At 42.7% G+C, this 107,089-nt stretch overlaps 5 protein-coding genes across 6 annotated transcripts in view; 4 read left to right on the top strand and 1 right to left on the bottom strand.

The window, feature by feature from the left end:
* The window catches only part of JPT2 (Jupiter microtubule associated homolog 2), a 3,637-nt gene extending 2,866 nt beyond the window's left edge, over positions 1 to 771 (top strand). The window contains exon 4 of the mRNA XM_042438314.1: positions 714 to 771. Within this exon, the coding sequence (XP_042294248.1) occupies positions 714 to 754 (41 nt within the window). The 3' untranslated portion in view covers positions 755 to 771. The remainder of the gene's footprint in view (positions 1 to 713) is intronic.
* Positions 772 to 10,516: 9,745 nt separating this feature from the next.
* On the bottom strand, positions 10,517 to 45,485 carry LOC121914451 (sorting nexin-29-like). Its single transcript, XM_042437858.1, has 10 exons — positions 45,335 to 45,485; positions 41,935 to 41,999; positions 39,615 to 39,667; positions 31,988 to 32,112; positions 27,824 to 28,004; positions 24,202 to 24,272; positions 21,193 to 21,441; positions 13,099 to 13,232; positions 11,732 to 11,828; positions 10,517 to 10,809 (listed from the first exon to the last, which is right to left on the bottom strand). Exons 1-10 carry the CDS (start codon positions 45,339 to 45,341, stop codon positions 10,517 to 10,519), a joined length of 1,275 nt encoding a protein of 424 aa, XP_042293792.1. The 5' UTR covers positions 45,342 to 45,485.
* Positions 45,486 to 49,162: 3,677 nt separating this feature from the next.
* GSPT1 (G1 to S phase transition 1) lies at positions 49,163 to 82,400 on the top strand. 2 transcript variants are annotated; one of them, XM_042437564.1, is made up of 15 exons: positions 49,163 to 49,814; positions 60,527 to 60,574; positions 60,795 to 60,836; positions 61,928 to 62,155; positions 63,865 to 63,898; positions 64,649 to 64,726; positions 68,527 to 68,707; positions 69,065 to 69,219; positions 70,254 to 70,394; positions 72,997 to 73,090; positions 73,825 to 73,905; positions 75,908 to 76,081; positions 76,299 to 76,388; positions 77,016 to 77,184; positions 80,723 to 82,400. In XM_042437564.1, exons 1-15 carry the CDS (start codon positions 49,418 to 49,420, stop codon positions 80,773 to 80,775), a joined length of 1,965 nt encoding a protein of 654 aa, XP_042293498.1. In that variant the 5' UTR covers positions 49,163 to 49,417; the 3' UTR covers positions 80,776 to 82,400. The 2 variants fall into 2 exon arrangements, with proteins under 2 accessions (XP_042293498.1, XP_042293499.1); XM_042437565.1 differs by lacking the exon at positions 60,795 to 60,836.
* A 3,903-nt stretch (positions 82,401 to 86,303) lies between these two features.
* Positions 86,304 to 96,458, top strand: RSL1D1 (ribosomal L1 domain containing 1). Its single transcript, XM_042438715.1, has 9 exons — positions 86,304 to 86,461; positions 88,074 to 88,216; positions 89,707 to 89,845; positions 90,251 to 90,399; positions 90,481 to 90,582; positions 91,116 to 91,209; positions 91,386 to 91,505; positions 93,025 to 93,240; positions 95,779 to 96,458. The coding sequence occupies exons 1-9, from the start codon at positions 86,411 to 86,413 to the stop codon at positions 96,118 to 96,120; spliced, it is 1,356 nt and encodes a 451-aa protein (XP_042294649.1). The 5' UTR covers positions 86,304 to 86,410; the 3' UTR covers positions 96,121 to 96,458.
* Positions 96,459 to 103,602: 7,144 nt separating this feature from the next.
* The window catches only part of RRN3 (RRN3 homolog, RNA polymerase I transcription factor), a 26,500-nt gene continuing 23,013 nt past the window's right edge, over positions 103,603 to 107,089 (top strand). Inside the window, exons 1-3 of the mRNA XM_042438355.1 lie at positions 103,603 to 103,748; positions 105,064 to 105,166; positions 106,201 to 106,257. Coding sequence (XP_042294289.1) covers positions 105,074 to 105,166; positions 106,201 to 106,257 — 150 coding nt within the window. The 5' untranslated portion in view covers positions 103,603 to 103,748; positions 105,064 to 105,073. The remainder of the gene's footprint in view (positions 103,749 to 105,063; positions 105,167 to 106,200; positions 106,258 to 107,089) is intronic.

Raw genomic sequence — 107,089 nt, 5'->3', positions numbered from 1 at the left:
CCTGTCTTTGCTTTGCTATGAAAAGAGCTGGGAGAGGAAACCAGAGGACGGTTATAGTTGACAGTCCTTTAGTCATATGACTCCTACCTTTTCTGAGTAACTGTAAGACTTAACCCATTGGTGGATGTCTTCTTCATGGTCCAGACCAGGGTAGGCAACCTGCGGCCCACGGGCCGATGCAGCCCGGCGAGGCCTTGGGACCGGCTCCAGCCCGGTCCTGCCACCCATTGGCCGCCGGGGGGCCTTTGCCTCTCGCACGCAGGGGCAAGGGGGGCAATTGTCTATAGATGCCTCAGAAACATGCATTATATTAACATTTTTTAAAAATCAGCAATTTTTTTTGCATGTCCCTCCACTTTTTTTAAAAAAATGTCCACCCATTGAAAATGTTGTCCTACATTTTCCCTATTTATTTATTTAAAAATTATTATTTATTATTTATTTTGGCTTCGCCCCCCAGTTGCTCTGAGGGGACAGCAACACCCGGCCCCCGGCTCAATGGTCTTTCTAGACCATGAAGAACACGGGTTAAGTCTTAGTGGGGAAGTTTGGAAATTATGGCAATGTCTGGGAGGAGCATGGCACAATCCTTTCCCATCCTGCAGTACTTTTTCTCATTAACAGGGAAGCAGAGTGCTAATTATAGCATGATGTTTGAAAGACCATGGAAAGCAATATTCTAGCCCACCTAATAATATCTAATTTTTATGCAGCTACAGAAGACCAAAGACCCCACAATGGAAGATATGAGTAAAATAAAGAACACAGAAGAGAGCACCAAAGAGTCTGGACCCAAGGTGGAAGATCATGAGCCCAGGCTGGGGCCACGCCACGATCACATAACAAAGTTCTCAACCCCCCAGGAGGCAAATCCAGCATTGCATTCTTTAAGGAAAGGCTCACCACTGCCCCTCCACCCCAATGGAGTCAGCACAAAACAGGCCCAAATTTCTAGGTGATATACTTCAAGAAGGAAAGTGGGTTTGGCTTATTCAGTATGTGGCAGAAATCAGCTTGGGCATTTATGTGTTAATTTTTTAAAAGATATAGTTCAGACAATTAGAGAATCCTCATGTCCATGCACACTCGTTCTTTCTGACATGGTTAAGAAAACCTCCAGTGATGGGCTGCAGCGCATCTTCTCACTGAAACAACATACTGCTTTCATGATGCTCACACTATTGTGTATAAGAATTTTCCCCCAAGGAAGTTAAAAGAATGCTGATCCTATCACTGCCCTCGAAAAGAGGCTGTTGTTGTGCCTTTCTGTCTCCCACCAGGCACTGATCTGATTCTGCCCTGGCAAAAGCATCTTTTGTCCTGTATATTCTCTGCTGACTCCTAGTCTTATTTGCCTTCCTTATCACTTCCATTATCAGTCTTTGCTTCTGGCTACCTCTGCCCGATGATCTGGAAGTCACGTTGCCAGGTCTTTGTCTCTTTGAGACAGCACCAGTACCCTTAAATTCACCGTGTTGCTCACCCCAGTCTTCGTTTGTTGTTTGTTCAGTTTCGTTGTCTTCAGAAATTTCTGGGTGTTGTGGAGCGGGGAAGATGCTAGGCTGTGACCCTGGTCATTAATTGAAAATACAGGTAACATCCCTAGACAAGGATTTGGCAACAGTATCGGAGACATGTATTAACCCACTTGGTTATAGCTTGTGTTGTAGCGATTCTTGGATTGCGTCCAAAGCAGAAATAATCCAGTTGACACCAACATTAACTGTTATGCTCAGTGCTATGGAATTCTTGAGAACTGTAGTTTCGGAGGCATTGAGCCGACTTTGTCAGAGCTCTGGTGCCACAACAAGCATTGAGCCATGGCAGTTAAAGTTATTTCTGCATGGGGGATGCAGCCTCAGTCTTTTCTCTGACCATCTGATATTGGATGGTTCCAGGATTTTACAATACAGTATTCGTTATGGTGCACTTGTTGGGTTACATTTATTAGCAATAACTTTGCCTTATTTCCTGTAATGACACTGTGTGGGTTTGGTGTTGAAGAAACTAAGGCAAGATAGGAAACCTTTGAAGCAGTTGCCCAAACATCTGGCTTGCAAAGGTCCATCTCTATATTAAAGGGAGGATTTCTTCAGTCTGTGTATGTGTGTGTGTGTGTGGGACATTCCTCATAAACTATATGCTTCATTATTTATCACAATCAAGTGCTTAGACTGGCTTGCCTTTTAAACTCCACCATAGTATAGGAGTTTATCAGTCACACTAAAGAGCTAGTGCCTTCTGGTTCTGAGCGACAAGATCTGTTCCAGTGTTAAAACTAACAAAGAGTTGTGCTGAGGCATTAGGTGAAATATTGTGCCTTCTTGACTAAAAAAGGTAACTTCTGCTAAGGGAAGTGGGGAGTGCCCAGTCACCTTTTAGCATTTGTAGTTCATATAGATTTCCTCCTCCCTGCTTCGTGAATTGGTGAATAAGTTCTGGTTGGGTTGTGGACATTGAGCTTTGGCAGGAATCTAAATAAAGGAGCACATGGAAACACTAACCTACTTTTCTGACATCATTGGATTGTGTTGGACATACGCTTCCTGTGTTAAGACCAAGCTTGGACTACGTGGGACTGAACAAATATTAGGTGCACTTTCACCAGTGCCTCTATTTTGGATAGCAGTTTTACAGCTAAGCCTTAATTATTACTGTGTGCCATTTTTTTCTAAGGGGTTGGTTAGGGAGGAGTACACCTGGGGTACTTTCTAATATTGGTTAACTGCAGCTAGAGTGTGTTGAATCATATGCTGCTCATAAACTTGTATTATTAATGCAGTTATGGTGTAAATGATAGATCTTCCAGACTTTGATTTTAAAGTGGTATCTGTGTGTGACTTCTTCAGTTTCCTCACTATACTAGATATTGGAATGTCAAATTGCACCAAGTGTGGCGAACAATAATTTACCATGGACATGTATCTGTTTACTCTTGGAACTTGATGATTTAAGCAAATGTGGCCAGGTTCCCAATCTAAATTCGGAATGGTTATAGTTATTCATTTGCTGGTAATGCAATCAAAGCTCCTCTGCTATTGGAGCTCTGTTACTCTCTCAACTTTAATTTGAGGTATAGTATTATTTTAAAGTAGTTGTCCTTTTCTTTTCAGTTGGTTAATTCTGTAAGGTATATGATTCTTGATAAAACTGCTCAAATGATTCTGGTAGATTCGGAAATTTGATGTTATTAATGTTTCAACATGCTTTTCTTCAATATATAGGCAGCAATTTGGAAGGTTGAAACCACTATTGTTTTCACATATTACATATTGTTCGAGTTTTGTCTGCTGGTAAATTTTGATACCCTGCCCTTCAAATGTCAAGTTGTTCCAGATTTCAGGATCTTGGGAGCATTTATGATGTCATTCTTTCTCTTGGGTTTGTAAAAGGTCTTTTTCTTCCTTCACATCCTGTTATTTCTGTTTGTTAATTTTTGTGGTTAAGATATTTTCACATACATGCTTTAAGAAGCATCCCTAGATTGGTTGATACTATGTATGCTTGTTCCCTTTAGGTATGTTCACAGATTTAGAATTACTTGAGGCGTCATCAACTCTTCATAATAGGTTGAAAGGAGAGATAACTAAAGAATAGACACTTGAAAAGAGTATAGTCGAATCTATCGCCACGAGGTAGGTTAAACCGTGCAGGGGGAAAAAGAACTGGTTTTGTTATGAGTGCTTTGTTATTACACTAGGATGCAGGAAACTCACAGTCCTGCATCTAGGTGTCATTATCGATAAGAGTGCTAGGACTTTTCGGCTCGTTAGCCGTGGTTATGTGTGGGGTGTTAGACAAGGGAGGAACAAAAATCTCCTAATTCGGTAAGTGAAGAACGCATGGTAAAGAATGAGAAGCATTTAAATGAAAAGATGGCGACATCTAAAGGGTAAGATGATTTGACTCTTACTAACTCGGAACAAAGGGTCAGCTGGAGACCATTGTAAAACAGCTAGGGATTCACACGGTGGAGAAATGGTCGAAGCGGCGAGTTTAGTGTTGTGTAGCTGCTGTGTCCCATTCAAGCGAGCGTGGCACCGTCAACGTCGGTCCCGGTCAATTTGATGATTTACTCGAATTGTTGCATTGGAGCGCAGAATCTCAAAGATTGAATTTTTGCGTTTGTTTACAAAATGTTCATGTTTGTTCTGGGTGTAACGGGAGGGTGGGGGTAGCACTGCCATAATCAAATAGGAATAACAGCAAAACTGGGTAAGGTGATTAATGCATCAACATAGAGTGTAAAGTGGGGCAGCCAAAGTTACGATCATAGACGTAACAAGTAACCTAATGATATGCCGAAGGTTACGGGGAGTAGACTGGTCCAGCTTCAAGACAGGACGCATAGCAAAAAGGAAAGTGTCCTAGGACAAATAATTGAGCATTGAAAATTACGACTGAGTTTGGGTTATATTACAAGCGTTACAGTCTATCTTTTTCTACATATGTAACAATGCGTTTATAGATTTGGAATTATTTATCAAGTAGAAGCTAGACAGACTAGTTGTTTTATTATTCTCTGGATCCAGCAGCGGTGACCAATTACGATGTTGGGAAGACCGTGAGTCCGCAATAATCTGTACCGTGCTTGCAGAAATGAGAACTACGCGGACTTTAGCGTGTAGACACCCTCAAAGTCGTGGGCGGGCAGCGAAGGGCCCAGACTTCAATGCTGAAGCGAACCAACTCAAAAATACTAGTAGATTTAGTAACTGTAAAAGATATGCCCAGTTATATTTTACTGGTTTGGCATTGACACTTTGACAATCAGCTAGGGCGGAAGCTAAATGGTTTGACTTAGTACTTAATATTAGTCACAGCATAACCAATATGCTGCTTCAGATAAGATATTGAGCATTTAAATAATGAAGGTAGCCTGGGGGTGTATAATGATGCCCAACGCTGCGTATTATAAATGGCTATGAAAAAGGTGAACTATCTTCTTGGCTAATATTTCCAGGGGTTGACAGTCAATGGAACACATGTAGTATTTCAGTGTTCGTTGATGCGATAGGATAAACGATGGTCGGAGGAACGTAGTGAGGGCCTACACTCACGGATCAAGCGGTTTTTGGGTGGAACAACTGCGCGACCAGCAGGTAAAGATGAAGACGGTCTGTCGTCTCGGGCTCTTTAACAAAACAGAGCTGATCGATACAAAGCGTGGTACTCAAAGCTCCGTTTTATTACTGAAGATGAGTTGCTCCTGTAATGAGAGAATTTGTCTGTCGGCGATAAAGCAATGTTTTATTTGGGGGCATCACGGGTATTTAGTATCTCAGTTTGGTAGTTGTTCCGAAGCTGCGAACGGGCGCAGATTGCTCATTGAGGCTAGCTGGTATGAGGCAGGTGTGAGCGGGTCCCAGATAAGAAGTTATGGACCAGTTCGGAAGTCTCTGAATAGTAAAACTAATGAATAGAAAGGGGTCCAGCGAGACATGGTAATTATTTGCCCGAGGAGAGCGGAGTTCAGACGATAACCATCTGCGCTGATGTGCGTTGCGTGACATAGTCGGGGAGATTGCATCGGGAAGTTCCAATCGTTAAATGAGTATCAAAATCATATTAAGATATTCTGCGTGTGGCCCAGGGGGCGCACGCGACTGGAGAGTTGCCTGATTTGAAAAATGTCAACAGACATATTACGTATTAGTCTGGAGGTGGAGGAAGACATGTATGCAAAGGGGTGAGCGCACGACTTGTAGGCAGCCTGCACACAGTAAGTGAAAAAGAGCAGGAAACGAGAACGAACAGCCTAGTTGGGAGAGCGGAAAAGATGGAGTTCCATGACATCGGGTTGCAATATAGCTTTAGAGGGGTTCTACATTGTGGCGGGGGCAGATGATGTCAGGATTGTTATCATCGTGAGCATGAAATACATACAGTCCAGGGCGGATAATCCCAATAAGGGTCGAAAGGCCGATAAGGTCAGGTCTAGTGTGTTTATGTTAGATTGATAAGAATCGTAAGAACCAGTGCCATTGGGGTGAGTAAGACGCAAGAACAATAGCAAAACTACGGCAAGATGAAGCCGAGAACTTAATGAGGATGCTGAGCCCTATACAACCAGTGGGGATGATTATTGGTTCGTGTATTAGAAAACATAACGTGATATCCTCAAAGAATTTCATAGTAGGTACCAAATCCAGTTTAATACTCTCGTCTATACAGCTCTGGTCCTACCTCGTGTCAGTAGAGGCCATGGCCCTGGGTCTATTACTGCAATAGAGCACCATATACCATGAGGAGCTGGTATGTTTTCTTCTCATTTTTAGTCCTGAATAACCTTCAAATACACGACCTATAAGTCATAACCTAAGGGCCCACCATACAAACGTAGGCCAAAATAAAAAATCTATGGGGCTGGTCGAGGGCAGGATCAGCATATGTCGATAGTTGGGGGCATGTTGTTAAAGTGGATGGAGGCAATGGCGCGGGTAAGTCGCTAAAGAGCGTCCCGGGAAGATGTGCGAAGCAGTAACAGTAAGCTAAGTGCAACGATGCATTAATTGAAAACGGCTACGAATCAGGGAAAAGGAGCCAAGATGCTGGCAAATGAGAAAGTAAGGGGAGGCGGTCAACTGTTAGCCAATTTCGAATGCAAACAAAGATGGACCGAAAAGCAAGGTAGCAGTAACCTAGTTGTGATAGACGCGTGTCATGGGACTATATAGGAGGCATGGGCGCTGCTCGCGTTTTGCGGCAATGGGGCACGACTACGTGACGTAGCGATGTGTGGCTGACATAGAAGACCATCTAATGAACAAGGCATGAAGTCAAGACCGAAAGGCAGTCAGGCGCCAAAAGAAAACCATTTTGAAAAACAACTAGTACAAAATACTAAATTAAGGAGAAGTAAAAATGTAGAAAAGGGATAAGAGGATAAGAAAACGATTGCGTCAGGCGTCTCTCAGGATCACGGGTGCCGAAGGGGCGTAGGACTTCAAGGGTACGGAACAGAAGGAGAGGGGAGGCGGGCGCAGGCGGCAACCCAGGAAGGGAAAGAAGAACGGGACCGCAGTGTGGAACGAGAGACATCAGTAAGATATCGTGAGATGCGGATACAGCTCGAAGCGGACCATGAGGTTGAAGAGCATCGAGTTGTCGCTCGAGACACAGGTGAGGCAGGGGAGAACCCAGCGACTACTCCAACTCAGCCTGCCCTTAACTAAGCAACAGACATAGATTGGCGATCAGGACGTAGAAGGCCCAGTGTCTGAGAGAGGCTGCGCGTCCAGCTGTAAGAGTACGGAAAGAAGTGAGGCAATGGGCAAATATTTCTCTAGTACTCTTGCCTATCGACCAGCTAAAACCCTAGAAACCTTACCCCGCATCGTGCCCAGTCATGCCCATGGGCGTCACAGACAGAAAATCCGTTTCCTGTAACACAATCAAAAATAAATATTTCTCAAAGTGGAAAAAAGTCGTGTCACTATTGTTCCACACCATTCGGTAACGGATGGGCTAGTCACCAGACGAAGGTGAGAGGGCTTCCCACCATCAGATACCAGCTGCTTGGGTCTCTTTGGAGGTAACTGTTTAAATGATGCATGCATCCTAAGAATCGAGGAACGAGTGCAGCTTTGGCTCAACTTCTGGACTTTGAACATGCATTTATCTTAAACAGTAATACCTCCAAAGACCTGAAGCATATTTTATTTTGGCCTGTCCTGTATGGGCCGAAAGTGTAGACAGACTTTTGCTGTGTTGCCCGTATTTGGAGTCCGACAGGTGGTGGGCTGTCCTAGTGGCAGAGAGTATTGCTTTCAGAGCATCAAGCGTGGGTTGCCCACATGGCTGCTTGTCCCCGACCGGTAGGCTTAGGATCGAAGTGACGGTGACGTTCATCTGCCAAGATCTTATCCAGATAGGCTCGAATTCCTTTTGTTAAATAAGTGAATAGGGGGTGTAGAGGCATCTGAAACACACCTGGTCGTCCAGAGTCGACATGAATGCCAACACTCAAACTACTGATGCACACTTCTGGCTATCAAGTGGAGCTGGATGATGGTTGGCAAATGCGAGTCTATGTCAGGAACTTTGTTTCTACGGTCCCATATGTATACCTTTTTACCATTTCACACAGCTCTGACGAGTGAGCAGTAGTACCTGCATGTAATCCCTTGTGGCCTTCGAGATTAACAATCTTAGTTGAGGAGAGGACGCAAGCAGGAGGAGACGGAGCTCCTTATCACCCCGAGTCTCGCTAAGTTGCTCTAACCCTCACGTTTTGATTATGAATTTTTACTTCTTAACATACAAACAACTTGTGAGGATTTGACTTGTTGTCATTAGGACAAAGATGCAGTTGTTATGATCCCTGTCAATAGCATTGGTATCATTGGTTGAACGGCAATCTGCTTCCCCTCTTCCCACGTCAATCCGGTTAAAGATAAATCAGCGCTTCCCTCCAAGACATCGTGTCCTTGTTTGTTTATAGCAGTAAGGTACTCGCTTAATATGTAAACTAGTTAGACCAGGACAATAGTAAGATTAAGTGCCATATCATCCTTTGGTCGCTCCTCCCACGGTACAGTATTTTTAGTAAAGTGAATTCAGATTGTTGCTACCCATTAAAAGTAATCAGTGTGTCCGCGACCGCTGTTGGTTTAAGTAAAAAGCCTTTAAAATGAAATGTCTTAGGTAGCAGGTTGATCACCGGGTCCCCAGAATGAGCAAAGTTGCGCGTTGAATTGGAGAGGATGAACCTGTGTTGCAGAATAAATGTTAGGAAGGCTACATACGACACATGGGTGTTGTTGGATACTGTGTTTGTTAGCTACTGTTCGTTGCAAGGCAAGTGCAAACACAGTTTCGGGCGCGATATGTCTGGGTTGAAAACCGTTTTCATATCTTGTGTGGATATTTTAAATTACCAGCTGAATGACAAAGCTCTTCGCGACCCCGTTAGTTATACTCTGGGAGTCTAAGTCGTGTGTAGTTTTGACCGAGAGTGATTTCTGCGCCTACCCAGTATCACAAGTTAGCGACATGGGCAGATGTGCAGTAATTGGTTAATGGGCTAGAAGTAAGCCAGAGTTCATCTGTCGCAGAGAAGTGTTCGGGCACGGCTGGGAAAGGTTACGATTTAGGCTGAACAATCGTGTAGCGCAACGGTAAAAGCAAGAGATGGCGTGAGTGGATGGTTCGCATAGTAGCTGTCTTTACTCAGTCTCTATGACTGTGAGACGAGTCTGAGCTGAATACTGCGACGTATTACAGGCTTTGTTAGTGCTCATAATCGCAGACTGGAGCGATAATAGTCTAGAGAAACTACGCGCATAGGGATATCTAGTCCCAGACTGAGTAGGTCTTAGCTTTAATACCGCTCTGCCTCCTGCCTTGCCCAGTAAAATGGCAGTGAAATGAACACTGTCTCAAGCCTCGACGGCTCTTATCCAATCAGCACGAAATTGAAACCTCTCCCGATAATAGCAAGGGAAGTTGCAGATGATCCTCAGGCTGGCGAGCAAGGAGCATACTATTTAGAATAAGTGGCAGTTGTGAGGCACCGGAAGGCCCCAAAAAGGGACAGAATGCAGGGAACTCCATACACAAGCACTAACTTAGTGCTTGTGGGGTAACGTCTTCACCCCCATCTGACCGCTCGAGCCTGAGCAATTGAGAACTAATGACGCCATATGATCAGCGCCGCATTTATCCACCCGAGAAATTAGTGTGCGCTGTTAGAGCATTTAGATAACGTTAGATTATCTATAAATGAAATTGGGTTGTATATTATGAGGGCGTCACTGCTTGGCAATAGCAGCGGTAGTTTACAGGAACCATGTAAACGGACGCGTCTGAGTGGTCCAAGGCTGAATATGACCCATATAAATCCGGGTAGGTTCCAGCGGATGCTCCAATGGTTGGCACATAAAGAAGGCCCATGGCTCTCTCAGAGGGTCACGTTCTCTTTCCGTCCTGTTTTGTGCAAATGCATATCAGATAGCTCTGGAAAAATGTAGTGCATTAAGTGTTTGAGCCTATAGTACTACCTGTTTGTTGGGTGCGACCTTGCGCGCTCATCGGTGGGCGTGCGTGGGTATCTGAGCTGCGTGGGGGGGACAACTTGGGAATGGGCGCTAAATTCCATTGGTGGCTGGGCGTCATGGTCCCATGAATATAGCAATGTGCACCTTGCAGAGTACATTGGCAATACCCCGTGTGAGTATAAGCAGCAAAATCAAGGACTTTTGCCCTACTTTGAGTAGATTTAATATGTATTAATGATTTCTTCAAGGTCGTAATGGTAGGGATGAGACTGCTGGTGGGGACTAGCGAGAGGGCACTATTCAAAAGTGAGAAGCGGCCGAAGGTGGGGAGTGAGCTATTGCCTCAAGAGTAGTACGGAGTACTGCAAGGGGGGGTCCGAGGCCTTGAGCCACTGATAGTGGGGTGAGGAAGTGCTGCTGGAAGGTATATACCCTCCTGTCACGACGCAACATTGCTCACTCGCCATCAAGCCTAGTCACAAGACTGTCTTATACACTTGTCTGCGGGTAATGAAAAGCTAGGACTCGCAGTAGTGGGAATAACAAATTGGCTCGTAGGCGGAATTCGCGAGAACCACGGTAACCGGTGCATGCGCCACGCCGGGATGGCGCAACCGAGAATCACTAGGCGGCGCACATTCGATCGTCAACGAACGGGATGAGTCGCAGATCCTGTCCGTGTCATGGCACACGCCATGTGATACCGACAGAAGTAACTGTGCCCTCTCACGGTTCAGGAAGACATCCTCAACTTGGCTCTGGCCAGACGTGTGCCTAGCCTCCAACCCCGGGGCGTTGGAGCGGGAGGGAGCTAGGGGGGAGAGAGAGGGAATCGAGACTCGTGCACGCAGCGTAAGCAAGATGCACGATCAGACACCTCTTAGTGGGCTAATGAAGCCGTGAAGAAGAAGTAGCCCACAGTCAACCCCACAGACGAGCGCTGGAAACGCGGGGCCCGGAACCGTCCATGCCAGGATCACGTCGCCCTAACTTGGTCCAGGCACGTCAGATGGGGAGATGAAGAGATGCATGGATAACGAAAAAACCGAGGTAGGTCTGCGTGATCCCGCCTGCGCCAACACTGCCAGGCGCTAGAGTACAGACCCGTTCCCCCAGAAACTACTACCTGTCATTGCTGAGTGGCCTACTTTCACTAGGATCCCGGCGAGTTCAGCTCGTGGTTGTATTCCCTGTTTATGATACTCACAGCATTGTACACAGCTGGTCTAGAATAGTGATAATTCGAGGGATAGGTGAACGGGTACATGCGTAACTCATGGTCTAGGGGCTGCATATTCCCGTCTAGGAGGGGTTGCTGAATAAAGCCGACTCGGGATAACGGCAAGGGGAGGTGCGGCGGTATATGGGGGAACGCAATCGGAGAGAACAAAGACCGCCGTGACTACGTAAGTTAAATAAGTGCAGGGTAGAGAGGGAACTCGTGGAGAGCGGACAGGCCGCCGGGCTAAGAAGGAGTGACGCACACGGCGACAAGGGCACAACGAGGCCGTTAGGGGGTAAGAAGCAGCGGGCGAGGCAAACCGAATAACATTGATCGAGCGAACCAGGGGTTCAGGAAAAGAAGGCGGGCCAGTGTCTCAGGCGCTGTCGCAGCTGAAGTGGTCGGCTCGAGGCGGCACTGCTATCCCGGGGAGGCTACCACGTCGGGTTGAGGCTTCTAGCAGAGTTCTCACTGCGGCTAAGCGTTACGCAGAGAAGCCTGGGCAACGTACGTTGAGAAAGACAGTCAAGGGAGCGGAGAGGGGAGCCTCCCACACGGGGCGGGCGATGGGTCTGTGGCGAGGGCTCGTGAATATATTCGTGGTAATACTGAGCCAGCAGAGATAGAAGTGATCCAGGTTTGTGATAGAGCTAATGTTGACTGAACGCAGAAGGTCAACAAAAAGCGTGTTTACAAGAGGACTGGTGGTTTCTGCCAGTATCCACGATGAGATGAAGGTAGATTACGTAAAACGAAAACTTAAGGAATGGTTAAGATCCAGCAATAGTCGTCGTCCACGTCGGCTAAGGTAGTCCGAGCGTCTAGCACAGCTATTAAGTACAATAAAGAGTCTGCAGCATGATCCATTTTGCGAGACTCGCGAATCAAATCGGCCGAGGCAGTCCCAATTGGGACCAGGGTGACAATGAAGAATTTCTGCGTCCTTTTTCAATAGCAAGATATCGAGGCCATCGACAGACCAACGGAAAATCGTGCTAGCCAGGTATGTGAATTTCAACTAGCTGAGACCAGCAAGAGGGAACCAAAAGTGATTGAGGGTTGCGAAATAGTGTGCGCCATACAAATAACACAATGAGGGAGGCTGTGGAATGTCAAAAACAGAGAGAGAACCTACAAGTAGAAAATACCCATAATTAACATAAAACTATCGGGGCGTGTATAGAACCAGCGCACCGCGGAGAGCTAGTTAGGCCTGAGTGTAGGAGTGGTCAAAGGCAAAAAACACAAAATGTTGTAGAACACATATTATACAGAAAATAAGAAACAAACACACACACACATACACATAACATAAAATACATTCCCACCTATAGCCAACGACCAACAATAAAAGCAACCAAAAGGCGTGCATAGAACTAGACACAGTCGACGGTTATTGGTCGCCCAGTGAAGGTATTCTGGCACTAGAAAAAAAGAGTAAGCCACGCGGTGAGGCGGGGGGTGGGAGGGCAGAAGGGTCTGAGAGCAGGGTGTCTGCTTGGAAAACTGGGCAGCGACCGCCTGGGTGCCTCGGCATCAGGGATTGAGTTCCTCTGTAGGCCTGAACTTGAGGACGTGGAGTGAAGGTGACTCATCGTCATGTAAATGTTAACAAAGAGGGTGTGACCAGACAACTATAGTCCGAGGTTTATATTATGAGGTTTGGATTTCAGTCCCTGTCCGGGGTCGCTGAAGCTAGTGAAATGTGGGCTAGAGGAATGATAACTGTTACATGGATGTGTGAATGGTTGTACCAACCCAAATCTAAGAGTTGCCTCAAAAGGGCTCCTTTTGCATCGCGACACTGTGGGAGGAGAAAGCTGCTCCGCAAAGAGGTGCTGGGGTCACGGCGCGCTGACGAAAAGAGGAGCTGCCCACTTGTCCGTTGAGGCGCCACCTGGACGTAATCTGGGCAATCCATCCACGGAAAAGGCTGGCCGCAAGACCCTTGGTATCGAACTCGAGCCGTGCACCGATGACCGGCAGAAGGTAAGGAAGCCCATACGGTGAACCTGCAACGAGCATTATGCCACCGCATCAGAGCAAGGGAACACACCACCAAGTAGGGGGCGAAACATAAAGCATTAATAGCCAGGGGAAACTTTCTCTAATAGATGGGACGAGCGAGCAATACGACCAAAATTGTTCAAAAACAGGTACCCGTGAGATTATAACGTTAGGCCCTCATAAGGTGTGTGAGGCTTCTGCCAAATGATTAACTAACAAAGATGAAAATCATTATCCAACATCGGACGAACATGTAAGAGTAAACGGGCACATTCCGGCCATCAAGCAATGAAAGTTACGCGCTCTAGCGTAATAGTAAGGACTGAGCTAACTGTGACATCTCTAAAGCCGTCTCATAGGCTTGGTAGCACATCATACAGGGGACTGGAAAAACGAGAGCGTCTCGGCAGGTCGGGGCGAGTGCCCCAGTACGCGGAGGATCCGGTAGCCTTCGAGTAACGCATGGAGCTCAAGTGCGCGTTTCAAGAGGTGATGGTCTCACCGCCTTAAAAAGGGCGCAAGTGCCATAAGTGTCCCTAGGGCGCGGGGCATATTGTCGAGAGGCGAAGTTATAAGGGACAGGGGTGACGAGGGGCATCAAGGGGAATGTTAAAAACGCGGGAACGCGAGGCTCAGCCTGTGCGAAAATGGGGATCACTGGGCGGCTTCAAGGCTTTGGTCAGTGCCTCCACCACATTGGCCAATATCGTGTCGCGTCTCGCACATGGGTCTGGAATGTGGCTGACGCCACTTAGCAGGATCCCGAAGGGTGGTCAGCAATATAAAGGGACATGTTTGAGTAGTAGAAAATAGAGGCGGCGGCGATTCGTGGTCAGGATCCACGAAGTGGTATGAGGGTAAAGAAGTTGATCCGCCGTCATGCTGGGGGCATCAGGGCTCGTCCTACTTGAACGTGAAGAGATCAATAGGTGTATGGGTGCTCTAGGATTGCTAGAAAGATTTCAGAGGTGCTCGGTCAGGGTAGAAGGCAACACTAGGAAATCTGGCTGACGGGCGATGGTGCATATTAGTTAAGCCTGGGCAGCACAGCCGAACTAACGTGAAGGAGGGATAAGTGTAATGGCCTACGAGCGGGACACCCCGAGGTTTGACATGTATTTAGACAGAGCGTCAGGTCTCATACTGATGCGGTAGGGAAATCCGTTAAGCTATTGGTGTGGGTCGAATCTATACTGCATAGGACAGGCCAGAACACGTGAGTGACGCGGGGGGAGCGAGAGTGACGGCATATGAGAGGCGCACAGCGGATCCCTCAGGAACTGTTAAGAGAGCGATTCAAGAGTGCACTATTAGCGACTGGATACCTTAGTCCGTGAACAGCGAGAAGCTCTTCCGCGTTTGTACGTGACTAGGTCAGGTAACTGGGTACTCCGTTCCTCTAGAGGGAAAGTGTACGCGGGTGATTTAGAGTCGTGGACGAACGCTTCTCCCTTTACGTGCCGCTGTGGGACGATAGGCCGGATGCTTACATACGCAACGAGGATTGTCATCTGCTGGAGTGGGGGGGGCCGAGTGCGGGGGGGGGGGGGTGGGGGTGGGGGGCTGGTGGGCGCGGTGGGAGTGGGGGGGGGGGGGGGGCGGTGTGGTGGGGGGGATTGTGAGTATGTTTTCCTTATGCTCGGATGGGGGGGGGGGGATGTGGGAGAGGGGCAGTAGGATTGGTTGAGTAAGTGGTGAAAATATAGGGGGGGCTAACGTAGATAGGTCAGCCTTTTTTCTTCTTTCGCTGTTCCGATTCTACGAGGATTTGCGGTCACAAATGTGTTATGAAGGATTACATTGTGGCTACAAAGAACGAAAAATAAAAAAGGTAAAGCGAACTTAGGCAGTTGTTTGACAGAAAACCCAAGGCATCACGGTACATCACAGCATCAGTAAGATGGAAGAGAGCCAATTCTCATAAGGCTTGTTCGTCCTACAAGTACGTCGGAAGCCAAACCCAGCCTTGCATAGTAACTAGCGAATTACTGGAAACATAGTTTCTGGGCGTTCAAATATGGGCCTCCCAGTGAAAAAGGATCCAGTCACGAGGTGCATACTCTAACCCAGGTTTTTGGGCTACTGTTAACACTAATTGCCCACTCTCGAAACCGGTCCTGCAGAATAAATCAATATTTGGACAACAGGTTGTCCAACTTACAGTAGCCAGTATAATGAGCAAAAGCATTAACTTAACTGTCCTCGGGCCTCCTGTACAGTGGGGTGAAAAATTGTGGCCTAGGCATAGAAAGACTGATGATGAAGGAAAGACTGAGGTGCAAATCTCAGAGGTCAAGAAGTGTGTAACAATTCTTCTTAGAAAATCAAGGGCTTCGGTACGGCATAAAGTCATTTTGGGCTGAGAAATATGTTAATAGATATGTGCTTCAAGCGGGGAAACTCTTCAAAAATATCTCTTTTAGGGTTCTTTCTTCCAAGATCACCATCATGGTACATGTCAAATCCTCTGCAAGTTTGGGATCATAATTAGGGAACAGGATTTTTGGGGAAGATAAGGAAACCCACATCATTGCCAAATGTCTCCGCCGCTCAGTAGGTCCCGTGAACAACAAAGGCGATGCAAGTAACTGTAATGCTTGGGCTTATTGCTGTATTAACACTGTCCGTATTTAAAAAACGCTTGGCTACTAAAAAGAACATGGAACTCGGTTTGTCGTTCGAACATCAGGTTTTTATCTAAAAATGGGAGTGGGGTACCGCAATGTTTGGTGTTTGTTATGCGTAGTGGCTTTGCCAATGGTGAAATACATTTCAAATGCAATAAGCTTATAAAGCCAACAAATAAAAGAAAAGTAACTAAGTACGAGGTACAGTTGGCCCCCATGCGAGTGTTGGATTGTGGCGGGGATAGGCAGTTACCAGCGGACTGCCCCTCATGTGGCACGATGAGATGCTCTTGACTGCACAAGGATTCAAGCAGCAATTCACGCGCCCATAAGCGCCCTAGATAGGGGGGCGTGCGAGGCCGCACGCGCGCTGAACCAGCTAATGACGCATCCCCGAGGCGTTAAGGCACTTCTGGGAATAAGGTGTTTGTTAGGGGCGATCACGCGGGCTCGTCCTGCCACGAGATGTTCCGAGCTTGGAGTAGCGGATTACATCCATCAACGTGAATTAAGGAAGACGGAAACGGTTAGTGTTGTACGCCTGGTATGTCAGCCACAAGAGGGGACCCAGTTCTGTCCGGCTATCTTTGGCGGGTATCTGTGGTAGTACTAGCACACAATCCAGGATCACGGGCTGGCTGTCGATGTCATTGGGCGGATCGACACGGCGAGACAAACTTACACGTTGCAGCTGGGGACTGGAAGTGGAGAGGGCCCATGCACGGAATTGACTAGGTAAATCAGTGTCGGAAGTGAAGACCGCAACACATATAAGAATAAGGACAAAGAAAAAGTTAGCCGCCAGACAGAGACAAAAATAATCGTTGGTTTAGGTGGCGATCAATATCTCAATTATTGTTTTTTGAGTAGGTATGTGTTTTGTTGGACAGGGGGTCTCTTTTCCGGGCGTATAGGTGGACGCTATGGTTCGTAGATGAGTTCTGTAGCGAATGATTAGAACATGGCCACAGTAGACCTGAAAAAACACACAAAACTAATAAGATGCCAGCACATGTAGGGAAAGACCTTGTGAACTTCACAAATCTCAGATTAGATAGGTCTATTTGTAAACGTTGTTGATAGAAAAGGGTGTAATATTGCAACTTAAAAGTGGAGTTATTAGGATGGACAGAAGTATAATCTAGCATGCAGCTGTAAGCGTTTGTGACATTCCAGATAGTTAACTTGGCATGAGATAGGGGGGGCCTGTAGACGAGGCAACGTGAGACTAGTGATAGGTTTATTATTTGTCTTAGCTTATGCTTTTTCCAGTTTGGGAATCAAGGGCGCATTGTCGAACCTGTCTTCAGTTTGCGTTAGACTAACTGTAAAACAAGGAACTAGGTCGATTCGCGTACAGGAGAAATTGGGTACTAGTATTGTCTGAGTAAATAGTGTCTATCTTGTCGGCGATGAGATGTAATCGAAGAATTCGGTCGAGACAAACAAACGGACACAATCACTGAAACGCACTGTGGCCGAGCAGCTTATTATTGGGGTTCACTATTCGGTCTAATTGTCGGTATGGTACTACCGTACCTCCGTTAGGTAGCTTTCTTCCGTTTGGATAGTCCGGTTGATTGGCTAGTCAAGTGTGGGTCGGCTGGTGATAAATCCTCTAAACGGGTAGCTGACCACATCTGGTTGCAATAGAACACAATGGACTCCAAGGGAAGCCGTAAGGGAGTTTGTGGGATCCACTGAACAACCGGAGCGTGACATTAGAGATGCCAAAGAGCAATTCTAACGCGTGTGTCAGCATAGAATTCGACAAGTCTTGGAATAGGGGGTCTCACTGTACGTTGTGGTATCTATCGTAATAAACATTGGATAGCTATTGATCAGACCTTTAGGGGTAGACTAGTTGATAAAACGTTTGCTATTGGGGTGGGGAAAACGCGAGTGAAACCTGAGGGTAAGGGCCGGGGCACTAGGCGTTATGAAGATGTAGGTATGGGGGCAGAAGAGATGGCGAAAAGTACCAGGCGGGAGATATGATTGAGACACAGTTCAATTAAACGTGGGATGAATTGAGTCCGGGATAAATATTGACTGCGTAAAATGATTAATTATGCAGACGCAGAGGGTATACAAGAAGAAAACGAGTTAAGAAACCGCAGGGACTTTGGGGGGGGGGATGTAGATTCTGACGGGTATTAGGATGGGCGGGATACGTAGGTGTGAAGACGGTAAGAGGCCCATAAGCAATAATGGGCTGTTGGAGTTAAGACTAGGGGGAGCTGTCGGGAGAAAGAGGAGGATGGGATAGGAGGGAATGTTCTGTGATGAATACGACGAAGAAGAAAGGGGAAGGCCGCAAGAAAAGTGGGGAGACAAGGGGTCGGAACGAAGAGTGGGGTACCGAGAACGCGAAAAGTGGAGAGAGCAGAGAAATGGTATCTACAGAGTGAGATAGGTGTGCGGGAAGGGGGGCAAGTTTGGCCTACGAATAGAGGGGTGTGAGGGGAGATAGAGTCGTGTTGTAGACGGAGAACGAAAGGGCAGGGCATTAAGAGGGATACACGTGGCGTGAGAGGCCAAAGCAGAAGTGAGCATGGAAGATAGAGGGAAGGGAAAGATAGAAGAGGTGGGCACAGCAAGCCGCGGAGGGCTGCCGAGGAGAAAGTGAGGGGAAAGGAGTCGTAGCTGGACCTATGTAGGGAGCACAAGAATATCGTTTAATTGTTTGGGTTGCTGGTTTGTAGAGAGGAGTGGGTTTTGGTCTGGGATGAAGGGCGGTGGATGGAGGAGGCATGTAGGGAGTGGGTAAGGAGGGGGGGATAAAGGGTGGTGCAACACTCTTAGGGGGAGACTCCAGACTAGGAAGGCATTGATATCAGACATATATAAGGACTGTAGGGTGCATTGTTTGTGCTTCTGATAGTTGGTGTTGGAGGATATAGAATCGGGGAACAGAGTGGTAGAAGTGCGCGAAAGATAGTTTAGGCAAATCGCAAAAATAATTGTTGTTTGAGTGGGTCTTTTATCTGTCTTTAGAGGTCTAGATATCATAGTGCTGTGAGGAGGGAATCTACTCACGGGCAGCGTGAAAAGTAAGGGTAGGCGTGTGGCGTGGCTGGAAGGGCTGTAGAGGGGGCTAGTAACGAGTCACAGGGCATCTCGGGAAAGGTTGCACCTAGTTTTCCCGTTAAGAGTAAGTTAGTCTTAGGGATTGAGTTGATGAGGTAGTAACAATGGAGATACTGGAGTTAAGGGGATGCAGTAGGGACGCGAGCAGATCGATCTGGTCGAGTTTTGCAGGTTATTGGGTGGTGTAGACAATGTTAGATCGAAGAGGATTAAGGATGACTTGAGGATGAGGAGGGGAATGGGAATGTGGTTTCGAGTATTAACAATTTATAAATAGGGAGGTCTCGCTGATCTTCGGAGGGTACAGCAAAATAGAGAAGGGGCGTAGGTAGGCTCTAATCTTGGATTTTCATTCTACACTGTGAGATCTGGAGGGGAACAGAATAAAAATAAAAAGGTTGGAGGTGGCTGATTAGGTTGGGAGAGTGAGCGTTGTTCCGGAAGCAAAGCAACTGATCAGGTGGAAGGTTGAAAGGAGATATGAGCATAGAGCAGAGTGAGGATGGGCCAGGGTAAGAGAGGGGTAATAATGAAAGATAAGGGGGGATTTTCCGGGAGAGACTTTCGTGGAGCGTGCGGGGCTTTATGGGTCTCGTAAGGAGGATCGACTGACACGGGTTGAATGGGGAGCAAAGGGTGGCAGTTCAGCATGATCCCCTGGGATTGGGATTTGACGAGACGAGACACTCTGCCAGGGTTGGGGATCAAGGCGAATAAGGATTTTCATTCATCATTTAATGATTGAAGTTCGATAAGGGATGTAAACATTAGTTCTATAGATTCTCAGCCGAATGTGAGCTTGTGTTGTATACGTTTTGGCAACTATTTTCGGCTATGGAACGAAGAACCGAGACTTGTACATTGATAAGTGTAGTGGTTGGTCAGCTGACGGCATGGATGTAGGTTAGCTGCTAGAGAGTGGCCGAAACGGTCATACACGCTATTCAGGGGTATTATTGTAGGTGCCAAGAGAGCTTGCAAGCTCACGTGGTCGGCGGTTGCTACAGATAAAGAGATCTAGTCACTCGCTCCGGTGCAAACAAATATGAAAGCATACTTCTAGTTTTAGTATGTGCGTGCAGTGTAAGGGCGTATTGGCGGATTTGGATCTAAACTTGAGCACTGGGTAGGGACAGGGTCCGGCAAAAATCAGTAAATGTCCGGTGTGTCTATCTAAGTTGTAGACAAGACTATAGTTGGTTTTAAATGGTTCTTTCGTTCGCGCATGATCTTCTTGTTTAAGGTAGATGGGGGGGTAGAGTGGGCAACGAGCTGATAGTTGAAATCTTAAAACTTGAAGTTAGGTATCTGGGAATAGGGTTTACCCGGCTGTGTTTACATAAGATTATATAATCTGCTGCTAATATGGTGGCTCAGTCGGTTTATTTTAAATGAGTGAAGTATGTGAGTGGATGTGCTCAAGGTGGGCTAGGATTTGAGTAACGAAGACTCTTGAGTTTGTTTCAATACGACTATCTGGCTACGGGTGGAGGGGCTGATGTACGTTGGCTGAACAGGAAGGGTAGGGAGGGAGGTGAAGTTCTGATCTGATGATGGAATAGGTGAAGTGTGGATAGTGGGGCGTGGGGAGAGAGGGTGTGCAGAAAGGGAACAAATAGCTTGATTGTAAAAAATATAGCTATTCATTCTGTAGCGTTTCCGCACCCGACCATCAAACACATTCCAATATAAATCTCTCGGAGCGAGACAACTACATTGAAGGGAAATATAAAAAGATTCCCAAGGAGCAGCGTATTTGCATTTGTGGAAGTGGAGATATTAAAGATATTATTAATACACTATATGCTACATTGTAAGATATATAAAACCCCAAGAGATAAGTTTCCGAAGAGAAGTTTAAAACTTGTACAGTAGCTAACCAAAATGACTTGGAGAAAATCACTTACTTGTTAGCTAATACAACTAAGTTTGTCGTGTTCAACACTGCTAGATTTGCTGTGAAAGCAGCTAAACTTAGATTAGACTTTGAGGATAAAGGCCAGCAAGGGAATCTGCAGATTATATTAATTTGAACAGAGTATGGAAAAATGTGATGTTTTTGTATGACATATTTTTGTAATATTAGTGTAAACATATTGCTCTAGATGTTAGAGCTCATTGACGGTGGAAGTTTTAAAGGGTTTTAATTGTTTTTGTAATTTGATGGCTATAACCTGTATTTGGTTGTCATGAATAAACTGTATACACAAGCAATACGTTTAAATGCTGTCATCTATGTAGTACTCACCACCACTAACACTCTTTGACAGAATTGGCAAGGGGTCAGCATCTTGCTCAGATTTCATTAAAATGGAAACTGGAGAGGATGCTGTGATCTCCTTGAAGAGACTGCTAACCCCTTGGGTAGATTCCTTCAATAAAGAGGTAACATTCTGTGTAGATTCCTTAAGAAGGTCGGAAACTGTGGGTGGGCACTTGCTTTGCCCATTCAAATCCTTGTTATCAATGTTGATTGCAAATAGAATAGAATTCAATCCTTAAGAGAAACCAAATGAAATAAAATAAAAACCCATTATCTAGCACAACTGAGAGAAACTTTATGAATAGTAATATCCATACAAGGAATCTAGGAAGATGACACACCATGATAGTTGGTTCATTTATTCCTGTACAGGTTGAGTATCTCTTATCCAAAAAATCCAAAACGCAAAATGCTCCAAAATCCAAAACTTTTTTCATAGGTTGCCAATATAGTGACACCTTTGCTTTCTGATGGTTCAGTGTACACAAACTTTGTTTTATACTATGTGTGTAAGTTGTAGATAAAATATAAATGAAGTTCGTGTTTAGACTTGGTTCCCATCACAAGGATATCTCATTATGTAAATGCAAATATTCCAAAATGCAAAAAACTCACCAAAATCTGAACGCCTTCCATCCCAAACATTTTGCATATAGGAGGCTCAACCTCAACCTAGATAGAAACTAGATTTCTACTTTGTTTTTTACTGGAACACTAGTATATACCCAGTGGATGTTAAATGGGTACAAAAGAGGGGAGGAAGCAGGAGGATTTATATGAGGAATCAGGGTTTGTAAAAATTATTCTGAAGTACAGATCCCAGAATTTCCCAGCTAGCATGACCACTGACTATATTGACTAGGGAGATTCTGAGAGCTGTAGTACAGAAAAGTTTATTTTCCAAACTCTGCTATTTATTATATAACAGATTGATGGTACATGATATGTTCAAACAAGGAATTTGTGATCAGCACCAGAACCAAGTTCACAAGTCCTTTTACGCGTCTATCTATGCTTGTTTCTTCCCAAGCATCCTTTTCAATTTACAGACAAAAGGTTTTTAATTATTGCTATGGGTAGAAACTGGAAGTCAAGAACTATTGTTCTGTAACAGGTCACATACTTGAAGTAGTTTCTGCCCACCTGAGATTACTCTCTGGTAGAAGAACTCAATGGTCACAGGTGGAGACTGTGCTACCTGGTCTTTTCAACTAGAGATGCCAAGGTTTGAACCTGCAATATGTAAAGCTCTCATTTCCCCAATTCTGAAAAAACCTTCTCTTGACCCCTCCTCTTTGTCTAGCTATCGTCCCATTTCTCTTCTTCCCTTTCTTTCTAAAGTTTTGGAATGGGTTGTTTATTCTCGCTGTCTTGAGTTTCTTGAAGCCAACTCCATCCTTGATCCCTTTCAGTCTGGTTTCTGCCCAAGGCATTCCACAGAGACAGCTCTCACTAAGATCTCAAATGACCTTTTACGGGCCAAGGCTAATGGCTTTTACTCTGTTCTCATCCTTCTTGATTTGTCTGCAGCCTTTGACACCGTTGATCACTTTCTCCTAATTGACATACTCTCTGACCTTGGGTTCTCAGACTCTGTTCTTGACTGGTTTAGATCTTACTTGTCTGGCAGATCTTTTGCAGTAGTTGCAAGTGGTCAGACTTCTTCTCCTGTTCCCTTATCTGTTGGAGTTCCCCAGGGCTCTGTTCTGGGTCCCCTTCTGTTTTCTGTCTACACACTGCTCTTAGGAAAACTCATTAGCTCTTTTGGTTTTTCCTACCATCTGTATGCCGATGACACCCAGTTGTATCTTTCCGCCCCTGACCTTTCTCCAAGGCTTGAACAGCAAGTCTCATCTTGCCTCACAGCTGTCTCGCAGTGGATGCGCCATCGGCGTTTGAAGCTCAACATGTCCAAGACGGAGCTTCTTGTCTTTCCTCCTAAGTCCACCCTTCAACACTCCTTTTCTGTCTCTGTGGACAACATTTCTATTCAACCAGTCCTGCAAGCCCGCAGTCTTGGTTTTATCTTTGATTCTTCTCTGTCGTGTATCCCTCAGATCCAGACCACAGCCAAGGCTTGTAGATTCTTTTTGTACAATATTGCTAAAATCCGACCTTATCTTTCCGCCTCTACTGCCAAGATCCTGGTCCATGCCCTAGTGATCTCACGACTTGATTACTGTAACATCCTTCTGGCAGGGCTTCCTCTTTCTCACCTCCGTCCTTTAATTTCTGTCCAGCATTCAGCTGCACGCATTATCACATCCGCCCACCACTCTGACCATATCTCTCCTGTGTTGGCATCCCTTCACTGGCTCCCCCTCCCTTTCCGCATTAAGTAAAAGCTCCTGCTGTCGACATTTAAAGCCCTCCATGGACTGGCCCCTCCTTACTTATCAGACCTTATTTCTCCCCACTTTCCCACTAGGGCTCTCCGTTCTGGTAGTCAAGGTCTGCTGTCCCAGCCCAGGATTTCCTCTGCCCCATCTCGGATTCGCCCCTTTTCACTCGCTGCCCCTCACTCCTGGAACCTTCTTCCCCCACGAGCAAAAGCCATCTCTTCTTTAACCAGCTTCAAAACGGAGTTGAAGACCATCCTGTTCAGAGAAGCCTTCCCAGGCATTGCATAATTGTCGCTTACTATTTGATGTTCTTTTGGTGCCTGTTTTATTGAATCATTTCCTATATTGCTATGTATTTTATATGTATTATCCTACTAGAAAGGCCCCTTCCCCACCACCACTCCCTTTGTGTCGTGTCTTTTTAGATTGTAAGCCTGAGGGCAGGGAACCGTCCAATTAAAAAGATTGTATGTACAGCGCTGTGTAAATTTACAGCGCTTTATAAATAAAGGTTAATAATAATAATAATAATAATAATAATAATAATAATAAAGCATTCACACTAACACTAAGCTGTGGCATCTAGAATATTCTTTCCAACAGCTGCCTCTTTCAAAGTTACTCACTATCAAAGAACACTGATTATGCTTACCAGCTGCCATAGTGGGAATCATACTAGAGCGTTCTTCATCCATCATGAAGGACCAGTCTTCATAGAAGACACTAGATATCAAAGGTAGAACAAAAGGTAAACAAATCCACATATAGAAAAGGAGCTTGGTTTCTCATTGGGAATGTTGGAACTGTTAATTTACTTTTCGACATACAGACTGGTATATCTGGAGCCCGCGGCACCCAAATTAATTAAGTAATGTGAAAGAAAGACATTTTTACCTCTTTCTCTCCTTTTCTTTCAGAACTCAGAAGCTGAAGCCCTTCCTATACAGTAGCTAGCACAAAGCAAGCCAGGACACATGACCGACAGAAAGACTAGATCTTTGTTCAGGGAAGGAACTGCAACTGAGGTAGGTATGCAGAAAATGAAAGATTCACTATCTGGTATCTCTAGCTAAAAGGATCTGATAATGGGTGAAGCTTTTCACCAAGTCTAATAAATCAGAGTTTATTGGCCCACATCATTATGTCCAAGCCTAAGTGTCCACCAGCATAGTGAAGACTGGCAGGGAATGTTCATCAGACAGTATTTATTTTATTTATTTATTTCCAGGATTTATATCCCACTTTTCTCCCACAATGGGATTCAAGGTGGATTACAATATATTTAAAAAGGAGCTAAAACATTCATTACAAAAGTTAAAAAATAATTAAATACTACCAACATTAAAACATAGATTAAAAACAGTATGCCGTATATACTCGACTATAAATTGCCCCAAAATGAGCTCCATGGGTCATACCAAAATCTCCAATGTTGGCCCCACAATGTACCCTCCACATATACATGATGTCAACTTGTATTCAAGTATATACAGTAGTTAAAAACAATAAAAATATTTAAACATTAAAACAGCACACCACATTACTCAAATATAATCTACCCACCAAAAGCCTGCCTAAATAGAAACAGAGGAGAAAAGGGGACTGACTTGACCTCCCATGGTAGGGAGTTCCACAGTCTGGGAATAGCCACAGAGAAGGCTCTCTCCGGAGTCCTCACCAACTGAGCTTGCGAAGGTGGTGGGATTGAGAGAAAGACCTCTCCTGCCAATCTTAACTATCCGGCTGGCTTGTATAGGGAGATACAGTCCTTCAGATAGTCTGGACCCAAGTCATTGAGGGCTTTAAAGGTCAAAACCAGCATCTTGAATTCTGCCCAGAAACGGACTGGTAGCCAGTGTAGCTGTTTCAGCAGGAGAGTGACATGATCCCTATAACCAGCCCCAGTCAATAGCCTGGCTGCAGAATTTGGAACCCGTTGAAGTTTCCAAACTATTTCCAAAAGGCATGTTAGTCGAAATGGGATGTAACCAAGGCATGTGTCACTTTAGCCAGATCTGACTTCTCAAGGAATGGGCGCAGCTGGCGCACTAGTTTTAACTGTGCAAATGCACTCCTGGCCACAGCCAAAACCTGGTAATTTAGGCTCAGATGTTAAATAACATGGGGAACAGAACAGAACAGAACCCTAAGGGGCCCCACAGGACAATGGCCAGGGGTCAAACAGAAGTCTCTCAATATTACCTTCAGAGTTCGCCCCTCCAAGAGGAACTGAAGCCCCTGTAAGCCCCCAAGTCCCATCCCAGAGAGGTGACCCAGAAGGATACCATGGATGATGGTAAAAAAAGCTGCTGAGAGATGCAGCAGGGCCAATAGCAACACACTCCCCCTGTCCAGCTCTCAGCATATGTCATCCACCAAGGCAACCAAAGCTGTCCCCATAGCCAGGTCTGAAATGGATCTAGATAATCCATTTCATCCAAGAACACCAGGACCTGGGAGGCCACCACATGTTCCAACACCTTGCCCAGAAAGGGGATATTTGAGATTGGCTGATAGTTCTCCAATCCAGTGGGATCTAGGGAAGATTTTTTCAGTAGTAGCCTCAGCACAGCTTCATTTACACAAGCTGGGAACCTGCCTTGCTGTAGTGAGGCATTCACTACTTCCCTTACCTAGTCAGCCAGTCCCTCCCTTGCTACTTTCAACAGCCAAGATGGGCCTGGGTCCAGTATGCATGTGGTGGCTCTCACCTCTCCAAAGATTCTGTCCACATCCTCAGGTTGCATGAATTGAAACATATCCAATAACACTGAACAAGCAGGTGCCAAGGTTACATCCCCCAGACCTGTATCAACTACAGCATCCAAGTCAGAGTGCATCTGAACGATTTTATCCACAAAGTGCTGTGCAAACTCTTCACAGTGGGTGACTGAGTGGTTCATATACTGCTCTTGTGGGGCGGAATGCAGAATGCCCCTAACCACTCGAAACAGATCCACTGGACGACACTGTGCGGATGCCAAAAGCCAATAATAGATTGAGCCTGATATTATCCAAGATCATATAATGCATATCTTGGGCGCGTTACAGAGTGCTGAAAAGCAGTGCTCTGCCTGCGCCGTCATTAGCTGCGCCGAGAAGCCCCAGCGGCCAAACCGCAAGGCTTCCCAGCGCAGCTAAAAAGAGGCTCCAAAATGGCACTTCTTCTTGCGTTGCGGAAATGATGAGACGAGGAGCCAATGGCACACTCGACATGTCATTTTTGCGACGCTACGTGCGGATGCTAAGCGTCCGGCACGTAAAAATGGCCACGCCCATGTGTATAGGGAGCAGCCATTTTTACACCCCCGTCACGTGCTAGGGGTGAGGCCGGTATGGACACTAGGTCCTCGGCCAACCCCTAGCATGTGACAGGGGCGCCGCAAAGGCCCGTGCGGAACGGGCCTTAGTATGTTTTTTTTTTTTACTGTAGTTTCCTGTCCACTTAAAAAGCTGGTGATGCAGAATATAAGGCAGGGGTGAGAAAATGATTTGGGGTGCCAAACCAGACAGAACCAACTTTGCTCTTTCTTCATCTTCCCTGGCAGGGATAGTAATTGAGGTTCTCAGCCAACATTTATAAAATGGGAAGGTCAAGCAAGGTGCAAAGTTGGGTCATGTTACTGGCAGTTCCATGAAAAATGTGCTGGAGGTACATGTAGGGGAATCCTACTGTAATTTCCAATCTCTGATCAAAGACAGAAACATATTCCCCAATATTAAATGGAGAGAAGGGGTGAAGAAAGGACAGGTGGACAGGGAATCTCTAGTAGATTACATTCTAGAGTAGATGTTCACCTTGTGTGCCATATAAGACCTCCCACATGCAACAATGATGCATTTCAGACTCAAAAGGTAGATTCAAATACCTACTCAAGGACACAAGCCCCATAAACTATTTTCCATATGAAAATCTTATATTAAGCCATTAATAACTACATCATCACCTCAACTTGCCATCAGTAAAACATCATGGGGGCATTAGTATAAAATTGTTCTATATCCAGTGCATTACAAGCGGTTTATTAAAGTAAAATTTAAAAGCACTGCATAAATTGTAAAGAAGGCTATAGTTCTCCAGATTCCTCAAAGACAGAAATGATGAACAAGCACTTTGCAATTTAAAATTCCAAATGAGTTTCATAGTTTCAGCTCACATTTAATTCATACCATAATTAGAAACTTTGGCCCATTACAGCAGTTTCAAATGTCTCATTAGGCAGCCTCCACCCACACAAGTTTACCCACCAGGAAAACATTAAAATGGAAGTTACCTAAGCTGATTTTTATCTGCAAGCAGCATATGAAAGTATCTTTCTAAGGAATGTTCATTTAGTGCACAGCGTAACCAGGCACGACCTCTGCCAACATCTGTTGTGATATTCTTCAAGGAGTAGAAGCGTTGTAGCTCATGTTTATTAAGAACTTCTTTCACGTAGTACCAGAAAATAGCCTCTGAAAAAAGTATACATTTACAACCATATTTAAGAATTTTCAAAAAATCCAAGGAGAGCTCAGATCAAGAAATACTGCCACTATCAGGACAATAGCCTAGTCATGAAATCTATGCAGGCTGTTTTCTTCCATGGCTAGAACACTTATGCCTAGGACAAAACAAAGCATCAGCAATGCAATAAACTTAAGTGTTCCTTTCCTCCTACCCTTCAGCTGTAGCTGGAATGGAAACATTTACTTAAACCACAGTTTGCAGTAACATCTAAAAAGGGAAACTGGATTAAGAGCTCTCCACAAACCCGAATTAAAAAACACAACCTGATACTGGTTTGAAGGTAGCCCTTGATTAAGAGAATGAGACCTGCTGCCTTCTATTATCCTTCACCACTGGCCATCCCAACTGGAGCTAAAATCTCATGAAAACTTAAGTTTTCTCAGAGTTTTTGGCAGATTCCAACAGTCCAAGTGAACCCAGTGGAAATTTTTGAGAACTGGAAATTTTATTTTGCAATGGAGCACTGGAAGTTCTAAACTGTTGGTTTTAGACCCTAAAGAAACATTCACTAGACTAAGGTTAGCTAGGCTAGTGCTGTGGATGTCCTAAATAGCCCTTTCATTACAACATGAATGGAAATCATGAAACCCTTCAAATGATGTTAATTATGTTGCAGCGGCTCTAGGCAGTATGCCAATAGAGAGGAATGCAGGGAATTGCTGTTCAACATTTGGAGAGTCCAATAATATCTGAAGAGCCACTCCTGCTTTAAACCACAGTTGCCTAGTTTGGAAAGCAAAAGGATGAAGTGGTGAATGTCTCCCTGCAGCGAGGTTTCCATCCTGCTTAAAGGAGGCTGTGGTGAAGCCATTACTGAAAAAAGCATCCCTGGCTCCCATCATTCTGAATAACTATCAGCCAGTTGCTAATATTCTATTCTTGGACAAGGTTCTGGAGTGTATGGTGGCTTTCCAGCTCCAGGGATTTCTGGATGAGATTAATTATCTAGATCTATTTCAATCTTGCTTCAGGCCTGGTTATGGGATAGCTTTGGTCACTTTCGTGAATGATCTACAGGAAACTGGACAGAGGGAGTATGTCCCTGTTGGACCTCTCAACACCTTTTGATACCATTCACCATGGTATCCTTCTGGGACACCTCTCTGAGATGGGTCTTGGGGACACTGTTATGCAGTGGTTCCAGTGTTTTTTGGAAAAGTAAATTCAAAAGGTGGTGCTGGGGGACTCTTGTTAGACTCCATGGCTACTGGCCTGTGGGGTCTCACAGGAATCTGTTCTGCCCTCCATGCTGTTTAACAGCTACGTGAAACCGCTAGGAGAGGTCACCTGGAGTTTTGATATTTGGTGTCACCAGTATGCTGATCATACCTAACTCTATCTCTCCTTTCAGTCAGTTCCAAGGAAGCTGCCTCAGTACTCGATCTGTTGTCAGTAATGCACTGGATGAGGGCAAATGAATTAAAACTTAATCTAGACAAGATAAAGGTGCTCCTGGTCAGCTGAAAAGCAGATCAGGGAATAGGCATTTTGCCTGTGTTAGATAGGGTTACACTGGATGGGCTTATAATCAGATACTGGTCTGAAAGTAACCCCCGATGAAGAGAGGGAAACCTGCAGCCTTTCAGATGTGTTCAGGCTACTGCTCCCATTATCCTTCACCACTGACCATCCCAGCTGGAGCTAAAATCTCATTAACCCCAACCCCAACCCCAAAATCTTAGGCTCACATCTTGGGTGTTCTCCTGGATTCAGCTCTGAGCCAGGATGCTCAGGTTTCAGCAGTGACCAGGAGTGCATTTACACAATTAAAGCTAGTGAACCAGTTGTGCCCATTCCTTGGGATATCAGATCTGGCTGCAATGACACATACCTTGATTACATCCCATTTGGACTACTGTAATGCATTCTATGTGGGGCTGCCTTTGGAAACTGGAAACTTAAGCAGGGTTCAAAATGTGGCAGCCAGAATGCTGACAGGTCTTAGCTGTAATTTCTTTAAACATAATATAGATCTAAACAGTTATCTCTTCCAGCAGACAGTAAATAATTTGGGGACATTTTGCAGACTTCATTACAACACTAGATTCAATCCAGCTGTGAAACATCCCTCCTCTCCTGAAAACCTGATGAACCTTACCGTCTCCTTAGAATTGCTAATGCTTGAATTTTTAAAATAGGGATAATGTGTGATGTTGACAGATTGCCATTCCCAGCATCCTCCACCACTGCCTCTGATGGCTAGGGAAGGCAAGAGTTGCTGTTCAGTAATATGTGAAGAACTACTGTTGGCCATCCAACAGTAGACATTTGAACGAAAGATAACTACATCTAGAGTTTATCCACAGAAAGAGATCAACCTCTCAGAGAATAGTACCTGCAATTTATACATGTATTTTTTACTTGATTGTAAACATTTACATATTAAGTCTACTAATGGAAGACAAAGGTATCAATCTCAGCACTGATAAATTCCTTAGAATATTGGAATACAGCTGCTCCTTCATACAAATATTATGCACAATAGAACAAGGCTACCTCTGTGGGTGAGCATCTTTATCACCAGGCACTCCTAAGCCCATATGAAGCTTCTTCTATCCTCTCATTCTGGAAGAAAGAACCTGAAACCAGGACTGTGTCATCAGCCACCAAATACCTGAAGTGAATGATCTGTCCAACTTCACTCACTCCAGCCCTTCTGGAGGGTCTGGCTATATGTTGCTGGACTACAAACCCCATCGTCCTTAGTCACTGGTAGCAGGGACTAGCACTGAATGTGCTGTAGTCCAACAACATTTGGAGGGCTGCCTGTTCTACCCTCCTGGCATACATGTAACAATTCAGATTTATCTACTTATTTTTATTTTAAGCATGAATGAGGGGCGAAACAGACGGCCAATTTGGGGCAGCTTGGAACCACCCCTTTTAGGCTGGATTGGGGCCATGGCAAACAGATCTGAGGCCCCAATCCAGTCAGCTTCCACCCCAAATAGGAACAGAAAAAATCTGCCCCATTTGGGGCAGAAAAAAAGCCACTCCTTTGCCTCTAGAGCTGGTTTTCACCAGCTCCAGGGCAAATGGCATCTGAACACCATGTCCTCAAGCTAGACAAAAGCGGTTGGCATGTAACTGCCGGCGCAGCTTCGGTCTGGCTTGGGGGCTTGGAACAGCTAAACGCCACATACCCCAAGCCAATGTAGAGCCAGACTTTCTGGGCTGTCTGTTTTGGCCCTAAGCTCTCTTTACGGGCACACTTTTGTATGATGATTTTCTTTTTAAAAAAGCAAGCAACATAATGCCAATAAAATACATTCATATTAGAACAAATTCAAAATGATAAATAGAATATATTGTTAAAAATGATGGGCAAGGGCAAGGGGAGAGAAACTAACTATAATGGATTTGTTTTAGAGTTAGTCATTCTACTCAGACTCATTGAAATCAATGAGACTCACATTAAATATTATATATGAGTCATAGATTTCAAGTATGACAAAGGGGCAAAACAGACTGGGAGTAAGCACTGGCTTGGGTGTGGTGTGAGGGCATGATGTTTAGATGATGCACACCCTGACGCCGCCCTCAAGCTGATGGGCAGTGCTGTGGCACTCTAGTGGTGTGGCATTTAGATGCTGCACGCCGCCAAAGGGCCACAAGGCTGTGGCGGTGGCTTAAAGGGCATCCTTTTGCCAGCTCAAAAAGGAGAGGCATTTTGACACCTCTCTTTGAGCCAGCAAATAGCCGGTTTGGGGCTGCGGCATGCGGTTGCCGCGGCCCCAATGCGGTGTTCAAAGGGGCAGCATGAAGCCTCTCCTTCAGAGCTGTCTGTACTGGCCCAAAGTCTAAATCCAACTCATTATAATTCTTTCTACTTTCAGTATCATTACTGAAATTGCCAGCTGTTTACACACAAGACCATTTTAAAAACATTTTCCAAAAAAGACAGTGAAGAAAGCAGAGCCTTAATTACCCATTTCAGTTTTACTGGAGAAGCCTGCTGCCTGTTTGATTGCTGCTGCAGTTAAGGCTAATCCCCGGGTCCTCTTCAAACCATGCTGAAGCACAGATTCAAACTGAGCACAGAGGCAAGTAACCCTGCAATTCAATATAAATGCAATGAGAAATGTAGCACACAAAGAGGAAGAAGCTAAGGGCTAGATTTTATATGTAAAATATACCAATCAGCTGTAACTGGTGCCAAACTGTATTCATTTCCCAGTTTAATGTGACAATCTGTTTTCAAATGTTATAATCAGAGTTCACGCTGCTGCCTCTGTAGCTCAAAAACTGCATTGAGAGCAGTTTTCCATCTAAATAACTGGAAGAAACTGGAAAGACTTGGAAACCAGCACTGTTAAAAATAATAATAATATCTAAATTATTTTCTTATAAGGCATAGGACTAGAAGGAAAACTTGAGATGAACACTAAGAGGCTGTCTGTATGAGCAATAAAACGTGCTTCTGACCCATTTTGAAACCTATCTGTTTAAAAAATGCAAGTGGGCAACACAGGAGAAATCTAGGACGAAGGTGCTGGGGCTAAACATATGTTTGCTCAGGATCAAGCTGGAAAGTGCAAACTATCACACTAATATGTGGACTGCATGCCAGTGTGGAGATGAGGGACAGGGCCAATGAACTGCTGGCACCACTGTTGCCCATAATTGTTTTTTGCCACCCGCTTGCACATCAATTACACATGCACACAAGTGGTCAACTGCACCATCAACCTATCAAGAAAAATGATAGCCAACCACCAACAATACAATGGATTTAATCATAACATTGACAAACTGGCCAGTCCAGCAGAAGGCCATGGAGAAAGTGGGTAGAAGAGGGCATGTACATGGGCCCCCATGATTGCACTGCATTAATGTGTCATTGGGCACACTGATGTGCCATATGGGCAGTTAATCACTTGTATGACTAAGTGGCCAGTCGCATGATCTCTTGCACAGGGCACTGAATGGGCTGGCAGCTGGGAAGGATGAGGGAGGTGATTGTGGCTGTTGGTGACATGTCCATGCTCATGTGTTTGCTGTGAAAGAGAGAAAAAAAATGGTGCAGCACAGTTTGTACCCAGAAATGCCCAATTTTGTCAGGTCCATCCTTGCAGATGAAGTGGGGCAATGTGGACTACCCATGGGTGTTTGGCCTCTTATGGAAGATGGCAATGCAGTCAGGGGGTTCTCCCTATGAATTGTGAAACCTCAAAAGCTGAGCCAGCTTTTCCCCTCAGTTCTCAAGTCTCAGAAGCAACCCAACTCAGATTACAGTGGGTCCTCGCCTTACGCGGGGATCCGTTCCGGATCCCTCCGCGTAAGGCGATTTCCGCCTATGCTAAAGACCCTAGGGAGCACTTTATTTTATCTTTAATTGGAAATAGGTTATTTTTGACCTCCCAAGAAAATATAATTTATCTCCTAATGGACACAGATAAATATGTGACTTGGTATGTAGTCCTATTTGCTCTTGCTGCCAAAAAGACCAGGAAGAAATACTTAGCAGAGATAGCAGTTCCTTGTAACGGGGATAATTTTAGTTAAAAGGGTTTATATATGAATCTTAATATATCCATGTTATATATGTTATATGTAACCAGCTATGTTGAATTTTTGCTATTTGGTAAATTATATTGTATATTGGTTTTATGGGAATGTTATGTGTATTGCTTTATTCTTTTGGTTTTTGCAAAGGCCATTGGTCAAAAGCAATAAAGACTGATTGATTGATTGATTGATTGAATGATTGATTACAAGTCAAATCCTACAGAAAATATTTACCAGTTCTTTTCACCCTCAAGCCTCAACTTTGCAAAAAACAAGGATTAATTACAGTTCTGCTTTTTATCATTTTTCCTTTTGTGTCCTACTTTTGAGATTGTAATCTTGAGATCAGATGCTCTCTTGTCCTTAAAAAAACACTGCTATGTATGCCATTCCAGAAGCCATTTTGTTTCATACATCAGGGTATAAATCATATATAAAATCCAATAAAATAATATGTCACTTGGGAATTCTATCACTAACCTGTGGAATTCACTGTTACAAGATAACTATTGAGTTGGATGGCTCTGAGAAGACATTACAAACATTTGTAACCTTACCTTTTTTTCAACAGCTATAGACACAAGTGTATTCTATTCCCCAGAACCAGGAAAAGTTACTTTTTTGTACTACAAATCCCAGAATCCCCATGTTCCTATAATACCCCCTTCTGACCATGCTCAGAAGAACTAAAATCAACAGCTGGAGAACAACAATGGCAGAAGGTGACTATGCGCTACTTATTTGAGTTGCCCAGAGATATGTGGTTGTGCGTTGTGAGAAATAAAACGGGCTATTAAAAGAACATCAATTTAAAACAGCATAAAACAATATACTACATACACTCATGTATAAGTCTAGAAATTTTAGTTTAGAAATTGATCCAAAAATCAATTTTGATTGTCAGTCCATCTTCCAAAAAGGCCTTCTTGAGTTGAAACCCATGTTGGTATCTTGCTGTAGAATTTTGCTTTTATTTTCAACCGTGTTTTCAGTAATGCTTTTCCAATGGGATGATTATTAAAGGCCTTTTATTTTACTTTTCTTTCTTAAATTTTCTTGTCAATTCATTTCTAATTAAACAGATTAACTTATCAATTTCCATAAAGTCATATATAGTCAGCCCTCCGTTTTTGCAAGGGATCTGTTCTGGACCACCCCCTCAACCCCCATGAAAACAGAAACTTACAGATATTCAAGCCCCATAGGCTTGAATGGGGGTGCGTGCCTCAGGAGCACGCCCCATTTTAACCCCCTCTGTTTGTTCCTCACGAATAAGCGAGGGTCACAGATCTGAAGTCTGTGAAAACAGAGTAGCAACTGTAATTTAAGTAGCCACTCCACTGTATCTGGTTCCTTTGCTTTCCATTTCCCCCCGTTTACCATCCTTGCCACTATTATCATATAAAAGAGCATCTTCTCATGTTTTCTCTCTTTTTCAATTATTCACAAGAGGTATATTTTGGGGTCCATCTTTATATTTATATTTAATATCTTCTCAACTAAGATATTAATTTGGCATATACAGGAAAACAATGCCAAAGAATTTTTAAAATTCCAGCAGGCATAACAGTTTGTGCACAAACTAAAGACTGAAGACATGAGAGAATAGAGAGGGGTCAGTGCTTCCAGGACAGATTATGCTCATTTTTCATGGAGCACTAGTGGCACAATGCTTAAATGCCTGTACTGCAGCCATTCACAAACCACAAGGTTGTGAGTTCAATACCAGCCAGGGGCTCTAGGGCAACTCAGCCTGGCATCCTTCCTTAGGTCGCTAAAATGAGTACCCACCTTGTTGGGGGCAATTAGCTTATACTTTGTAAATGCTTAATACATCAGTAAGCAGTATAGAAATAGATTTGCTATTGTTATTTCACTAGGGGATGGTTCCTTTTTAAATCAGAATTAACATACAGTACCTACACTGACCCATGGTTAAGTCAACTCAAGTCTTTAGGGTCAATTTTTAACTAGTATTAGTATATACAGTAACGTCTATGTCAGTTGTTGATTTTTGTCCATCATTAACATTCCAAAATCTGAAACTTTCTTCTCCATTCTGCTTAGTTTTTCAGCCATTTTGACTCTTTCAACTAATTAAATTTAAATTTAACTGTCAAATATCTCACAGCAGGTCATTCCACAGTCTAGTGGTGCTATTGAAGACTTATCCCCTCCTGCAGCCCTAACCATTCGATTTAAAAGCATTACAGTGAGCTACAGAAGGTTGTAAGATTGGGTTCAACAGGGAGGGTACCTAAGTTAGACCTCTCATCACCCTGAATAGCTCATCTGGTTGTGAATTCACGGACGCAACATATGAAGAGAAGAAAACTTTCACCGCTGCATGTACTGCAATCCTATAGGAACAAAGATGTTTCCTATATATGTCTTGTCACATAAAAGAGTTTTCTGCCATCTGCGCTCTAGTCATCATCTTTCCAATTTCAATTCCCTGAGAGTCTCTGTATATTAAACTTTATTAATAACAGGTTGGAGAGGTTGTTCGGGAACAACTATGTAAATAGCCCTACTTAAATTTTCATTCCACTTACTGACCAAGGCTTTAGCAGAATTATTGGTGGTATGAGCCATAAAACCTCTACATTCTCCTACAATCTTAAAAGATCCATTAGCCTTCAAGAATGGACCATTTTAGTAGGTCCTCCACTCTGCAGGGACAGGTTGTAGCTGTGATACTAGCCCTGACCAGACAATTATCTGTCCCTGACAACTTGAACATATTAATCACCTCCATCCATAGGTCCATATGTTCCAAGCTAAAAACTGCATTAAAGGTATGACCTACTGAATGTGTAGGTCCTGAAAACAATTGGGACAGTGCCACTTTTGTCACAGGTATTATGAACATCTCAGCTGCACCTGACAAACTGGCCTCCAATGGTATGTTGAAGTCACCCAGAAGCAAAACTCTGGACAACTCAGAGACCAGTTCTGTGAGGTTTGCCAGGCAATCTGGTAGGCAGAAAGGTGGAAGATACACTAAGAGAATCCCTAATCCATCCCTGGTTTTCAGAAGCAGGTATACACGCTTAATGTGGCTCAGCTCTCTAATAGGTAATCTGGTCAGGTTAAGATGGTATAGAGCACAGCTATCCCACCTACCCTGCCACTTTCCCTCACTTGCTTGCTAACACAGTATCCAGCTGGGAAAGCCTGAGCCCATATTGAGCCAATATCATCTCCCAACCAGGTTTCTGTGAAACATGCCAAGTAGCCTCCTGATCCTTGAGGTAATGTGTGATTTATTTTTAACAGACCTGGCATTACATAAGAGCACGCTGAGGTTTTGTGGGTAGCTTGGCTCATTCTCCACATTCCTCAGGTTGGCAAAGTGACTAGAAGGTTAGGTATCAAAAAAAGTCCAGGCTTTTTTTCTGGTTTTCTGTCAATTTCTGGGTTTATCACTCCCATTCCAGTCACCCATTATGATTGTGTTTTCATAACTGTATCCTAATAATTTGTTCATTAGGTTTTGATAAAAATCTAACTTGCTCTCCCATGATGTGAATATTCCTACTATCAGTGAATTTTGGTTCTGCTAATCTATAGTTCCATACCTACAAATATTTGTTTAATTGTAGTTTTAATATTGGGGAAGGGGTTGGGAAGGGATCAATTAGTATTTTATTGTATTTCTAATGCATTTTTACTGTTGTAACCCGCCTGGATTCCTAATGATTGGGCGGGCTATAAATAAATCTATTATTATTATTATTATTATTACAAATAATCCATTTGGATCACTGAATAATTCCTTTATCAAAAACCTTTTGTTCACATGTAACACCACTCCTTTTTAACTTTTATCACAAGCAGAGATAAATTCTTGCTCTGTCTTTGACTTCTTAAGAATTTTGAACCTTTTCTCCTAATATGTGTTCCTTGGAGTCATAGTACATTGTACTTCAATTTCTCCAAATAACTTTTTCCTGTTCCTGAGCTGCATTTAACCCCTTGACATTCCACAAAAATCCTATGAAATTTAGGAAGTTGCTGTAAGTCAACAGACAACTTGCAGACACACACACACAACAGTAATAGTAATAACCAGAGGAAGCTTTAAACTACAAGGGGGTATCGTAAAGTAATAACTTTTACCGAGAAGTAATTATGGTATATTGATGAAATTTTGTCAAGTGTCATAATTGATCCCCTAAGTGCAAGATGTTGAGAAAATCAGCTCATTGTGTCCTTTATTTTTCTGACAGGTTGTGCCAGAAGAGACTAAAGTGTAAGATGGAGAGGCTTGAGGCTTGCAGAATGATTAAGCTCCTGCATTGGAAGGGTAATAGTGCCCGGTAAATTCATGATGAGATGATGGTAGTTTATGGAAAGGATTGTCCATCTTATGACACTATAGTGAGGTAGAAAAGGAATTTCCAAACTGGTCACATGTCCCTCACAGCCGAGCCAAGACCTGGAAGACCATCACTGACGGACTATGCGGCAACAGTGAAGAAAGTAGAATGTTTAATCCTGGAAGACAGACATGCAACCATCCAAATGATCATGAATGAAACTGGTCTCAGTTATGGTAGTGTGTGGGAAATTATTCATGACAAACAGCACATGTCTAAAGTGTCTGCACACTGTGTTCCACTTTTGCTAACCCCTTTCAGAAACAAACATGATGTGACCTTTCAAGATAGATGTTGACACCGGTGGAACAGGATGAAGAGGATTTTTCTGCTCATCTGGTAACCATGGATGAATCTTGGCTCTATTACTATGATCCAGAGATGAAAACTATGAGCATTGAGTGGAAGCATGGCGATTCCCCTCCCCCCAAAAAGGCAAAGGTGCAGAAGTCATCAGGGAAGGTCATGCTCTCAGTTTTTTGGGGACTGTCATGGAGTCATTCTCACAGATTACCTTGCAAAAGGACAAAATATCACTGACACTTATTACAGCAATCTTCTGGACAAGTTGTGAGATGCTTTAAAAAAGAAACGCCGCGGTATGCTCTCCAGATGCATTTGTCTCCTAGCTGACAATGCACCAGCTCACTCATCTCAACTTGCGGCTAACAAAGCAAAGACATGTGCCTTTGAGATTTTGCAGCATCCGCCTTATTCTCCTGAACTCACACCAAGTGACTTTTTCTTGTTCCCAGAAATAAAAAATCCATTGTGGGGTCGTTGATTTGACAACACAAATGATGTCATTCATGAAGTGGAAGAGTGGTTTAAGGCGCAATCTGCAGACTTCTCCCATAATGGTATTTGGAGATTCAAGAAACGCTGGGGCAAAATATGTAAATCTGGATGGTGGCTACATAGAGAAAAGTTAACAACTACAAATCAAAACAAACTTTCTGTAAAATTAAAACTTTATGATACCTCCTTGTACCATGAAAGACCACACATAACAGGGGTAGGCAACCTTTTTGAGCCGGGGGCCGGGTTGCTGTCCCTCAGACAACTGGGGGGGCCGAAGCCAAAAAATAAATAATTAAATATTTTTTTAAAAAATTTTTAAATATATAAATAAACCAGGACAAATGTAGGACAAAATTTTCAAATGGAAGACACTTTAAAAAAAAATGGAGGACACGTGAAAAAATTTGCAGATTTTTTTAAAAATGTTAATATAAATGCATGTTTCTGAGGCTTCTATAGACAATTGCCCCCCAAAGGCCCCGGCGGCAAATGGCGGCAGGACTGGGCTGGGGCCAGTCCCAAGGCCTCGCCAGGCCGCATCCGGCCCGCGGGCCGCAGGTTGCCTACCCCTGACATATAAGAACCTGATACACACTTCAAATTATTTTATCAGAGATTACAGCTCATTTGTAGAGCACATGTTTTGATTACAGACAGGCCTAGGTTAAATCCCCAGCACCTCCAACAAAAAGTAGTTACAGAATCATCCTTGTAAACACCACATACATAACATGAAAAAAATCACCTCCTCCCCTGTACACATCACATCAAACATAGCTGTCAGGTAAAATGACGCTTTGGACCATCTGACTGCACAGTTCATTTTTAAAAATAAGTTCTTATTCAGTACCACTTCAGACTTACCTACTGTCTGAATCAGACGCAATCTCTTTTCTTCCTCCGAATCTGATCTGGCACTGGAAAAAAAAATCATATTGTTAAATTCTATTCATATCTTTCCTTTCACTATAATTCCAAGGCAAATAACAGCAATTTTAAAACAATGAAAAAAATATAAGGAACAAGCATGCACTAACTGCAAAAAAAAAAAAAAAAAAAAACCAAAGGAAACAGTAAAAAAGCCAATTTTCCCTTTTTTTTCTGCAGACATTTTTTCTCAGAAAGATTGAAAAAAAAAGTATTATGAAATATTTTCTTTCAGAATGATGAATAAAATGTTTAAGAGAAGGCGTTCACATATTCACTGACAGTAATTCATTCCTAAAACCTAATAGCAACATTTTTATGAACAACTATGTATCAAGAGTCAGCATGGTGCAGTAGTTTGCATATTGTATACAAGTCTGGAGACCAAGGTTTGAATCCCCACTCAGCCATGGAAACCTACAGGATAACCTTGCACAAGTCACACTCTGTCAGCCTCAAATGAAGACAAACTTCCTCTGAACAAATCTTGGCCCAAAAAAAAACCCCATGATAGGGTCACCATAAATCAAAATAATTTGAAAGCACACAACAAAAAACAATGTAAAGTACCAGATTATTACAATTCTTAGTCTTGTTTTGTTTGTTCTTTTTATGATAATCAGTGCGTTATATCTGTCTGATAATATGGAGAACTAGTGGAAATAAATTAATGGTAAATTAAAGTTGTATTTATGTTCTGAATAAAGTATGCTCTTACTATATCAACCATGATAATTTTAACATCAAACAAAATGTAAATATAAGGCATTTTATGTTCCTAAAGTGACATAAAGGGAATTAATATTGCATTTTCCACTTTTTCTAAAGATGTCAATTTTTCTCTAAAAGAGAACCCAGAAAGAAACCAGTCATTTTCTCCCTATAGTTTCATGAATTCTGAAAATTTAACATGTCTAATCTGTCAAAAATAGAAAAAGTCAGCAGCAAAAATTTATTATACCACCAGAAGCTAAACACCTCAAATTGCCTGGGTAAAAAGATAAGCATTACCCTGACACCAAAATAAAGTCAGCATTGTTCTTGGGAGAGGACCACTGGTGTACTTCCCTAATGATGAGGACAAGATTCACTGCATCTTCTAACACACTAACAGTGACAGATCAATCTAAAGGCATTTAGTATCTCAATGGTCAACACGAAAATAAAATATTTAATCCAAGTGTTTAAAAAATTGTAAAACATTAAAGATTAGAACCAAAAGCAAACTTGCTTTCTGCAACTCGATAAGCTGCAACACAAATCAATCAATTCAATTTACAAGCAAAGATATTACACCTAAACATTGGGAAGAACTTCTTTACTGCAAGATCTGTTTGACAGTAGAATAGAGTGCAACAGATGGTGGTGGACTCTTCATTTTTTGAGGTCTTTAAACAGAGGTTGGATGGTCATCTCTCAGGAGTGCTTTAGTTGTATGACAGTTGGGCGAACAGATGGCCCTTTCTTCCGGTCCCTTCCAGCCCTGTGCATCAATTAACATTAATTTAAACTATCTGATTTACAAGTGCCCAACATGTGGTGGCTAGGCCTATCAACCAGCCATTTCTGATTGATACTACTTCTCCTCACCAAGTCTTCTTTACTTGCCGTTGGATTAGACACAGAATTTAGGGCATTTGGGGAGTGGGCAGTGGTTAGAAATGAGGCTGGGATCATGTGCCCCAGAGAAGTTGATGTACTGTGCCTTCCATTGCCCTGAAAATCACAGCTAACAGTGAGGAATGGTAGGAATTGCAATCTAGTAACATCTAAAGACTATATGTCCCCCATGCATGACTAGTACAATTAAACTTTTATCTGCCCAAAATGACTTGGGCAAGCAAAAGGGATGGTCTCCTACTTCTTGTGCACAAATTATTCCTGGGCTTTGATCCTTCTGTAACTCAATAAAGTGGCTGTCACTAGTAGCAACCTGACAGATTCATGGAGCCCTATCAGTTTACTTGCCCTTGGTATTCCTTGTCCTGCTCAAACAAAAACCAGGCAAAAGGTTTACCTAACCATCTACAGACATAAAACCTAAATTCTAAATTCCTGCTTACCAAACCTCAGCCTAGTGATGTATTGGGACAAAGATCAACCACAACTGCATTGCAAACAAAAAAAAACACACATGCACGGGGCAAGACACAAACATACACATAAATACATAGCTCCTAAACAGACCTCCAATTATTTTTATATGAAATTTCTTATATGCAGCCATACTCATATTTTTGTCTCTTCAACATGTTACCTGTTTAACTGCATCCAATAATCTTTCCAGCAGAAATTGTCTTCTGGCAACATTGTTCTGCAGACCTACAATTGAAGGAAGCACAAATGACAATATATGAGATGGCATCCTGTTATTAACATGAACACACAAATATGCAGCTTGTACATGCATATGCCCCTTTTTGATGGGGTACATTTTGCATTTTGATATGACCCATGTATAAGTTGACAGTAAAATTTAGGGGCATGTGACAAAGAATTCATAGCATGAAACAAAGGAAAATTATGCCAAAGAATTTCACTTGTTCAAGAGTTGAAAAATTATAGTACTAAGAGCAAAGGTTGCCAGGATGATTGAATCCAGGTCATGTCACATTTCCTGTTTTGGAATGTAAACAATTTGGAAACAGCTCCTAACTTAAGATTCTAACCCAAATAAAAGGAAGTACTGCATAGACAGTTTGAGGAAAGTGAAACAAAGCATATAGATGAAACTGATTGATGGGTAACCATAGAATCATAGAATCATAGAGTTGGAAGAGACCGCAAGGGCCATCCAGTCCAACCCCCTGCCATGCAGGAAATCCAGATCAAAGCATCGTCGACAGATGGCCATCCAGCCTCTGTTTGAAGACCTCCAAGGAGGGAGACTCCACTACACTCCGAGGAAGTGTGTTCCACTGTCGAACAGCCCTTACTGTCAGGAAATTCCTCCTAATGTTGAGGTGGAATCTCTTTTCCTGTAGCTTGCATCCATTGCTCCGGGTCCTAGTCTCTGGAGCAGCAGAAAACAAGTTTGCTCCCTCCTCAATATGACATCCCTTCAAGTATTTAAATAGGGCTATCATATCACCTCTTAACCTTCTCTTCTCCAGGCTAAACATCCCCAGCTCCCTAAGTCGTTCCTCATAGGGCAAGGTTTCCAGACCTTTCACCATTTTAGTCGCCCTCCTTTGGACACGCTCCAGTTTCTCAATGTCCTTTTTGAATTGTGGCGCCCAGAACTGGACACAATATTCCAGGTGGGGCCTGACCAGAGCAGAATATAGTGGCACTATTACTTCCCTGGATCTAGATACGATACTTCTATTGATGCAGCCTAAAATCGCATTGGCCTTGTTAGCTGCCGCATCACACTGTTGACTCATGTTCAACTTGTGGTCTACTTGGACTCCTAGATCCCTTTCACATGTTGTCTCCTTAAGCCAGGTGTCTCCCATCCTATATCTGTGCATTTCATTTTTTCGCCCTAAGTGCAGTACCTTACATTTCTCCCTGTTGAAGTTCATTCTGTTAGCTCTGGCCCAGCTTTCTAGTCTATTCAGGTCATTTTGAATTTTGATCCTGTCCTCTGGAGTATTAGCTATTCCTCCTACTTTAGTGTCATCTGCAAATTTGATAAGTATTCCACCAATTTTTTCCTCCAAGTCATTGATAAAGATGTTGAATAGCACTGGGCCCAGGACAGAGCCCTGTGGGACTCCACTGGTTACTTCTCTCCAGGATGAAAAGGTGCCATTGTTGAGCACCCTTTGGGTTCGGCCGGTCAACCAATTACAAATCCACTTAACAGTTGCCTTGTCCAGCCCACATTTTACAAGCTTGTTTGTGAGAATGTCATGGGGAACCCTGTCAAAGGCCTTACTGAAATCAAGATATACTATATCCACAGCATGAGGGATAGAGGCATATGTTAGGTGTCACATTTGAACATCCAATGAATATACAGTACAGGGTTAGAAATGTTTAATTCAATGTAACCAATGAAAATGTGATTTGTAGTTTTCTTTGTTCAAAGTACTATAAAAGCTTGGTTCGCTTTGGAACCAAGGTCCCAGAATTTGGAATATGAATTTCCTCTGGGAACACCGTTGCAGCTAAATAAACGATGGTCCTATACAGACAGCCAAAATAAAGCTGCTTCGAGTCACTTTGGTGGTATGGTGTTTCAATGATGTATGTGTCCTAAGAGTCTGGAAGCTGCACCAAAGCTGCTTTGGTTCGGCTTCTGGACTCTTGGGAAGCATGTATCATTTAAACAGCATACCTCCAAAGTGACTTGAAGCAGCTTTATTTTGGCTGTCTGTAACAGGCCTATGTTTCCTTTTCGATCATGACTCCTGGGTCTCTCTAAGGAAAAGAAATCTACAACACAACCAAAGGACATTTGTGATTCCCATCCATGACAGTTTTACTATTGTACTTTGTCTACATTTGGTACTTTTATCCCACTCGCCTTTCAAAGAACTCAGAGCAACCTACACTGTTCTCTGTATAAGCCTGCGAGGCAGATTGGGCTGAGACATTGGACCTAGGAAGTCCAAGTCAAAGTGGGGTCGCAGGGGGTTAGAAACCAATCCTCACTAGTTCACATGTAACATCCCAACCTTGTTGTTGTTAACTGCTGTCAGGTTGATTTTGACATATGGCGACCCTACGACTGAGAGAGTTCCTAGTATCCTTGTCTACAGAGGCCCAAATCTGCAGATGGTGAAGGGCCTGGAAACCATGAAGCCCTATGAGGAACGCTTTAGGGAGCTGGGGATGTTTAGCCTGGAGAAGAGAAGGTGAAGAGGTGATATGAGAGCCCTGTTTAAGTATTTGAAGGGATGTCATATTAAGGAGCAAGCTTGTTTGCTGCTGCTCAAGAGATAAGAACCCAATGGAGCAATGGATGCAAGCTCCAGGAAAAGAGATTCCAGCTCAACGTTAGGAGGAATTTCCTGACAGTAAGGGCTGTTTGACAGTGGAACAAACTTCCTCGGAGTGTAGTGGAGTCTCTCTCCTTGGAGGTCTTCAAACGGGGGCTGGATGGCCATCTGTCAGGGATGCTTTGATTGATAGTTCCTGCATGGTAGAATGGGGTTGGACTGGATCAGGGCCCTTGTGGTCTCTTTCAACTCTATGATTCTATATTGTCTTTTCTATCTATTCTACATTCTATATTTTGCTGCAGACGGGATGCTTTGAGGGAGAGTTCCTGCCTGGCAGAAGGAGGGAGGGTTGGACCAGAAGGCCTTTGGGGGTCTCTTCCAACTCTATGATTCTACCTAGAGCCAGCCCTGTGGAGCCTCCTTCCTTGGAGGTCTTTAAGCAGAGGCTGGATGGCCCTCTGTCAATGGGATGCTTTGACGGAGAGTTCCTGCATGGCAGAAGAAGACGAAGAAGGGGCTTGGACTGGATCAGGGCCCTTAATCTTGGGGTCTCTTCCAGCTCTATGATTCTTTGGTTCAGCAGCAGCAGCAGCAGCAGCAGCAGCAAGAGGAAGCCTTTGTGCAAAGCAGCCTAGCCCTGAAAGCCCCCCAGCCCTAGGGCCAAGAAGCGCAGCCGAAGCTGTCATTCAGGGAGAGGGTTCCTGGGGAGAGAGCCTCGGAGGGGGCTGCCTTTGCCGAGGGAAGCTGCCCCCGGGAGCCACTCACCGCTCATGGCGCCCCGCTCTCCCTCCCAGGAGCCCAGGCCTCCGCCTCCTTCTTCTTCTTCCAGATGCCCACCCCCAAAACACACACAAAAAGGGCTCTAAGAGTACACTGTGTTTCCCCGGAAGTGTTCCTCCGACCCGGAAGTAAAGAATCCGCAACCCGGAAACAGTGTTGCCCAATTTCAAGGTAATTTAATTAATTTCTTCCTGGGCATTTTGACTGAATAATAATAATAATAATAATAATAATAATAATAATAATAATAATAAATACACTCATTCCTCCATATTTACGGCTTTGATATTTGTGGATTTGATTATTCAGGGATTTGATTAATATGTTCTCTCTAGGAATCTCTAGGTCCTCCAGCGCAACTCTATGGTCAACATTAACTAAAAGTCGCACCAAAAGACCTAGAGATTCCTAGAGAGGACACTCCACTAGGCCTTTGTAGCTCATCCACTACAACTCTATGGTCAGTGTCTGACCACAGAGTTGCCCTGGAGGACCTAGAGTTTCCTAGAGAGGACACTCTGCTAGGCTTTTGTAGCTCCTCCATTGCAGCTCTATGGTCAACTTTAACTAAAAGCCACACTGAAAGACCTAGAGATTCCTAGAGAGACCACTCTACTAGGCCTTTGTATCTCCTCCAGTGCAACTCTATGGTCAGTGTCTGACCACAGAGTTGCCCTGGAGCACCTAGATATTCCTAGAGAGGTGTCATCTCAGATAAAAACACGGCGTTTGTTATTTGCGGTTTTTCCATATTCACAAGGGTCTTATGTCCCTAACCCTGGCGAATATGGAGGGATAGGTGTACTGGGGAATTCCAGGGATTTTGGATTTTGCTAAAACATTTCGGGGAATATCTTTGAAGCTTGTTGGCAACACTGCCCAGAAGCCTCTGCAAGGGAAGCTGGGGGCCACTTTCCACCCCGTGCTTCCTTTCGCTTCTCCCACGCTTCCCTGAACCCGACTTCTCAGGCTGCCTCCAAACTGTGGAAATGATCCAATTTGACACCGCTTTAATTCCCCTGGCTCAGTGCTAAGGGATTCTGAGAACTAGTTTTGTGAGACATTTAGTCTTCTCCGTCAAAGGACTCTGGTGACACAATAAACTACAATTCCCAGGATTCTCTAGTATGAGAAGCGGCCTCAAACTGGATTATCTCTTCCATCTGTTTTAGACCAGTGCTATGGAATTCGGGTCTCTTCCAGCTCTATAACGACGCCACTTTTAACTGCCCTGGTTCAATGCTATGGAATTCTGGGATATGTACTTTTATGAGATGGAGAGTGGTGGAGTCTCCTCCCTTAGAGGTCTTTAAACAGAGGCTGGATGGCCATCTGCTGGGGATGCGTTGATTGAGAGTTCCTGCATGGCAGAATGAGGTTGGACTGGATGGCCCTTGTGGTCTCTTCCAACTTTAGGATTCTTTGAGATATTTAGCCTTCTGAGCTGGGGTGCCAAAAACCAACTACAGTTCCCAGGATTCCCTAGCATTGAGCCATGGCAGTCAAAGTTGGATTATTTCTACAGTATGGATACAGTCTTCCTTTCTGTGCTGCCCCACAATGGTAGATTCTCTTTTGGCTCCATCCACACTGCAGAAATAAGCCAGTTTGACACCACTTTAACTGCCCTTGCTCAATGCTAGGGAATCCTGGGAATTCAGAGAAGGCAAACTGCCTCCCAAGACTACCATTCCCCAGAATTCCACAGCATTGAATTCCTTTTATCTGGAATTCTGAAATATGGGTACAGTGCGCCAGCATCATACCTGGGCACGTCATGCGCGGCTTCAAGCATATGTTAAACCAAGACATTTGGAAGAATAGAACAGAATTTAACAGAGAGTTCTTTTGACACAAAATTCCAATTCTGGTAACTCCAACTTCAGCTGTATTTTTGTTGCTAGCTAGTATTGTTAATTAGGAGCCAAATACTTGAGAGCGCAACTTCAGATTCTGCATGTTCAACTGAGCACAAGTGAAGCTGCTCACGGTAAACAAGACCAAAAAAATTGCTTTAGGCAGATGGCCAGCACTTAATCAGCGAAAAGATCTGTGTATAGAAAGAAGAGCCAACTGCAAGAGCAGCCCTGGAAGTCAACTTGTGTTGCTGAGCTAATGAGTTTAAATTTCTGGTGGCTTCATTCCTGTACTTGTCATCACACTTCACTGTGAAATGTGTGATACAGTCAGGCAACACACTGAACAGGTGATGGAGCATGGAAGCAGGCCAGAACTTGAAGTCGAAGACTTTCATGGCCGGCATCCATAGTTTTTTTGTTGGTTTTTTTTTTGGGCCATGTGGCCATGTTCTAGAAGTGTTTCTTCCTGATGTTTCGCCAGCATCTGGGGCTGGTATTATAAGGTTATCCACGCTGCAGACTTAAAGCCGTTTGATGCCACTTTAACAGCCATGGCTCTATCCTACAGAAGTCTGAGATTTGTAGTTTCACATGATATTCAGCCTGGTCTGTCAGAGAGCTCTGGTGCCTCCCCAAACTACCGCCCCCAAGATGAACGTTTAGCTACATTATCTGTCACAACTGAACACACAAAATACCTCTTCACATTTATTGATGCCTGGCATTCTGATGGTAGCTAACCTGATGTGTCTACAGTATCTACCAAACAGTATATCACCTGTTGCAATTATTACTGTTATGCACACTGTTAGTTCATTATGGACATCTGACCATCCACCAATCCCTGCACAAACAAGTTTAGTGTTAGTTTTGTGTGGGTTTTTCGGGCTATGTGGCCATGTTCTAGTAGAAGATAGCCACATAGCCCCAAAAACCCACACAAAACTATGGATGCCGGCTATGAAAGCCTTCGACTTCACATTTTATTTTTAATAGCGAAGAGCACTAGGTTCATTCTCCCATGTAAACAGTGTCCAGGAAAGAACCTACGATTTCATTTGTATTTGGGGTCATTATAACCAGGATTGCGGCGCTGCATTAGCTGGACAAACTGTGGGTTTTCCATGCTGTGAAATGCAATATTGGTAGCATATATAAATTGAGCTACAGTGGGCCCTTGTTATCCATTGGGTTTGGTTCCAGGATCTCCCTTGGGTCACAAAGTCCATGGATGCTGAAGTCCCATTGTGGGGCTCCGCTCTGGGCCCCACAACACACTCCAGCTCCCAGAATTCCATAGCCTTGAGCCAGGAAAAGTGTTAAAGCGGTGCCAAACCGGGTTATCTCTCCAGTGTGGATGCAGCCCTTGTCTGCCACAACAAACTACAGTTCCCAAAATGCCACAGCATTGAGCCACCACAATTGAAAGTGGTGTCAGGCTGTGTCATGCCAGCAGTTGCAGATACAGCCAGACTGAGGGGGTAATGCCACAAAGCAGTTTGACACCACTTTGACTGCCGCCATGTCTCCATGCTATGGGATTCTGGGATTTGTAGTTTAGCCTTTGTTCTCAACTGTGGTGCCACATACACCGAACAAACTACAAATCCCAGAATTCCATGTGGCATTAAGACACGGGAGTCAGAAGTGGCGTCGAGCTGCATTGTTTGAGGCCTAGTCACTCCTCTGAGGCTGAGAGTGTGGCTTCTGCTTTGAAAAGAGCCGGCGCTAATGCTTCTGCTCCAACCACTCAAAAGCCTTTCGCCGCAAAGGCCTCTGGGAGTTGTCGTTTCGACGAAGTCTCGAAGAATCCTCTGGCGTTTCCCATGTTACCTGCCATCATCGGAACCACAGCGCAGAGGCGCAAGGCTTCTTGGGAAGTGTAGTCCGGGAAGCCTATGGGAGCTGTGGTTCCTCAGGGGCGGAGGAGGGGACCAAAAACTACCAAAATGGTGGAAGGCGGTGAGCGGAAGAGGCCTACTACGGCAGCCCGGGGAGGCCCTACTTGCGTCGGCACGCACATGCGGAGCGGCCGGGCGGCGGAGTGCTGAGTCGGGGTGGCTGCGTGCCCAGCGCCTTTCTTCCTCCTCCTCCTCCGCCGCCGCCGCCGCCGCCGCTTCCTCCTCCTCCTCGCTCCGCCGGCCCTTCCTCGGTTCTCCCTCAGGAGGAGGCTCGTCGAGGCGCAGGGGCTTCTGGGAGGGCGAACAAAATGGAGGCGAACGGCAGCGGGAGCAGCAGCGACTCGGCTCCCGACTGTTGGGACCAAGCGGAGGTCGAGCCCGGCGCCGGAGACAACAACGACGACGCCTCCGCTTCCGCCTCCGGGGCTCCCTCCGCCGAGGAGGAGGCGGCGTCGGCGGCGTCGGCGGGTGCTCCGATGGCGTCCCCGCTGGAGCTGGACGAGGAGCAGCTGCTGGGCGCGGCGTTCAGCCGGCACCTCAACGTCAACGCCAAGCCCTTCGTGCCCAATGTCCACGCCGCCGAGTTCGTGCCGGCCTTCCTCAGGGGACCCGGCCCCGGACCCCCGCCCGCGCAGCAGCCGCCGCCGCCGCCGCCCTCCACGACGCCTTCGGCCGCCACGACGACGCCGACGCCCCCGGCTCACGGTAAGCGAGGGCCCTGCCTCGGGAAGGGAAGGCCTCCTGGCCCCGGGAAGGCCAGCCCAAGTCTGACAGGCCTTCAGGTCCTAGATGAGAGACACACGCACACACTCCTCATCATACACACACACCTTTCCTTATGCATATACACATACACACATATACTGTATACACACTTGTCCCTCCTCATTCGCTAGGGTTAGGGGCACAAGACCCCCGTGAATGTGGAAAAACTGCAAATAACACAAGCACCGTGTTTTTACCCGAGAGAAAGACACCTCTCTAGGAATCTCTAGGTCCTCCAATGCAACTCTATGGTCAACGACCGACAGACACTCACCATAGAGTTGCCCTGGAGGAGCTACAACGGCCCAGTAGAGTATTCTCTCTAGGAATCTCTAGGTCTTTCGGTGCCACTTTTAGTTAAAGTTGACCATAGAGTTGCGCTGGAGGACCTAGAGATTCCTAGAGAGGACATATTAATCAAATCCGCCAACATGGAGGGACACATACGTATAAACACACACAGACACATCCTTCCTCATTTGCTGGGGTTAGGGTCACAGACCCCAGTGAATGTGGGGGAAACACAAATAACAAAAACACTGTTTTTACTTGAGAGAACACCTCTCTAGGACTCTCTAGGTCCTCTAGTGAAACTCCGTGGTCAACATCTGCCAGATATTGACCATAGAGTTGCACTGGAGGAGCTACAAAGGCCTAGCAGAGTGTCCTCTCTAGGAACCTCTTTCAGTGCGACTTTTGGTTAAAGTTGACCATAGAGTTGCGCTGGAGGACCTAAATCCCTAATGGCAAACCTATGATGCGCCTGCCAGGGATGACACATGGAGGGCAGGGAAGAGGAGGAAGAGGGGTGCCCCTGTTCCTCCTTCCTGGCTGATCCATCCAGGCCTTCAGCTTCCTCCTGAGAGACAGCTGAAGGCCCAGGAGGGTGGGAGAGAGAAGTCCCACGCAGGAAGTTCTATTTATGTACGTCTGTGTCTATGCGTGTCTGCGTCTACATTGTTGAAATAATCCAGCTAGACAACACTTCAACAGCCAAAGCTCAGTGCTACAACACAGATGCATCCCATGTTTCTATACCATCGGATCTCCATTTCCATAGATTCCTTCTCCAATGATTCAGTCATTTACAGCTTGAAAAGATATATTCCAAAAAAAAAAAAAAAAGGAACCTTGATTTTTGCCATTTTGTCTAAAGGACACTATTTTATTACACTGCCTTCTTCAACGGGACTTGAGCCTCCGCTGGTTTGGATATCCATTTGGGGGCAGGATGACCAGAACGCATGCTTCTTAGTCATATTCAAAATGGAGGATGTTGTGAAATTCCTTCTGCATAGAAGGTTGAAATGTAGGACGTGGCCTGGAAAAGGAAGGTCACTTTGCATAGGGGTCCTGGAACCAAACCCCAGCAGAAACCAAGGGCCCACTGTAGGTACATTTGGGGCCGACTGAGTTGTACAACATAATCCTGTATAGTTTTTTATGGGTTTTTTGGGGCTATATGGCCATGTTCTAAAAGAGTTTATTCCTGACGTTTCGCCAGCATCTGTGGCTGGCATCTTTGATTGTTCTGAAGTACTCTTTACCCACAGCTGGTATTTTGCAGTCTTTTTGTTTAATCAACTAGAGCCTTACTGTAATTATTGTCCTATGCTGCGGAAGACGCTCTTCAAGAATTTTGCACCATCTGGTATGCTTTCAGGATTTCCTCATCTTTTATATTCTGTTACATAATATACAAATTTATACATTAAAAAAAGAAAGAGGCCCAGGTAAGTGTTTGAGGGATTGCAGCATGGAGGAGTCTACTTATTTCTAGTTAATCTAAAATTGCTCATTTTAACACAGTCCTTGGATTTTAGAAAGTATTTTTGGAACTTATATAGAAGTTCTCCAGTCGTGTCGTACATAACTTTGGGCCCAAACAGACAGGCCACAATAAAGCTGCTCCAGGTCACTTTGGAGGTATGCTGTTTAAATGACACGTGGCCAGAAACTGCACCAAAGCTACGCTCCAGTCCTTAGGATTAGAGCATGGCTTTGGCGTGGTTTCCTGCCTCTTAGGACACATGCATCATTAAAACAGCATACCTCCAAAGTGATCCAAAGCAGCTTTATTTTGGCCTGTTTGGGCCCTTTGTTTCTTCTTCTTTGATCCACCCCCAACAACCCTATTAGGCAGGTTGCTGTAAGGCAGAGTAGTGACTACCTTGGGATTGCCTAGTAATTTTCCTAGTTGAGTCATCTTGTGACCAGCCAAGCCTGATGTGATAAGAAGCATTCCTCAGTCTGGTGCCATCCAGATATGTTGGGCTGCAACTCTCATAAACTCCAATTCAGTATGGGAGTTCTAGTCCAACACATCTGGAGGACATCTGCTCGAGAAGAGCTGGTCTGATCTGTGTACCATGTTTAGGGGCAAGTAGAAAATTTGAAGAAGGGACTAGGGATAACTAAAAATGGCTGTCTCCACACTGCAGAAATGATCCAGTTTGACACTACTTTAACTTCCAGTGCTATGGAATTCTAGGAACTGTAGCTTTGTGAAATATTTTTGCCTTCTGTAAGAGAGCTCTTGTGCTACAACAAACTACAATTCCCAGAATTCCATTGCATTGGGCCATGGCAGTTAAAGCAGGGTTAACCTGGATTATTTCTGCAGTGCAGGTGCAGCCAATCTTCTAAACTGGTCGTATTTGGACTTTTGAGTCTTTGTTGGAGGCAAATTCTTGTTTGTTTTTATAGAATAGGTTCAGACAAGTAGATCTGGCTCTATGTAGTTTCTTAAGAGGAGAAAGTTGGCATTAGAGCGCAGGAGCTGTGTTCTGTAAGACACAAATTCTTGGCATGTATTTGGTCAGAGAAGAGGAAAGTTAGTTGAAGCAGGAGAGCAGAACTTTGGGATTCCTTAATTCCATGACAGGCTTTATGTGTTGTAGGTGCTTCTGGGGCTGTAAATGCTCACTATAGAGGTATGAGTCCCTTGGGGCAGCTGGAGATTGGGGATTCAGATCGCCTTCTGGTGGTTTTGATACACAGTAGCTGGCTGAAACATCATTTGTCATTTACCTATTGCTGGTAGAATCAGGAAGTGGGGAGTTTTCCACTGTGAAAACAGTTTGTAAAAATTTACAAGGTGTGCTGCTGTTCCTTAAATGTGACTGTCTCCTTCAGTTTTATCCTCCGTAATCCTGTGAAGTTGAGAAATTGATCCAAAGTCATTCAATGAGTCCAAGAAGAATTTGAACCCTTTTTGCCCTAGTTCAGTTGTCACCAACACCACTGCAGTTTGCTAGGCTTTTTCAAGTTGGGTGAAAACAAACCAGCTCCACGCAAGCTGTTATAGAAAGGAAAAAGGACAAATTGCGTAATACAGGCAATATGCAGTGGGTTTAGAATTTTGATCTGTAGGCTTCAGTAATTCAGGCTAAATCAAGAGCAGCTAGTGATCATAACCAAGCATATGATCTTAAGAATCTGAAATAGGACACTCGACACACAAGTAAATTCTGTGCAACTCTTACTGTGCATCCCATTGAGTTCAAGAAAGAAATTCCCAAATAAGTCAGATTTCCTAAACAAAAAAGCCAGTTGCAAGTAAGAGTTGCTCTTCAACAGAGTACCCTTTGTTAGCTGGAAAACAGTTTACTCTTTTGTATTTTAGGTTGCCATTGTAGTATTTAGATGACTAAAACAGGTCTATAAAAACAAAAGAATCTGTAGCAACTTAGAGACCTAAAAAAAATTTCTAGCATAAGCTTCCTTGGGTTCATGCCCACTTCTTCAGATGGAAGTCTACAAAAGTGTTGGTTTAGGTAGTCTCAAAAGTCTTAGATTTGCTTTTACTTTTTCACGCTGAAACAGACTAGCACACTGACCTGTATAAAACAGGTCTATGTGAAACTAGCCGCTTCATATTTCTCAGGGCTAAATTAAAACATTTAGAATGAAGCTGTAGGTGGCAAATATATGAGCCTACTTTGTAACCTGAAAGTTTTTCCTCTAGATATATTTGGCCAGTATGAGACATTTCTCATTTTTGTATAGTTTCACCTTGAAAATGTTTTTTTCATAACCAATAAGATGGTACTTGATATAGGAGTATTCAGTCAAAGATAACATGACAATGAAGAATATCTAAAAATGAACTCTACTTATGAAGTGTACTTCATTGTCAGACAGCAGACTGACAGCTAAGCCACTTCTCTGATAGAATGCTGGAGTGTGGTAGTTTACACATGACATTTCATATTTTTGGGAGGGAGTTTTTAGTAGCAGTAGCACATGTGACAGAATGAAGAGTTATGGAAATTTTTTCCACGTAGCTTTAGTGAGTGATCCTTTAGATGTGAGAAGAATATCCAGCAGTCACCAGTACATATGTATACAGAATGCAAGCTGCATTTGTGATTTGAATTTTACATGCACTCATTGCTGCAAAAGAAGTATTTAAGAGAGCTTTGGCTGTGTGGTATCAGTATATTGTTAAAAAGTAGCATGTTTGTGATGTCATTTGAACGCAGAGATGAACCTATTGAATTTCCCAATTTCTTTGACATTTTTGACTTCACTTAACCATCACGGTATTTTAATCTTACCTTCCTACACAGCATTGTTCTTCTTTTTCTTAATCCCATTTGCCAAATATGGGACAGGAACTGTTAGTTGAAACTTTTTGACTGAAGACCTCTCCCCTCTGTATTCCAGGAAAAGTACCAGCCAACAAAAGTCTCTTGGGAATAGGTTTTCCAAGACTCAGGAGCAATGGTTCTTTAAATTGGCTATCCATAGACAGATAAAAACAATTACTGGGAGAACTCCTTCAAACACTTTAACTGAATGGGGGTGTGGCAGAACCATAACCCCAATCTCCATCAACAAACCTCTGTCCAAGCTAAAAGTGAATCACCAGTTGTTCATGAGTTAGCATCTGGATTTTCTTGTATTCATAGCTTCTGTGGAATACAGAATACAGCAAGAAGTTCCTGCTCAACCAGTGACATGAGTGTTAGTGCTTTTGAAACAGGCAGAATTTATCTTCTCTTTCTACCCAACTTTATTTGTCTTCAGGCACATAAATATGCAGTTCTGTTCTGGTCCTGGAATTGTAGAATTGGATGGGGTCCCAGGGATCATATAGTCCAATTGTTTTATTATTTATTTATTATCAATTATATGCCGCCTTTCGTGACAACTTTTGGTTCACCAAACATGTTGGACTTCTGTTACCATAACTTTGTATCATTAGCTACACTGGCTCCAGCTTCTGCAAATTGAACTCCAAAACCTCTGGAGACCACAATTTAATAACCACTAGTCCAATCTTTTATTAACCCAACTAAAGCATTTCTGAGAGCTGGTCTTTTAATTTCTGTTTAGTATAAAGAAGAAACCATTACAATTACCATTCAATTTCATCATTAAATAGATCTTGCCATCATAATGTTCTCCTTAACCACCTCAGAATTTCTGTCTTGTAAAATGTGCAAAAATATATATTCAGTAAGGAACCTACTGGGGCCTACTACTTGTGACAGAACTATGGAGATGCAGAACACAAAAACCTTAACAATAATCTCATTATTAGAATCTGAAAAAGAAGTATACAATAAAAATTATCAGATCTTCCTGAAAAAGTTAATGAAGTTGGGGTAATATGTAAAAAGAGATCCAGTGTAATGGTTTCAGGGTTGGACTAGTACTCTTGGAAAGCAGGATTTGAATCCTTGCTGAGCCATGGAGTGTCCTTGGGCTAATCACATTATCTCAACCTCAGAGGAAGGCACTAGCAAGCCTCTGAATGAAACCTGCTGAGAAAACCCTGTAATAGGCTTGCCATAAGTCAAAAATGACTTGAAGGTACAAAACAATGTATCAAAAGCAAATGTCTTTGCAGTTGAGATCGTAGGGAAGCATGTGTTCACTGGTTCAACCATGCCTAATTGACATTTAATTGATTGTGTATTCCTGCATAACAGAGTGTTGGACATAATGGCCCCTGTGGTCTCTTCCAACTCTATGATTCTCTGACAACAGCAGAGATGTTGGGAATCAGGGATATGTGAGTATTTTCACTCTGAGTAAGTTGATGGTAGGACATTAAAATGTGCATTAAAAGTGCAAAGGCACTACATTTTTGGGGGGGCCTCTATGCCATAAAGGTCATTGGTCAGGACATATATGTTTTTACTGTACAGGCGTACCTCACTTAACAAAGAAGCTCCTTTTTTACGAAGGACCTGTACAGACAATCCAAAATAAAGCTGCTTCGAGTCACTTTGGAGGTATGCTGTTTAAATGACACACGCATCTTAAGAGGCCAGAGCTGTGCCAAAGCTGTGCTCCAGTCCTGGAGTGTGGGCTTTGGCGCAGCTTCTAGACTCTTAGGACGCATGCATCATTTTAACAGCAAACCTCCAAAGTGATTTGAATCAGCTTTATTTTGGCCTGTCTGTACGGGCTCAAAGTCTTTTTATGCCCACCCAGACTGCTTTTCCTCCTTGCCCTCTGTCCACTGGAAGGTTTTTTAGCAGCATTGTATTGGGAGGATGGGAAAGGCACCATAGAGAAACACAAGACTTTCAGTGGTAGGTTGCAGCAGCAGGCCTGCTGCAAACAGTGCAGTAATGCTCGAGCTGGGAAAGAATAGGATTCTGCTCTAACAGATGCTACTGTAGCTGTGTGTGCATCCCTATAGCAAGCAAGGTAAACAGCAACTGTCTCCAGAATCCCTTACTATATATGCATGGACAGCAACAGAGAGAGCAAAGGTAAGGCAGGTAAACCTACCTCACCAACTACAGCCAGCACATGGTGTTTTGTTTTGTTTTTTAAAAAACACAGATTTGTAAGTTTAGCCACCAAAAGGGAAACCATGAGAAAAGTAGAACTTGGTGAAAGACAAAGTTATCCCTGGATTCAGTTTGGAAGAAGCCTTCAGGTGGTCTCTAGAAGGTTCCATATGTTTTTGTGTACTTAAGCAAGGCTTACCTGAAGTAATTGTTCCATTTCACATATGCATATTGTTAGCTTTAAAAGTTAACTGAAATATGTTAAATTGTTTTTGTTTGTTTTATACTCCAGTTCTTTTCATGTTACTCCTGCCTACCAGAAGTTCTGTTACAGAAGTAACATGCTTTGTTAACTGAAGCCTACTTATAATTCCCATGTACTGGATAGCTCAAAATACATGCTTTTATGTTCTTGACGTGTTGTATCCCACATCCTTCGTTTTATGATCTTCCTGGCTCTGGAGAATCCTGTGTATTTCTCCTCAACAGCTATTACAAGCTGGAGAAGTTATTCAATAAGATTGGGAGGTAGGCCAAGTTCTTGGAATATTTAGTTTGAGCTGGTAGCTAATGATGTGGAACCAGGCATATTTGTGGAGAAACCGGCTCAGCTTCTGCTCTGAAAAGGGAACAGAGCATGGGACAGCAAAGGTATTTCTCAGGAATGTAGACTACAGGTATGTTGCTTCCAGAGATGACAGTTCTGGAAAGTTGTCAATTAGTACATAATTCTATACCATCTGATGGAGATATACAGTGCCTCATGGGTCACACTATGATGCCTTTGTCAGCTGTAAATTAACTTTTTGATAACGTTCCCCAGGAAAGACTCTGGGCCAAATTGAAGGCCCTTTCGCTGGATCATAAGTAACTCATACTGATTTCCACAGTGGTAACTTCCTGAGCCTAATATGTAATCCACAATCGACTCAATTTCTGCTTTATTTTATCCAGATAACATATACCATCTTTCTAAGAAATAGATCTGTCTTATGATCTTTTCAGCATATTATGCAAGGAGCAGCTTAAAATTAACTATCAAAACGCTAAAGTGCTTGTCTTCTCTAAAAGGCTTTCTGAGCAGAGGTGGCAGATCAATGGCCATGATACAGAACAGGTTGGGTTAGAAAAATACTCAAATGTCACATTCTAACCAGCAGTCATAGAAAGCCCAGATATCATAAACAACAGGGAATTCTCAGTGATCCGTTCATGATATTCTAGGGATATTTTTTCTTCTAAACGAGGTTCACTTAAACTCTGGTGTCAGTGTTTTGTAGGGTCACATGCTAGCCCAAATATCTGTCAGTTTTCTCTGAGGTGCACATACCCAACTCCCTCAACTACAGTGGTACCTCGGGATACGAAATACCCAGGTTACGAATTTTTCAGGATACGAAAAAATCCCATAGGGATTTATTGTTTCGGGTTACGAAAGTTTTTTCGGGTTACGAAAAAACTCCGGCGCTATTTTAAATGGAGCCGCGGCAGAGCCGCGGCTTTTTTCCCCATTAGCGCCTATGGGTTTTCGGCTTACGAAGGCTTTTCGGGTTACGAAAGCGGCCGCGGAACGAATTATTTTCGTAACCCGAGGCACCACTGTATTTCTTATACGCATTGATTTCCAGTTCCTTTTCCATTTTGGTTGTCCTCTTTTGGACACGTTGTAGCTTGTTGAAAACCTTTTAACATTGTGGCATTGAGAACTGGATACATAATTCCAAGGGAGATCTGACCAAATAAGAATAGTATGCTACTGTTAATTCCTTTTATCTGAACATTATAGTTCTGTTGTAGCTTTTTTGCTGCCACATCATCCCCACTCATGGCTAGCCTGTGATCTTCTAAGAGCCCTAGATCCTTTTCACACACTTATTGTCAAGCCAAGTGTCACCCATCTATTGTTAGCTGGTCTGATATGTTGTTGTTGTTGTTTTCTTATATCCTACCTTTTTCCCAATATAGAGACTCAAGGCGAAGAACAGCAGATTTAAAATAATACAATTTAAAAACAGTACAATGTTTAAATGTGTAAATATAAAATTTAAAAAAACAATTAGTACCTATTACAATTCATTTAGTTAGTTTAGGCTCAGTTCCCCAATCTGTTACGATCTTAAATGTTGATTCTGTCTTCTGAGATATTATTTGGAAGAGGAAAGGGAGAGAGACGGTATGGAGTACAGTGGGCCCTCTCTTTATGCGGGGGATCGGTTCCGGATCCCCCCGCGTAAGGGAAAATCCACCTATGCTCGAGCCCCATAGAAAATAATGGGGCTCGTGCATGTGGCTGCTATTTACTCTTCTGGATGGAATACAGGCTTGACAATGTCAAATACTGAAAGAGTTCTTTATTTATTTAGCATCTCCTATGATGTACAGTTGGCCCTTCGTATCCGCTGGGGTTTGGTTCCAGGACCCTCTGTGGATACCAAAATTTGTGGATGTTCAAGTCTCATTAAATGCAGTGGCATAGTAAAATAGCATTTCTTATATAAAATGGCAAAATCAAGGTTGGTTTTTGGAATTTACATCTTTTTGAATATATTTCCAGCCATGGATACTTGAATCCATGGATTAAAAAATAAGTGGATACAGAAGGCTAACTGTACATGCTTCAAAGTGACATTTAGGGTTGTGAAAACCATCTTATATCCATACATAGTACGACCAGACTTTAACACAGTGGAATACAAAACACCAGATATCTTCTTCACAAGCTTCTCCTATGGAATAAGAGTTTTAAAAACTTGTCCTAGCAACAAAGGCCTGAAGTGCTAATACTTACTTTGCAAGTATTTATATAATGTTTTAGCCAAGACGGTTAAAATCACAACTTTTGGAGTCTTGATTCATATAGTGAAATGTGCAAGTGGAATGGGTAGCTGGCTGTACGCACACCCTAGTGAAAACTGAGAGAAAGGATAGAACAAGCGCTTTTAGCATGCAACACTCAACTGTGATTTAGAACTACATGAATGGCTGCTCCTCTTGTGAAAATTCTGCCGCTAGCCTAAAGTCAGCAATGACTTTGGGCTTTTGCACCAGGAGCAAATTAGAAGTTTTCACTTATGCTTTTTAAACTGATGTAATGTCTTAATTAAGAATTCTGGTTAGTACTTAATTAACAATCCTGGTGTCGCTGTGGTTAAATGCTGGTACTGTAGCCACTCACTCACAGCCACAAGGTTGTGAGTTTGATACCAGCCAAGGGCTCCAGGGTCGACTCAGGCTTGCAGCCTTCTGAGGTAACTAAAATGAGTACCCAGCTTGTTGGGAGCAATTAGTTTACACATTGTAAACCACTTAGAGACTGCTTAGATCAGTATAGAAATGTGGATCAGTATAGAAATGTAGAAAAGTGATATAGAAATGTAGCTGCTATTGTTGTTGCAATCCCTCACCAACTTGGTACCATTATCAATGCTGGTTGAATCATGTTCTTGAGAATTGTAGTTCACCCCACCTGGAACTACAGATTGTTCACAGAAGCCAATATAAAACTATAGCTTATGATACTGTCTTGCTATGAAGCTGTTGGTTAACCAAAGATCCCAAGTTTGAATATAATAGTGACCACTAGCTGGTTCAAAAGTGGATGCTTCTCATCACACAGACTATACTGAAGGAAGAGTGAGAAAGAAAGTGAGAAAGCTCAAAATTTGCTACCACTGAGTATAAAATACTCAGCTTAGATTTAGTGTTGCTTATGAAATAGAATGTATGCTTCTAATAATTGTAATACATAGTGGTTCAGGGAGATGAAGCAAGCAGTGAAGAAAACGTGTTTATGATCTTTACACTTTAGATAAACTGCTTATTCTTTTTTTCAGCTTGCATCAGAGTTCATAATTATTTCAACATTTAATCTCTTAATTAATCTCTTATGTTTTATTTAAGAGGCATCAGCAGAATCTTTACAAGAGGAGCAGCCATCATCTTGCGAAGGTAATGAATGCTTTTTGGGAAATCTAAAACGGAGCTAATGTGATTTGGGGAAATTGTTAAATCTCTGACAAAAGTGTGCTTCACTTAAAAGCTTATTTAAGTGAGCCGTTTGAATTAACATTATTTCAATATCATTTAATATTTATTATTTAATTTTAAATAAACATTAACATTACTAAATATGTTAACATATTTAACTTACTGGGTGTTGATTTTCTAGGTTCAAATGTTGCAGTTAGTATGGATGTCTCAGAGCCAGTTGGTAAGAGTGATTCTATATTACAGCTAAAAATGCTTTCTCATAATGCTTGACTTGCTTAACTGAAGAGTTTTCCAGCTATGTCTCCGCTGTTTTACTGTGACAAAACATAGTATGGTGGGCTCTTCTTATCCTTATCTTATGCTCTAATCTGCGGATGGCAAGCCTGCAGTTGGGGCGGGTGCGCACTGTACAACCACTTTGTAAATGAAATAAAACAATCAGATACTAAAGGATTATTGTATATTTATTATTACTGTTTGAGATGAGGTAACCAAATGATAGATCTAGAACTACTGCTAGATGTCAGAAAGATCTCAAGAAGATCATCCAATGTTTCTAATTTCCAGTTGTTGAGAAACTGCTTTACTCCATTTGAAAGCAAGAATGCTTGTGAGGAGTGAATTCTTGTGTGAAAGGTTTTTTGGTGAGGAGCATGTGTTTTAATATGTTCTTCATTGAGTGAATGATAAATAATGTGCTAACTCACAACTCTCTTTGAATGAAATTAAAATATTTGATACTATAGTGTTCCATACATCCTCTTGAGCTTTGCCTCATGTGTATTGATGGACCCTGTGTAAAAGATAAAGTAGATCCCATAACCCTAAAGTCTGCTCAATTCATCTTTAGAATACCTTGTAAAAATATACAACATAGTTCAGATTGCTAAATAGTCTCTTACGTTTTTCACAGACAGTTTGAACAAAAGTAATCTAAATGTCTCAGAGTAAAAGGAAAAATTATCTTATTCTCAAACAATATTGAGGCATGACCTCAGATGTATTTTTTTCTAAAACAGTGATCTTAAGATTGCTTTCTATAATCCTTAGTTGCAGCTGAAAAAACTAATACACTACAGGTCTAGTACACTAAAATAGTCTAGTAATCCTTAGGAGTTGCAACTTGCTTTGAAAGCATCCAATTTAGACCATCAGGCAACAGAAAGAAGGTTTAAAAAAATAAACCTGAATTTGGAATTGTTAGATTTGCATTCTTAAGTATAACATACACCTGGCTGTGAAATATCAACCTTTTTTTCTGAAAATAAAAGGCTTTCTTTTTACTAAAATAAACTATTTGTTAAATTCCAGTAGAAAATGGCGAAACAGAAATGTCCCCTGAAGAATCATGGGACCACAAAGAAGAAGCCATTGAAACTGAATTAGCAAGCGGACCTTCTGGCGATGCAGGGGCTATTGACGAGGGTATTCCAGAAATGATGGAAGAAGAGGAGGAGATACCAAAACCTAAATCATTGGTAGCACCACCTGGTGCTCCCAAAAAGGAACATGTAAATGTAGTGTTCATTGGACATGTAGGTGAGTTGTGAAGAACTACAGAAATACTGGATAAATAATAACATACTATCTGTCCTGATCTTCTTAAAGAGTGCCTTTTTCAAGGCTTCCAAAAGTCTAATTTACTAGATATATTAAATCTCTCTCAGTAGAACAGGTGTGCTGTAATGAGAGAAGTTTGCTCAACATTATCTAGTGAGCTTTGTCTGAGTAGCCATTTGTAACAAAGGAAGCCCCTTCTGTCAGGATCAAGCAGGTTATAGTTTTGTCTGACCTGATACTGTTTGCTTTAGAATAATGGAACCTGGTGTTTCTGAAATGTTTCATTCTACATGTTCAGAAATCCTGACAGTTGATCATCCTTTTTGTGGCCAATTCAAGGTGTAATTCAAAATATCTGGAAGACACGAAAGTGTCCTGCCTTGAGCTATTCTGTTGATAAGTCACCAGAGCCTCAGTCAGCAGTCTTCCAAATTTAAACTAAAGGTTCTGCTAAGCTGTTCACCCTTACTGGCAAATCACAATGCAACACCTCAGTAGAATACACTTCTTTCATATTTAATATTTTTTAAATGAAGGCACCAAAATCGTTCACGTACTAATTTTAGTACTTCCAAAGAGGTGTGTATCAGATGTTTCCAAGAAACAGTTATATGAATAAAATTACAGCATTGCAAAAACTGCTGAATTGAAATGCTGAATTGAACATACTGTATTGATCATTTTTACACAGAATTCCAGAGATAATATTTCCAGTGGATGTTTTCTCAGTGTTTCTGTAGAAGAATGTTCATCCCATCGCTCAGGCCACATATAATATTTAATAATTTTTTTGCCCTATCTTTTAGTGAGCATGGTTCCCAAGGTAGGTGACAAAGATAGTTGTAGTAAGACAGTCACTTGCTATCAGGATTAAAATCTTACAAATTAAGACACACAAGGAAAGCTGGATAGGTAGGGAGGAGGGAAATAATTTTCAGGGCTGGCAGCTAGGTAGAAATGATCCACACTGTCTATTGGGATAGTTGGTAGGTTAAAGGTTTTAAAAGCAAGACTTAACTTCCTCTGCTGCAATTTTATGCCTCTGACAGCTGCACTTTAAGCAGTCAGAGGGCAAAATGCCTTCTCAACTAAAGGAAAGGGCTGTGACCAGTAGGTGGCCTAGACATGGTGGAGGTTTTTCTGGCTGCTCTGTTTCTGCCTCTTTTACACTGAGAGACGTGACAGAGAAAGAATGTCATGATGGTGATAGACTCATAGAGTTGGAAGAAACCCCAAGGCCATCCAGTCCAACCCCATTCTACCATGCAGGAACTCTCAATCAAAGCATCCCTGACAAATGGCCATCCAGCCTCTGTTTAAAGACCTCTAAGGAAGGAGACTCCACTACACTCGAGGGAGTTTGTTCCGCTGTCGAATAGCCCTTACTGTCAGGAAGTTCTTCCTAATGTTGAGGTGCAGTCTCTTTTCCTGTACCTTGCATCCGTTGCTCTGGGGCCTATTCTCTGAAGCAGCAGGAAAAAAAGCTTGTTTCCTCCTCAATATGACATCCCTTCAAGTTTTTAAACAGGGCTACCATATCACCTCTTAATCTTCTCTTTCCCAGTCTCCCTAAGTCGTTCCTCATAGGGCATGGTTTAGTTAAATAAAATGAATTAAGTAGTTTTGCTGATCATGCTTTTAAAATCTGTTATCTTAAAAATTGCTCTTTGTATTATTATTTTTTTAAGATGCTGGTAAATCAACAATTGGAGGACAAATAATGTAAGTATTTTTTTAAAGTTGTTTTTATGCTTTTCTAGTTAACTGCTCCTAAAATCTATAAAAATACGCAGTTGCTTGAGAATCTGTAAGTGTACTTTTTAAAAAGCAGTAGCCTGAATGTTTCATATTGTGTCTATTTCACCTTCATTTTCAACTAAAGGTATAGTTGTTGTGGATGTATAATTCCATTGGTACCATGGGATTCCTATCACCATTTTTTCTTTTTTATGGAAGAACATTAATAAACTAACAGGTATTAATATCTGTACAATTTTTTTCTAACCTTTTCTGGTTGCCATATTAAATGATAATTCTTTGGATAACTATACCTCTGTATCCACAGATTCTTTCTCCATGAATTCAACCGTCCATGGCTTGAAAATATATTTTTAAAATAATTAATTAAAAAACAAACAAACTGATTTTTCCATTTTGCATAAAGGACATCATTTTACTATGCTGTTGTATTTATTGGACTTGTTACCCACGGTGGGGGTGTGTGTGTGTTCTGGAATCAAATCACAGAAGATACCAAGGGTCCACTGCAAAATCTCTGCAAAATGTACTTTCAATGCACTACTTTAGTCGAACTCTAGATTGGTATCATTTAAACAAAAAATCCAGTTTGGTGGACTGGTTTTTACTGCATTTTAATCAATATAGTACTCACCAACTCAGCCTATCTAGAATTGAATCTATTGGTACTCCCTTCATTGTAACTAATGAACATTGTCAACTTTCTCTTTCTAGGTACTTGACAGGCATGGTTGATAAAAGAACGCTTGAAAAATATGAAAGAGAAGCTAAAGAAAAAAACAGAGAAACATGGTATGAAGCCTATGTCTTAAGATGAACATTCTACAAATTATGTGGGTGCAATTTTTTTTTATGGCTTGAGGGGCATCAGGACCAGTGTTTGTTTTGGTTTTTATTTATCCACTTTGGCTGTCAAGTATGATAGTGTTTTCATTTCATTTAGAGTATTTCCAAGATGGCAGTGGCAGTTGGAATGGAGGGAGGGCATGGTGCTGCTCTGCCTGTCTCTTCTCTCCCTCTGAGGCCAGGGTGGTGGCTGTTGGAATAGAAGGAGGACCTCCCATTCGTCTTTGAGTTAGACATCATGGAATTGTACCTACCCTTTCACTCCCTCTAAGGCCAGGGCAGGAGCACTTGGAATGGAGGAAGGCCCTTCTGTCTCTTGACCTAGGCATAGTGGAGCTGTGCTTGATTCTTCTCTTCTTCCAAGGCCAGGGCAGTAGCAGTTGGAATACAGTGGTACCTCGGGATACGAAATACCCAGGTTACGAAATTTTCGGGATACGAAAAAATCCCATAGGAAATCATTGTTCCGGGTTACGAATGTTTTTTCGGGATACGAAGAAAATTTTTGGTGCTTTTTTCGGCTTTTTCGCACGAAACGCGGCTTTTCCCCATTAGCGCCTATGGCAATTCGGCTTACGAAGGCTTTTCGGGTTACGAAAGCGGCCGCGGAACGAATTAATTTCGTAACCCGAGGCACCACTGTAGTTGATAACATTGGCTCCAATGTAAACTTGCAGTGAATGCCCTTCTTCTCATTGATATCAGGTTTTCTGTGTATTGATTCAGATAGGAGTGGGGATATGGGGTGTGTGTAGGGTTGCCATAAGTCAGGACCTCCAAACCGGGACAAATGTAGGACAAATGTAGGACAACATTTTCAAATGTACGACACTTTTATAAAAATGGAGGACATGGGGAAAATGCTGGGTTTTTTTTAAAAAAAATATATAGGGTTAGATAGAAGGGGGTTAAATAAGGGGGTTTGAGAAAGGAGGGATATAGAAGGAGGGCTAGATGGGGTACCTAGAGGGGGTTAGAGTTAGATAAAGAGGAGTAAGATAGAGAGGGGTTAGAGGGGGGCTTAGAAGAGACTTAAATAAGGGAGTTAGATAGAGGGGGGTTAGATGGGCTTAAATTCTAAAGCACCAGAGTTGTTCTCTCTGCAGGGCTCTCAGACTACATACACAGTGCAGAAATAACCCAGTCTGACAGTACTTTAACTGTCTTGGATCAATGCTATGGAATTCTGGGAAATGTAGTTTGTTGTGGCTCCAGAGCAGAGCTCTGCTTGTTCAGTGCCAGGAGCTGATTTGCCTGTGTAGTTTGGCTATCTGTGAATTTCACCAACCGCTCGGATTCCCAGTGATTGGGCAGTATATAAATAAATCCTATTATTATTATTATTATTAAATAAGGGGGGTTAGAGTAGTGGTTCCCAAACTGTGTCCTTTAAGAGATTTTGCACTTCAACTCCCAGAAGCCTCAGACATGTTACCCAATAGTCTGAGATTCTGGAAGCTGAAGTCCAAAATTACTTCAAGAGCACAGTTTGGAGATCACTGGGTTGGAGAGAGGGGAGTTTAGATGGAGAGAAGGAGGTAGATAGAAGGGGGTTAGAGAGGGCTCTGTTAAAGTGGGGTAACGGGGAGAGGGAGTCAGAGAGAGGGTTAGAGAGGAGAGGGGTGTGTGTTTGGGGAACCTTAGGGAGGGGGCTTCCAATGTCCGAGGGGGGCAATCATGGCGGGAGCCTGGGGCCCAGGAGGGGCCTGGAAGGTGCCCTCTTGCCTCTCCCAGGTGCCAGCCCCTTCCTCCTCTTCAGAGCCTTGCCTGCCAAGGCTCTTCCTCCTCTTCCTCTCCAACGGCTGGGTCCCTGAGGCGCCCCTCCCCTTTAGTGAGGCAGCTCTCCTGGCGCTTCAGAGCCCCTTCCTTGCAAGAGCAGGAGGAGGAGGAGGAGGGCTGGGGGGCAGGGGTTCCAGGAAAGGGCCCTTTCCTCCCCTCTCCCAGCGGCCTGCCTGGATGGGCAGGATCCACTGCTGCTGCCTGCCTGGCCCTGCTCCTCCTCCTGGCGCCTTGTTGCCCTGCCTGACTAAGCCTGCTCCTTGGGAGGGCTGGCCAATAGGGGCAAGGCAGAGCAGCAGAGCCCTCCCCTGCCAGCTCCAGCCTTGGCTGTTGCGCTCATCACAATATAGCGATGCAGCAAAGCCAGGAGCCGGGCAGAATTGAAGAGGGCGTGGCGGGACCGGGAACGCCCCCTAGAAAGCGGGGGAGTCACGCCTCCCACCGGGTTATGGCAAGCCTAGGTGTGTGTGCAAATTCTGGCTTGAGATAGGAGAAACTTTATGGGTATAGCAGCAAGGGTGCAGACTATTGCAACTGCATGAAAAGATCTCTGAACTGGAATCAAAACCTTGATGCAAAGGGGAGAAATTTCCTAACTGTGATGGTTTCTTTCACATTATGGAGAGGGTGTATTTGACAGGAAATGTTAACTAGAAAATTCTTAACAAAATAGTTTCCAACTGTGGGTCTGAAATGTTTGACAACAGTGTCCATTGTTTCTACAATACATTGGTCATGTTGGTAGGTGATAGGCGTTCCAGTCCAACATTTGTGGGTAGTATAGCTAGGTATCACTGCTATAGTAAAATGCCATAAAGTAAGTAAATTATTACTGATCATTACCAAAATTCTCTATCTAGTTTAAGCAATTTTAATATATTTATATATGTGGCAATGCAGAATTAGAAGTTACTATCTACAGTCCTTGAACAAAATAGTGCCCGTTGAAATGTTTAAAATGGGCTTGGGTAATTTTTACACAAAAGTAATGATCATGTCAAAATAGAATATAACTTGATACCCTGTTAATCAAATTCCTATCTTCACTTCAAAGTTTAGGTGCAATAAGATGCTCATGGGCATAGAAAATACCTAAAATCAAGTCATTGTTAGCTGGAATTTAACACAATAGTCCTATTCAACTGCAAATCCATTACATTTTTGGTGTTGGGAAAGAAGATGCACTACTCACAACATTTTAGCAACACCAAGATGCAGCCAGACTAGCCAGAAAAAAAGATAGATAAGATCAGGAGTCATTCTGTGTTGCCGATGGGTAGACACCATGACATACCCATAGTGGGAAATAAAAAAGGTCCTCTGCAACTTGAGATAGAGGCAGGGATAGTCAATGGAGGGATGGCAGCAAGAGAGCCTGAACTCCTGGCTCCTTGTTGGGCAATACAGCTAAGGTTGGAGACCTCTGAAAAATGCTCAGTGCAGAAACACTTTCAAGCATAGAATTGACAGGGACATGGGTGCCTGACCTAAAAGGATACCTGCCAAGGTGTGGGCCAAAGCTCTCTTATCTTCTGTAGTCAGATAGCGTTATGTGACAAAAGTATTGGGGAGCCTCAGTTCAGACCTGCACTTTGAAATGTTCTGAGAATTTCCCACACTTGAAGTATGTCTGTGACACAGAGAACTTTCATTTTTTACCAGTTGGGCAGATAAGAGACAAATTGGGGCTCAATCTGAATCTCTGAATTTGTTTTCCTTATTTTTAGTATTGTGATATCTTAGAATTAAAGTTACTACACTTTCTAAGCTTTCAGTTGCATGCCAGAATACAGCTGTTGTAGAGGTATGTTTGAAGAAGGCCTGTCTAGGTTTTAAACTGTGCTGAGGACATTCAGCTGTGTTCTTGTGTACGGCCTTCTAAAACTATTAATTTACAAGCACTAGTTTAATCTTGCTTTTTTGTTTGTTTTGTGTGTGGTGTTTTTTGTTTGTTTGCCTTTGAATAGGTATCTTTCATGGGCCTTAGACACAAATCAGGAAGAACGGGACAAAGGTAAAACAGTGGAAGTGGGCCGTGCCTATTTTGAAACAGAGAAGAAACACTTCACTATTTTAGATGCTCCAGGCCATAAGAGTTTTGTCCCAAATATGATTGGTGGAGCTTCTCAAGCTGATCTAGCTGTGTTGGTAAGGGATCATTTAATTCCTCCTGTGTTTCAACTAATGCACAGAGATCTGAGCTAAACTAACACTGCAGTATAGTTATTGGAGCTATGTTTACTACAACCTGTTTGAACAGATTTATCTTTTACTTTGCATACATATATGAATTAAATGTAAGACAGGCAGCAGCTGTGTTTATAACAATGGGATCTTCCAGATTGTTCAGATTCTCCCATTTATGGTCATTGCATAATTTAAGGTTGACCACATTACATGGTATGTCGTCCCTATGTAATCTGGCAGTTGTTCATCTAATTTGAGAATGTCTAGGAATTATACTCTAGCTCAACATCTGACTGATTTGATTTCCCTTCAAACTAGGTTATATCTGCAAGAAAAGGAGAATTTGAAACTGGCTTTGAGAAAGGGGGGCAAACAAGAGAGCATGCCATGTTAGCAAAAACAGCAGGAGTAAAACATTTAATAGTTCTAATTAATAAAATGGATGATCCGACTGTGAACTGGAGCAATGAAAGGTGAGTACATCTGCCAACTTTTTAAAAGTTGGACATTGACTCCCTGGTATGTATTTGGTTTTGCAGTTGTTGTTTTTTCTACACCTTTTGCATTAAGAATGGTTTTGGTCTCATTCAACTTAAGTGTGCCCCAGCATTTCACTTCTGAAGATTAGATGAAGTTGGTCTCCTCATTCTTTATCTATGTAAAACCGTATGCTTTCTTTAATGTTGCAAGGAGTCATAACTCAGTGGACCCAAAATACTTTTAACTGGATATGCATGGAATAGGACAGGTCAAGGGTGATGGGAAACAACCTCCACATCTCTGCTTGAGGCTATAGACAGCTGCTGCAAGTCAGAGGAAACATTTCTGATCTAGATTGATAGTCTGTCTTGCCAGTTTTCTTTAAATGTTAAAAAAGCAGCCTATAAATATTTTAAAGAAAACACTAATTCAGGAGGATTTCCTCCCCCCCCCCCAACAGTCTCACATAAAACATCTAGCTGTATATAGAAAGCTTGTTCATTATGGAAAAAGCTAACAGAGAATTATACAGAGACCTGCACAAGTGCCATTGCCACCAGAGATCTTCTGAATCTAGTGGAGTCCTTACATGAGCAGTATCTCTAATTATTGATAGTTTAATTGTTCCATCACAGACTCTGAATAAAAGCAAAACTTTTTAGAAGTCTGTTCTATTTCAGAAAGATATCTGAAACAACCAGAACATTTGAATTCAATTCAGGCTGATTTTTACTCAAAACAAAGTTAATAATAATAACAACAACAACAACAACAATAATAATTGTTTATTTGTTAACCGCTTTTCCTACGATCAAAGCAGTGTACAATATCGTTAAAAACAGACAATAAAAACAAAAGTTATTTCAAAACAAAGATTTTATTACAAAAGAGAAACTGATGGTGATATTCTTACTCAATTCCTGACTCACCATTCCACCCCAGCATTTCTGGCCTGGTTCGTAAGTCATTTAAAACTTGTGTTTTTCAAAAAAAACCAAAAAACCTCCTTTTAAAATTTTTTTTCCAGGTATGAAGAGTGTAAAGAGAAACTTGTGCCATTCTTGAAGAAAGTTGGCTTCAATCCCAAAAAAGATATTCACTTCATGCCCTGCTCAGGACTAACTGGAGCAAACCTCAAGGAGCAATCAGACTTCTGTCCTTGGTATACGTACGTATTTGATTTATTCCCTGCTTTTCTGTATGATGCATATTATAAAATCCAATAAAATCACATTTATATTTTAACTAATTAAAATATACAGTGGGCCCTCCGCATTCTCTGGGGATAGGGGCACAAGACCTCCGTGCAAGTGAAAAAAACACGCAAGTAAAAAACACATTTTTAACCTGAAAAATACTTCTATAGGAGAGTTCCTGCATGGCAGGGGGTTGGACTGGATGGCCCTTGTGGTCTCTTCTAACTCCATAATTCTATGAATCAAAGTAAAAACACTCTTTTTTTTTAACCTGAAATAATACTTATTTAGGAATCTTCGTCCACCAGTGCTACTCTGTGGCCAACATCCAGCAGTAGCTGACCACAGAATTGCACTGGAGAACCTACAGATGCCCAGAAAATTGTTTGCTCAGGAATTTCTAGATCCTCCAGTATGGCATAGTTGTGTTGGAGGACATAGAGATTCCTAGAGTGAGTATGTTAATCAAATCCATGAATAATCAAATCCGCAAAAGTCAAAGCTGCAAATGTGGAGAGCCAACTGTAATTGAAAGCTCATAGCAGCACAAAACAGTTGCATACTTTGGTACACCACAACTGAATTAACATTTCAATTAGGTACTGTACCTAAATGTGGATAATAGGGAGCCTGTCATACCTTTGTTAAAACCTTGCTAAATTGTTTATCTCCAAAGTAAAGAAAAAACATTCTGAGCTTCAAAACTTTAGCCTGAGCCACAGAATAGTCACATGGATATGCAGTTCCATGTCAGTGCAAAGGAAATAGTCAGTTTCCTTTTGGATTTCAGCATTAGACCATTTCTAAGATGTTAGTGGCTGCCAATACATTGTTGGACAGAGAGAACTGTTGCTGGTGGTTAAAGTCACCACAATTTTGAGCTGATTTCTTTTTTTAAAAGTGAGGAACCCCTCAATAAGTAAGCCCTACTGTTCATAGTCCTTTTGTAAATTTTGTCTGGAACATACCGATTTGCTGCAGTCTTGATCCTAGTTAATGTTAAGCCTCAATAGTATGTATTTATATCATGGAAATCTGTCACATCCTAGGTTCCAGTGTTATTTTAGGCCCAGGAAAAGCATTCTTTAAACAGTAAGTGAACTGAAAGTTAAAAAAAAAAACCTCTCCTATGTCTTAAACAGTTTAGACGAGCCCAAGAATATGGCTAAATTGCCTCTTTATGCTCTTTTCAACATTAAGAGATATACTCCCAATTTACAAAAGTGAAGAAAGGAAATTTCAGGGATGGAGTAGGCAGCAGGGGTGTTTGGCCCTCTAAGGTCCCCTGAGGGACCAAAGAGACTCTAAATACCTTGGCAATTGCCCTCTGCTACAGTAGGTGTTTTCTTGTTCTTTTTCCAATAACATTTGCACGACTGTTAGCAGAACATAGACATACTCTAGCACAGGGTGGTCCTGTGGCAGGCTAGGGTGCCATATTTGCCCCCAGGAGACCTTGGAGAGTCATATATCTGTTCCTGAAACACAAAAAAACCAGATACTGATTGTTTCTTCCTGCATGGCAGGGGGTTGGACTGGATGGCCCTTGTGGTCTCTTCCAACTCTATGATTCAACAAACAGCAACAAAACCAAAAGAAAAAAGTGGCTTCCAAATGCTTGTAGGGGTTTGAGGGCATTTTCATCATGTTTTGAGTTTCAAAAATGGCTAGCTACACCTGAAGCAAGTGCAAGTTGGTTGCCCTTTTTTGAAGATCAGGTCCAGCAACCTGAGGCCTGCTGCATATTAGAGAGGAGATGTCTCTGAGGAGGTGGTCAGTTTCACATACACATGAGATAGACAGAGGAATGTGACATTTAGAAGTAGAAGGACCAGGGATCATTCTGTGGGTTTGGTGCTACAGAATCGATCTGACACTTTCTCCCTTATCAGAGATGATAAGAAACAACAGGAGCAACCATGTCAGTCCTCTTGCAGCTCTATGATTCTGTGATTAACCATCATCGTCAGGGCACACTTTCCCTTCCCTTAATCAACTGTAATGAAGTCATAATGAGTTGTGAAAGTATTTTTCTAAGAGCTTATCCAAGTGGACTCAAGTATTATGAGTTTGACATAAGTATTAAAATGAAGCTTTCATAAGTGGTGGAAGCTTTGCACTAGGAAAACTGTACCATTGGTGACAACCCTGTGCTTTTACTGTGTTTTAATAATACTGTACAAGTGTGAAGCAGGTGTAGCCCTGGTGGCGCAATGATTAAATGCCTGTACTGCAACCACTCATTCACAAACAGCAAGTTTGCGAGTTCAGTACCAGCCAAGGGCTCAAGCTCGACTCGGGCTTGCATCCTTCCGAGGTTGCTAAAATGAATAATCAGCTTGTTGAGGACAATTAGCTTACACATTGTAAACCACTTAGGGAGTGCATAAGTGCTTGCTGTTGCTATTTATCTTATAAAATGTACTTGTTATTGCTATTTATCTTATAAAAGATTAAACTGAACAGACGTTAGCACTATCCTAGCACCATTACATATGGAAGTTATATCTTAAAGAAGACAAAGCTGTACCATAGACTTTTACGCCAAACTAATTCCCTTTCCCTTTTTTTCAGTGGGCTTCCATTTATTCCATATCTGGATAACCTGCCAAACTTCAACAGATCAGTTGATGGACCAATAAGGCTGCCAATTGTCGATAAATATAAGGTACACCCATCACAACTACCTTAACAGTATTGCCCAGTTACTCTAAAACAGGTGGCAACTGCACTGGGGGCCAACCATTTTTCTTCCCTGCAGCAGGCCATGCCTCATTTTTAGCCAAAAAGCACAATCAATTCTAGTTGTGACTTGGTTTTTTGGAACATTTGTGAGCTTTGGGAAATTTTGAACAATTTGCCACTCTTGAAGGCCTCCTTCAAGAGCTATCTTTTTTGGGATGTTTTGGGAGGATTTTTACATACACATGATACTGAATGGTGGGGAGGGTGTTGGGTTTTAGAAAAAAGCTTTTTTAGCATGATCTGACCTGCTGCTGGATGTTAGATGGTTAATCATCCATTTGTGTGAAGCACAGAGGCCATAAAGAAGAACAGGTTACTTACCTCTAACTGGTTCTTCAGGTGCTCATCTGTGCCCTCACCCAACCCTTCCTCCTTGATTTCAGGTCCATTGCTATACTGTTGGCAGACCATAAAACTGAGGAGAGATTAGATTTGGTGGGGTGGAGCATGCTGAGTAGTGAGGGTAGGGTGGGGATTCTGCCAAGGCTACTTAGCTTTAGAACATTCTGCAGGCACTACTAGACCCACTGCGTAAGGACAAAGATGACTAGGGGAAGAATAACAGTTATGGGTAAGCAGTCTGTTATTCTTATCTCTTGTGAAGTAAGCTAAGTTATTTTTCAACATGTGTTTTAAACTGTGCTTCTTTTAATGAAGGATATGGGCACGGTGGTTCTGGGAAAGCTGGAATCAGGCTCTATTTGCAAAGGACAGCAACTTGTGATGATGCCAAATAAGGTAAGGCATGTTTTCCTCTCAAACTGTTTAAATCCTTACTGTTAAGCCTGCAAAATAACTCCTGGCTTGGAAATCACTGTTCTCTGGTTAATGTACCTTTTATACATCCAAAATGCTTAGACTCTAGTGTATAGAAGCAGGCACACAAGCAGGTTCATTTTGGTGAGAAGAGCTCCTCAGAATTTTGTTGCTGCTTTTTATAGTAACTAAAAAAGATGCTAGTCCTAACTGGCAGGGATTTCCATTTTGGTGGGAGTACTTTGACAACACTGGCCAAAAAGCAGGTTTTGGCTATACATGGAAAAGCTACTTTCTCCTCGCCCCCACCCCCCAAAAAGTGAAAATAGCAACCATTGACTTATTAGGAGAAAATGAATGGGTGCTCTCAGGGATGTGGAGGCGAAACCCTCAAAACAACAGTTCTTCTGAGTAGCACACATACCTTCCCACACAACAAATTGCATCAGTTTGATTAGTTTCCTTACTGACAAGCATGCACTTGCCCTTTCCTCAGTTCATTTTCTGGGTTTGGTGTATAAGATGATGCAGAACTTAGGCAGGGTACAGACAGCAGAAAAGAGGCGGTCCACAGCTGCCCCTTTTCTTGCCGGGTTGGAGGCAGGGCAGCCTCACTGGCAGCCCCTGCGGCTCCAACCTGGCACCTTTTCAGGCCCGTGGCCTGGAAAGGTGTCTATGGGGCTTCATGCGCCATGGACAACCCGACAGGCTTTCTCCCTGGCTTCATTCCCGCAGTAATCTAGTTGTCACGAGAACGAGGCGCCCTCCCAGAAGGAGCTGCGTTTCGGAGCTCCTTCTCGTGCTGCAAATAGGGCACACTAAGCGCCCTCCAGCAGCACGATGACATCAGGCATGCCAGTCCATTTGAACCCAGTTTTGGGGGGGTCAATGTTTTGGAAGAAATTTTTTGACTTATACATGAGTATGTATGGTATTCTGTTTGTTTGTAAGAATATGAAACATTTTTTAAACCTGCTTTGATTTGCTTTATATGTTTTATGGGAAAGCAAAGTGGATCATTATCCATTACTAAAAAAAAGAAAGTAGTAAATTGAAAAATGGCTGGGCAACTAATAATAATAAATAATAATAAAATATTTATTTATATCCCACCTCTCTCTTTCGAGGATCTAGGCAGGTAACAACAATCCAATATAACAAATTCACAAACAATGATAAAATATTTCTTAATCCCCTTAATCCTCCCTCCTTCTGCTAAGATTATATATAAAACATCAAAAACTTTAGTAGTTGCCCAGTCTCCTTAGCATCAATTGTAAAACATTATTATTATTATGCTTTATTTATATAGCGCTGTGGATTTACACAGCACTGTACATACAAACAATAAAATAAAGTAAACCTGCCCATGGCGTACAATCTAAGAAAAAGAGATAGGGTTGAGTATCTTCATCGTACTGATGATATCTGACCCCAAAATTCTGAATCACTTTTGCCGTTGGCTTCATGTTAGAAGCATAGTGGGAATACTGAGACTGAGTTAATGGCCTAGAGGATGAACAAGAGTCTCCCAGCTCCATCTTCTTGGGAACGTTCAGCAGAAAGGAATGGAACCACTGCAACAAAACACAGTGCCTGTAAGTCCCATATCAGCCCAGTTATACAGCCCAGAAGTATAGCATGATTTATGGTATCGAATGCTACTAAGAAATTCAACATAACTAATAGAGATACAGTCCCCCTCTAGTTCTTGACATAGGTTATCCACAGGGGCTGTTTCTGTTCTGTAACCAGGCCTGAACATAGACTGTAATGGAGCTATGTAATCCATCTAATGCAGTTTCACTTACTCTAAGGTCTTACTTTAAAGAGAAGATGAGAAGGTGACCGAAAATTATCTATGGTGGAAAGACCAGTAAAGGTCTCTTCAGCTATGGTCTTACAGTTGCTTCTTTCATAGGCCCATCTGTTTCAGGTCTTAGTGAACATTTCATGTCTAATAAATCCCTAATTTTTCCTTAAGCACAATGTTGAAGTCCTTGGAATCCTTTCTGATGATGTAGAAACTGATGCTGTAGCTCCAGGTGAAAACCTGAAGATCCGACTGAAGGGAATTGAAGAAGAGGAGATCCTACCAGGATTTATACTCTGTGATATTAATAACCTGTGTCATTCAGGGCGCACTTTTGATGCTCAGGTACGCTTGTAGAAAATGTTCCATCTTTCACTTTCACTCATGATGCTGATACTGAAATGGAAGTAGTTTAGCACCTTGGTCAATGGGATTGGGTTCAGAGATACACATTTTAATCCAGAGGTGGGGAAAAGCATGTAGTCACCCCTCCCAAGCCTCCCCAAATTATGTACTGTGGATGAGCATCCATGTAGACTTACTCTGTTCTTACTGATTTCAGATAGTGATAATTGAACACAAATCCATCATCTGTCCTGGTTATAATGCGGTGCTGCACATTCATACATGTATTGAAGAAGTTGAGATCACAGTGAGTAATTATGTATTTATTTACTTCATTGATATGCTGCCTTTCTTCTAGTCCAGGACTCAAATGGTGTCTTCCATAACAACAAATTTAAAACATTTACAAAAAGTTTTAAAATCAGTTTTAAATCATCCCATTAAAACACCATAAAACTGATTTTAAAATAATGCAGAAATTAAAAACAAATAAAACATACATCTATATTAAAAAACCATCCCTCCTTAATCATTAAAATCTTCCTTAAATAAAAATGTTCTTGCTTGCCAACAAAAGGAAAGCAGGGAAGGGTGCAGCTTAGCCTCCCGGAGAAGGGCACTTCAGAGGGTGGGAGCAGCCCACCCTTGTCTTCATGAAGCTGCCTGTGATAGTGGCAGGACCAAGAAAATGCCTTCCCGTGATGATCTTAAAGTACTGGCACATTCACATGGGGAAATAATGATCTTTCAAATAGTCTGGACCTAACCTTGTCATGACCAGCATTTTGAGTTGTATGAATGATCAGGAGTTTGATTGTGTATTACATCATGGCAGGGGGTTGAACTGGATGGTCCTTGTGGTCTGTTCCAACTCTATGAGTGTATAAATCTATATATTGGCTCTCATTTCATAATGTTTCTCTTTCTTCTGCAGGCCTTAATCTGTTTGGTAGACAAAAAATCAGGAGAGAAAAGCAAAACCCGGCCTCGTTTTGTCAAACAAGATCAAGTATGCATTGCCCGTTTAAGAACGGCAGGAACTATCTGCCTTGAAACATTTAAAGATTTCCCTCAGATGGGTCGCTTCACCTTAAGAGATGAGGGTAAGAGGATTTAAAAACCAGTTGTTGCACTTGTGAATAAAATGGGCATGCTGCTTACTTGTAACTACAGTTCTTGGAGTGGTCATCTGTGAAATCACATAAATGGGTTATCTGTGCCTGTGCAGTGCATCATTCAGAGCTCTTCTAGAGCTCTTACTTAAAAGACAGAACACAAAGAGGGGGGAGATGGATACTGTGTTTTCACACAAGGAAATACAGATAAGCAACCTGCCCTTCCTCTTTGTGGTTTTTGTGAATCACACAAAAGGGAGACTAACAAGCTACTAACCATAAGAGGCAGGAATGCCATGCCACACAGAAAAAAAAGGACAGTTGGCCCTTCTTATACACAGATTTTTTATACACGTATTCAAGCATTCACGGTTTGAAAATGTTCAAAAAAATATAAATTTCAAATATCAAACCTTGATTTTCCATTTTTTATAAGAGACACCATTTTACTCTGTCATTATATTTAATGGGACTTGAGCATCCACAGATTTTGTTATCCACAGGGGATCTTGGAACCAAACCTCAGCATATAACAAGGATCCACTGTACAGCTTTCCCAAATGGAGCCTCCATATTTATTTTATTATTGGACCTGGAATCTAATCTGTAGTTTCAGCTCCTGAAACTTGAGGTGAAAAAAGGAATGAGAGTCAAGGTGGAGTTAAAAGGGCCTCAGGTGCAGCAGGACCTGCTTGAGACCTAAGAGAATCAACAATAACCAACAAGGAAGCATGCCCCAACACCGAGTGTCTTATTCTCATGTCATGAATATCATGTCAGAAGCCCTGGCTGATGTTGGATTAAAGCATAATACCTCTATTGCTTCAATTTGCAGGAAAAGTTCTGTCAGTCTTTTCTTATGTGACCCAATCCTTCTGACATTATCTTTCTTGCAGGGCTCTCTTTAAGTTTGGAAGGGTTTCTGGTTGTCATGGGCAACCAATTCTGGTTGTTATGTTAGGTGTCATGGTACCTAACATGATGAACAACATTTTCTTATGGTTTAAACTTACATTAACTCAGTGTCTTGAAACGTGAATTAAGTGGGGAGCACAGCTGTGAAGCATGTCTCCAACTTAAACCTTTTATGTTCTCACTGTTTATTGGATGGCCCTTGGGGTCCCTTCTAACTCTGATTCTGTGATAATGCCACATGTATACGGCCATTTTAAAGAAACGGGGTGGAAACTGGACTTTTAGTTGTTTTTAGACTGTGACTCCCAGCAGCCCTAGCCGCAGTAGACAATGATGAATAGTCATAGGAGTTGCAATTCAACATCATCTGGAGGGCCTCAGTTCCCATATCCACTGTGAACTTAGGTTTCCCATGTTCCAGTGCATCTAGTAGTCAGCTTTTGACTGTGACCCACATTTAGATGCTCCTGCTTTGTAGAGCAGCACTAGGTACTGGGTAAGATTAGCCATCTGGATATTAGCACAGAGTTGGGAATACATGGCCCTACAAATGTTAAATTGCAGTTCTGTTAGCCCTAGGTGAGCGAGTCATGATGCGTGATTGCGGTTGCATTCTGATATTTGGAGAGCCACACATTCCCCTTCTGTATTTATACAGTGTAAGTAGGGCTTGAGGTGAGCTGTGCTCATCAGACATATAGTTTGAAGGAGCTGTAATAGATCTGCTGTGCCTGAATGAATCACTGAAGCCTCTTAAATCACCAAGCTACCATAACTAGATAAAATCCATGACAACTGTTGCTGTTCCTCTTGCACAATTGTTTCTTCCAGCCTGAGTGAAATGAATATTTTGGCAGGTATGGCTCAAGGATATGGCAGTGACACTGGTAGATTTGTTAGGGGCTCAGTTCCAGCAGTCTTTTGGGCCACATACTAATCGTAGCATGCACCAAAGCTTGGAATGTTGGGGACTGTACTTCACAGAATCCCTTAGCCAGCATGACCAGAATTCTCCAAGCCCTGGTGCACAGTGTGCTTTAGCCATGAAGCACAATGTGGTTACTACTATCCAGGAAACTAAAAGGAAAGTTGTGACAAAAAGTGTGTGTGAACTGAGGAATCTTTCCAGCACAAAATTCATGATTAGATGAGTCATCTGAATTGAGTCAAGAAGCTGAAATATTCTCAAATATTTGAAAGCTACAATAATATCTTTATATTTCTATTCAGAAAGGGAATATTACCCTCAAACAAAAAATATATATCTCAGTGCTTTATAAATGCTGCCTTTGCAGGAAGGCACTGAACCTCAGCTGTCAGATTCTACATATGCTAATTGCCATGGCATGACACATGAAAATAAGTATAATTAATTTCAATGAGCATCCAGAAAATATGTGTCAGGCTCCCAATTGCCACCCCCAAACAACAAGAGGCTGTGCTTCTAAAGAGTAACAGCTTATTGAAAGGTAAAGGTATAGGCAACAGAAGTGACTTCTTTGTCAGGAATGAAGATACATAGTTACAGATGGGTTATATAGTCCCACAAGCAGACCCACCCCCATTAAGCAATAAAGTTAATTAATTGGATCAGTCTTTCCCGCGCAGTGAGGAATCTCCACCCAGATGACGTAGTGTCCTCTCGTCCGGGCTCTCCGGCCTGTTCCCAAAACAATTAAGTTCTCACCAAGTGTTATCTCCTCCTTGCACCTGTGGCCTTGAAACCCAGACATCCCTCTCTACTAAACTAAGTAACATAAAACCTTAACAACCTATGAGTATATGTAAGAATTGTTATATATCCCATCATCCCACAACCCAACATACATGGCAGCATATAAAGCATAACAACAACATATATTAACATCAGGAACATATTACTACGTATAACAGCCTATAAGTAGTAGCATTAACTCTTAAGGTTTAACTCACGCCTCCCAACACAAGAGCAGTCTCTGCCTGGCTGGGTAACTCCCTAACAATGTAACATTCCAATCCTAATAAGCAAGCACAGAAGCTAGCCATCTATCTATCCCCTTCTAGTACATTCTAACTAACCAATATATATCAAACCTATTATGTCCTTAATCAAATAATATCTAAACAAAACCCTAAACTAATAATCCCTCTGACAGCATCCCCAAATGAATATATAAATGACCAATGAATATATGAATGCAGGGGAGTTCTGACAATATGCTAATAACGCCAGTATTCTCCTAAGGCAGCTCCTCCTAAATTGATGTCTGTCCTGGTGGCTGAGGTTGATGGTGTTGTCGTCTGCCACTTAGGGAGGGTGGGGGAAGAAAGATTTAGAATAATTTGAGATGGGAATCGAACGGACTTCAGGTCTGGTATAAATTCTCTATTACAAAAGAAAATGTGCAGATCTCTTTCCCATTTTATTGGGAGTAAACTATTCAAACAGTTTGCCAAGGAAGGCTTCCACATAAACTTGAATTTACCCTAAAAGAAATTTACCGGGGTGCAGAATGAGGTTGTGTGACATCTTTGTAGATATATCTTTTCCGGGAGTTTTTACATACTTTGTGTACCCTTGAAGATGATAAACTTTATTTCCTAATGACTGTATTTTCTGTATTTTCCTTAGGTAAGACCATTGCAATTGGAAAAGTTCTGAAATTGGTTCCAGAGAAGGACTAAGCATTGTGTTGACAAAACCTGCACAAATATTGTGAGGGGGGAAATGACTCTGCAGAAGCCTATTTCACATCGCCTTCTTATTTTCTTCCCATTTATAACTTTCTCCCTATATTTCGTAAAGATAACTTTTCAGAGCAAAGGTCCACATTGTGTCAGCTTTCTCATATTGAGAGCTCTGCTATGCCACTATTGAATTTCCCTCTAAGGTTCCTCCCACCTCCTAAATTCTGTTTCCTTGGAAAAATTTGGCAATAGCTTTATAAGTGATGTGGACATACTTGCCTAGAATTATGAGGAAAAAAAACAAACTATAGAATTTATGTTAATTCTCCCCTCCCAGCATATTGAAAGATTTTTCAAGGCAGATCATTCAGTGTGCGAGTCTGCGTGCACGTGTTATAAAGACAATTACCGTGTTAATAAACTATTCAATTTGAAATCTTTTTGGTATCTTAATTGCTTTTAAATAATGTTTTTATCCAGATGTAACACCTGTTGGATTAGCTTTTAACTCGCCAAGTAATCTGAATCCTCAGTTACTTAGGCCTTCCTAAAACCCAGCTCTATCCTTTGCTGTCTCCCCAGCCAAGTTTAATGATAAAACAATTAGATAATTTGACAAAATTTGTACTTAAGAAACTTTCTTTTTCCATTTCCTTATGATGTTTTTCAAAAATCTTAATATGCTCATGCAACTATTTAATTCGTGTTGCAGCACTATGCACAAAATTAACCTAACATAATTGTTGAGACACAAAGGTGTCTTCCTGTTGTGCTCTGGAGTACATTATCAAATTCTAGCCAACAAATATTAGGATGTTACTTGACAACTCAGTCAATAATACTGGTATACAATATTCAGTCTCAACTGAGCTCAACTATTAGTTGATAATCCAAGTTCATGATGATAAAAATTCATTTTGTCTTTAATTTGAAAGACTGGAGAATCTGTGTGCGTTTTTCTTTAAGAGATTTGAATTGAGCCAGATGGGCCTTACATAAGTAGTTTGTATTCAGCGTTCAGCTGACAGCAGCTGGATAACATCGCACTGAACTGATACAATTTAATATTGAAGGTTTTCTCATTAGAATTGGGTTTGTAACAAACGCAGGCTATAAATTTCTGCACATGAAAGCATTCTGAGCTAGAGGGAGGCAAAGTGAATTACAGGATTTGTGGTTGGCAGTTCAAAGGAACGGTAGCAAAGCATATATTTGTGCATAGATGGCGCATGGGATCTGTGCCATTGTGAAACAAACTGGAGGGAAAGCAGAAAGTGATTTATGTGCAATGATGCTCAAGTATTTAATGGCAATCTCCACTATTAGTTTCATATAGAAGGCTGGTTCCCAAAATGGTCCAAAATGCTTTTCTGATTATATCTTTTACAACTGTATGTTCAAAGAGTAATGTGCCCTTTCCCCAAGGTGCAGTCATGTGACTGTTTCTAAATTTGAAATGTTTGCCCCCTCTTTGTTTACTTGTAATCATGGAACTCCCATCCATTTCACGTAAGGCTACATTGTATGGACAAAGCAAAGTTGATTGTCCTTCAGTTTCATATGACTACACTTGTAGCTGCCGTAATGCATGAAAAAATTAAATAAATTTTATTATGTCTGCATATTTCTGGCTTTTATTTTTCTGGAAATTAGGAAGTTATATCTTTTTTTATAAAAACTTAATAATTCAGATATTTGCTTCTATAATAAACTAATGTAACTTCTTTCAAAGAATAATCTAAGATTAGCTAATGGTGTATACTTAAATTGTACTATTCTTCTCAACCTCTCCTTTGTATTAAGATTACCATTGGTGAAAACTATTTAAAATGTGGTGCTTTACCGTATATACTCATGTACAAGTCAACCTCATGTATAAGTCGAGGGAAGGTTTCAGGGTCAAAATCCTTAGTTTTGATATGACCAGTGGATAAGTCGAGGGTAAAACTTAGGGGGCAATAAGGAAGGATGGAAAGGGGGAAATACCACTTCCGTCCCTCCTCCTCCTCCTTCTCTGGACCTCTCCCAACCAATTCCCAGGTGCTGGAGGTTTAAACATCGGATTGAGAAAGGAAGCAAATTTTAAATGGAGAGTTGTTTCCATAGGAAGCAAGGTGTTGTTTCCATAGGAAGCAATGTCTTGCAAAAGAGACTGGAGAGATGGTTTTAAATGGAGAGGGGTGTTTTTATAGGAAGCCAGGGCTTGCAAAACAGAGCAGAGAAAGAAGCAAGTAAGTTTAAATGGAGAGGTTTTTTTCCATAGGAAGCCAGGTCTTGCAAAACGGAGCAGAAAGAGAAGCAAGTGGATTTAAATGGAGAGGTTTTTGATAGGCAAACTGGGTTTTCAGTCATATCCTTTTTCTTATGAAAAAGCATCTTGCTGTACCCTTCCCTTAGAAAGTCAGAGAGTTTCCTGATGCTTTTGAAGGGGAGGATTTTGTCAGTCTATGTTCTGCGGATTAACTGCATTCTTAAAAATGACACACCACATAAAGGAACACAATCTAACAATTGCTACGTTTTTGTAGAGTAAGAATAAAGAACGCCTAGCAGTGAACAGACGCAATGGCTGCCTGGATCCAAGAATCCAGAAAATGGCCGTCCTAGTCTGAGACGATGTAAGCAAATTGAGAGTTTTATGGTTCACTGCTGCAAGGCGGGGGTGGGAAACCAGTGAAGTGTTTGGAAGAAAAAGCTTTAAACCAAGCACATCTCGTTTTTTTATATAGAAGCAGAATGAACCGCATTAATGAAATAGCCTGTCTGAATGGCTGCTGTCTGCTGAGAGACATTGTATATGTAAAGTGTGCAAACAGTAAACTTCCTGCACATCAAGTTTTCCCTGGAAGTGCCTGCCCAGTTGCTTCATTTGCAAATGAAGTGTCAGAAAATTCTCACATCTGAGTGAGCAGCTGGCAAAGTGCTTGGCTTATAAAGGGACTGAGGGGGAAACATCCTTTATTTTTATGGAACAGCAACAAATTCTTGTCACACACCTAGATGTAAGTAGGTATGTGTCACCATGGCTAGATCTGATACTGCTAAAAATGGCCATGGCTGGCACACAAGTGTGTTGTCTTACCACTGAGCACATGATTCAATGGCTCTGGACTAGCAATGATCTGTGTGTCAAGTGATGTTCCTACTTACTTTAAAAAGTTAACTCTAATGGTCCTTTCAGGCATTTTTCACAGGCATTTTCTCAAGGTGCTCTCACAGAATGCCACTGCAGCACTAGAATCCACTTTAATCACCATGGCTCCATTTTATGTAATCCTGGGATCTGTAGTTTAGGGAGGGGTGTTTTGAAATTAAACCACCACGCTTGAACCCCATAGCTCTCAGCCTTTGGGTGCTTTGTACCTCAGCTCCCAGGTCATGCTGGCTGCAGCTTCTGGGAGTTGATATCCAGGACATCTGGAGGACCAGAGAACCACTACTCTAGTGACATGTTGGACCTAGGGATACAGGACTCCAAGGGATGAGGCCATGGCAGTTCAAGTGGAACCACTGCTATAATTGTGATTTCAATGTCTGAGGATGGTACTGTCCCTGTCTCCAGGACCTCTACAGAGCCTACCCACCATGTCTTTTTGTGACTAGAAAAGATCAGCAGTGCCTCCTTAAAAGGAGACTAAAGGGACTGTGAAAAGGTTATTATTGGTGCCATTCTGCTTGCATTTAACAGTACATATTTTGTTGTGTTTGTTTCAATGTGCAGTTTTTGAACAAGGACGGACTGGCTTGCTGTAGAGTTTTCTTCTCAGCTATAGATTGGTATGAAATTTCTCCGGCAAAGAAAGGCAGTTGTGTTCTTTCTTACAGTATATTGAATATAATGGATGAGAAACAAGAAAGAAAGCATTTAAAATTTATATTGTATATGCTTATGTCAGCAAGAATAACATAATGCAAAACACTGGAAACAAAAAGAAGCGCCGGGTTTGGACAATTGGTTAAAGAAATGCTTAGACATGATTGAATTAGACAAATTACCTTTATTATTAAAAGGGGGGGACACTTTAAAACCTTTACAACAAATAAAAAAACAAATTAACCCAGTTGAAACAATATAAAATTAACATAAAAACATACAAAGGTTAACAACATCCCATATAAAAGCCACCTGCCATGGTTTTAAAATGCCTTCCTGAAAGAAAGGGAAAAAATAGCCTGCCAGTAAAAGGAAAGCAGGACAAGGGCCAGCTTAGCCTCTCATAGAAGAGGGATCCATCAGGGAGAGGCAGGAATATATTATTGTTATTGTTATTATTATTCCTGATGGTGGGAGCATCCACTGAGAAGGCTCTCTTCTTCTTTGTGGTCATAAAATCATAGAGTTGGAAGAGACTGCAAGATCCATCCAGTCCATCCCCATTCTGCCATGCAGGAACTCTCAATCAGAGCATCCCCATTGACAGATGGCCATCCAGCCTCTGTTTAAAGACCTACAAGGAAGGAGACTCCACTCTGAGGAAGGAGGTACTTCCACTGTCAAACAGCCCTTACTGTCAGGAAGTTCTTCCTAATGTTGAGGTAGAATCTCTTTTCCTGCAGTTTGCATCCATGGGTTATTCTGCGCCTGCGCAGTTAGCTTCAGAACCTCCTTGGAGATATTAGAGGCGTTTTGGCAGTAGCCCCATCCACTCCACAACTGCTTTATGGGCCAGTTTCCCACCGAGAAGCCCTTCATGTTAGCTTCAGTTCAGCACTTTGGGTTCGACAATGTCTGTATACCAGACCTTCTGGTTTGTTAGTTCCAGTAATAGTGCCACTCTATTCTGCTCTGGTCAGGCCCTGCCTGGAATAATACTGTGTCAAGTTCTGGGCAAAACAATTCAAAAAGGATGCAGAGAAACTGGAGCCATGATGTGTCTAAAGGAGGGGGACCAAAATGGTGAAGGGCCTGGAAACCATGAAGCCCTATGAGGAATGACTGAGGGAGCTGGGGATGTTTAGTCTGGAGAAGAGAAGGTTTAAGGGGTGATATGATAGCCCTGTTTAAGTATTTGAAGGGAAGTCATAGTGAGGAGGGAGCAAGCTTCTTTTCTGCTGCTCCAGAGAACAAGACCCAGAACAATGGATGCAAGGTCCAGGAAAAGAGATTCCAGCTCAACATTAAAGGAACTTCCTGACAGTAAGGGCTGTTCGACAGCGGAACACATTCCTTCCTCGGAGTATAATGGAGTCTCCTTCCTTGGGGTTCTTTAAGCAGAGGCTAGATGGCCATCTGTCAATGGGATGCTTTTAAGGAGAGTTCCTGCATGGCAGAAGAAGAAGGGGCTTGCACTGGATCAGGGCCCTTCTTGGGGTCTCTTCCAATTCTAGGATTCTAACCCCTTTTAACTTCTTAACTCTCTGTCTGGCTCAAGGCTATGGCATTCTGGGAGTTGGAGTACGTTGTGGGGCCCAGAATGCCATAGCCTTGAGCCAGACAGAGTTATTTCTCCAGTTTGGGACTGCTTTAACTGAGTGCCTCCCAGCCTAGTGGAAGTTCTGGGCTCCTATTGGTCCTTCCCTTCCCGGAAGTTGGGTCTGGTCCCGCGCGCGTCAGAGAAGGGGGCTTCCGGTGACGTCACTGAGGAGCGACTGCGGAAGCGAGTAGCGACGCACGTGGAGCGGCAGCGGAGGCATGGAAGCCGGGGCAGCGAAGGGGGCGCTTCTCCCCCTGGATCCCCAGCAGGTGGGCTTTTTCGGGGTCCAGGGTTTGAATGGAGAGAGGTAGCTGTCTGTGGAGGGATCCTGAGGCACCTTGGAGCCGAATTGGCAGCTGAGCTTTCCTAGACTTAAACCCACTTCCTCAGATGCATTTGGGGGTCTCTATAATAATATGCATCTGAGGAAGTAGAGGCTGAAGTCTATGGAGGCTCACGCTGCCAATTTCTTTCTTTCAGTGAGTCTCAAAGGTGCTACAAGATCCCTTTATACATTCATTTTGCAGACTATTATTACCTTTGAACAAATAATAATAATATGCATCTGAGGAAGTAGAGACTGAAGTCTAGCAAAGCTCATGCTGACAACTTCTTCCTTTCAGTGAGTCTCAAAGGGGCCACAAGATCTTTCCACACACTGGCTCTATACAGGCTGCCAAAATAAAGCTGCTTCGGGTCACTTTGGAGGTATGCTGTTTAAATGTTGTATATGTCCTAAGAGTCCGGAAGCCGTGCCAAAGCCACAGTCTAGTCCTAAGGACTGGAGCACAGCTTTGGCACAGCTTCAGGACTCTTAGGATGCATGCATCATTTAAACAGACTAACTCCAAAGTGACCCGAAGCAGCTTTATTTTGGCAGTCTGTATGGGGCCTAACTTTAAGAATGAAATTGGCAGCATGCGCTGTCATAGGCTTCACAGCAAACCAATCTGAGGAAGTAGACTGCCAACTTCTTTCTTTCCGTGAGTCTCAAAGGTGCTGCAAGATCACTGACTCCACAGACTGACATGGCTATATCTTTGAATTCTAGCCCTGAAGGTGAGAGAGTGCGACTTGCCCAAGGTTACCCATTGGGTTTCCACGGCTGAGGGGCGAATGCCCAGAGTCCTTGTCCTAGGCAAAAACCAGATTCTACAGACTAATATATCTTTGAATTAAACCACAAGTTGTGAGGGTTGCGAGTTCAATACCAGCCGGGGCTCAGCCTTGCATCCTTTCGTAGGTGACTAAAATGAGTACCCAGACAGTTAGGGGCAGTTAGCTTACACTTTGTAAACTGCTTAGGGAGTGCTTAAGTGCAATGATAAGTGGTATAGAAATGTACTTGCTATTGCTCCCAGGTGTGGTTGGCTTGCAGCTCCTATCATCCTTAGCTGAGAAAGCGGAGGTGGGTGAATGGGGATGCGTGTTGGAGTCCAGCAACATTGGGAGGGCCATAAAAGGACCAGCTCTCTTCTGGCAGCTTAGATTGGTCTACTTTGTTAAAGAAGAGCCCTAGAGTGATGGTTGGAGTGGGGAGTAGAGTTGGGGAGGCCCAGTTCGAAACCCTCGCCCAGTTTGTCTAATTCACTGGTGGTGTATGAACACAAGTTTGGGGCTTAAACCAGGGTTCCACTGTTAGGATCATTGAGCATGATTAGGCAAAGGCCTCTCATAGCTTGGGAAGTATTGTTGGAGTTGTAAATTCCCCCAGTCATCATGGACACTGGCTGATGTGCCAATTTGGGAAACTCTGGGAGTTGTAGTCCAAAAAAGTGACATTTCCAAGCTGTTTCTCAACCCAACTGAGCGCCCACAGTTGTCACGAAACACTGAAAAGTTTTATGGAAAGTTAGAAAGCAAAAATAATAACTATTTCAGATTAAAAGGGCAGCTCTAGCGTTGCTTGCATGGAGCAAGAACAAGAAGAAAACAGCTGAGAAACTGCTGTTGAATGAGGACCAGAAATTCTTTTTGATGGTCACTGTCTGGAAGATCCCGCCACGTGAGCAAGTCATCAAAATGTAAGTTTAAAAACCAGGTGAGCAACACATGAGCCTCCGGCCCCATTGCCACCTCTACTTTGTCATTGATGCTGGTAGCCCCAAAACACTGAATACTGTTGCAGAAAATAATGCAACCAAGATCTTCCTCTGCTCCAGATCTTAAGACAGCTCTATGCCTTACACATTGTCACTGCTCAATGGTGCAAGTGGGTAGACTGCCACCTTCCCTTCCCAAAGAGAGCCACTTTAGTGACTGAATTTTGATAATGGCAACAGTGTAATTGATAGATGCCACAAAATTGTGGTTGTGCAGTCCCTGGTGGGTGGCATTGATGGCAAAAATGTAGGGCAGGAGCGTGCAGCTTCAGCTGTTCCACTACCCAGTTTTCTACGCTTTTGTACTCTCCAAGCATCATCACACGGACTGCCAAAAAGTGAGGGGGAAAACTGGAAGTGGCAGGACATCCACTTCAAGTTTTGAAAGAACAGTTTTCTTAGCTTATTGTGGTAAACGAAATCCAAAACAACCCAGCTTTTCCCTTCTGGGTTTTTTTCTTCTTAAAATAGGTGTTTCTTGAACAGGCTTGGAGCCTGTGAATTGCCAATCCTGGTATTTCTAGAAGAGACAGCTTACAACTTAAGCAGGCTACATATGAAAGGGATCTAGGAATCCAAGTAGACCACAAGTTGAACATGAGTCAACAGTGCGATACGGCAGCTAACACGGCCAATACAATTCTAGGCTGCATCGATAGAAATATAGTGTCTAGATCAAGGGAAGTAATAGTGGCACTCTGTTCTGCTTTGGTCAGGCCTCACCTGGAATATTGCATCCAGTTCTGGGCACCAAAATTCAAAAAAGATGTTGATAAACTGGAGCGTGTCCAAAGGAGGGTGACTAAAATGGTGAAGGATCTGGAAACCATGCTCTATGAGGAACGATTTAGGGAGCTGGGGATGTTTAGCTTGGAGAAGAGAAGGTTAAGAGGTGATATGATAGCCCTGTTCAAATATTTGAAGGGATGTCATATTGAAGAGGGAGCAAGCTTGTTTTCTGCTGCTCCAGAGACTAGAACACACAACAGTGGATGCAAACTGCAGGAAAAGGGATTTCACCTCAACGTTAGGAGGAGCTTCCTGACAGTAAGGTCTGTTTGACTGTGGAAGTCTCCTTCCTTAGAGGTCTTTAAACAGAGGCTGGATGGCCATCTGTCAGGGATGCTTTGAATGAGAGTTCCTGCATGGCAGGGGTTTGGACTGGCTGGCCCTTGTGGTCTCTTCCAACTCTACAATTCTATTATTTATTTGGGGGGGGGGAACCTGGGAGGAATCAAGGTCAATAGAATAGGCATGGCAGAGCATTATTTGCCAGTAGTAAAATGGTTGCAGCCCCAATGTAAAGTATGGCTATGGATGCCATACTTTGGCTTCCCTGCATTTGAGGTTAACCTCCAAGAAAAAAAAAACTTTGGTAACTTCTCTAAATGCCCCTGTTCCATTTGTTCTAGACCACTGCCTCATAATACCCAGCCTGCAACAGTCGAGGTTTGCCTCTTCACAAAAGATGAGCCTGGTTTAACAGCGGAACAGACAGAGAACTTGTACAAGAAGTTGTTGTCCCAACACGGGATCACAAGCATTACTGAGGTATGAAAGACACCAATGTTCATCAAGTGCTATGTCTTTTTTAGGTGTGCTAAATGTGTTTGCAGGGTCAGAGCGCTGATCTGCAAGTGAAGATGCCATTGGCCATTGCCATCACCCCCTTTGGGCTTCCCTGTTCTGAGTGAACTAAGCTGTACTTCTTCTAGTAGGGTGTCAACAGAAGGATGTGATGGATCCCTGTTGTACTGTACTGGAAAATATTTGAGGAAGTCTTGAACAGGCAATTAAGAGCCATTACATTTACAAAAGACCTGTTCTTGATGGAAAATACACGTACTTCTTTCTTGTCACCTAACGTTAAGCTGTTAACTGTCATAATAAGGATGCAGTAGTAAATGTTGATGCGATTCAATCTCTTCCTGCTCCCCTCCTCCCTATTTTTGGAAGGTGATCTCCTATAAAACACTCAAAAAAGAATACAAGCCTTTTGAAGCCAAACGTCGTCTTCTGTCTCGGTTCACCTTGTTTCTTTCTGATGATCGTATTCGAAGGCTTCTACCATCGCACATAGGGAAGCACTTCTATAAGAGTAAAAAGTAAGCATTCTTTTGTACCAGGTTTCTTTAAGGAAGCTTGTTTGCCTTTTACTCAAATCTCACATTTCGCTTCCATTTAAGAGCTCCTTTGTCTGTGAACTTGCGTGCAAAGGATTTGGCTAAGGAGATAAACAAGCACGTCCAAGGAACTATTCTTCCAGTCACCAACAAGGGTTGTTGCTAGTAAGTATTTTATTTCATATTCAGTAGCCTGGATATTGCTTAGCCGTGTTTAAATATTTGAAGCAGTGTCATATTGAGGAGAGAGCAAGTTTGTTTTCTGCTCCTCTGGAGACAAGAACACAGAGCAGTGAATTCACACTACAGGAAAATTGATTTTACCTAAACAACAGGAAGAACCTCTTGACAGTAAGAGCTGTTTGACAGTGGAATATGCTGCCTTGAAATGTAATGGGGTCTCCTTTGGAGGCTTTAAAACAGGCTGGATGGCCATCTGTGATGATTTTGTATTCCTGCATGGCAGTGGGTTGGATTGGATGGCCCTTGTGGCCTCTTCCAATTCTATTATCCAAGGCAGCATGTGGGTTTTCTCTTCCCCTTGTTATTTTCACAGTACTTGTATGAGGCAGGCTTAGAGAGATGAGTGGCTCAAGCTCACACAATGACTAGTAATGGGAATTGGAATTAAACATGCTAAGTCCCAGTCCAGCATTGTAACTAGCAAAACATAACTGGCTCTTTGTTGTTTTTTTCAGTTCAGCACACATTGGTCACACTGGCATGGATGCTGGGAAGATTTCTGAGAACATTATTGCTGCTGCCAAAGTGATTGCTGCTAAAGCACCACAGGTAATAATACTCAAAAAGTGGTGACGTTAAAGCAAATCCTCTCCATACTTGTCTAGTGTGCAAGTTAAGGTAAAACTCATTCGTTTGCATATGCATATGTTTGGACTTGTATAGCTTTTAAACAGCTGTTTGATATGTGCCTTTCTTCCTTTACCTTTTTGTCTTTATTGTTTCAGATCTGGAAAAGTGTTAAAATTCTTCATCTCAAAACAGACAAATCTGTTGCCCTTCCACTCGTTACTTGGAGTAATTCCAAATCAGATGCTATTCAGAAACATACAGACACTGCAATACAGGTAAGAGCTTGGCCAGTGCATACGGAGTGCTTTCTTTATCGACTTTCTTCAGAAATCATTTAAAGTCTTCTGCTTTCTTCCGCTTCTATTGGACAGATAGGATGATAAAATGTAGTCTTGCCTGACCCCCTTGCCAATTGGAAACCATTTTGTTTGTCCATATTCTTTTCTAAGTACACGTTACACATCAGGACAATCAAATATTCTAGCACACTCATTTCTTTAAGTTTTTTATGGTCTTTCTGCACAGTCAAAGGGTTTGCTATAAACTATAAAACATAGACTAATCTGAAATTCATTAGTTTGCTCCATTATCCAATGTAGAATATCCAGTGTAGGATTTCCTTCCTGAAGGAAAGGAAGACGCACTGGGAATCATACTGCAAACATACATTGGATGATGGAGCACACTAAAGAATTTCAGAAGGAAATCAGCCTGTGTTTTATATATTATAGCATAGCCTTTGAATGTGTAGGGTAATTTAAGTTTCCTAAGGCTTTAGCCTAGGTAAGGAAACAAAAATATTTAAATATCCAAGCCAAGCCAGTTAGGGTCCAGCTTTAAATCAGCAGAGTAGCAGAAATGTGCCGTCATAAAGACTATATCCTAATCTAGCTAGTGAATAGTTCAGCTAAAAAGAGATCTTTATCTCACTATGTTTCCAAAGAAAGTTGAGAGTGGAGGGAAGCAGAAAACCAACAGTTCAGTTGGAAATCTTGAGCGAGTGAATCTGTTAGTTCCAAAGGGGAGGGTTGACCTAAATCACATAGTTAGTTTGAAAGAGAGAGAGAGGAGAGAGTTTGCATGCAGGAAATCTCTATCTGTCTAAGGAAGGGGAAAGAGAATGTAAAAATCTTCAACAGAATGGCCCTGAAGGAAGGGAAGACACCTGGCATTTCTCACTCCAAGATACAGTATGGTAAAGATATGGTAAAGGTAGTTGTAGCATTTTGAGCAGCACTTTGCTTGCATTGGAAATTAATGCTGTGGTCTTATGGTTACTGCAATCCCTGATATCCTCTAAATTCCAGGGGACTGGAATTTATATTGAGCAATTCCAAATCTGTAGGCTATTATTTTGTTTTCCATGTTTGTTGACAGATTTTAGTTAGAACTTGACTAGATTCTGTCTCTAGCTTGAAGCAGATGTATTGGCATGCCCTCTCTTCCTCCCATGTTTTTTGAGTAGCGGTTTCCACTTCACCTTTCAAAGCTGTCAGTTAATCTTCAAATGGTTCCTCCTTGAATTAATCTGTCGATTTCTGGTAGCCAAATTTTAATTTTCTCTGTATCAATCAATAAATCTTTTTTCCAGTTCATTGTCAGTCCCTCTACCATTCTAAATTGGGTTGTTAACATAGTCTTAATACGTACCAGCATATACCAAATGCTGTGAATGGGTTAGCAGTTTATGTGCTTGTACTGTATTTTTGCTCAAATACCCCCATTTCTCTGTAAATTAGTGACCTTTTGATGAATAGGCTGGTTTCTTGACAATGTTTTAATACCTTTTTAAAGGATGTTCGGACACAGAAAAAGAAAGAAAAGACTAAAATTAAAAATAATGCTAAAGGGGACAGCACAACAATAATAAATAAAAGTGATGCCCCTGATGCTGGAAGACCAGATCTGGAAATGGTGTGCCTCTCTGCCACAGTCGAATCAGAGGAAGAAGATAGAGAAATTCCACAACTAGTTCCAATTGAAAGTTCTTCAAGTGTGAAAGGGAAAAAGGTAATTACTTTCTGTGCAGAAACTGAGGTACATTGGTGATTCAGAATGTTATTCATACCTATGTGGCACATTACTTGCAGGTCTTTTGTATTTTGATGGCTTTAGACCCAGCCATTTACAAAAGGAAGGGATGAATTGCATCCAGTGGCTTATATGGAGAAATGGTGTGCGTGGAAAATGAAGCTTCACTAATTTGCTGAGTTCCATGTCCTAGTTGCAGAAAAGAACTTTTGGCCAAGCAAAGTTCTCAGCCTTTGGATTAACTTTCTGTATTTACATTTCATTTTCTGTTTATCTTGGTCTTTACTGACACGTCGTACATCCAGTGAAATGAAGATTACAGTACTTTTGACAGGTGTGTCACAATAAATGTATTGGTTACAACAAAAACAATAGCGATCAGCACCTAAAACCAACAATCAGAGCAACTGATTCTCTTCCTTCATGATTTTACAGTGCTACCTCGGGTTACGAAATTAATTCATTCCGCCGCGGCGTTCGCAACCCGAAAAGGCTTTTCCGAAGCGCGGCTAGCGGCTGGAAAGCCGCTAGCCGCGCTTCGCATTTGAATTTCGCGCCGATATTTTTTTCGTAACCCGAAAAAAATATCGTAACCCGGAACAGTTTTTTCCAATTTAATTTTTTCGTATCCCGGAAATTTCGTAACGCGATCAATTCGTATCCCAGGGTACCACTGTATTTCCTTTTCTGTTCTTGGCAGCTAATTTTCCTTGCTCCTTGATATTCTAACACAAAGAATATGTTATCTGTTAAGGAAAGAGATGGGCAACAAGTGGAAGAAGGAATCAACAGCTCCTCCTTTCCTAGCTATCTATTATTTTTGTCCCTAGCTTTACCTACGTTGGCATTAAACATGTTTTACTCTACTACAACTCCCATCAGTCCACTCAATATGGAAAGCATTGTGGGAGTTGTGGTACAAACAACCTGGAAGGCCAAAGATTCCCTATCCTTTATCTACATGTTGGTTGGAATTCTCACTGGATAGCATAGAACTATGGAGTGGTGAATATAACAGGTAGCAATGTTCTTGATGTACTCCTAGGTACATCTGTCATTCTATTCAAGTGGCTGCCATTTGATCACATACATACCCATTGCAGAGAGAAGTATGAGCTTCTCACTTAGTGAGAACCCTTGAAACTGGCTGGCTATATTTCACAGTGGCTGCCAATAAGGATTGGTGTCTTTCTTTATCCTGAAAGGGAATAAAACATGCTTCATTGGTACTTAGGACCAAAGATCCTATGCCACATGTTAAGGAAAAAGCAACATGGGACTTACAGTAAGAGAAATAAAAGATGTATGTGAGAGTCAGAGTGACTCAGCAGAAGCCAATAGAGAACCACACAGGTGTGAATGGTAAGACAATTAACAAGTGCTGAATGCCAAGGACAAGAATTGCAGAGTGGATAATTGGACACACCTGACAATTGTTAAGTGGTCAAGGCTGAGATGATGAAATCATTAATTGTGGGATGAACAAGGAGAACCAATGGGAATGATGTACACGCCTACTGGGTGGAAACAGACCACAGTAGGTGGTACCATGATTTGGCTATAATAAGGACTATACATCCCAATGCATTTTGTGGGTAGTAGTGGATTGTTGTGTGGGTTGGAGAGTGAGGAGTTGAGTATTGTTTGGAGCTGTGTATATAGTAGAATAAAGTAGATCTTTTATATAAGACTACTGAGTTGTCTGGTATCTTGGGTGAAGCTACAAGAACCAGCAGGACCCTGTTGAAGAAGGGTGAAGACTTCTGTGGAAGCAAGAGTGAGAAGGCTTGGAGAGTTTGTCGGGGTCTTCAGCCAGTTCTCTGCAACTCTTGCAAAGATACAACAACTGGCCAAACTGGTCAGCGTGGTGCACAACCAGGTGGTGAGTTCCAGGCCAGGTGAAGAGCCACAACTCCGATCATCCCTGACACCACATTCTGTTGCACAATCGACCTTTTTTACATTTACCACCCATCTCTTTAGCATTGAGGATTTCAAGTTATTATACATGTTGTATAACATGTATATATATTGGACTAGAAGTCATTATCAACTGCCTGATTTTTTTGGGAACTATCATTCAACATATCTTGTCTGTTCTTTAAGAGCTGCTTGTATATCTGCACATGATGGTATATGTAAGACAAGTGGCACATTACTGTTTGGGCATGAATAGTAATGGATAACAGGGTCTTGGTAAGATTTGGAAAGAGAAAGTGATTATTTTACGTTTAGCGAACAAACCTCTAAACTGCTGCTAATTCTTGTTTGGAGTGTTTTGGTAGTAGGGGAGGTAGCAAAATTTTACTTTTGCAAGACCATCATATACATTAAGATATTGGCAAGTTGCATCATTACCCCTGGTGACAATGCTGGATGGTGCTTTCTAGGAGTCATCATTCAAAAGTCTTCCAAGTTCTGCACTGAACTAGCAAGGTGTGGACACTGCTGATTATTTCCATTTGTTCTGATTTGTTGGCTCTGGAGTGATGCTTTTATTCTTACACTTTATTATAGGTAATACAGCCTAGTCCTGCTCCAGGAAGAAAGGTCAAGCCAGACACTAAAGGATCACCAACTCTCCTTGGCAAGAGGAAAATGTTGCCATCATTGGAAACTCCAGAAGTGCAGCCGGAAACACCTGGAGATGGGTCAGGCTTGCAGACACCAAAACTGCAGAGACAGTACAAAACACCTGAGACGCCAAAGCAAAAAGTCTCAGAAAAGAAGCAGGGGGGGAAAAAGCAGACGCCAGCAGCAAACTCTTCTCAAACCCCTAAAATGGTAAAAGCTGTGAGGTCTTCCAAGAAAGGTTCTCAAACCCCTGCGCAAGAACTCAAGAAAGTGAAAGTGCCATAGTTGGCATGAACAAAAAAGAGCACAGTTACTGTTTTAACATAAAAATAAGTGGAGGCTTTGCAGAGAAGAAACTTTCATTTAAATGTTGACTTTCTGCAGCCATGCTTTCTTAGCAGCCTATGATTTTTTCTTTCTAAGCATTGGTAAGGAAGCTGAAATACTTCCTTGCCTTTTTCTAATCTTTCTCCTAAAGTCAAACCTTATTTTCTGACATACAGATTGTATCATCTTTTCTATCTCTAGCTAATTACCTGTGCTTAATATTGGCTTAGTGATTTCATATGAGAAATAACACAGTATTAAAAAAACCATAATTACTAAAGCAACAAACAAAATTATTTTCACTAGTCACCAGATCCTCTTGCTTGTTTCTAAAAATTCAGTTCACTTGCAGTTACTTCTGACACCTATGAAAACACGAGGCTGAGAGACTGTGACTTGTCCAAGGTCACCCAAAGGGTTTCCATGTGGGGATTTGAACCCTGGTTTCCAGAATCATAGAATCGTAGAGTTGGAAAAGACCACAAGAGCCATCCAGTTCAACCCCTGCCATGCAGGAACTCTCAATCAAAGTATCCCCGACAGATGCCCATCAAGCCTCTGTTTAAAGACCTCCAAGGAAGGAGACTCCACTATAATCTCCGAGGAAGGAGTGTGTTCCACTGTTGAACAGCCCTTACTGTCAGGAAGTCCCTCCTAATGTTAAAATGCAAGCTCTTTTCCTGTTGCTTGCATTCATTGTTCCAGGTCCTATTCTGTGGAGCAGCAGAAAACAAGCTTGCTCCCTCCTCCTGTATCTGTGTATTTCGTTTTTCCGCCCTAAGTGCATTTCTCCTTGCATTTCTTCGTCTTGAAATTCATTTTGTTAGCTGTGGCCCAACTTTCTAGTCTAGTCTGGTCATTTTTAATTTTGATGATGTCCCCAGGGGTATTCCCTACTCTTCCTAGTTTGGTGTCATCTGCAAATTTGATAAGATTATAGACACATTAACACAATGCAATTCTGTAAGGTTTACTCTGAATACCACTGTATTCAGTGAGTAATATAGTGCATAGGATTATAGCAGAATATTGCAATGCTAAGTATATTGACCTATTCTACTTTTAAGAATCATTTGTTAGCACAAAGCCATTTTCATGTGCTGAAAAAAAATGAAATTAATGCCATATTTTATTAGCATGTGTAATGTGCCTATGCAATATAGCCATTCATTTTGAGAGTGTAAGTGTAGATTTTGCATACGGCATACGTATCTGAAATAGAACTTAATTGGAACAGTTAGCTTTAAAAATTAGAAATTTAGTATTAGTATTAAAAATAAGTTATCTTATTTTAATAATTCTAGGATTAGAAATAGCAGCAGCATTATTAGCAGCAGCAAACATAGTAAATAGCATGCCAGCCCTACTGTTAGGCAGATCCATCAGGCAATAAGTATTGGTTCATGCCAATATCAGCAAAAAAAGAGATAAACTAATCCCATAGTTTTCCTTAGCTGCTGCTTATCAGATGCAGTGAAAGGCTTGAAGATAAATTTTCTCCATGGAATGGGAGGGGGTTACCATCTTGTTCTTCATTTCAGTCGCATAATACCTTGGGTTTGCTCTGATGTATCATGTTCCCTTAGATATTGTGCATTCCATAAAGGAAAGAAGAAATGTTATGGTAGTAAAAACAGTTTCTCTAACATATGCCAACATCTGTCTTTACTACATACCTTTAAAACATCCCTTCCATTTCCATGCTGTTTCGAGGAGACAAAATTATACTCAAGCATTTACAAAGGAGCAGTCATGTTAAATCGGTTGAAGTAACAAGAAAAGTTCTTTCTCATAGGTCTGATCCGCACTGCAGAAATAATGCAGTTTAACTGCCATGCTCCATGCTATGTAGCCTTCCCTGAAAGTACTGGTGCCACAACAAGCAACCTATCCCATGGTTTCATACCATGGAGCCATGGCCGTTAAAGTGGTGTCAAACTGCATTATTTCTGCAGTGCAGTTTAGACCACAGTCTTTAAAAAAGTACATTTCACTGCCTGAGGCAGATGATCAAAAGTTGTTGCTTTGCTACAATTGATGAATAAAAAGCAGCCCTATAATTCCTCTTTATTCATGCAATAATTGTGGAATAATCAGGATATTGCACAACATCTGAGAAAATCGTCTTTTTTGTCCATGTGATAAAAGTCCACAGAAAATCACATAGCCACTTCTCCCCACCCCTGACAGTAAAAACTGTCATTGTTGTGTCCCTTCAAGTCATTTGTGACTTATGGCGACCTGAAGGTGAATCTATGACAGGTTTTTTTTTGGGGGGGGGACTGAGAGTGTGTGACTTGCCCAAGCATTCTTGATGTTGTTGTGTTCCTTCAAATTGTTTCTGACATATGGTGACCCTATCTTAGCAGAGGGGTTGCCATTGCTGTCCGCTAAGGCCAGGGTGACCAGATGTCATTACTACAGATGAGGACAAGGCATTGCAAAATACAGGACATTCACAAACAATGTAAGACATTCCCAAAAACATGTAAAACACTAATGTAAATTCACGCTTCATAGCATGATTCCTCCTGGACAGAAGGCTGGAATGTAGTCCTGGAAAAGGAGGGCATCTGGTCACCCTGCCGGATCTCCTAACTGCAAAGGAAGACAATGTAGGACATCCCCCCCCCCCCAATAAAAACTAAAAGAACATGGGCACATAGCCCGAAAACCCACAAAAAACTGGATGCCAGCCATAAAAGCCTTTGACTTCACATTCATATAAATTCATGCTGCTTAGACTCAAAATGGAGGACATGTTGGAATTCCTCCTGGGCATAAGGTTGAAATGGAGGCTATGTCCTGGAAAAAATCACATCTGGTCGCCCTGGCTGAGGTTAAGAGAGATCTTGGAGCACCTTTAAGACTAACTGGAATAAAGAAGTTGGCAGCATGAGCTTCCCTAGACTTCAGTCTACTTCCTCAGATGCATTTAGTGAAGTAGACTTTATTCTACTAAAGCTCCTGCTACCAACTTCTTTCTTTCCGTGAGTCTCAAAGGTGCTTCAAGATCCCTCTACATACTGACTCCACAGACTAACACGGCTGTATCTTTGAATTTCTACCACTGAAGGCGAGAGAGAGTGACTTGCCCAAGGTTACCCAATGGGTTTCCATGGCTGAGCGGCATTCATTCTTGTCCTAGGCAGAAACCACTACACCATACTGGTAACACAGCAAATGCTTCACAGCTTGCAATCCTTTTGTGACATCGTAGGGTTGCTACCTGAGGTGACTTGACCTCGCTTTGCCTAATTGTGGGGTGGCACTATGTCAGGTACAGGGGCCATGTTCTGCTCAAGAGCCTCATGAGCATGTGGCGCATCCTGCCTGGGGAAAGACCCGGCTCCCCTCACAGAGACTGACTCTGGGGCACTTCGACCTCAGACGCACAGGTCTCCCCGGTGCCCCCTGGCCGTCGTGCCCTCCGTGGCCCATGGAGACCTCCAGGAGGCTGGGCCGGTGCCAGGGGGCCTTCTGGATGGCGCTGCTCTTTGACACGGTGGGCCTGGCCCTTCTGCTGGTGGGCTTCTTTGTGGACGTCTACTTCTCCGACTTGCTTATCTACGGCGGCGGGATGGGCCTCCTCTTCAGCCTCCTCTGGTGGGTCTTCTGGTATGTGGGCAACCTGGAAGTGCCGCCGGAGGAGCTGCAGGACGACGTCGGCCTTGAGGGCAAGGCCAAAACCATGGACCCAGCGCCATCGTCGCCATCGCTGCCGCTACAGGACTCGCTCCTCAGGGCCCTCATGCGCACCTTCAGCGCCCGCCTTTTGGGGCCCCGCGGCATCCCTGCCATCATCCATTGGTCGGCCAGGGCCACCTCCACAACCACCATCTCCTCCACAACCACCATCTCCTCCTCCTCCTCCTCTTTCTCTTCGTCCTCATTGTCCAACTGCCTGAAAGAGCAATTGGCTTGAAAGAAGGAGAGGAGGCCGCAGAGAGGGAGAGAAGCCCACCATAGAAAAAGGCGGGAAGTGATAGTGAGGCAGAGTTTCCTTCTTCACGTGTCTCGGGGATTAAAATTGATTTAATTTGATGCCATCCTGCCATTTCTTTCAAAGGACGCAAAAGTGGCCCACTGCAGTGTTTCCCTTTCCAACGACAGCAACCTCGCTTAAGGCAAGTGAGGAAGGCCGGGGGAGTGTCTGGCTCGAGGGCATACATGTGGCCGCATGTAGGGACCTGGATCCTCCTCTCCCCAGTAAGTGCTGAAGCCAAGGGCAATGTTCAATCCTCCAAACCCTGCGGGACTGCAGCTCCCATCATCCGTTACCATCGGCTCTGCAAGCTCATTGATGAGTGGCATTCCAGCCACTGCAGTGTGGATGCAGCTTCTGTCTTCGTAAATAGCAGTAGCTCTACTGGGAGAGCATCTGCTCCTGGTGATTTATTCCTCTTAATTGCTCTCAGCTTTCACTTCACTTTCCAACATTTGGGGTTCGTCTTCATGTGATTCTTCTTCCCTTGTGTTGTTTATCTTTTCATCTCTTTTGTATAGCTCTTCTGTATATTGCTTCCATTATCTTTTTATTTTGTCTTTGTCGTGTATTATGTTCCTCTGCTAGAGGATTTTGATGGGGAGGAGAAAGTCATTTCACATAAAACAGAAGTAGATAGTTGGAGGAATGTCACACACAGAAATAGGGAAACCAGGGAACGTTCTGTAAGCTTGCAGCTACAGAATCGATTTGAACCTCTCTCTATTATCAAGGATGACGAGGAACAGCAGCAGAGACAGACTTCGGGGACAGAGGGGAACAGCCGCTGCTAAGCCTCGCAGGAGGCGTGTGGTGGTCGTGGGGAACTCCTTGCTGAAGAGTACCAAAGCAGTGGTCTGTGGTCTCTTGAGGTGTGTTGTCTCCCTGGGGCAAAGATCCATGATGTGATTGAGAGGCTGACAAGACTTGCCAAGTCCACTGACTGTCACCCCTTTCTTTTGGTCCATGTGGGAACCAATGATACTGCAAGCACAGCATTCAGAATATCATAAGGGATTATAAAGCTCTGGGTAGAAAACTGAAAGACATGGATGCACAGGTTGTCATCTCATCTCTTCTCCCAGTCAAAGGGCATGGTCCAGGAAGGGAGAGGAAAATAACAGATGTAAATAACTGGCTCCGTAGATGGTGCCGCCAAGAACGATTTGGATTCTTGGACCATGGGCTGCGGTTCCATGAGTGTCGCGGCAGAGAGACGCAGAGACAGGAATGGGGGTGCAAAGCTTCTTCTGCTGGCCAGGTCTTGGCCAGCTCCTTTTATTGACATCAGGGTTACATTAGGTTTTACATTATCTCACTGTACATCAGAAGGCAATTTGCGGAATCAGGGACCAATGTGTACTCAGGAGATTTCTAATTAGCAAAGGGGAGCAGGGTGTGTACACTGTCTCAGCCGAATCAACATGGGCTTATCCAATCACGGATAAAGCATTGTCTACCAGAAGGCAAGTCATAATCCTATGGTCTGCCAGTAGGGTTATCACATTTCAATCTTGGTAAACATTGCTATCCTGGGAGGGGTCGCATCCTCTGGGCTTCCCAGGGGATGCCACACATGAGGAGGGACTTCTGGCAAGGGATGGGTTGCATCTCACTCCAGTTGGCAAAAATGTCTTTGCCAATAGTCTCAAAAATTTGATCAGGAGGGCTTTAAACTGAGTTATGTGGGGGAGGGAGACAGTATTCTGGAAAGCAAAACGGCTGGAGAAAATAGCCAAACTGTCATAGAGGGAACAAGGCAAACAGTGCAAGGACCCAAAAGGTGGAAGAGGCAACAAGGGGGTCAGCTAATTTAGATTTGATCCTAACCAACAAGGATGACTTGGTCAATGGGGTGCAAGTGGTGGGATCCTTAGGTGGGAGTGATCATATTCTCCTAGAGTTTATGATACAATGGAAAGGAGAAGCCAGGCATAATCAAACACGCATTCTAGATTTTAGAACAGCTTGATTTCAGTAAACTTAGAGAAATACAGGGGGTTATCCTGTGGTCAGGAATACTGAAAGAGAAGGAAATTCAGGACAGATGGGAGTTTCTCAAAAGGGAGATAGTGAAGGCACAATTTCAAACAGTTCCAACGAGGAAGAAAAATGGGAGATGTCTCAAGAAACCAGGATGGATGACTAAAGAACTTTCAATTGAGCTAAGTTTGAAACGGAACATGTATAAGAAATGGGAAAAGGGGGAAATCACCAAAGAGGAATTCAAACAAATAGCAGGCATGAGTAGGGGTAAAGTCAGAAATGCTAAAGCGCAGAATGAACTCAGGCTTGCTGATGAGGTTAAGAACAATAAAGAGGCCCTTGTGGCCTCTTCTGACTCTAGGATTCTAGGAAGGCAATAATAATAATAATTATTATTATTATTATTATTATGCTGCCCAATCATTGGGAATCTGGGCAGCTTACAACAGGGGATAATACAAAGTAAAGCAATAACAATAAACATTAAATAAAAAAGATGTAACATAGCAGCATATTAAACCATAACAATAAAATAACAATAACAAAAATACATAGCAAATCAGTAGCAGCAAATTACATAGCAAAATACATAGCAATTAACAAATGTAACATGGACTTGGTTCCATGCGACTGGACTGCAACTCCCATCAACCTCAGCCAACCCGGCCAAAGGTTAATGCAACATCTGAAGGGCAGCGTTGCCAATTTCTGGGAAATTTAATTAATTTCTTTCCGGGGATTTTGACTTAACATTTTGGTAAATATTGGGGAATTTCGGGGATTTCGGATTTTGGTTAAACATTCTGGGGAATATCTTTGAGGCTTGTTGGCAACACTGCTGAAGGGGCAACACACTCCCCATCATCCCTATAGTACCACAAGACCCCAAATCCACTCAACAGGGCTCCTTTTGCTTGGCTCCACAAAAAAGTGCACAACAGAAAGACTCTTCTAGAACATGGCCACATAGCCCCCAAAAGCCCCCAAAGCTCTAGATGCCAGCCATGAAGGCGTTCGACTTCTTCGCACAACAGACAGCTTTCGAAGCAGAGTGCTGTGCATTTTGGTGGAGGCCAGATAAAGGGACCCCTGTTTGGTGGATTTGGGGCCTTGCGGTCCTTTGCTAACCCTCAGGAGACTGAGAGAGTGTGGCCTCTTGGAACTACAATTCCCAGGATCCTCTAGCACTGAGCCAGGGCAGTTAAAGCAGTCTCAAACTGGGATTGTTTCTGCAGTGTGTTTTGGACCTAACTTTGCCAAATGGAGGGTCAACTGTGGACAGTTATGGCAACCCTATGTTCAGTCTTATCTCCAAACTGAGAGTTGGAGTTTGTTGTGCTAGGGGATCCTGGGAACTGTAGTTCATTGTGGCACTAGAGCTCTCTCCTGACACAGGAAACACTACAGTTCCCAGAATCCCCTAGCATGGAGCCAGGGAAGTTGAAGCAGCCTTAATAAACTGGGTCATATTCATATCCATTCCTGTTTTTTGGGACCACCTGAGTCACTAAGAGCAAGGACTGTGAAGACTAGAGAGGGATTTCAACTTCCGGTTTGATACCGGAAGTGACGAAGAGCATGAGCTTCCACAGGCCAGGCCTTGGAAGCGAGGCAGGTAAGAGGACTACAGTACGTCGGGATTGGAGAAGTAATGCGGGTCGAACCCGCTTCCATACTGGAGAAATAACCCGGTTTGGGACCCATTTAACTCTTTCTGGCTTAAGGCTATGGAATTCTAGGAGTTGGAGTTTGTTGTGGGTTCCAGACCCCACAACAAACTCCAACTCCCAGAATTCCATAGCAAAGCGCTAGACAACAAGTTAAAGCGGTACCAAACCGGGTTATGTCTCCAGTGTGAATGCAGCCCTGGCTTCTCATGCTATGGAATCCTGGGATTTGTAGTTTGTGTGCACCAGGGCTCTCAGGCAGACACTGGCTCAATGTCTCCCAAAACTACTACGCTTCCCAGGATCCCACAGCGCTGGCTCATGGCAGTTAAAGTGGTATGGAAAGGCCAATGCGATTCTTGGCTGCATCAATAGAAGTCTAGTGTCTAGATCAAGGGAAGGAATAGTGCCACTCTGTTCTGCTTTGGTCAGGCCCCACCTGGAATATTATGCCCAGGTTGAGGACGTTGAAAAACTGGAGCATGTCCAAAGGAGAGCGACTAAAATGGTGAAGGGTCTGGAAACCATAAAGTCCTATGAGGAACAATGTTGGGGGCTGAGGAAGAGAAGGTTCAGAGGTGATATGAGAGCCCTGTTTAAATACTTGAAGGGGTGTCATACTGAGGAGAGAGCAAGCTTCTTTTCTGCTGCTCCAGAGAACAGGATCCAGAACAATGGATGCAAGCTCCAGGAAAAGAGATTCCAGCTCAACATTAGGAGGAACTTCCGGAGAGTAAGGGCTGTCAGACAGTGGAAGACACTCCTTCCTTGGAGTATAATGGAGTCTCCTTCCTTGGAGGCTGTCTTTAAGCAGAGGCTGGAGGGCCACCTGTCAATGGGGTGCTTTGACAGAGAGTTCTTGCATGGCAGAAGAAGAAGGGGCTTGGACTGGATCTGGGCCCTTCTTGGGGTCTCTATGATTCTAACCTGCATTATTTCTGCAGCACGGATCCAGCCTAAAAGTCAGAGAGCTTTCCCAGAATGACAATGCCCAGAATGCCATAGGATTGAGCTGTGGCAATTAAAGTAGTGTCAACCTGCTTTATTTCTGCTGTGCAGCCATAGAAAAATCAAGGCATTGGGGAAAAAAGACCTGTTGTGTTTTATTCAACAGAATAAACAGAACGGCTAGACCTTATCCTCTTCCCCACTGCCATCCCCTTCTCCTTTTGTGTCTTGTCTTTTCAGATTGTAAGCCTTTGTGGCTGAAAAGCAGGGTATAAATATTCTAACTGAAAATAAACAAACATATTTGTTGTTTAGACTTTCTGACATGCTATCTGCTGATGAATTTTTGAGATCACCACCAAGGAAAACGGTCAGATTCGGTGGGACATTGGAAGAAATCTTGCTCAGATATCAAAAGGTAATATTACTGTACATACAGTGGATCCTTGTTATACACTGGGGTTTGGTTCCAAGATCCCCCGTGTATAACAAAATCCGTGGATGCTCAAGTCCCATTAAATATAATGACAAAGCAAAATGGTGTCCCTTATAAAAAATGGAAAATCAAGGTTTGATATTTGAAATTTATACTTTTTTGGAACATTTTCAAACCATGTATGCTTGAATCCGTGTATAAAAAATCAGTGTATAAGAAGGGCCGACTATAATATTAATCATAAGTGTTGCTGTTTTGATATTCCGCAAGTATTGAAGGGTATTTTTTTTGGGGAGGTGTCTCAATAATCTGATGCTGTGTAGGTGTTCGTCCTGCTTTTTTGGCTTTGGGTAATATCTTAGGACCCGTACAGACAGGCCAAAATAAAGCTGCTTCAGGTCACTTTGGGGGTGTGCTGTTTAAATGATACACGCATCTTAAGAGGCCAGAAGCTGCGCCAAAGGTGCGCTCCGGTCCTTAGGACTGGACTGTGGCTTTAGCATGACTTCTGGACTTTTAGGATGTATGCATCATTTAAACAGCATACTTCCAAAGTGACCCGAAGCAGCTTTATTTTGTCATGTCTGTACAGGCTCATAGTTTTTCATATGAGTGAAGTGGGGGGGGAAAACATGATTATTAAATCAAGAAAAAGCTTTATGGTACCATATTCAGATTGTTTTTAAAGGTCTCCCCCATCTTAGGTGGTAAAGTAACAACAACCACAACAATTTATATCTTGCCTTTCTCTCAATATAGGGAGGAAAGCAGCACACAGCAAATTTAAAACACTACAATTTTAAACAATACAAAAACATTAAAAATATCTACATATAAAATTAATTTTAAAATTGAAAACAGTTATGTATTAAAATTTAACATGTATTAAAAACTCTAAACAAATCTTAAAATCTGAATTACACAACACTGAAACCTTGTTAGTCTGAAATGCCTTCTGAGGTGTCTTGTGAGGTGAATGATAAGTTGTCAGGCTAATTGCTGTTTTTCTCTTCTAGGGAGATACAACTGATTTTGCTTTGCTGCAACATCAGCTGTTGGATCCTGACATAAAAGTGAGTTTTTTCCTCATTAGAATTTTTCAGTACTGTACAGTGATAGAATCCTAGGCCTGTTACAGACTGCCAAAATAAAGCTGCTTTGGGTCTCTTTGGAGGTATGCTATTTAAATGATGCATGGGTCCTAAGAGTCCGGAGGTCGCGCCAAAGCTACACTCCATTCCTAAGCACTGGAGTGCAGCTTTGGTGCAGCTTCCGGATTCTTAGGATGCATGCATCATTTAAACAGCATACCTCCAAAGAGACCCGAAGCAGCTTTATTTTGGCAGTCTGTAACAGGACCTAGAGTTGGAAGAGACCACAAGGGCTATCCAGTCTAACTCCTGCCATGTAAGAACTCTCAATCAAAGCATCCCCGACAGACGACCATCCAGCCTCTGTTTAAAGACTTTCAATGAGGGAGACTCCACTACACTCCGAGGGAGTTTGTTCTACTATAGAAGAGCCCTTACTCTCAGGAAGTTCCTCCTAATGTTGAGGTGGAATCTCTTTTCCTGTAGCTTGCATCCATTGCTCCAGGTCCTAGTCTCTGGAGCAGCAGAAAACAAGCTCGCTCCCTCCTCAATATGACATTCCTTCAAATCTTTAAACAGGGTTATCATATCACCTCTTAATCTTCTCTTTTCCAGGCTAAACATCCCCAGCTCCCTAAGGTGTTCCTCATAGGGCATGGTTTCCAGACTCTTCACCATTTTAGTCTCCCTTCTTTGGACACAAGGCTCCAGTTTCTCAATGTCCTTTTTGAATTGTGGTGCCCAGAACTGGACACAGTATTCCAGGTGGGGCTGACCAGAGCAGAATAGAGTGGCACTATTACTTCCCTTGATC

This window comes from Sceloporus undulatus, chromosome 8 (genome assembly GCF_019175285.1).
Source record: "Sceloporus undulatus isolate JIND9_A2432 ecotype Alabama chromosome 8, SceUnd_v1.1, whole genome shotgun sequence".
NCBI classification, from domain to species: domain Eukaryota; kingdom Metazoa; phylum Chordata; class Lepidosauria; order Squamata; family Phrynosomatidae; genus Sceloporus; species Sceloporus undulatus.
Note: the sequence above shows the minus strand (reverse complement) of the source record. Positions and strands in the feature narration are given on the sequence as shown.

Bases quoted from the DNA above. Each gene is read 5' to 3' on its own strand.
- LOC121914451 (XM_042437858.1), bottom strand. The intron at 21,442-24,201 runs GTAAGCATAATC...GTTTCTCTTAAG, and splicing joins GATTCCCACTATGGCAGCTG to GATTGAATTCTATTCTATTT. The intron at 13,233-21,192 runs GTGAGTACTACA...TGCTCGTTGCAG, and splicing joins GTCAAAGAGTGTTAGTGGTG to GTTCACCGTATGGGCTTCCT.
- RSL1D1 (XM_042438715.1), top strand. From the start codon at position 86,411: ATGGAAGCCGGGGCAGCGAAGGGGGCGCTTCTCCCCCTGGATCCCCAG. The intron at 90,400-90,480 runs GTAAGCATTCTT...CTTCCATTTAAG, and splicing joins CACTTCTATAAGAGTAAAAA to AGCTCCTTTGTCTGTGAACT. The intron at 90,583-91,115 runs GTAAGTATTTTA...TGTTTTTTTCAG, and splicing joins ACCAACAAGGGTTGTTGCTA to TTCAGCACACATTGGTCACA.
- GSPT1 (XM_042437564.1), top strand. From the start codon at position 49,418: ATGGAGGCGAACGGCAGCGGGAGCAGCAGCGACTCGGCTCCCGACTGT. The intron at 62,156-63,864 runs GTGAGTTGTGAA...TATTTTTTTAAG, and splicing joins AGTGTTCATTGGACATGTAG to ATGCTGGTAAATCAACAATT. The intron at 70,395-72,996 runs GTACGTATTTGA...CCTTTTTTTCAG, and splicing joins GACTTCTGTCCTTGGTATAC to TGGGCTTCCATTTATTCCAT.